General features: G+C 39.2%; 2 protein-coding genes across 2 annotated transcripts; one reads left to right on the top strand and one right to left on the bottom strand.

Moving 5' to 3' along the window:
* Positions 1-7,626: 7,626 nt before the first annotated feature.
* LOC307103473 (uncharacterized protein C1orf141 homolog) lies at positions 7,627-31,722 on the bottom strand (the record flags this gene model as incomplete). Its single annotated transcript, XM_079777827.1, has 8 exons — positions 7,627-8,211; positions 10,708-10,897; positions 12,063-12,132; positions 14,422-14,566; positions 18,305-18,372; positions 20,686-20,798; positions 28,433-28,590; positions 31,648-31,722. 8 exons carry the CDS (start codon positions 31,720-31,722, stop codon positions 7,627-7,629), a joined length of 1,404 nt encoding a protein of 467 aa, XP_079633953.1.
* A 28,628-nt stretch (positions 31,723-60,350) lies between these two features.
* On the top strand, positions 60,351-131,311 carry IL23R (interleukin 23 receptor; the record flags this gene model as incomplete). The annotated part of the gene is made up of 10 exons (XM_079776141.1): positions 60,351-60,420; positions 63,297-63,593; positions 70,429-70,552; positions 83,307-83,467; positions 91,066-91,211; positions 101,662-101,818; positions 119,853-119,942; positions 122,704-122,809; positions 126,383-126,473; positions 130,658-131,311. The coding sequence occupies 10 exons, from the start codon at positions 60,351-60,353 to the stop codon at positions 131,309-131,311; spliced, it is 1,896 nt and encodes a 631-aa protein (XP_079632267.1).
* Positions 131,312-142,767: the final 11,456 nt, after the last annotated feature.

The raw sequence follows: 142,767 nt of genomic DNA, 5'->3' as shown, positions 1-142,767 counted from the left end.
CAAATTGGTAGTTACAAAATAGTCACAGGGAAGTAAGTAAAGCATGGGAAATATAGTCAATAATATACCAGTAGTTATATCTGTGTGGTGCTAGTTGGGGTACTATGTAAAGTATATGATTACCTAACCACTAAGCTGTACACCTGAAACCAATACATGATAATAAAAAAATTATCTAATGGTAGAAAAAAGAAAGATAGCTACTGGATGTCCTTTCAGTGGAGTGCTGGGGATTGTTGAATGGGTCCTTGATGCCTTAATGATTGATTGACTTTCTATTTAGAATGGGTTAACTTGTAGAAAACCAATTGTAATGCAATGACCCTTGTTCATAGTGATGCAAATAAATTGATTTTTATTCTGGTAGAAAAGATACTCATAAAGTTTTAAATTTATTCTCTATAGGATATTAACCAGTTTTTGCATTTATTAGCATATTCACTTAACATTCTTTTGGCTGACTCGACTTACATAAATCTGTCTTCATTTCTTTTGAGCTAGTTTTAATATCTCACTCTACTCATTAATTAATTGGTTGAATAAAAACTTTGACATGTGTTCATTCTATATTTCTATGAGAGTCAAGCTTTTTAACTTTTTGAAAATTATACTTAGAAGAAATCTACCTTAGTCAAGTAATGCTCCTGGATCAAGTGTAATAGATCAAGTAGGTTCAGTGGAAGCCACGGATTTTTAAAATTACTATATGAACTTCCTAAGTGTGTGTGCTGATTATCTTCCAATTGATTCGCAAGTTTACTCACCAACACTGCTCTGTGCCCTGGGAAGTTCATCTCTATGAATTATATCAATGGTCTCTCTTAACTTAGGGTTGGGACTAGAATGAGGCCAGGGAGCCACCTAGGACGTGCCATTTAAGGCGGCACTCACTCTCACAGGGCTCACCCTGCATGGCAAGTCTCTGATAGTGTCTCCTTATATATTGTGCCCTGGGCACCTCTCTTGCCTCCCATCCCTGTCTTAACCTTGGACTTTCGGTTGATGTTAGCCAGTGGGAGGCACTATAGGCACAAGAGGGCAAAAGGAAAGTGAGGTTCTGGGGTATTTATCAATACCCCAGCCTCCTCTATGGGGTGTTACCATGGGCTGGCATGTTCCTCTCTCCATTACCATTCTTCTGGGGGGATCAGAATGAACTACCCCAGGATGTGCTTCTGTGGTATTCCGATCATTTTGAGCTAAAGGCAATTTTAGCTTCCGGCTCAAGAGAAACTTCTGCCCCTCCCTTGACTATCTGGAAGAACTTGAATCAGGGGCCTTGCCCATAATGAGATTATCACAGATAACTTCTGTTGACCTATCTATAGGGCAGAGCAAACTTCTCTTTACTAAATGTCTCTTCTGATCCTTCAACGACCCTTTGAAAAGCCCCAAGGGGTTTTCCTCATCCTCAGCTCAGCACGTCTAATATACCTTAATCCCCCTTTCTGTCTCTGAACCTCTCCTGCATGTGGGGTCTCTGACTCTCTCATATGTGTGGGGTTCCCATACACATGTATGTGTTAAATTTGGTTATTTTCTCTTGCTAATCTGTCTCATGTTTTTTGATTATTAGACCAGCCAAAGGAAACTTGAGGTAAAGTTTGTCCTTCCCCAATACCTCTATCTCCCCCCCCCCCCACCCGCCCCGCTTCCCTTTAGCCCTGTAGGCCTATAGTGGTTACTAGTTCGGGGGAGTTACATTATCCCTTGTAGCTGATACCTTGGTAGTCGCCTTTTATAATCTCCTCAGATTACTCACTTTCATTGTGAATAATTTTGACCATCTAATTGCTGTCAGATCCCTTGGCTGATAAACAATTAGCAAGACATGAAAATGGGATGGGCTGTTTTAAGAACAGTGGCTTCACTCCCTGCCAGATGGTCAGAGGACACCAAAGGGTTGAAGTCAGGCAGGATTGGAAGAAGCCAGGAGAATTCCTTGGCAAGTGGAATGGGGAAACCGAGACAGACAGCTGAACAAACTGGCTGAGCAATTTACAGCCAGACACAGAAGGTCACCAGGGTGGAAAGCCCCAGGTGTCTAGTAAGGGGCAAAACTGGTACTGGACCTCACCCCCAGGGTGGCCTTTCCTCCCCTGGCATATCCCTGGCCATGCAGGTTAGACCCCCTGACCTTTCCTCCTTAGAGATAACATCTAGGCCTGGGTTGCATTTCAGCTCCAGGCCCAGAAAAGCAGTGGGTGATGCTAGGACCAGCTGCAGTGACTAATGACTCCCTGCTCTGACGCTGACCAATCAGTAGAGACCACAACCCTGAAAGGGCACACCTGGAAAAGCTGGTGAACATTCTATTGAGACCCGCCCCGCCCCCCCCCCCCCCCCCCTCAAGACGTCCCCTAAACTCCAAGCCTTTAAAAACCTTCAGAACACAGGACCCAGCGTGTACTCCCCTTCCCGGGAGCATGCCCAGCTTTTCCCTTCCCCATCTTAGAAATATTACCAAGTGTTCTGAATGTTTGTCCTTATGAAATAAGGTCTCTAATCTCTACTTCTACCCCATTTTTCTTACTTTCTCTTTTGGCATATATCTCTTACTTCTGCATTCTTCTGCTTCTAAGGGATTATGCGATTGCATTGGGCACATCAAATATTCAGAATCATCCCCAAATTTAAGGTCAGATGATTAGTGACCCTAAGTCCATCTGCAAGGTCCTTTCCCAGCAGTGTCTAAATTAGTGTTTGAATAACAAGGGTTGGGAATCTTGGGGAGACATCTTTGGAATTCTGCCTACCATACTGGCTTCAATAATAAAGAAAAATTACTTGTGAACTCATCTAGACGTGGTCCATGTCACTGTCTTCCAGGAAACTGGTCTATTCAAAATATCCATGCCTAAGGGTAAATTTCAATCACTTTCTTTTTGATAGGAAATCATCGACTTTTTTCTAGATTTTCAAATTTGTTGGTATAAATTTGCATGTAATATGTCTTATGATTCTTTTCATCTTTTATATCATACTCTTATACAGTTTTTTTGCTCCTTTTCCTTAAATCATGCTTTAAAAAGGTTTATCCGTTTTAGTGTATTTCAAAAACAAACACACAAAACAACTTTTGCTTTTATTTGTCCTTTTATACTATAATTTAAAAAAATTTCTAGCCCAGCGGCATGGTTCAGTGGTTAAGCATCGACCTATGAACCAGAAGGTCAGGGTTCGATTCCAGCCTGGGCACTTACCAGGGTTGTGGAATCGATCCCTAGTAGGGACCATGCAGGAGACATCCGATCAATGATTCTCTCTCATCATTGATGTTCCTATCTCTCTCTCCCTCTCCCTTCCTCTCTGAAATTAATAAACATATATTAAAAATTAAAATTAAAAATAAAATAAAAATTGTCTAAATGTTTTTATTGATTTTAGGGAGAGGTAGGGACAGGGAGAGAGAGAAACATGGATCGGCTGCTTCCTGCACACCTTCTACTAGGGAAGGAACCCGAAGCCTGAGCATGTGCCCTGATGGGAATCGAACCAGGAACCTCTTGGTGCATGGAATAATGCTCAACCAACTGAGCCACACCAGCCAGGGCTGTCCTTTTATACTATACTAGGAGCCCAGTGCGCACAGCGCTGCTCACCCTCGAGTCGCTGGTCCTGCCCTGCCTCCCTCCCCAGGCCCCGCAGCAGCCACAGCAGCTGCTGGTCCAGCCCTGCCTCAATCTCCGGCCCTTGAAGCAGCCCCAGCTGCTGCTGATCAGGCCCTCCCTCAGCACAGGTGCGTGGAGGCCCCTGCCACCCCATCCCCGACGCTGCACACACAACCTCCTCCTGTCCGGTCGACCCATTACGGCGTCCCAGTTAATTAGCATATTTCTCTATTTTATATATATATATAGATTTTTATTTCTACAGAGCCCAACTGGACAGGTAGTCCCAGGATATAACACAACCCCCATCATTGCCTTGTGACTCTGAGACTGGTCTCCAAGGACCATACTCAGATTTCAGCATCAGAATGGAAACCATGTCTAACCTTGCACCCCAATGCTTGAAGATTCCAGCAGCTGTTTGGTTTAGGAGATGGCAGGTTTAAGTTGAGAGAAGAAAAGAAAGGTGCTGAGTTTAGGTCACTATCTTCCCAGAATCCACTGCTCCCATCTGTCCAGCTGTTTTAATGGAGAATCCTCAGCAAAATGGAATTTTTTTTTAAGTTGACTGAGTGCCTTCCTAAAGGGTAAAGCTCACAAACTCAAGCAGATACCTCCAAAAATAACTAATATAAAAATCCTCAACTTTCATTTGAATCTACTTTAGGCAGTAGTCTAAATACTGTAATTAGATTTTAGAAAAGATTGAATTAAGAGACTTGGAGGAACATCTTTTAAGATGTTGTACTTGCCCTAGCCGGTTTGGCTCAGTGGATGGAGCGTCGGCCTGCAGACTCAAGGGTCCCGGGTTCGATTCCGGTCAAGGGCATGTACCTTGATTGCGGGGACATACCCAGTAGGGAGTGTGCAGGAAGCAACTGATCGATGTTTCTCTCTCATCGATGTTTCTAACGCTCTATCCCTCTCCCTTCCTCTCTGTAAAAAATCAATAAAATATATTTCAAAAAAAATAAAATAAAATAAAAGATGTACTTACATGAAGAGCAGGGGAAAGGGAAGGAATAGTAAAGGAATCTTTAATGAATTTTACCATACTCAAGGTACTTCACATTATTTTTTAATCCTGAAAATAACACTGTAATAAGACATGGCTATCCCATCTTAAGGAGGGGATACAGTAAAGTGAGGCTCAGATAGTTTACTTTGTTTACCCAAGTTCATTCACATCTGCCCAAACCCAAGGTCCACAGTTGTTTATCTGATACTGAATATCAGAAAACAAACAAACAAACAAAACAATCATCATTACTGTGCTATTATTAGGTATATTTTCTATTTATTTTTATTGTTAGTGATTAAAAAGAGTTTGTGTTTTATCTTCTGAGCCAGCAGGGTAGTTAGTGAAACTGTTTTGCTTTGTAGTGAGCCTAGGAGGAGGGAAAAGAGGGGTGGGGTGGAGGTAAAAGAATAGACCATAGCAAGTAGAGAGAACAAGAGGGTCAATCCCTGCTTGTTGGACAAAGAGCATGATGACTTCATGACTTTGAACTACGGCTGCTGCTTTTCAACCTAGCCAGTAACTGGAAGAAAGGCAAACAGGCAGGAAAGCTTGTATGCTCCTCCCCTACCTCCCACATACCTGAGCCCACCACCCTATATTGAAGCCCCTTCCTTTTGCTCTTCCTTCATTTAGTCTCCAGTTATACCCCTCTCACCCCCTCTCCATTTCCTCTTCTTGTCATTTTGTTTGAGAGCCCTTGTGAAGAGACACTGAAGAGTAGCATTGATGACGCACGATAAAGACCACCTCCAGTCTGAAGTGGAAACAGGAGCCTGAATAACTTTATCTCCTCACCCTTGGAAGTTTTCAAAAGACCCCCGAAACCTTCCCCTTACTGAAATGCTTCTAATTAAACACACTTTTCCTCAAGTACTAACAGTTAAGATTTTTTTTTTTTAATCTTCCAAGAAATGCCTGTGCATGGCTGAGTGGTTTAGCATCAACCAATGAACCAGGAGGTCATGGTTTGATTCCCAGTCAAGGAACATGCCTCAGTTGCAGGTTCCATCCTCAGTGTGGGGCATACAGGAGGCAGCCGATCAATGATTCTCTCTCATCATTGATGTTTCTATCTCTCTCCCTTCCTCTCTGAATTAATAAAAAAAATTTTTTTAATCCTCTAACAAATGGATTTATAAGTGAATTTTTGAAATGCAACTTGTTTCTAAGTTGAGTTCTGCCTTTATCCTGTCCTGGTTAATGAGAAGTTAAATACTATACTTAAAATGTTCAATACTTTATAGGATTTGCTACCAATATTATTTAGCTTATGAAGGATTATTTTTAATGTTTCTTTTAGTTATTCTTTTTTTATTTATTTTTATTCTTTTAAATTGTTTAACGAGAAAAAAGTCAAAGTTAAGGCATTTTATAGTAATGAAGTTCTAATATTTACTAACAAAAAACTATTTGAAAATTTACAAAGCCTTTATAATTGCACAAATTGCTAATCCTATCTAATAAAGAGGGAATGTGCTAATTGACCCTCATGCTGTCGAAAAGATGGCGGTGCCCACAGCCAATAAGGAGGGAATATGCTAATTGACTGCCCCACCCTCAAAGATGGCAGCATCCACAGCCAATAAGAAAGGAATATGCTAATTGATTGCCCCACCCTCAAAGATGGTGGCACCCACAGCCACAAGATGGCAGCGCCCAGTCCCCTCAGCCCCACCAGGGCGGCAGGCATGCACCTGCCTCCAGAGTCCCCTAGTCCCCTCATCCCCCCAGCCTCCCAAGGCCAGCCCAAAGCACAGGCAAGCCTCAGATTTTGGCTGCCCAGCTGCCCAGGGCTGGCCCAAGGCACAGGCAAGCCTTGGGTCGAAGCTGCCCAGCTGCCTAGGGCTGCCCGAGGCTCAGGTAACCAGGACTGGCCGAGGCTTGCGCTGCTGGCAGTGGCAGCAGTAGAGGTGTGATGGGATGCCGGAAGCCAGTTCCAGCATGTCATAATTGCAAGAGTTTCATCAAAAGGTTGATGGAACTTGGGGACTCAACAAGGGCTGCGTCACATATGTTATCGCCTGTTGGAATGGCTAAAGGCATTTCCCAAACCTGAAAAAGATTTGAATAGATGATTGTTTCCTGCCAGACAGCTCAGGGCATCTTAATCTACATGTTATTGCCTCCTACTGGCCAAACACATGAACAGCCATAGGTTATTTCCCAATCTGACAATGCTTCTGTATGGAAACCCTGGCCTTTGAAGTGTACATCTCCACCTTGCCTTAGGACAAATTATGTTAATAAAAAGCAAGGGTCCTGGAGACAAAGAGAACTTAGCTCCTTTAACTAAAGCTCCTCTGACCCCCAATGCCTTTCAAAATTATCTTTCATTTCTGGACTCTTACTACAGTTACACGTGGCCTTTCTCCAGATTGCTGAACCCTTCTTAATTCTGGGACAACAACCCTGGCAATGGGGCATCACCTTCCCCTGATCGCTGGGTAGCCTCCTGCCCCTGAGGGCTCCCAGACTGTGAGAGGGGGCAGGCTGGTCTGAGGGATCCCACTCCAGTGTATGAATTTTCATGCACCGGGCCTATAGTGTAAAATATTTTTCAAGGATTATCCACAATGCGGATATGATTAATTCCAAATACATCAGATTAATGTTACATTTATTTTATTTTATTTTCAATTATAGAGCAAAGTTATCGATGTTATTTGGCTTCCAATAGTGAATTTCCAGAATCAGTCTGACATTCTTGGTTCAAATCAAACTTTACTGTAGGAATGCTGGTGATTAAGGACCAAATGGGGATAATAGAAATTCATGAACTAATTCTCTTGTTAATAATTATTTCCTAATTTTGTTCTTTTATCTTGTAAAAACATTGATTTTTCTTAAACAGAGTTCTATTGTTTTATAACTCCAATTTATATGCCATCCATTAGAACATTACTATTTAGACAAGAATTTCTTCTATGATCTTAAAACTTTGTACTTTGCTTCTTGTTACTCAAGTATTACCGCAAAAAATATTTTATGAGGCATTTAATTTTCACTTGAAAAGGTTAGCAAATTATCCAGTGGAGTTACAGTCTGTAATTTATGGACTTGGAGTTTGTTTTTTAAAGGCTTTGAACAACAATTGACAGGTAAAGCACTGAATTTGCTCGTTGGTTTTACTGTAGACAACATTCTTTCAAATTTGCCAATTTTAGCACTTGTTTCTTGAATGACAGCTTTACCAAGGAAACCTACAAATTTTTTTGTTAGGCTGGAAAAAGGCTCTGAGAAACTACAGGATTTCTCAGATATGTTTTTGGATGTTTGCGTAGTACTTTTCTTCTTTAGTTTATCTTCTATAACTCTGCGACCCACTGCAAAAGATATCACTTGCATATGCTTCCTCCATGCTGTAGGCATGGTTCTTTTAGGTTTGGAAGAAGTAATACATTGATTATTAATTAAAGGTTTGAGAATTTCACGATTTCTTTCTAAAATAAAATTTACTCTTTTCTGTGGTTCAATGTTTCTATTTTCCATAGATTGGAGCAGAAACCTATTTTTTGTCAAAAGAAACATTTGTACATATTTTGTCTCATGAAAAATTATGGGATTTGTATCATTTTGTTCCTGTGAATTAAAGAAAAGAGTGCTTAGTCGTCAGTCTATTGAGGCAAAAAGGCTATATATATTTTTAAACACAAAATATTCAAAAAAAGATACATAGAAGTTTTAAATATGAACAATAGTGATATTCAAATGCACACACAAAAACAAATACTTGTATGTGACATGCTTCCTTCTCTTCTTAATATTTTATCAGGATGTTAGGATTAAAAATCTGAACTTTGGGCCTTCTAAAACCCTTTTATAAATAAGGTGGGATATTGGTAGAACAAAACAACATTCTGACATTTCTTAGGTTTCCATGTCCAGAAATAAGAAGAATATAAAAACATGGATTGAGTCAAAGATCATAAGAGACATAAGTGATTACAAACCCAAACTACAAAACCTGGATATCCTAGTAAATAATTCAGAAAAATCTAAAATTATCTTTACAACAGTTATATTTGTTTTTGTGCCCCAACACTTAACACATAAAAAGTGCTCACTATATATATATGCAGAATAAAGTAGCTAAAGTAGTAGATTGACTTTAAAATAGACTATTTTTATCACAGTAGTAACAAAATGTGTATGTATGAGCTTCTCATGAAACTCTTCCCCATATTTCTATTCTAGGGCCAAAAAATTAACTCCAAGGAAACTGTTAAGTATAAATGTTATCAGTGTTTAGTTTACAATAACTGCTACTTTTTCTTTAGATATCCTATATAATAAAAGCCTAATATACTAAGTGTCTGACATTCACTCAATCGTTTGACCAGTCGCTATGATGCTCAATGACCACCAGGGAGCAGATGCTCCGACTGGTAGGTTAGCTTGTTGCTGAGGTCTGGCCAATTGGGACTGTGTGAGGCAGGCCAGACACACCCTGGAATGCTCCCATGGACCCTCTCCAACCCCAATCATGCACCGGTATGGTCCCCCTGCCTGGCCTGCACCCTCTCACAATCTGGGACCCCTTGCGGGATGTCAGAGAGCTGGTTTCGGCCCGATCCCTGGAGGCCCCACCGGTGCATGAATCTGTGCACCTGGCCTCTAGTATAATCTATAATAATAAAAGCGTAATATGCTAATTAGACTGGGCAGCCGAACTACCTTCTGGATGACCTTCCGGACGAAGCTGGGGCTGCGAGGGCTGAGGCAAGCTGCAACTGCTGCCAGGGCTGAGTCCCTTGCACAAATTTCGTGCATCGGGCCTCTAGTCCTATATAATAAAAGGCTACTATGCAAATTGACTGAATGGCAGAACGATCAGTTGTTGTGACGTACACTGACCACCAGGGGGCAGATACTCAATGCAGGAGCTGCCCCCTGGTGGTCAGTGCACTTCCATAGGGGAAGCGCTGCTCAGCCAGAAGCTGGGCTCATGGCTCGCAAGTGCAGGGGTGGTGGCCAGAGCCTCTCCTGCCTCCAAGTCAGCGCTAAGGATGTCTGACTGCTGGGAAGCGGGCCTAAGCCATCAGTAGGACATCCCCCAAGGGCTCCTGGACTGCTAGAGAGCTCAGGCTGGGTTTAGGGGACACCCTCCTCCCCCCAAGTGTACGAATCTCATGCTCTGGGCCTCTAGTTAATAAAATAAGAAACTAAGATCTATCTAATTATATACTAGTACACTTAGTTTAAAGACATGTTAATGCCTATGATTTCCCTCAAAACGACAGAATATCGAGTTTTGCAATCCATTGGTGATGCCAATGTTATCCACTTCACCACAGTAGTGGAGATGTGTCATATTTTTGTTCTGTCCAATATGTTAAAGGAATTTTTCACCTTTCAAATCTATGTGCCTTTAGGGAGAAGCAGTCACTGGCTGTATCAGCCTCTCTTGAGGGTAGGGCATAGGCATGTGACCTGGGCTCTACCAGTAAGATATATCAAAGACAAGTCTTTAATTCAGAAAAAGCAAGGACTGTGAAAAAATAGTTAAAACTATTTTAGTGAGGATGGTGGTGGATATATATAGCTTTGAAGGGCAGCAGAGGCAAGGGTCTTTGAAATAGTGTCCCCTGCCCAGAATCAGAGTTGTTAACTGTCATCTGTGACAATAGCATGGGCCCCAGTGGAGCAGTCTGAGGCTGTAACTTGGTGACTTCTGACTGCACAGCTTTCAAGCCACACTGTCTTTCCAGCCTACCTAGAGACTCGGTGAGCTGCCAAATAGCCTTTAATAAGTAGAGTTTCTGGTTGAAATAGCTGAAGTACATTGATAGGAAAGTGATGCATGATCCACTTTTTTAAAAATACCATTTTTATTTCATATTTCCTTACAATCAAGAAAATTTGATAAAGCCTTCTTCATTTAAAAACATGCGGAATGTTCAGCTGGTGCAGAGGAACCCCCAGGTTGGGGGTGACGATTTTAAAAAGAGCATTAGGACTTTAAAGTGTGTGAAACCAAAAGAAGGATTTACCAAAGATTCTGGTCACTAGAACATGATATTCCCACAAGTCGTGGAACACACACATTTACTGAACAGCAGTAGATTTTCTTATTACCTTGTGAGCAGTTACTGTCTTTGCCGGACTAATGTTGATTATCTTGGCGTTTGGTTTTTTCAATTCATCCTCAAAGCATAAGGGGAGTAAGCTTTTCTTTTCTACTGAATGATGCTCACTTAATGGATCAATTCTGACAGATTTATTTTCTTTTGTACAAAAATCATTCATCTGTAGAGGAGATTTTCTTCTGAAAATGAACACAAGTTCAGCATAAATATCTGTAGGGCTGATTTCAGCTTGCCAGTTTTTGTCTGCCTCAATTCCTCAAAGTCACTGCCAACATCTCCCCCAAACCCTTTGCTATAGATCAGACAAGACATGGCTTCCTGCCTGGTTTGGGGGAAGAGGAGAGGGGGAGGAGGGGACAGAAAAAGTGGTGGTGGAAGCAAGACAGGAATCTGTGTGCCTCTTTGGTTTTTCACTGGGGGAAGGAATAGTATGTAGGTTGAGAACACCAAAGATAGAGAGGTATTTCCACATCCTTTGTTGAGATTCTGGGAGAAAGTGCTTTGCAGGGCAGCTTCCTGCCAACATAAGGTGGCCCCAGCTTTGTTAACAGGAGGGAATAGTGTGGTTAGGCAGAGAGGATATAATTTTCATGCTAGATCTCCCTTGGTTCACATGTGACATGGACACTGAGTTTAGGCTTGCCAAGGAGCTTGCCATTGCAAGGATGAGGTAACCCATAGCTAGGGCTTGGCATATGTGATGGACAATCAAAGAGCAGATGAAGGAGATGGAAGAGACTCAGAAAGTCCTACCATACTGATGAGCAGTAAGAGTGGACCATATCAAAATTCAGAGAGAATAGACCATATGTACATGAACCAGAGATAGCAGCAGTCACAGAACATCTAGGAATGAGACCAGCAGTACAAGGATATTGACAAGGACCCTTGGTCAAGTACCTTTCCTCAGTCACAAAGTCCAGTGAGCCTCTCACTCATCTACTCAGATACAATCTTGGAAAGAAAGAGAAGGACAGAGGTAAACCTAAAGAGACTAAATATTATTGCTCCAAACAAATTTCAAAGCACACTGGATTAAGATGATTTTTTTTTCATTACACAGTGTTTGAGGAATCTCAACTATTGTAGTCTCTCCATTCACTCTACTATGTCTTTCTCTCCATTTGACTGTAAACTTGCAGCAGATAGAACATGTGTTCAAGGTTCGCATGTAATGCTGACTCGCTGAGCAGTCTAGGATCAGCCATTGGATTGTAGTATGAGTCTAAATAGTAATAAGCCAGAATAAATTCATTCTGCTCTACTAGAAAATAAAAGCAGGACTTTTCCTATTAGAAACATCTTTGAACAGAATGAAATATTTAAAAATTTAAAATAAATTACCTTTTATATGCATAATCTTTTAAGTAGACAACTGTATCAAATGATTCCTTATGTTTTTTTTCCGTTTGAGCTGAAATTATAAAAAATTGTCATAAAAGGCACATACATATTATGGCATTTAGAAAATACCTTATATAAAATATTTTACAATATAAAATAACATAGAAAAACACCAGGTATAGTGCCTTACCTGTAGTAGTTACTCAGTCAAAACTTCTTTTTTAAAAATTTATCTTTACTGTTGAAAGTATTACAGATGTCCCCTTTTATTTTTTTCATTTATGCCAGAAGCCAATTCCAGAATGTCATAATTGCAAGAGTTTAATCAAAAGGTTGATGGAACTTGGGGACTCAACAAGGGCTGAGTCACATATGTTATTGCCTGTTGGGAATGGCTAAAGGCATTTCCCCAAACCTGAAAAGGATGATTGTTTGTTGCCAGACAGCTCAGGGCATCTTAATCTACATGTCATTACCTCCTACTGGCCAAACACCTGAACTGCCATAGGCTATTCCCCAATCTGACAATGCTTCTGTACAAAATCCTACCCTTTGAAGTTTGTATCTCCACCTTGCCTTAGGACAATTTGGGTTAATAAAAAGCAAGGGGTCCTGAGACAAGGAGAACTTGGTTTCTTCAGCCAGGTTCCTCTGACCCCCAATGCCTTTCAAAATTATCTTTCGTCTATGGACTCTTACTTAAGTTACACACAGCCTTTCTCTAGATTGCTGAATCCTTCTTAATGCCAGAACAAGAACCCCGACACATTTATTTTTAAATATGTTTTTATTGCCCTGGCTGGTTTAGTTCAGAGGTTAGAGCATCTAACCTCACAGACTGAAGGGTCTTGGGTTCAATTCCCAGTCAAGGACATTTACCTTGGTTTTCAGGTTCCCCAGCCCCAGTAGGGGCATGCCAATCAATGTCTCTCTCATGTTGATGTTTCTCTCTCTTGAAATCAATGGAAAAAATATCCTTAGGTGAGGATTTAAAAAATAAAATTATATATCCTATCTAACAAAGAGGGAATATGCTAATTGACTGTCACGCCCTCACAAGATGGTGGTGCCCACAGCCACAAGATGGTGGCGCCCAGTCCCCTCAGCCCCGCCTCATCCAGCCTCAGTCCCCCAGTCTCCTCAGGCCTGCTTCATCCAGCCTTAGTCCCCCAGTCCCTTCAGGCCCGCCTCATCGAGCCAGAGTTCCCCAGTCACTTCAGGCCCACCTCATCGAGCCAGAGTCCCCCAGTCCCCTCAGCCCTGCCTCATCCAGCCTCAGTCCCCTCAGACCTGCCTCATCAAGCCGGAGTCCCCCAGTCCCCTCAGCCCTGCCTCATTTAGCCAGAGTCCCCCAGTCCTCTCAGCCCTGCCGGGGGGTGGGGGGTAGGGCGGCAGGTTCCGCATGCCTCATCCTACTGGAATCCCCTAGTCTCTTCAACCCTGCATCATCCAGCCTCAGTCCCCCAGTCTCCTCAGCCCCACCTCATTCAGCCAGAGTCCCCCAGTCCCCTCAGCCCTGCCTCATCCAGTCTCAGTCACCCAGTCCCCTCAGGCCCACCTCACCCAATTGGAGTCCCCCAATCCCCTCTGTCCCGCAAGGGAAGGCAGTTGGGGTGATCAGGCCAGCAGGGGAAGGCAGTTGGAGGCGATTGGGCTGGCAGGGGAGGGCATTTGGGGACAATAATGCAAGCAGGGGAGCAGTTAGGTGTCAATCAGGCCAGCAGGGGAGTGGTTAGGGGGCTATCAGGCTGACAGGCAGAGTGGTTAGGGGCAATCAGGCAGGCAGGCAGGCAAGTGGTTAGGAGCCAGCAGTCCCGGATTGTAAGAGGGATGTCCGACTGCTGGTTTAGGCCCGATTTTGAGGGGTCCCAGATTGGAGAGGGTGCAGGTTGGCTGAGGGACAGCCCCCCCACTGTACATGAATTTTGTGCACCAGGCCTCTAGTGTGTGTCTGTCTGTGTGTGTGTATATTTGATTTCTGAGAGAGGAAGGGAAAGGGAGAAAGGGATAGAAACATCAATGATGAGAGAGAATCATTGATTGGCTGCCTCCTGCATGCCCCCTACTAGGGATTGAGTTCACAACCCTGACCAGGAATCAACCATGACCTCCTGGTTCATAGGTCGATGCTCAACCACTGAGCCACATTGGTTGGGCAGATTTTCTTTCTTTTTTAAATTAAAAAAAAAAATCCTCACCCAAGGACACATTAATTGATTATTTTATAGAGAGGGGATGGGAGATAGTGAGACCAACCGAGTACCAACAAAGGTGGTTAAAGATTTCCTTAATGCTTATGCCTAAAAGTTAGGTGCAGTTAATTTTCAGTTATTTCAACATTAACACACAATGTGTATACCTGTAAATGAAGTAGCAACTTTTTCCTTCTTATAAGCATTAGATTGAATGCTGGGCATAGGAGAAGAGATTGTAGAACCCAATGTTCTTTTATATTCTTGTCTATGGTGTGGAAATAGATACCGTAAGGGCTTAGCATAGTCTACCTAAAATTCAGGGGAGGGGAAAAAAGGAAAACTTTTTTTAGAAATAGTTTTTTTCCATGTGTATATTGATCATTTATACTTGTTTATTCTCCTTTGGAATATCTAATTATGATAACTAATAGCTGTCTAGTTCTTTAAATACTTTAAAATATGTTTACTTAATTCTCAAAAAACGCCTATGAGATGGGTGTTATTACCATTTATAGGTAAGGAAACAAATGTACAGAAATTTAAAAATATGCCCATGCTCATACTTACTAATTTTTACTTTTTCTGTCTTTAAAACCTAGCCTTTTAATCCATATAAAACTTATTTATCCAAGTGTAGGGAAAGTCTAACGTTCAAATACTGAGAAACAAATAGCCTTCTCAATTTAAACAGAGGCTTTACTTTCTCATACATAGAGTCAATACAGCAAAATAGCCCTGAGTCAAGGAGAAGAAACTGGAACAAATTATCCAGATTTTCCTAAATTAGAGTCTCAGATTGGCTCCATATGTTTTTACTTAAATACACATATCTAGATATCCAAAACATACATATGCATATGTAAATATAAATTGTATAATTTATGAATCTTCATCAACAAACCAAATATGTATTTAGCACCCACAATTGTTTTTCACAATAGGCACAGAATATGTAGTTCTGGATAATATATGATAAAAATAAAGCATATGATAAAAATATAGGCCACAAAGAACTCATTCTTTTTTTATCTTATTTTAAATAGATTTTTATAGAGAGGGAGGGAAGAAGAGAGAGAGAAACATTGATCAGTTGCCTCCAGAATGCACCCCAACCAGGGATTGGACCCAAAACCTGGATATGTGTCCTGACAGGAATTGACCCTGCCACCTTTTCGTGTATGGGAAGATGTTCCGGCTGACTGAGCCACACTGGCCAGGGCGAACTCACATTCTTATTGGATAGATAGAATTAGCATACATGAAACATCTATACTAAGAATAGACTAGGGCTGTCACGACCAGACGGACGACCCGTCCAGGCGGGAGCTCTGTGCAAGTGCCCTGGGCCCACTGCCAGGTGCGGGGAAAGCGGAGTCTGGGTGGGAATAGCCCACGCGCGTGTGGCTGGGTGGCCGCGGGGGCCTGCAGATGGATGGACTGCGCCGGACGGACCCCGCTGGACGGCGCTGGCGGGCTGCGCGGAGGGCCGCAGAGGGACGGAGCTGTTAGGGCAGTGGCCTGCGGGGTCAGCGAGGCTGGGGTGCCAGGCAGGCCCCAGGTTCTTGGGCGCTGCCGGGGGAGCGTGGCTGTCCAGAGTGGGAGAAAAGCCCTTCTTTCTGGAAGAATGAGGATGGTTTAAACGTGCATAGAGAAACTGAGGTGGTACCGACATGGCTCTGTCAGTTCCCCGAGCCACCTGTCAGTGCCCGACCGCAGGCTTCACTGTGGGGCGTAGGCCTGGACGTGGGCCAGGACATGGCCTTGGCAGCCGGACTCAGTCCTGACATCGCCTCAGTGTCACGACTTCACGACTTCATGATGTCGCCCACAAGTGGCCATCGCTGCTGGTCTGTGGGCCCCAGTGAGCCGGCACCGTGCGTGCTCAGGGCAGCGCTCTCTGTGTTTCCGTGGAAAGGACACCGTATGTGATGGGTGCTGTGGATCCCTTAAGGTTGAAACGGGGCAGCCTGAACTTGCTTACGACGCGATCTTTTCTCCTATTTTACCGCACAGTCTTCTCGGGCTCAGGGAACCGGCAGCCACTGGAGCTTGGACATCCCACACAGCCAGACGCCACCAGGAAGCACAGAAATGCCAAAGCCCCAACAGAACCCGTTGTGAAACAGACCCCAGTTCACAGACTGGAGCAGAAACAAGAAAACAGTGGCCCCTGTTGGACCTCAGCTGGGACTGTGCCCGCAGGTCTGTCTGCAGGGTTCTTGCACCCTGGCCGTGGCCCAATGGCCGAGGAAGCTCTGCAAGCCTTGGTTCCGGAGTTATGGATCTTAGCAAGTAGGCAGGTGCACAGAGGTGGAGTCGAAAATAGCAAGGTTAGACTGTGTGTGAGTGTGTGCATTTATACACGTATATGCCCATTTCCCCAGTCTTCTTCTGAGCTGTTTGAGAGCATGCTCTACACATGCCAGGATGCCCAGATACTCCCCGCTGTATTTCCCAAAAGCAGACACTCCTACATAACAATTCTCCACCCGACCATGTGAGGAAATCTCCATTCAAATGGTATTAAGGTTCAATCCACAGACCCCATTTGAATTCTGACAACTGTGTCAACAATATTCCTCACTCCCCACCCCCAGGATCCCATCCACCTAGGATGGGTCCTCTGTCATTCCTGTCCCTGATAGTTTTTCAGTTTTAACTAAAAATCATATACTTTTTCCCTAAAAATAAATAAAGAAATAAAAATAAAGAAAGACCCGCTGGTGCTCCGAGTTAGGAGCTAGCTGTCCCGGATTGTGAGAGGGATGTCCAACTGCTGGTGGGATTGGGCCTAAACTGGCAGTCGGACATCCCCTGAGAGGTCCCAGATTGAAAAGGGTGCAGGCCGGGCTGAGGAACTCCCCCCAACACACACACACACACTGTGCACAAATTTCATGCACCGGGCCACTAGTTAGTAAATAATGTAGTAGAGTAATATCACTAAGAACCAAACTAATCAATAAATGAGGAGGAGTTTAGAAAAGAGGAATATCAGTGAGGACTAAAGTAGACAAAAAATATTTCATCAATGAGGAAGAACTTAATACTAGGATTTGAAGATGAGACTATTTCAGAAGAAGCCCAGAGTATTCATAAGAAGATCAAGAAAACAGTATGTTTAGAGCAGGAGGCATTTACTATTTATTGAGTATAAAAGACAAGTTTGAATAGTTAAGGAGAGTTGTTAGAGAAATAGACTACAGATATGAAAGTGAAAGAGAAACTTTAACATAAAAATTACAAAAATTGACTTGAGAAGAAAACCTGTTATGGTAGTTATTACTGTAACTAGAAGCCCGGTGCACGAATTCGTGCATGGGTGGGGTCCAGCCAGCCCCTCTGATGGGGGCTGATTGGGTCAGGCCAGCAGGGCAAGGGGATGTGGGACGTTGGCCAGCCTTGCCCCTCATGGGGGGCGGATCGAGGGAGGGGCCGGCCAGGGGGGCCACAGGATGTTGGCTGGCCGGCCCTGCCCCTGATCGGGGGTGGGGGGGAGCAATCAGGGGTGGGACCAGCTGGGGGGAGGGGCCACAGCTGATTGGGGCCCTGATCGGTACGGTTGGCTGCTGCGACCGGTTGTTCTGGTCGTTCTGGTCATTCTAGTCATTCTGGTCATTCCGTCGTTCCAGTCACTGGGCTTTTATATATAGATATTATATAATCTAAATAACCATTGCATGCTCAAAAATGGTCTTGGCTACACATCAAAAGATTAACAAATACATATATTTTTTCATATTTAAAATTAAGCATTTAAGTTATGCATGTATAGATTATCATGCCCTGTCTTAACCAACTTTATGGTAACTGCTAGTCCTTATCATATTTAATAAATAATTTCTATTGTACTGATTGTCCAACAAATAATATATTATTTTTTCTGTTATCTCCATATATAAAGTTTTCCATAATATCAGAGATAAAATTTTATGCTTTTGAATCCTAAAACCCATTTGAATTTTGGACTGGTAGAAATATATACAAAATTATTTGGGTTAATTTGAATTGCTATTAAGTAATTATAAGCATACAAATTAAACCTACCTCATCTGAATCCTTAAGATAAAGAAAAGATCTATCATATCTTGATTTTCGATTTTCTTCTACTGGTTCTAAAGAAACAAATACAAACATAAATGATATTTCTACACTATTAGACTACTTTTATTTTTTAAATTTCTTTATTGATTAAAGGTATCACATATTTGTCCTCATCTCCCCATTCCCATCCCAAACCCCTCACCTCGCATGCCCCCACCCCCCTGTTGTCCATGACCACTGGTTAGTCTTATATGCATGCATACAAGTCCTTTGCTTGATCTCTCCCCCTTACCCCCACCCTCCCCTACCTTCCCTCTGAGATTTGACAGTCTGATCGATGCTTCCCTGTCTCCGGGTCTAACTGTTGGTCCAGAAATAAACTCACTACAGACTGATTCATTTGCCTCTCAGCATAACCATTATTGCTTATCTCATTTTCGGTTCTTATAAGTGTATTTCTAGTATCACATGATCTCACTCATCTAGGGGAAATAATGAACAACATAAATTGATGAACAAAAACAGATCCGGAGACAGGGAAGCATTGATCAGACTGTCTACACTATTAGACTACTTTTAATTTATCTCAATAAACTATTTTCTTTACATATAGTAAAATTTTTAGAAATGTAGTTTGATAATCTTGTTTGCTTACATATAATTGCTTTCACATTTTTAGAGCTAAATATATTCTAGAATAATGTGCTTTGGAAGTGAATTTCTATTAACAGAATATAAGTTTTTAAAAAATATGTTTTTATTGATTTTGGAGAGGAAAGTAGAGGGAGAGAAAGATAGAAACATCAATGATGAGAGAGAATCATCAATTGTCTGCCTCCTGCATGCCCCTACTGGGGATCCAGCCTGCAACACAGGCATGTGACCTCCTGGTTCATAAGTTGACACTCAACCACTGAGCCACATCAGCTGGACAACAGAATATAACTTTTGATTACTTACTATGATATGATAACCCCATCTCTAATTATGAGTTTTATTAATCTGGATTATCATTTAATGGACTGTCTTGAAGTAGGCACAATGTAGGGTAAAACATACAGACTTTGCATTTAGATAGCCTGGGACCAAATACTTTCCTTATATGTGAGTTATGTAGCCTTAGGAAAGTTATTTAATCCCTCTGGGTCCTCACCTGTTAAGTGGAAATGATAGTCCTTATCTTAATAGGGATGCTGTGAGAATTAAATGAGATAAAAAAAATAGATGTAACAAACAAATACAGTGTGTGGTATTCATTTGATCAATGGTTATTTGTTGACCACCTACAATATGCCAGGCACTGGTACTAGACTCTAGAATGGTAACTCCTGCCCAATGATGCATACATTTTAGTGGGTAATGCAGAAAATAAACAAGAGACAAAGAAGTGAATAATTATAAATTGAGATATATGCTGTGACAGAAATAAACAGATGTTGGTAAGTGATAATAATACATGGGGGTATAATTTAGATAGGGTAGCTGCTTTGTACTGAATGTTTGTGTCCCACCCACAATTTATATGTTGAAGCTTTGATCCTCAATGTGATAATATTTGGAAGTGAGCCTATGGGAGGTAATTAGGTTTAGATGAGGTAATGAGGGTGGCGCCCCCATGATGGGATTAATGCTTTTTTAAGAAGAGCTAGGAGAGAGCCGACACAGAAAGAAAGGTGGCTGTCTGCAAACCAGGAAGAGGACCTTCCCCAGAACCTGACCACACTAGCACCCCAATCTCAGACTTCCAAACTCCAGAACTGGGAGAAATAAGTATTTGTTGTTTAAGCCACCCACGCTACAGCTGGTTGTTATAGCAGCCTGAACTAAGAGAGAAATTGGTACCAAGAAGTGGGGTGCTGCTGTAACAAATACCTAAAAATATGGAAGTGGCTTTGGGCGTGGGTAGAGGCTGAAAGAGTTTTGATGTGCATGCTAGAAAAAGTCAATATGTCCATAAAGGAATTTTAAAGGCAATTCTGGTGAGAACTAAGAAAGAGGAGAGGTATAGAGAAAGCTTCCATTTTCTTAGATAATACATAAATAATCATGTGCAGAAATGTTGGTAGAAATACGAATGGTAAAGGCCATTATGATGAACTGAAAAGAAATTCAGAATTTTTCTTTCTAGAATAATAAACATAAAAATATCTTTTTAATTATATAAATTACCCATTCTGATATTTAACATCTCTTTCTCTTAGGAAATTCTTCTTTATAGCTCACTAAAATCTTTCACACTGCAGTTATAACCCATAACTTTTGAGTAAATGCTTTCAACAGAGATCAAATTATCAAGAACCTTTAAGATAAAAATATTAAAATGTATAATAAAAACATGCATTTATATATCAAAGGAGAAATAAATACATTACACAAAGCATTACCTATTGACTTGTTTTCTTGATTTTTTATATTTGTTGGCGCAGCATGTAATCTTAAATTTAACTTCTCAAAATCACTCTTTCTGGGTTCAGGCTCATTTTTGAAGGAGACATAACTGGAAAATAAAATTAATGTAATTAAAATAATCAGAAAATATATAAAGCTAATCTAAAAAATAAATTTGGCCCTAACCGGTTTGGCTCAGTAGATAGAGCATTGGCCTGTGGACTGAAGGGTTCCAGGTTCGATTTCAGTCCAGGGCATGTACCTTGGTTGCGGGCACATCCCCAGTAGGGAGTGTGCAGGAGGCAGCTGATCAATGTTTCCCTCTCATCAATGTTTCTAACTCTCTGTCCCTCTCTTTTCCTCTCTGTAAGAAATCAATAAAATATATTTTTTAAAAATTTGGACAACTGTGGTGATGTCCCAGTTATATAGATTTGGATGTTTTTGTGTTAATATATTACAGTAGAAAGTGTAAAAGATTGGGACTGATAAGCAGAAGCTGAAAAAACTAGTGATATTCACTCAAAGTAAGAAGAGACAAGAAACTGCTGTTGTCATAAAATTGAGGGCAGTTCAGAAAGCTATTGTTCAGGAGCTTTTAGAAAAATATGCTGGAAAGTGTTAAATGAGATACTAGGGACATTGCCATATGAGTCAATGTGATGAAACATGGAGTTAAGGATCAGTTCAGATACCAGATCACTATATAATAAAAGGGTAATATGCAAATAGATCGAACAGCAGAATGACCGGAATGCCTGTGGCCACTTGCCCTGGCCAGCCCCGCCTCCCGGTGGGCCCCCCCACCCCGATCGGTGGCAGGGCCGGCTGGCAAACAGCCTATGGCCCCTCGCCCGGGCGACCCCGTCCTCCAACGGCTCCCCCACTCTGATCGGTATGTAAGAAAGTTAATGGTATATAATTCATGATATTTCTGACCTCTAAATGCTTGTAACACATGATTCAGTCCTCAGACCTCAGACACTCACCTGTAGTTGGTATTACCCAGTCCCACACCTTTAAATATTACCTATACACTAGGTCCTTGTGTTACGTTGGAGATCCATTCCTTCGTGACGTAACACGGTTTTCACCGTAAGTCAAAACCCACCTATATAAGCACCTATGGCACTCACATGGAGTACATACACAGCAGTAATGAAGTGAAACAATAAAAAAAATGTAAAAGATAACAATTCCTGACCTTTACTTGTGGTAAATAAGTAATAAAAAACATAAAGCACATATGTACATATGTCAAAATGACGGAACTTGTTTTTAATAAATACTGTAAATGGGAGATGTCGATGTAAGTTGAGTCCGATGTAACCCGAAGACTGCCTGTTATATTGATGTCCCCATGTACAGACTAGACCCCAAACTCTTGCTTGAACTCCAGATTTATATATGCAACTGCTACATGACTTCTGCATTTAGATGTATTATAGCCATCTCAAACTTAACATATTGTAAACGAAATTTTTGCTTACACCTTCTTCCCAATCTCTTCCTCATCCTGGCTTCCTCATCTCCATTCAATCAGAGGCTTAGGCCAAAAACTAGTCATCTTTGATTTCTTTCTCTCATTCCCCATTCCAAATCTGTCAGCAAATCTCACTAGAGATTTGTTAACTATAGTCACCATGCTGTATATTACATCTCTAGGACATTTACCTTATAACTGGAAATTTGTACCTTTTGATCACTTTCACTCATTTCACCAGCTATGTTCTTTATGAGTAGAGTTGGCCAGAAAATAACAATGAGAGAGAAGATGGTAACAGTGGCCAGATAAAAAATTTTGTTGTTTCCCTTTTCCTCCTCTCTTACTCCTATATAAGAGGGTGCTAGAAAATATTTAATAACTTTTTCTCTAATGTTAGTTGATATTTTCATTTACATTAAGGAATAATATGAAAGTGAACAATGAAAACATATGTTGGACCTTCACATATTCATCAATGACATACATTACTTCTTTGCTGAGACAGATAATAGTTTTTGAATACTAGAAGAATATTTCCACAATTTTCTTTTTTGCTATTTAAAGTATAATGGCTACAGGCAAGAGACATACTTTTAAGTTTAATGTTCATCATTAACATTTACTCCTTAACTTTCTTAAATCTAGACATACAATATATACAAATTTGATTTGTAATATTTGTCAATTTTTATGATGTAAATATTTCCAAGGTTGATTTCAAGCTACCAATGAGACATCACTGAATATGGATCTGGGGAAAAATGTGTAGTAGCATGATAATACATAATAGTTCTACCATATGGATACAATACATGTAAATAAATTCAAGACTATAGATAATAGTAAAATGTAATAAAATAATTAGGAAGTGATAAGTTTTGAGTAATGTCTTTGTTTTTAGTATATCTTTGAATTCTTAGTTTACATAATTTGATTTTTAATAATAACTGTTTAATAACCATCTAACAAAATTCCTGAAAATTCAACAGTCAGCTCTAAAAAATTAGTAGGAGCTAACTCTAGCACATCACTGTTCCTGTACCAGAGAAAAAAGAGATTAGAAGCTGGAAGAGGAGAATGTGTGCTAGAGGAAGATCACACCCACCTTTCACTCACAGGTGGGGGGACAGGAAGAAGAAAATTGCTGGCCATGGCCCATTTCCATTTCAGCTCTTCCAATGTCATTACTCTGGCTTGATGGGAGAAGGGAAAGCCTTGAGTAGTATATGTGACCAAAACACTAAACTGGATAGACTTTTAATAACCAAAAATGATCAATGAAATTGAAGAAATATAAAACTTTTATGTTATATGTTTTTGAGTTAAGAATAGGCAAATGAAACAGTTAAGCTAATATTTTATTACTAGAGGCCCAGTGCATGAAATTTGTGCATGGGGGTGGGGCGGTGTCCCTCAGCCCAGCCTGCACCTGCTCCAATCTGGGACCCTTGAGGGATGTCCAACTGCCCAGTGGGATCGGGCCTAAACGGGCAGTCAGACATCCCTCTCACAATCCAGGACTGCTGGCTCCCAACTGCTCACTTGCCTGCTTGCCTGATTGCCTCTAACCGCTTCTGACTGCCAGCCTGATCACCCCCTAACCACTCCCCTGCCAGCCAGATTGACACCTAACTGCTCCGCTGCCAGCCCGATTGCCCCTAACTGCCCTCCCCTGCAGGCCTGGTCACCCCTAACTGCCCTCCCCTACCAGACTGGTCACCCCTAACTGCCCTCCCCTACAGGCCTGGTCACCCCTAACTGCCCTTCCCTGCTGGCCTGGTAACCCCTAACTGCCCTCCCTTGCCAGCCTGGTTGCCCCTAACTGCCCTCCCCTGCAGGCCTTGTCCTCCCCAACTGCCCTCTCCTACAGGCCTGGCTACCCCTAACTGCCCTCCCCTGCAGGCCTGGTCCCTCCCAACTGCCCTCCTCTGCCGGCCCAGTCACCCCTAACTGCCTTCCCCTGCTAGCCTGATCACCTAAATGATAAATCCTGCTCCCTATAAGCAGATAGACTTATAAGATAGATAAAATGGGTATATGCAGTCCTTCTAAATGCATGGGGACCTGGATGAGGTGTTTTATTACTCATTGAGGAATGAGGCACAATAACTTTTACCACTCTGTTTACAAGGAGGGTCAAAGTTTCTATTATTCTATCCTCAAGTTTCTTCCTTAAATTAGGTGTGAAGGACTGTGAAAGGTCTACTTACAAACTAACAAGTTAGCCTGACAAAGTTTTATCTATGCTGGCAGAAGACATGAGACTCCTGGATCAGAGGCAGAGGACCATTTGTTATTCATAGCAATAGGGCAATAAGCAGAGTGCCAGATGACACCTGCACATACAATGGGTTATATCACAGGAATGGAACCCTAGCTTAGGGAACCCAAATTTTTATAATGGACAGTAACATGCCTGCTCTTGCTCAGAAGACAGTACTATCTCTGTCTTCCAAGGCTGTTTGCTACATAAACATCCTTGAAATGATTGTCAGAAACAAAGGCAGCCAGTGCCTCTGCTCATACAATATATAAAAATACAAGAAACCTATGAAGAATTTTCTCCCAACAGTAGGAAGAATGAATGAGAGGGCTAAGAGCCTAGAAATAAAAATTGTGTTTGTAGCACTGGGTTCTCATATAATATGAGGAATAAAATTTGGAATTATAAATTTTGTGGGTTAATTCACTAGCATAAAATTATAAATCTAATTTTTGTAAGTTGTATTGATGTTGGACTGCTTGTATGTTTTAAAATTCATTTCCCTTAAACACCCTGTCACCCCTTTTTTTATCTTACATTTAAAAAAATTCCCTGTGAGATTATATTCTATTATAGTTGAGTTAAAAGAAATATAGGTGAAGACCTTGATTTTGCATTGCATGTGCTGGAATTGAAGGGGTGCTGCTGCGCGTCCCTGGGGTAGAACATTGAAGTGGCACACGAAGGTAAGAAACCCAAGAGACGAGTGCAGCTCAGATGGAAGCATGGGGGCCGCTCTAAAAGCTGTCTCTTCCCAACTGGAAATCGCTTATGAACTCCTTCGCTGGTAATCCTTTGGAATGTTTTCTGTTTTCATAAGACAGCCATTGTGAGATGGAAGTCCAAGCGTTTGTTCTGGCACCATAAACAATTTCAAATGCATTTTTGTATAATAAAGTTTATATCTTTGTATTATTCATATTCGTATTTTATTTTATTTTGGATAAAATACTTCTTCAAGTAAGTTCCTCAAAAAGAATACATAGGCAGATGACATTCTAAAATCTTTCATTTTCAAAAATATTGTTCTCATATATAAATGATGATTTATCCAAATAGAGGATTCCAGGATTGCCATTCTGTTCAAAAGTTGAAAATGGTTTACTGTTTTCCAGCTTTAGAGATGCAGATGAGACATATGAAACTCATTTGATTTCCTTTTCTTTGTAATTAACCAATGTTTCTTCCTGACTTTGGTATTAATTTTTCCATAATTAGCACTTGGTAACCCTTTGATCTGAAAATTCATGTCTGCCTTCAAAAAAGGGCATATTTTTCTAATATTTTTTTATTTTTCTTACCATCTGTTTCTTGCTCTCCTGATTTATGTTATGTATTAGGTATATATTTAGATATTGACTATCCTGAAACTTTACTACGTATATTTTCAATATGATTCCCATTTCTTTTTTTAAAAATTTTTGTAAGATTGTGTCTCTCTTTGATCTTCTAGATTATCAATCCAATTTATAACTGTATTCTATTTTTTAATTTCCCTACTCAGTTTTTGATTCTGAAATGCTTTTTTAAAATCCCCTTCCTCACCCCCTCATTATTTGTCCTCAAGATACATATTTTCTAAAGTTCTCTTCTGCTTCCTCTTATAAATACTCCTTATTAGGGGTTATCTCTCTAGTTGTCCTCACCTCCCTCCTTCAGGTGAGTCCTCCTGAGATTTCTCCTTGACTATTCATTTCAGTGAGTTTTTATTCCTTCAGCACCTATAAAGGCCAAGTGATTCTTTCATTGATCTAAAAAAAATTCTTTTTTAAAAAAAATTTAAATTCTTTATTGTTTAAAGTATTATATGTCTCCTTTTTCCTCCATTGACCTCTCCCCATCCATTCCCACCTCACCCTAAAAAAATTCTTAATCTATCTACTTGCCCCTAACTTATTCTCTATTTTTCACTACTTTATACATGGTAAAATTGCCATTATCACACGATAATCCAGTACTGAATGCGTAAGTAATGAAAAAAGTCACTTCATCTCTCTTACTAAAATTCCTCATTACAGGTGGTTTTTTAAAGAGACTTTTGTTAAAAAGAGTATGGCTCTTTTGTAAAAGGTCCAATTATAAAAAAATTGCAGAGAAGAGCGTATTTGGTGTTTATTGAGAAATATTAAAGACTCTATCCAAATTAAATGCAAAGGACTGAGAGATATTTTTGAATGATTATAAAACTTTGCTTATCAGAAAAGTGGTCCTAGGAAGATATTTCCAGGTGATAAAGGCTATCAGTTCCCATTTATTCAAGAAAGATGCAGAAATCCCGAGCTAATAATAACAGAAAAATGTCTCTGGGAGTAACTGACAAAGAAGCCCTAAGAATTTAATGATTTTTCAATCTTAGCTTTATATAAGAATCATCTCTGGGAAATCTTAAAAATAGTAATGGCTGGGCCGCACTCCAAACCGATTAAAGTAGAACCCAATTATTTTAAATCTCCCCAGGTAATACTAATGTACATACTGGTATGTGTTGGAAATGACTACTCTGAAAGCAAAGCTCAGCTACAAATAAACCTGGGCACGTTTCATCAATTGGGTGATCACTGCCAGGTTGAGAGTTGCTACCATAGCCAGTAAGCCAAGGAAAAGAACGGAACAGATGTTGGTATTAGTCAGCACGATTAGAGTGGGACATAAACTAGAGCAGTGACTCAAAGGGTGGTACCCATAGCAGCAACGTCAGTGCCAGTATTACCGGGAAACTTACTAAACATGCAGATTATCAGGCCCCAGCCCCGACCTACTGAATCAAAAGCTCTGCAAGTGAGGCCCAGCAACCTGTGTTTTAGCGAGCCCTTCAGGTTTGAGAACCTCTGTGCTAAAGGAAGTGTTTCTCTGTTGTCAGTGTCCATAGGAATCACTTGTAGGATCTTGTGGACTGCAGCTTCTGTCTAGGAAGGGGTCAGAGATTCTGCCCTTCAAACAAGTTCCCAAGTGACACGGATGCTGCTTGATGGAAGGCCACACTTTGAATAACAAGAGGCTAGAGATAAAAAAAAAAAGAGCATGCCTGTTACCAGGCAGTCTCTGGTAGGAGGTGGCAGTCCTGGTGTCAAGTTGAGGCTAAGCTGAAAGCTGTGTGGATTAGATGCGACACCTTGGCTAGGTGTTGGAGTGGGGTTTGTGAGCATTGGTGGAGACTCCTAGCTTGGTTATAATTAGCATAGCTTTTCAGCCCAGGAGCTGCAGCTCAAGATTTGGAGGAACTGAATCTATACAATTTAACCGATGTAACCAGCATATCATTCTCGATATGAAGATGAAAACTTTCTGCCTTATGCTCTGCTATTTAAGCAATCATTTTGCTTTGTCTAGAAAAGGACTCATGGCAAGATGGCATGCCTCCCAGAAGAGGCAGTTTCTGGAGATAATAGGAATTTAGGAAAGGGTCGGGTTTTTTGAGGAGCCCTCATAATTTTTAATGACCTCTTTTGCTGTTTTTAATGATATTTCTAAGATCCAAATCTGGCTATGCATTGCCCTGTTTAAACCTTTTGGTCGCTCCTTACTGGTTTTGGCCAAAGCTGTTTTCTAGGCTCATAAGGCCTTTGGTGATCTGGCCTTTACTTCCTCTTTAGCTTCATTTCTTTAGCTTCCCCCACCCCCTCTCCATATTCCATTCAAGTCTAGCAACAGTGAATTTTTTTTGATTTTTCAAATTAAGTGAGCTTTCCTTTGCCTCTATTAGTCAAAGTTTAAAATAAATCCTGACGTTAATCTGTGGCCATATAGCATGGCTCAAGAAAGGCCTTTCTTTAAAAATTCAGAATTGTAATTACTATCTGCAATAGTGAAATAATATAATGAATATTTTATAAATATTTTTAATGCTTATCTAGTATGTTATAACTCATAACAATTATGAAATATACCTATGTTTGACAAAGCTTACATTAATATAGACTGCATAATCTAAGACAAATCTAAAGTAATACTTTAAAACTCCAAGTTGAAAGTTTGAAGTAGTTATGATGGTTACCTTTTAGTTTTTGTAATACCGTGTGGCTTGTCTTCTCTGCTCTGTGGTACTGTCATAGATGTGGATGTAGGAGTAATAGCCTCTTTGGATTCCAACTGAAAATCAAACGTGAGGGGTGTAGCAAAAGTCTTCTTTACGTAACTCTGAACACTGTTTTTCTGCAACAAAGACAAAGTTTTAACACTGTGAAAAAGAGTGCTTTTCATATAGGGAAAATCCTGTGTGGAAAGGACAAAATTCACCTCACTTTACATACACACACACACACACACACACACACAATTTATGTGTAGTCAATAATGGAAAAATAATACAGATTGAAAATTGGGGGCCTTGTACACCAATTTTTTATGCCATTGCTGTGTGACCTGAGCTGCTCTTTGCCTATATATGAAATGAGGGTGTTGGACTAGATAATGGTGAAGGCTCCCTCCTAATTCCCAAATTCAGAAATTAGGAACAACCTATATCTTTAGGAAAGACAATATTGATATGTAGAGTTATTGGAACCATAGCAGGCTGGTTTCTCCAACCTGTTCCTCTTCCTGTCACCACACATGTGTGAATCACATGATTTGCCTAATAGCATGAGCCAGTACTAGAGTTAGAAAGCAAAGGAGAGCTTTGTTTAAATATTTACATAGATGGACGGAAGGGGAATAAGGAGTGCTAAAGAGTGAGCTAAGGAGCCAAAAATCTTCTATAAAAAATTCTCTCAGAGAACAGCACAGAGGAACAAAGAGATAAAAAAAAATTAAAGCAAATCAAAGGATAGGAGAACTTTTGCTCCTTCCAATGAAGTTAGATTAAGCACGATGGGAATTGCCTTTCTGCTTCAAACTACTAGAAAACCAGACAAAATATAGGAAGACAACTGGAAGCAGGCATTAGAAAACAAGCAGAGCCGCAATCCCTGAGAAAAAGGGAAACAAATGAGGTAAACCCTGCTATAGCCCCGCTTACGTCTTGGAGGCAGTTTCCAGGCTGAGGCACAGGGAGGGGGAACTCAAACCAAACCTTGTGGCCTTGACCTTGTTGAGTTTAAGAGACAGATTTCACCAGCAATCACTCTTGGGCATTCACTCCAGAGAAATTTGTTTATTTAAAAACCTGTAACAAATATTCATAGCAGCTTTATTTTACCTTATTTTTTAGCAGCTTTATTTTTAAGAGCAAAATACCTGCAAACAATCCATATGTCCTTCAATGGGTGAGTAACTGAAACTCTGTATATTTATATAATGGAATACCACTCAGCAATAAAATTTATATATTATTTATAATAATAAAGCTATTGATTTGTATAAGATCTTAGATGAAACTCAAGGACATTATGCTTAATTAAAAAATCAATGTCAAAATTTTACATACTGCCTGGCCGGCATAGCTCAGTGATTGAGCATCGAACTATGAACCAGGAGGTCCCGGCTCAATTCTCAGTCAGGGCATGTGCCTGGGTTATGGGCCCCATCCCCAGTGTGGGCGTGTGCAGGAGGAAGCCAATCAATAATTCTCTCTCATCATTGATGTTTCTATATCTCTCTCCCTCTACCTTCCTCTCTGAAACCAATAAAAAAATATTTTTAAAAAGTTTACATGCTGAATGATTATATTTATATAACATTCTCAAAATCACATTACTATAGAGATAGAGAACAAATTAGCCCTTGTCTGGGACAGAGACAGGGAATGGGGTGAGGGCATGGATACAAAAACAAAGAAGTAACACGAAGGAGTTCTTTTGTGGTGATGTAAACATGCTGTATTTTGATAATATTGCATAAAGCTACACATACAAATGACCAAATGAATGCAGGTTAAAATGGGGAAAACTGAATAAAGTCTGTAGTCTGATTAACAGTAATATACCAGAGTTGTCAATATCAGTTGTGACTCATACTGGTTTTGACATTGTACAATTTTGTCCCATTATAGATGTGTGTAACCAGAACCACAGTCAAGATACAGCGCTGTGTAAGATGTCACTAACCGGGGCGACTGGGTGAAAGGTACCTGGGACTCTTTGTACTGTTTCTTCAACTTCCTGTGTGTCTATAATTATTTCAAAATAAAAAAGTTTTAAAAAATTAAAAAAGCAATTACCAAAGTGATTTACATGTTGTTATCTCATTCTTGGTCATTAATAAAGCAAAGAGAGGCAATCCACTTTCATAAAGATGTTTATTCACTTGAGTTCCTCTCTGTGTTGTCTTCCTTGATTTCTCCTGCATGCTCTTACCCATGCCTCACTTGTTCACATTGTTATATTACTTTGCAAGTTTTTGTGTAAACAAATTAAATTGTTCATATGTACTAAAAATATGTCTTGTGAGGACTTTATTCTTTATTGTTCTTTATCACCCTTCATTAATTGAATTTTATAGGAGTCTTGCCCTTTTACTTAAATTAATTTCTATGAATCTTAATTATTTTTAATTTGGTAACTATACCAATTAATAAACTGTTTAAAAACATATTTTTATTTACTTCAGAGAGGAAGGAAGAGGGAGAGAGAGACAGAAACATCAATGATGAGAGAGAATCATTAATCGGCTGCCTCCTCATGCCCCTTACTGGGGATCAAGCCCACAACCCGGGCATGTGCCCTGACTGGGAATTGAACTGTGACCTCCTGGTTCATAGCTGAGCCACATTGGCTGAGCACCAAGTAAATAATTTTTAACATGTTTAACATATTAGTAAGAATAACAGGTGTATCCCTAGCCAGTTTGGCTCAGGGGATAGAGCATCGGCCTGCGGACTGAAGGGTCCCAGGTTCAATTCTGGTCAGGGGCACATTCCCGGTTGTGGGCTCAATCCCCTGTAGGGGTGTGCAGGAGGCAGCCAATCAATGATTCTCTCTCATCATTGATGTTTCTATCTTTCTCTCCCTCTTCCTTCCTCTCTGAAATCAATAAAAATATATTTTTTTAAAAAAGAATAACAGGTGTAGTCACATTTACTATTTGACTGCCTAGTATCTTAAGCAGTTTAAATACATCATAACCTAATATGGCACCTATCTAGAAGTTACCTTATATCTAATTAACTCTTTATAGCATCCACTTGCACAGATGACTCAACTAACATACTCAATTGTTTTTTTACAAATTAATTTATGTCTTCATATTAACTAAAAAGTAAAAATAATCACTCACATTTGAAATGAAAACCTTTTAATTCTTAAATTAAATCTTAGCTTTTATTTTACAAACCTTTATTCTTCTGGCAAAGAGTATCTTTGCTTGATCATTTAGAATTTCTAACTTCTCTACAATTCTTTCTGCCATTGTCAATCAGTAAATTCCTATTTAAAAAGGAGAAAAATAAAACAATTTAAACATATCATTTACTAGGCATAACAAGAGACTCACCTTTATTTTACTGTTTTAGGTAAAAAATAAAAAAAACTATATAGATAGATCATGCAATAAATCATAGAATTGTAGAGGTCAAAGCTTATAGGTAGAAAGTCACATAATCAGAACTCTCAGATGTGTGTGGGCCCTAGGAATTTTTAAATGTATGATAAAGGTGAGTTGAAGAATATTCAAGATTACCATATGAGAAGCAGATGTGACTCATACTTTTTTTTCTTCTTTTTTATTCTTTTTGTGACTCATACTTGAATATGCAGCATGATTTATATCTATTTTCTTTTGTCATGATGTAATTTTAATAAAAGAGCTCACATTTATATAATCAGTTGCATTAAAATTTAATTGATCGGTGATCCAAGACTGTTAATATGGCACTTCTATTCCCCCTCTGTGTTTCTTAAAGGTAGAAACCATGCTTAATTCATCTTTGCATCCCTAATACCTAACAACCTGAATGAATGAATTAACCATCAGTAATAGAGGAAATGGACAACTGTAAATGCTATGACTGCTTTTAGCCTGCATTTACACTTATGAGAATACACAAATCTTTTACAGAGTTCTGTTGAGGTCTTTCTAGAGCAAGCCATAGTATTAAAAAAATCACTGCTTTCTCTCCCATCTTCAAACTTAGAAAGGCAGCATAGTGTCCTAGTTAGGAATATGAATGCTAAAGTTTGAATCCTTGGCTCAGCTACTTACCAGCTGTGTGACCATGGGCTAACTGCCTAACCTCTCTGTTTCCCCATCTGTAAAATGGGAATAATAAAAGTATATACTTCATGGGGTTGTTACGAGGTTTAATTGAGTGAATGTAAATAACATATTGTGGGGAAGCATGAGACTTGGTTGAAAAGTTTGTAAGGAGGACATTTGAGAAAAGAGAAGTGTGCGGAAGGCCGCCTGCCCTGTTTATGGGGATTCCGACTTAGGGGAGTGCTGAAGGCGGTGCCCCTAATTATTCCTTGACCTTTCCAAACAAGTCTGTGCACATGCAGACCCCTGGGTGTTTACTGGAATCCTTATGCTTAATCTTTGGGTGTCCTTACTTAAAGGACATTACAGACACATGTGTCCTCCCAATCTTACTTACCCTACTGATTGTATCTAAAAAATAAACTTTATCTCAAACTGCTGCTACAATAAAAGCTTAATGAGGCAGGTGATCAAGGTTGTCTGGTTCCTTTAGCCAGGCAGTCCCTTAGCCCTCTCTTTCACAGCAAACATGTCAGAGTAATCCATTCATCTGTTGCTCAGGATCTGCTGATCAGCCCCAGCAACATATGTTTGGCAAATAAAAGAAATAAATATAAGTAAGGATATACTTACAAGTTAGGAATGAGATATGTGATATTATCTATTAGTGCTGCAAAATGCATGTTCTCCATCTGTATGTCATTTTGTTTTTTTCGTCATACCTGCCACATGCAATCACCAATGATATCCATATATCTAATGGCCTACTTGTTTCCTTCACAGTATATTTCTTCAATTATTCTAAATCCTTGGAACTTAGGAAACAATAAGAATTTATTCAGCACATCAGTATCTTCTTTTTTGATATGGCAATTCAGTATCTTCTGTACCATGTCATTTGATTATCTTGCTTCCTTTTCTTCTCTAATTCTCTCAGTTTTACTTCTCAGTTTTCTATTAAATCCTTATTCTGAGCTCAGTGAACAGCAACTAAAATGCGCCGTCCTATAAAGCACAAGTGTAGGCTTCCTATTTAGGGAGACTACTATGATAAGCATTACTTTGTTTCCAAACTGGAAATTCACACACAAAAAATTAGTTTGTGCTCAAATACATAGATCTAATTATCTCCAATTCAACTGATATAATAACTGGGTGGGAGAGATGATCTCACTTCTTAAATATGTAGAGATATGTCTGAAGCATTCTTATATATACTTAGAGTTATGGGGAAATGCCCTCTTCTGGGAGTATAGGGTTCTTCTGTGGTCAGAGAAGACTAACTCATAGAATTTTGAGGTCAGAATGGGTCAAGAGTCTTTCACATAATTCCATGAACAATGAGGCAATGTTGACCCCAACTGGACAAGACCTTCCAAGTCCTTACTTTTATTTCCATTGCCATTGTCTTCCGTCAGACCTTCTGGTTTTCACTTTCCCTCCCCTAGATTATTGTACTGTACTGTCTCCTTATCCTTCCCCTCCTTATCTCTCAAATATTGATCCTTCAAAATGCCATCAGAACTGTGTTCCTTAAACAGGACACTGATCAAATCCAGCTCCAGCCCACAAACCTCGACTTGCTCCCCATCACCTGCAGAATAACTCATAAACTCTTCAAATGACATACAAGATGTTTCAAGAAAAGACCGTTGAGGATCTGGCTCAGTCTGTCTTTCTAGTTAGTCTCTTACCATATCCTGTCTCCTGCAATACTCTACTACTTCTATCCCCTGAATGCACTCTGCCGTTTCCTCAGGCATGTCTGTCTTTCACTATAGAACTTGGTGCATCGTGCTATGGAGATTCACTCTCTGACAGATCTCTTCCTCACTGCATTGAAAGCTCATTGAAAGCAACAATTGACTTACCCACCTCTGAATCTCAGCACCTAACCAGGATCTGAAAATGACAATATAATTTGGAGATGTTTCTGATTATAACATTTATGGGAAGTAATCCCAGCTTATCTGTAATAGATGATGTTAATCATGATGATTTACTGGGAGGATGAAATATGAAATTGAGTGAATTATTTTAAAATGTGGTTCTTGCCAAATCTAAATTCAGTAAAATGATTTTCAAAGGCAATTTGGGTTCATGTTCTTAATTACTCACTCAGTAATGACAGTTTTTTTGGAAAAGAACACAATGAAATAGAGAACTTGCCAACTAGGGCAGAATAAAATTCCCAGTGACTCTCAGCATAAATCATCCATAGGCCTCATTGCAAAGACTTGGCTATATCAATGAACAATTTCAAGGTTGCAGGGCCAACCCTATAAGCACATTAGAGTCTGAGTCCTTACTAAAAATAACAATATCAAATTAAAAAGTTACTTTTGAGAGCAGAACACTATTTTACAGTTAGAACCTTCTGGATTGTAAAAAATTCAAACAAACAAAACAAAAACCACTAAAGCTAGAGTTACTGCTAGACCTTTTCAGTTTACACGATGAAATAAACTCTTTTTGTGTATAGACTAGTTTGAATTTATTTTTCATTTTCTATAAAATGAAGTCTAAATACTGTGCTCAACAAATATTTGTCAAATGAAGGGAAACCATAAAATGGGTAGATTACTGATCTCATAGGGCTGTTCTGAGAATTAAATGATTTAGCAATCTGAAGCACCAAGCATAGTGTCTAGCAAAAAGCAGATACTAAAAACTTTCATTATGTTTTTGAGCCCTAACTTTCTCCCTACCTCCCTCCCCACAAAGTCCACACAACACAGTTCAAAATTGCTACCTAAACCTGATTTTACAGTACTAAGAAAATACATATTCTCAAATGTTTGAATTATTAAATACTAAACTTCTTTCCTCTAAATTCTTGCCTCCTAATAAAGACCACAACTTTAAGTATATTTCTTTGGATAGCATCTTAAAATGTTTTACTTACTATACACACAACCACAATATTTAAAGTAACAGATTGTTAGACTTGACTTCATAAATATTTTACATTTCTGCATGTTAAAAAAGCAACAAAATTTCCAAACATGCTAAACTTGGGAAACTGCTCAATATGTGTAAATAGAGCATTCTTAAAAATCTTATAAATTGTTAAGAAAAGGATAAACACAATGAAGAAAATGTGTGTTGAATATAAATAGTCCATTTGCAAAAGAATATAAATAACCATTAATTATATTTTTAATATCAACAAAATATCCAAAGTTATATGTATTAAAACAACAAAATATAACTTTTCCCTTATACAGTATTGGCAAGAAGGGGGAAGGAACAGAGATATATGAACACCTATGCTCTATTGGTAGAAGTGTAAATTGTTAGGATGTTTATTTACAACTAATATAAAACTTTCAAAAATATATATAACCTTTGACCCAGCAATTTTACTTCCAAGAATTTATATTTAGAAATTAATAATAGAAATTCACAAAGAATTAGGAATAAGGATGTTGATATAACATTCCTTACAATGGTGTGAAAAATTAAAAGTAGGATAATAGCAATGATCTATTATTTATTTGTTGAATTCCCAGCTATTAAATTTATTACGTGTCAAATACTCTACTGAATATCACATATATTGTCTCATTTACTCTTCATTTTATAGATTAAAAGTTGAACTCAGAGATGTTAAGCATGCTGATCAAGATCATAAAGCCATCCCTGCCTGTGGGACTCAGTGGTTAGAGCATCAGCAACCCCCACATCTCCACATCGAAGGCTCTTGAGTTTGATTCCCTGTCAAGGGCACATACCTGAGTTTCAGGTTGGCTCCCCACTCCCAATTGGGGCACCTGCGGGAGGCAACTGGTCTATGTGTCTCTCTTACATTGATGTTTCTCTCTCCTCTCTCCCTCCCTCCCTTCTACTCTCTGAAAAGCCATGGAAAAAATATCTGCAAGTGAGGATTAATAAACAAACAAACAAAATATTTCATTTAAAAAAAGATCATAAACTCTATGATCTTTACTACTGTTTTTAGATTTTCTTATCAAAATTTTTGTCTAGCCATAGGATGTCACAGGTGATGCAGCTTTTAAATGTGATTTAAAAGATATAGGAAAATATTTATGATATTGTGTGAATTGAAATAATCAGATAAGATTTTAACATATAGCCTTAGCTGGTTAAGCTCAGTGGATAGAGCGTCGGCCTGCGAACTGAAAGGTCCCAGGTTCGATTCTGGTCAAGGGCACATGCCTGGGTTGTGGGTTTGATCCCCAGTGGGGGACTTGCAGGAGGCAGCCAATCCATTATTCTCTCTCATCATGGATGTTTCTATCTCTCTCTCCCTCTTCCTTTGTCTCTGAAATCAATAAAAAATATATATATATTAAAAAAATATTTTAACATATAGAATGATTTCTTAAAAAATCAAGTATGGGTCTCTGTCCACAGAAAAGACCTGTACTAAAATACCCTTAAAATATGGATTTTTAGGGTGGTGAAATGATACCTTTGAAATTCTTTATTTACTTTGTACTCTTTTGTATTATTTATTTTTTTATATTCTTTTTAAAAAATATATTTCTTTATTGATTTCAGAGAGGAAGGGAGAAGGAGAGAGAGATAGAAACATCAATAATGACAGAGACTCATTGATGGGCTGCCTCCTGCACACCCTTACTGGGGATTGAGCCCACAACCCAGGCATGTGCCCTTGGCCAGAATCGAACCTGGGACCCTTCAGTCCGCAGGCTGACGCTCTATCCACTGAGCCAAGCCGGCTAGGGCTCTTTTGTAATTTTTTTAAATACACAAAGACTAATGCATCATAGAGACTATATATGAATATGTATTATTTTTGCAGCCAAGTTATTTAAATACTTCATATGGCTCAAAGCATTTTTTTGTTCTTGTGGGATTTGAAAAGTCAAAAACCTCTTTAAAAAATTTGAAATGTCTTTTCATTTGGCATTCAAAAAGTTTTTACAAAAGTACACAAAGTTGTCAATGTAAGAACATCCAAACCTAAAGAGAATTTTTATAAAACTTTATTTGAGCCAAACAGGATACGCCTGGAAGCAAAATCTCAATAGACTGAGAAAATGCTTCTTAAAATGGCAGTTTGCTGCTTCTTTTATGCATTTGGAATTTAGGAGGGACTGTAAGGAAGATTACACGAAGGTGGGAGAAAGCAAGGTGGGGATTGTTTGACAGGATAGTTAAGAAGATTATGTGCTCTCTTGAGGGTGGTTTCTCTTCTGAGGGGCCCAAAAGGAGGCATTTAGAAAGCTTGTTAACTTACATGCACAGAAACAGTGGATAGGGCTTAAGATAAAGATTAATCTTTTACTAAAGCAGTTATATTCGGGGGGAGGGGGGGAGAAGGGCATGACTGCCCATTAGGAACTATGAACAAGTCACTCTGTGAGGTTACTTTTTGTAGAACCTTTTTTTTCATCCACAAAGCTAAAGATTAAAAAATTAATTTAATGATTTCAATTATTAAATTAAAAACAGAAAAGCTGAGAATAGACAAAAGGAACATTGTTGATAATTTGATAGTAATCCCTTTTAAATGCTTCTATTCTCTAGTCCAGGTTGTGGCACTTTTACGTGAGGGAAGGACCAGGACACATTTTTGTTGACTACAAGCTTGAACCTCTCCAGTTCATCTGCTCTTGAAGATATTTTACAAAATCAATATAAGCAATCGGTTTTGATCCTAAGGCAGGAAAAATCTGAAATGAGCAAGACATATTAAATTTGACTTCAAGACTCCTAAATACAGATTATATCCTGGAGTAGAAGTAATATATCAGTTGCTCCTATGACTCATAAAATCAGATGTAAACATTTTTATTGCTCAAAACTAGTGAGGATACATCCAACTGAGTCAAAATAGAATCTCTAATGCTGAGCTGAACATAGAATTTCTGCTTAGATTAACTTAGAGTTGAAAATATTATTATAATTCCAAATTCATTTTGTCAACTTTTTAGGACCACTAAAGAAAACCAGTTTAAGATGATTTTAAAATATATATACTTTTATTCAAAACATTTTGCAAGGGATTCTGTTACTTTAAAGAAAAGGTCTAAGAAATCTGTCATATTAGTTTAAACTGGTAAAAAAAATACTCTTAAACAAAATTAGAAAAAAAATTATTATAGTCAGAGTACACTAGTGAAAAAAACAGGCAAATAGGCAGAGGAGTGTTTCTGTCACGGTAGGAGGAAGAGAGCAAGGAGAGAGAAAGAGACGGAGAAAGAGAGAGGGGGGGGGTAGGTTGGAGAGCATTAAAGAGCAAATAAGTAATTTATTTATAAATAAGAAAAAATGGTTTGAAGGGTTTTATGGTACAAACAAGAATATGTTCTCTTGTTATTTTCTTCTTTTTGGTCTTATTTAGAGAAAGAAGGTACAACTTAAAGAGAAAGAGGATAGGGAGAAAAGATCTAAGATACATGTGTTTTGCTAGATTTTTATCTGTTATTTCACTAAAGAATGAACCACTTATAACTGGGCGCTGTGTTCATGGCCTAACCTCATTTAATCTTCCCCATAGGCTTAAGAGGTAGGTATTATTATCCCCATATCATAGATGAGGAAACTGACACTCAGGAGATTTAGTACTTTAACAAAGGAACTTAGGTAGTGAGAGGTTAAGTTTTTTTTCCTCTCAAAGTCAGGATCTTTCTACCCACTTACAGCATAACAAAGTCAAAGGCTATACATGTGCTTCACAGGCAAAACCTTGGCAGGATGAAATCCTGTCTGCGACCAAGACAAATTTTGTGTTCTGCCTGGAGATAAATAATCTTTAGGTTGTTTGGAAATGAGTAGCATGACTTAGAATATAGTGCTGAGAAGAATTTTTGCTTTAAAAGTGAATTGAGAATGAAAACATAATGATCATTACAAAAGGTTCTACGGTCTATTTGCATTTTCCCAAACAAAAACAAGGAGTTTGGTACAAGGAGTTTATTTAGTAGGTGATCCCAGGAAGTGTGATAAATTGTAGCAAGGAAAACAGAAAGTCAGTGAATTAATGAATGGGTTACTGCTATAGACAACTGAAGCTCAATTCCCCTGGGTAGCTCCAGGAGTTGATGGAATAGAACTCACTACAGAATTATCCCTTCAATGGGAGAGGAAGCTAGGATATTTACCAGGGCTCTCATGCCTCATTGGTTTGGTTATTCTGGGCCATTATAACCCTGCCCCATAAACGAGCTGAGCACACTCTGAGACCAGAGAAAGTCTCCAGGCAGAGACTGGTGCTTGAGGTAAGATGCCCTTGGTACATAAAGGAATTCCATGGAGCTGCAAGTGACCACAAGAGTGGACTGAGGGAATATAAGCAGGACATCAACAGGGACCAATAAATAACCTAGTGTGTGTGTGTGTGTGTGTGTGTGTGATTTTAATAGAATAAAATGAAATTTCAGAAGAAAAGTTCAGTAGTTTCAGAAGAATAAAATGCAGAGAAAAAATATTATCTTACTTTTAAAAACTCCCACCTCTCGCCGAAACCGGTTTGACTCAGTGGATAGAGCGTCGGCCTGCGGACTCAAGGGTCCCAGGTTCGATTCCGGTCAAAGGCATGTACCTTGGTTGCGGGCACATCCCCAGTAGGGGGTGTGCAAGAGGCAGCTGATCGATGTTTCTCTCTCATCGATGTTTCTAGCTCTCTATCCCTCTCTCTTCCTCTCTGTAAAAAATCAATAAAATATATTTAAAAAAAATAAAAATAAACAAAAATAAAAACTCCCACCTCTCGGTGGCAGTATACCAAAGTTAAGGTGGTTGCAACAAAATAAATAATAATAATAATGATAATGATAATAATAATAATAATAACTTGAAAGAACAACAAATATTTCATGATAGTGGCTGAAAAGTGACTTCCTCAAAAATGTGCCCTCTTCTAGTTGGAGATTAAAGTACAGTTAGGTTTTCAGAAAGAGTCTTTCTCTAATGCTTTCCTTGTCCCACAACCCCTGCCCATCTTCCCATCTATTATAGATTCATGAAATTACTATGACGGTGCAGTAAAACCATTGAATACTTAAGCGACTTTCTTACCTTGTGTGTCTCTTTACTTTTTGTTGCCACTGAAGCCTGATTTGTTTTTTGACATTGGCATTCCCTATAGAAACAGGAAGTTCTTTCTCTATAGTAAGAGAGGAGCTGTTTTCCTAACCAAAATGCTGACAAAAAAGGTTATTATATGATGATAACTATAACCACTATTATGTATTCACTGCTTATAAACATGAATATCCATGTTTCCATACATTTCCTCTTAAGATACTTATAATGTTCTACTTAAAACCCTATTGATTACTTTTAAAATTTGTAACAAATATCATTATCTTTGAACTAAATATAAAAGTAAATATTGATAAATTATTATTAATTCTAAAAGGATTGACAATCTCTCAAACTCCCCTTTTACTTTTTGATTTTCTCCTACTGATATGATTGTTCTGATGTGGTCTCTTCTTTCTCCTCTTCTTAAATGTTGGTATTATCTAGGGTTTTGCCTTCAAACTTCCATTTTCCCTCAAGCTAGTCACTTCCTCTAACAGTCTCACCGATACCCAAAGTTTAAGTTATCTCCTACTTACTGATGCTTCCTAGGTTTATATCATCAGCCCCATTTCACTCCCAAACATTTTGTGATTGCCTACTAAACATCTCCACTGGAAATTCAACATGTCTACAAGTTCATTTATATCCCTTCCCAAACTTGCTTCATCCCACCCCCTTTATTTCTTTCACCTGGTCATTGGGGGGGAAAAAAAGGGAATCATTTTAATTTGAATATTATTATTAATTGAGTGCCTACTTTGTTCCAAGCACTTTTTAAAAATATATATATATTAAATTTTTATATATATACTAGTGGCCTGGTGCACGAAATTCATGCACGGGCGGGGGGGGGGGATGTCCCTCAGCCCGGCTTGCACCCTCTTCAATCTGGGGCCCCTTGGAGGATGTCTGACTGCCGGTTTAGGCCCGATCCCCTAAACCGGCACTTGGACATCCCTTTCACAATCCGGGACTGCTGGCTCCTAACCACTCACCTGCCTGCCTGCCTGATTGCCCCTAACCACTCTGCCTGCCGGCCAGCTCACCCCCAACTGCCCCCCCCCCCCACTGGCCTGATCACCCCCAAATGCCCTCCCCTCCTGGCCTGATCACCCCTAACTGCCTCTGCCTTGGTCCCACCACAATGGCTTTGTCTGGAAGAATGTCTGGAAGGTCTCCTGGTCTAATGAGCATATTACTCTTTTATTAGTATATATATATATATATATATATATATATATATATATATATATATGATTTTAGAGAGGAAGGGAGAGGGATAGAGAGATAGAAACATCAATGATAAAAGAGAATCATTGATCAGCTGCCTCCTACTCACCCTCTCTGAAGGTTGCAATCTTGGGCTCCAAGTGGAAAATACTTGGAGGAGATAATGAAGCCTAGAAGAATTAAGCAGATGAGAGATGAATGGTGCAAAAGAGAGTGAGTTTTGGTTGTGTCAAGTTTGAAGTTACTCTCCCTGAGATTCCTGAAGTCACCTGCTCTCCATGGAAATCTTTTTAACAGGCCCCATTTTTCTTCCATTAATCCCCATTTTTTACTTAGCTAGTTTGAGTTGGATTTCTGTCAATTATAACTGAAAATGCTGACTACTACAAACACAGCAAAATTATGAAAAATATACTTTATTGTTGTTAAGTTCCCTGCAAGTAATTTCTATGCATAATGGGAAAGTGACTTAAAGAGCTGAAGTTGCAGTATATTTACAGTTATCTGATAAGAAATCAACATTCTATATATAACTTGCAGTTACAATGATCTAATGAGGTTAAATTGTTCAAGAAAAGGAAATTTGATTTTCAGAGTTTTCTTTTTATAATGGAAAAAGTTTCTGAAATGTATGCTTTATTGGGGTAAACTGACAATTTTATTTATTTTATTATTTTTTTTCTATTTTTTTTATTAAGGTATTATATGTGTACATATCTTACCATTGCCCCCCCCCACTCCCATATATGCCCTCACCCCCCAGAGTTTTGTGTCCATTGGTTATGTTTATATGCATGCATACAAGTCCTTTGGTTGATCTCTTATCTTCCCTACCTCTCCCTAACCTTCCTGCTGTAATTTGACAGACTGTTTGATGCTTTACTGCCTCTGTATCTACCAGCTTTACTAAATTTCTCTTGCATCTACAATTTGAAATTTTGAATAAAAGAAATGAATATGTCTATAATTTGGCCATCCACAAAAGAAAAGATAATGACACAATATGAAGTAATAAAACTCTTGAAGAGTTGCTTACTATTGAATAATACTGTGCTCTGGCCTTAATCAAGTTTTCTATTGGTTTTTAGAGTGAACCATGAACAAAGGTTTAACTCTAACATTGACTCATTCTTTTATTTAAAAACTGATTAGTATTAACTTAAGAAGGAAATTTCAGCAAAATATAAAGGTTCTTATAAACAAGGCTATAGCAAGGACCACTTTTGAAAAGTATAAGGGCATCTAAACAAGACAAACTAATTAAATTCATCATCCAAGATTTATTCTGTCAAATGAGAAAGTAGAAATTTGACAACCTAATTTATACTATAAACTAGAGCCTGATACACGAATTTGTGCATGGGTGGGGTCCAGCTGGCCTGCCCCAATGGGGACCCATCTGGCCTGGCTGGTGGGGGGGGGGAGGGGCCACGGGTGGTTGGCCCTGCCCCTAGGGTGTTGGGGGCCAATCGGGGGCTGGGCCCATCAGTGGGGGTGGGGAGCCGATTGAGGCCCAGATGAGGCTGGTTGGCTGCCACAGTGCGCGTCATAGCCACTGGTCGTTCTGGTCATTCCGCTATTCCGGTTGCTGGGCTTTTATATACAGTATATAGATTGCCTTGTACAATGTGTTTACAAGTGCGAACACTGATTCCCCAACACTGAAGAAAAGGAAGCACAAAGAAGAAATATTGTGCTTGCAAATTATGAATGGTGAAAGGTGTCAGTTCCTCGGTGTTTGAGCCACTGTGCTGTACCAGAATTTAAAAATAAACTGCAGGAGCTCCACTACTGACTGAAACATGAAATGAAAACTCTCAGACTTAAGTTGCCAGAGGATTCTATTAAGAGAAATAGTTGACAAAACAACTGCTTCCCCCCCCCCCACCCCCATAGAACTTTGGTTTCACCTAGAGTGCTAATGACTTTAGCATTTTACTTTTTTTCCCTCTGTAAACCTGTGCTTCATTTCATTTGAGAATTTTCTCATTCTGTAATGGTATTAGATTTTTAGTGTGGAAAGGAGCAAAGCATTGAACACAATATAGGAGCTTTACTTGATTTCATTTGTTATTCCCATAAACAAAAAACTAACAGTTATTAATATATGTGCCAGGCACTGTGAGGTACATTTGATAAACATACTGTCATTTCATCCTCCCCTAAAACATATGCTTTCTATGAATTATCCACATTTTATAGAGAGGAAAACAGGTGACTTGTCTGAGGTAATTCAACTAGTAAATGGTCAAGCTAGAATTTAAGCTCGGGTCTCCTTGGATCCAGAATATTTCTCTTTCCCATTGCTCCTTGCAGATATAACAATTAGAAAGCTTAAGGCATGGCCTATTCTTCAAGAAGCAGCAATTGGAAAAAGAAATGTGAACTTGGAATCCTCAAAGATACTTTCCTTGAAACGTAGCTAAAAGAGTTTATGGGGAAAATTATATTATTTCAGGTTAATAATAGCTTGTTTGATTCTCCTTTGAAATGATATCTATTCAATTCCTAGTAGAGTGCTTGTTACATTGTAAGGGTTAACTAGTTCTCTTCCAATTGTCCTCTATTTTAACAATGAGGATTAATAAAATCTACTTCTTCATATTTTACTGTTTGTATTTAACTATTAATACTATAGTGGACACTTATTATCTTGTATGCCCAACATCCAGTCTTCCTCTGGGAACTGTTTCACACACCCACCCTCTTTTAAATTAAATGATTTATCCCCATCCTATCCCACCCCCTACATCCTGCTCTAACTAAAGCTTCACTATGAAGAGAGAGTATTTCTCTTCCCCTTGACTTAAGTGCTTAGCCATGTGACTTGCTTTGATCCATGGTGAAAAAGAATTTTTGGACTGAAACACACTGTATTCCCCTGGGCAGGCTGGTTCCTGGGCTCTTGTCTGGTGGAGTCGAAGAAGGAATCCACGACGGAAGGTGGTATAGAAAAGGTGGAAATTTGTTGAAGAACAAGTACAGACTCCCACGTGGGGAGAGGGAAAGAATTTCACAGCACAGACTCCCACGTGTGGAGGGGGAAGAGTCCCACTGAGCTCCTTTTCCCTACGGCTTATAAAGGCTGAAGATCTTGGTGCCTTGATATCCCCTCTGATTGGTCTCTATTCCCTTGGACTGGTTACTATAGTAACTTCTGAGCTCAAAGGTCGAACCTCACAGGGACTTGTGAGGTTTTCCTCCCCTCCTTCCTTATTGTTTTCCTAATCCCTTTGGGCTTTCTTCTTCTTTTGGAAGAGGGGCTTCCTTCCTTTTATTTTGTAAATTAGACCTGCTGTTCCCAGCTCCCTCATTCTATGGAAATGTATCTGTGGCAGCTTTTCAGCTTCCCTATTCTAAGAGAGATATACCTTCTGCTGCTCTGCAGCCCTGTGCTTCTTCCATAGTCCCCTTAATTTCTAAAATTTCCTAAAAACTGACTTTTTCACCCCTAAAAATTCCTGTTTCAATGATATGAGTTAGAATGGTTCTGAGCCTAAACTTCAGAGGTCTCCATGTGCCCTGGCCAGCTTACTGCTCCCAGAAGGAGGATGACCCATGTGTGGAATACAGCTACCCTCATCACCACAGTCTGAAGTAGAGCTGCCCCCAGACAACATGCAGATCCATGGAAATAAAGGACAGTTGTTTTAAACCACTAGTTTGGGGTACTTTGCTGTACAACATTAAAGTGATCATGGCTAACTGATATACCTTCCATCCCATTCCATTCCCAATCATATGGTCCCCATAGGACTTACCAGGTTCTTCTTATAAGACCTGACCCTTTATAAGATTTTTTTACAAGATCCTGTTATCAGTTTGTCCAGAAGCCAACTGGGCCACTTAGAGCTCTTCGCACTATTTTGAAGTTGGAGGAACATCAGGCACTTCTTCTGTGGCAGAAAGTCTAAGGTATAACACCTGGGAGTTAAACTCAGCTAAGTTGGCCAGTCTGAGAAAGCAGATTCACAGTGCGAAAGATGAGTCAGCAGGTGGAGGGCGACACCTAGGGGCTTTTTAGAATCCCTGTTGCAGTTATCTTAAAGGTCCGGCTGCATCTTACTGTTTCTTAGGTTCTCTGAACCAAAAAATTCTCTTCTGTTTGACTAAGCTAGTCTGGTTTAGTTTAGTCGCTACAATTAATTACTTTTTTTATTGTGGTAATAAAATAACATAAAATTTACTATCTTAACTGTTTTTAAATGTTCAATATAGTAGTTCAATATAAATGTTCAATATAGCAACAGATCTCTAGAAATTTTTCATCTTGCAGAACTGAAACACTACATCCATTGAATAACAACTCCTCTTTTTTTCCTCCTCCCTACTCCTTGCAATCACTATTTTACTTCCTATTTCTATGAGTTTGATTATTTTAGATATTTCATATAAGTGGGATCATGCAGTATTTGTCTTTTAAAAATATATTTTTATTGATTTCAGAGAGGAAGGAAGAGGGAGAGAGAGATAGAATTATCAATGATGAGAGAGAATCACCGATCAGCTGCCTTCCGCAAGCCCCCCATTGGGGATTGAGCCCACAACCCGGGCATGTGCCCTTGACCGGAATCGAACCTGGGACCCTTCAGTTCCCAGGCCGACGCTCTATCCACTGAGCCAAACCAGCCAGAGCAGTATTTGTCTTTTTGCGACCAGCTTATTTCACTTAGCATAACATCCTCAAGGCTTATCAATGTTATAATATGTGACTGGATTTTCTTCTTTTTAGGGGCTGCATTGCATGTATATACCACTTTTTTCTCCCATGGTAAATTTGTTATACCTAATGAACTAGTATTAACCTTATTGGTTTTTAAAATTTTTATTTTTAAAATTTATCTTTATTGTTGAAAGTATTACAGATGTCTCCTTTTTTTTTTTTTTTTTGTTTTGTTTTCTTTTCTCATTGACCCCCTCTTCCTTGCACTTGCCCCTCCCAAGCCTTCGCCACACTATTGTCTGTGTCCATGGGCTATGCATATATGCATGTAAATTCCTCAGTTATTCTCTCCTCCCCATCCTCCTACCTCCACTTTCCCTTTGAAATTTATACCACTTTTTTTTATGGGTTCATTCACTGATGGACATTTAGATTACTTCCACCTCTTGGTATTTGTGACCAATGCTGCAATGAACATGGACGTACAAATATATGCATCTTTTCTTTATGGATTCAAACTAATAATTGTTTATGCATTCTCTGCTTCCCTGTTTGGAAGAAAAGAATGAAAGAAGATAGTAGAGGACAATAACAATAGTTTTGGTAAATGAACACCCATGAGTGGAACATACTCCCACCCCAGGGCCTTTGCCCATATCATACCCTTTACCTGTCAAAATCCCATCCTACCCTTATTTTAGAGGCTATCTTCAATGCCATGTCCTCTATGGAGCCTTCTAAGATTTTCCCAATGGAGAATCACTTTCATTAGCTTGAATCTCCATGAAATAGCTCTTTGCCTCACTATGGCACTTATCACATTTTACTTATTCTCCTTTTCTGTTGCACTCTTTCTGAAGAAAAAGACTGTGTCTTATTCATAACTATTTCCCAAATTATCCTATCAAGTGTTTAACACATAATAGGCACTCAATAAATATTTCTGAATTGAGTGGTGCCCCACCCAACCCCTGATTTAAACTAGATCCCTCTTTTGTCTGAGCAACCCCATACTTACACTAATCCACCTACTTTAAACTGAAGATTCATGTTTCAATCATTGCCCATAATTTGAAATTAAAACCCTAATCTAAAATTGGATGAATGACTCAGTCAGCTAGTTTTTTAAATGTCAAGGTATTTGCTGCCAAAAGGCCAGCAGGCTGAATTTGATCATCCTTTAGGCTAAAGTCTATTTTAGCATCAAAGTTCTTTAGTTTTGTTATTTGTAGTTAGGTTTTTCCCCCTCAATAATGAATAAATACATTTCCTGGTAACTTTCTTAAGTTATTAGAAAATTTGCCTTGGTTTGTTTTTCCTGATTTTTACATAGGCATGTTCTGGGCTCCTTTTCTATTCCTGGTTTACATCTATTTTCTTGGTAATCTCATCCATTTTTATGACTTTAAATTTCATCAATGTGTAGATGAAACTCAAATTTTTATATCCTGCCTGTATCTCTTTTCTGAATAGGCTGATATGACCAACTGCCTATTCAACATCTCTATCTGGATGCATAGTAGTCATTCTAAACTTAACGTGTCTCAACACAAATTCCTAAATCCCTTTCCCATTCCTCAGCAAGTATTTTCCTCTTCAAATTTTATCAGACCTCAATTAATGGCCACTTTACCCAAGCTTTCTAGTTACTTAGATCAAAACCCTTGGAGTCAAATCATTATCATTTCTCCACTTAAAACTCTTCAATGGTTTAACTCAATTATCAGAAGAGCTGAAGGCCTTCTAGAGTCTTACACTAGCCCATCACCCCTGGCTACAGTTATTTCTCTGAACTCATTTTCTTCTGACTTAATTCCCATTGTTCTCCCCTTCCTTACTTTGCTCCTCCCACAGTGGCCTCCCTACAGGACCTCTAATGCACCCTAGAGCTTCTTTTTCAACCCTCTTCCTGTCCCTCAACTGTTCTGTCTGCCTGAAACTCAAATTAGAAATTGCTCATAGAGACTACGATGAACAATTATATGGCAACAAATTGAATAATCTAGATGAGATGTGTAAATTCTTAGAAGCATACAACCTACTGAATCTGATCATGAAGAAATAGAAAGTCTGAACAGACTGATTAATAGTATGGAGACTGAATCAGTAATCAAAAATCTCCCAACAAAGAAAAGTCCAGGACCAGATGGCCTCACTGGTGAATTCTACCAAACATTTAAATTGAATTGATACCAATCATTATTAAACTCTTCCAAAAATCAAAGAGGAAATAACACTTTCAAACTCATTTTACAAGGCAACATTACCCTAATATCAAAGCCAGACAAAGATAAACAAAACTGACAAATCTTTTTGGTGCCCTGATACCTACGCCAAACAAAGACATCTCAAAAACAGAAAATTACAGACCAATATCTTTGATGAACATTGATGCAAAAAATCCTCAACAGAATTAAACAACACATTAAAAAGGTTGGAAACTATGATCTACTGGGGTTTATTCTTGATATGCAAGGCTAGTTCAAATAGGCAAATCAATAAATGTGATAAAAAAAATAAATGTGATATACCACAGTAACAAAATAAAACAATGATCATTTCAATAGATGCAGAAAGAGCTTTTGACAAAATTCAACATCCTTTCATGATAAAAGCTCTCAACAAATTAGGTATAGAAGGAATAACCTCAATATCATAAAGACCATTTATGACAGGCCCACAGCTAACATCATACTCAACATTAAAAAGCTAAAAGCTTTTCCTGTATGATCAGAAACAAGACAAGGATGCCCATTCTCATCACTTCTATTAACATAGTATTGGAAGTCCAAATCAGAGTAATTAGGTAAAAAAAGAAAAGAAAAAAAAAAAAGAAAGGAAAGGAAAGAAAGAAAGAAAGAAAGAAAGAAAGAAAGAAAAGAAGTTCAAATTGAGAAAGAAGAAGTAAAACTCTCTTTTTGCAGATGACATGATCATATATATAGAAAACCCTAAAGACTCCACCAAAAAAACTATTAGAACTAATGAATTCACCAATGTTTCATGATAAAAAAATCAATATATGAAATATCAATGAACTATCTGAAAGAGAAATTAAGAAAACAGTCTCATTTACGATAGCATCAAGAACAATAAAATACTTAGGATTAATTTAACCAGGATTATGAAAGACCTGTACAGTAAAAACTGTAAGAAAGTGATGAAAGCAATTGAAGAGGACCCAAATAAATGGAGAGATATTCCATGTTCTTGGATTGGAAAAATATTGTTAAAATTTCCATACTAGCCAAAGCAATATACATATTAAATGCAATCCCTGCAAAATTCCAATAGAACTTTTCAGAGGAAACAAAAGATCTAAAATTTGTATGGAACCCCATACCTCCCTAAAACAAACAAACAAATAAAAGAATAGTCAAGACAATCTTGAGAACAAAGAACAAAGCTGGAGGCATTACATTTCCTGATTTCAAACTACATCACAAAGCTATAGTAAGTAAAATAGTATGGTATTGGCATAAAAATAGAGAATGGAACAGAATAGAGAGAGCAGATATAAACCCATGCATATATGGTCAACTAATCTTTGACAAAGGCACAAACAACACATATTGGGGAATGGATAGTCTCTTCAATAAATAGTGCTGGGAAAACTGGATATCCATATGCAAAAGAATGAAATTAAACCTCTTATACCACTCACAAAATTAACTCAAAGTGGAGTAAGGACTTAAATTGAGACCTGAAACTATAAATCTCCTGAGAAAAATAAAGAGAAAAAGCTCCTTGATATTGGCCTAGGCAATGATTTTTTGTATATAGCATCAAAAGCACAGGGAACAAAAGCAAAATTAAGGAAGTAGGACTACATCAAACTAAAAAGTTCCTGCACAGCAAAAGAAACAATAAAAAAAAAAGAAAAAGAAAAAGAAAAGGCAACCTACTACATGGGAGAACATTTTTGCAAATCATATATCTGATAAGGGGTTAATATCCAAAAAATATAAGGAATTCATACAACTTAACAACAACATAGCCAAATAATCTGATTTTAAAATGGGCAAAGAACCTGGATAGACATTTCCCCAAAAAAGTTATGTTGGTGAGGATGTGGAGAAAAAGAAACTCTTGTACACTGTTAGTGGGAATGTAAATTGGTACAAACACTATGAAAAATAGTATGGAGGTTTCTCAAAAAATTAAAAATAGAACTACCATCTGATCCAGCAATCCCACTTCTGGGAATATATTCAAAGGAAGCAAAAGCAGTATCTCCAAGATATACCTGCATGCCCATGTTCATTGCCACATTATTCTCAATAGCCAAGACATGGACACAATCTAAGTGTCTATTAACAGATGAATGGATAAAGAAAATAATATATATACACACACAACAGAATATTATTCAGCCACAAAGAGAAGGAAATTCTGCCATTTATAACAACACTAGGAGCCCAGCACACGATTCGAAATCATGCGGTGCCACCCACCCTCGAGTCTCTAGTCGGGCCCTGCCTCCCGCCCCAGGCCATGCAGCAGCTGCAGTCACTGCTGGTCCAGCCCTCCCCCAGTGCAGGCGCATGGAGGCCCCTGCTGCCCTGCCCTGATGCTGTGCACACAACCTCCTCCTGTCCTGTCGACTCGTTACGGCATCCCGGTTAATTAGCATATTTCTCTATTTTTTATATATATATGAATGAATGTTGATGGCATTATGCTAAGTCAGGCTGGGGGTGGGGGAAATGGGGAGATGTTGGTAAGAAGGTACAACTTTTAGTTATAAGATGAATAAATTCGGAGTATCTGATGTATAGCATGGTGACTATAGTTAATAATTATAGTTATAAGATGAATAAATTCGGAGTATCTGATGTATAGCATGGTGACTATAGTTAATAATACTGTATTGTATACTTGAAATTTGCTAAGAGAGTAGATGTGAAGTGTTCTTACCATAAAAAAATTAAAAGCTAACTATGTGAGATAATGGATGTGTTAATTATCTTAATGGTGGTAAACATTTCACATATGTATACATATACAAAATCATCATGTTATACACTTTAAATATATACAATATTGTCAATTATTCATCAATTTAAGAAATTATATTATTGCATGTCTGATATGGCCTTCTTCTTCTTCTTCTTTTTTTTTTTTTGAGTCACTAAAGGCTCAAGGTCTATTTTGAAGGGGATAATAGAAGAAGAGTTTAATGGAATAAAACCCTTCTCCTTCCCTCTACTTATAGTTAAATTGCATAAGTAAAATGTGTAAGCAATAGACATATCAGTAATTCCCTCCAGATGTCTCATATTTTAGAATTGACCAGGAATGAACTTCCTCTTTATATTCCTTCCTTTAAAGTTTTCCTCGTTACTTTATGTGTTTAGTATTTTTTAAATGTTTTAAAATGATCACATATATTCATCCTAAAAAGTAGGAAGTTAAAAAAAAAGCAAAAGGAAGAAAAAACAATCATAATTCTATAATCCAAAGAAACTACTATTGATATTTTGGTGTATTTTTTCCACATATGTCTTTTTGTTTGGCTTATATAGTTGAACTCTATCTAGTGAAATGGTCTAAATGTTTTCCTTACGTACCTTTAAAAAAGCTTTTAAAATTATGCACTCCCTTACATATTTTTTAATTTATATTTAAAATATGAAACATAAGTCAAATAAATTTACTTCCTTTTACATAGGAAATGGAAATTATTGAAATTTTGTAAGATGAAATAAGGGAGACTAGGCTGTAATAGGAACAAATATGCCTTTAACTATCTTATTACTACAGCAAATCTAGTAAAGAAATCAAGTACAATTTTTACATAAATTTTACCCAATGTGTCTAGAAAAATGTGATAGTCCATTAAAAATCTCATTTACATTTAGGAGGATAACCATAACCATATTGCTTCTGATCCCAGTTTCAGACTATTCCAAAGTGGTCCCAAATATCCCCAAATTGACTAAAATTCTGAGTATCTCAACATTAACTGAAACACAAGTATTTTAATAAGCTTCACTTTTCTAAAAAATATATATGTCAGATAAAGAATACAGCCTTATAAGTTTAAAGCTCTTGATTAATTATGCAAGGGCACCTTCCTAAATTCAATATTTCCATTTGTTTGGTACCCCGGAGCTACTTATATCCAGGGTAATGCACAATACTGAGGTTTGGGATGGAGGAATACTATTTTTTATGAAGTGAGAGAAAGATGACTGTGAACCCAGGCTCATTCTCAGAGAAAGCAAATTTGAGAAAGGGTACATGTCGAATTTGAAAACCTGGAAATTGATCTCCTTTGAAGTATGCATGCAATCTTTAAGAGCTAGATTTGTACATTGAAGTTTTTGAACTCGCCCACACTTCTTAGAGTTCTTAAGTTTCTAAAAAACTCATAGGAAATAAGAGTTTGCATATCTCACAGGAAATGATGATGATTCAGCCTGTAGCACCTGTTTCTCCAACAGAGCTGGAGGAGCCATAAGGTGTTTGATGCCAAGAGGCATCAAGCAGCTGCATGTAGGCACCATCCTTTGGATGAGTCAAAGGAGTTATGGTGTTTATTTCTCTTCATAGAATCTACATAACTCTTTATGAATAATGGGGTAATTAATTCAGGGGTTGAGATAATTAATAAAATAAAGTGACGCCTCCTTTATCTGGCTTATTTGAAGAATGCGTTCTTCCAAGTGAAATTATCCTCAAGACAATTAAAACTTACAACTTCAAGTTTAAGCCATGAAGTTAGAAAAACAAGTCCATCACTTTTGATAACACGTTTTCTTAAATGAATAATAAGAGTTGTGAGTGTGGCAAAGTAGGGCAGGGCCAGACAGTGAGCTGTCGGTGAAGTAAAGTGGATACGATGTGGCAGCACACACCCACTGGAGGATGACGGGGTAGCAGCAGAGGCAGTTGAAAGAGGGATGCTGGTATCATACAATCAAGTGCAGAGTCACACGTGTGAGATCAAACAGGAGGCAGCAGGCAAGAAACGGAGCCTGAGTCATTGACCCAGATCAGGTAAGCTTTGCTCTACAGGAGTTGGCCCACAGGGCTGAAGCTCGAAAGAGTGTGACCGGAGGCTGTTGTATATTCCTCTCTGTATGTACTAGTAACTGTTTTCGTATCTTTCCATTAGCCTTTTATTCTGTCCTATTGTACTTTTAAAATACCATCTTCTTTCCCAGTTCAGGATCCTGGGAAGCCATTAACATCCTCTTCTGTCGTCAGAGCCTCTGAGCCTCTGGCACAGTGACTGTTGACACAGAGGAGGCACTAAAGGAAGGTGCAGCCTGTATTAGGCCTGTAACAACAGAAAGGCAGGGTGGCACAGTCAGGCATCAAAATAACTCTTCACTTTCGTTGCACATACAGTCTACAGTACACTGGAGCATGCAAAAGAGTAGTTTCAGCTCTTATACTGTACGTAAGAGTCTTTTCAGCCTATTTAGTGCTACATTTTATGTTTTTTGATGGTGATTTCGCTGTTTAAAATGGCCCCCAAGTATAGTCCTAAAGTTCTAAGTACAAGGCTACAATGTATATTATAAAGAAAATATGCCCGAAACCGGTTTGGCTCAGTGGATAGAGCGTCAGCCTGCGGACTGAAAGGTCCCGGGTTCGATTCCGGTCAGGGGCATGTGCCTTGGTTGTGGGCACATCCCCGGAGGCGGGTGTGCAGGAGGCAGCTGATCAATGTTTCTCTCTCATCGATGTTTCTAACTCTCTGTCTCTTTCCCTTCCTCTCTGTAAAAAATCAATAAAATATATTAAAAAAAGAAAATATGTATGTTAGATAGGCTTCGTTCAGGCATGAATGACAGTGTTACTAGCCCAAAGTTTAATGTTAATTAATCAACAATATAGATTAAATAAGATGTCTTTAATCAGAAACACACATAAAACCAGATTATGTGTTGATCTATTGATGAAAATGTGAACAGAGGCTTGCAAGACAAAAAATAATATGAATCATTAAAATAGTAAATGAGTTGAACTTAAAATTAAAAACTTCTGCCCTGGCCAGTTTGGCTCAGTGGATAGAGCATCGGCCTGTGGACTGAAGGGTCCCAGGTTCGATTCTGGTCAAGGGCATGTACCTTGGTTGCAGGCTCCTCCCCGGCCTAGGCCCTGTTTGGGGCTTGTGCAGAAGGCAACCAATTGATGTGTTTTTCTCACATCGATGTTTCTCTCTGTCTTTCCCTCTCTCTTCCACTCTTCCTAAAAATCAATGGAAAAATGTCCTAGGGTGAGGATTAAAAAACAACAACAACAAAAACTTCTGCTCTCAAAGACATCATCCTATCTAATAAAAGAGTAATATGCAGATTGACCATCACTCCAATACACAAGATGGCTGCCCCCATATGGTCAAAGATCCTACCCCCATGTGGACACAAGATGGCCACCATAAGATGGCCAGCAGGGGAGGGCAGTTGGGAGGGACCAGGCCTGCAAGGGAGAGCAGTTGTGGGCAATCAGGCCAGCAGGGGAGGGCAGCTGGGAGGGACCAGGCATGCAAGGGAGGGCAGTTGGGGCGATCAAGCCTGCAAGGGAGGGCAGTTAGGGGTGATAAGGCCGGCAGAGGAGGGGAGTTGGGGGTGACCGGGCCTGCAGGGAAGGGCAGTTGGTGGGGACCCAGGCCTGCAGGGGAGGGCAGTTAGGGGTGACCAGGCCTGCAGGGGAAGGCAGTTAGGGGTGACCAGGCCTGCAGGGGAGGGCAGTTAAGGGCAAACAGGCTGGCAGGGGACCAGTTAAGCATCAATCAGGCTGGCAGGGGAGTGGTTAGGGGGTGACCAGGCTGGCAGGCAGAAGCGGTTAGGGGCAATCAGGAAGGCAAGCAGGTGAGCAGTTGGGACCCAGCAGTCCTGGATTGTGAGAGGGATGTCCGACTGCTCGAGGGGTCCCAGATTGGAGAGGGTGCAGGCTGGGCTAAGGGACATTGGGCCTCTAGTTAAAAAAATAAAAAGATTAGCCATAGACTATGAGAAAATAATTGCAGAACACATATTTGATAAAGAACTGGTTTTTCAAAACATGTAAATAACTTTCAAAATGCAATAATAAGAAAAACAACAAACCAATAAAAATGGGCTAAAGAAATATATACAGTACTAGAGGCCTGGTGCATGAAATTTGTGCACTTGGGGGTCCGGCCTGCACCCTCTCGTAGACCGGGAGCTCTGGGGGAGCAAGCCTAAGCTGGCAGTTGGACATCCTTAGCGCCACCGTGGGAGTGCACTGACCATCAGGGGGCAGCTCCTGCATTGAGCATCTACCCCCTGGTGGGCAGTGCGCATCATAGCGACCAGTTGCTCCGCTGCTCGGTCGATTTGCATATTAGCCTTTTATTATATAGGATGCCCTGCTGGTGTGCTCAGTGGTTGAGCATTGACCCATGAACCAAGAGGTCACTGGTTTGATTCCTGATCAGGGCACATGCCCAGGTTGTGGGCTCAATCCCCAGTAGGGGCATGCAGGAGGCAACCGCTGGATGATGTTTCTCTTTCATCATTGATGTTTCTATCTCTCTATCCCTCTCCCTTCCTCTCTCTATAAAAAATATCAATAAAAACATATTTTTAAAAAATAATAAAAATTTTTATTGAAAAGATGGTTAAGAACCACCACCAGCCCCCACACTACTATATTTCTTCTTTCTTTTTTGGGTCAACATTTTCTGGTTCTGAACACCACTCCTTCCCTTATTGCTCTAAGTATTCTCTTTGAATCCTCTTATTTTTATATATTGAAATGAAAAAAATTATTTATTGATGAGAAAGAGAAATGTCCATTTTTTGTTACAAGTGTTTATATTTATGCATTCAATGGTTGATTCTTTAAAAAAAAATATTTTTATTGATTTCAGAGAGGAAGGGAGAGGGAGAGAGAGATAGAAACATCAATGATGAGAGACTCATTGGTTGGCTGCCTCCTGCATGCCGCCTACTGGCGATTGAGCCCACAACCCAGGTATGTGCCCTGACAGGGAATTGAACCGTGACCTCCTGGTTCATAGGTCAATACTCAACTACTGAGCCATGCCAGGCTAATGGTTGATTCTTGTATGTGCCCTGAGGGGGGTCAAACCCACACCCTGGCATATCAGGACTACGCTCTAACCAAGTGAGCTACCTGGCCAGGGCTGAGTCTTCTTATTCTAATTTTAGTTTCAATACTCTTGATATGCTGAAATCATCCAAATTGAGATCTCCAACTCAAACTTTTCTCCCAAGTTTATCAATGTCTACAGCAGCCTATCAGATAGTTCTCTCCGAATATGTGCTAAACATCCCCAAATCAACATGCTCAGAACTAAATTCATAATTTCCCCACAATCTCTCCTCCTTTTGTGTGCTCAGTTAATGTCATTATCAACTGGGTCAGCAAAACTAGTCACCAGAGTCATTCTTCGTGACCTGAATCCTTAACTTCCTACACACATAGTTGACTGCACAATGCCAGAATCACCATTTCTTCATTGGTCACAACAGCCTGTCCAACCTGCCTCTACAGAGCTCTCAGTTCTATGTTCTCCTCCCAGTTCTTGCTGCTTTGCTTTGCTTTGGATCCTCATCAGCTTTTGATTTTCGTTAGCCTCCTAACTGGGCTCTTTTTAAAAATACGTATATAATTATTGATTTCAGAGAGGAAGGGAGAGGGAGAGAGAGATAGAAAAATCAATGATGAGAGAAAATAACTGATCAGCTGCCTTCTGCACACTCGCATACTAGGGATCAAGCCCGCAACTCGGGCATGTGCCGTAACCAGGAATCCAACCATGACTTCCTGATTCATAGGTTGATGTTCAGCCACCGAGCCACTCCAGCCGGGCTCTTAACTGGGCTCTTTATCTTCAGTTCATTCTCTCCACTATAATTAGAATTACCTTTCTAAAATCTAATCTAATTATGTTATTCATATTTAACAACCTTTGCTATCTCTTGACTGACATCAAGATAAAGGTTAAACTACTTCGCAGGAATACAAGGCCTATTACAATCCGCCATTGACGTAATTTTCCAGCTCAAATCTTATTCCTCTCAACCTGAAGAAATGCTTGCCAGTCCCATAACGTTCATATTACTTGCAAATTTTGTTCTTGTGAAATGTTTTTCTACACACTCTCCTTCACAGGTTGGAAAATTGTTACAAATCATTTAAACCCAGTTGATAGTCATTTCTTCTGTGTGGTCTTTAAAAATGGTAATCTTATTTGTTATATATTCCAGTGGTTCTCAACTCGTAACTGTTCATTCTATCACCTGGGAGAGGAGGGCTTTAAAAAATGTCAATGCCCAGCCTCTACCCACAGAAATTCAGACTGCATTATCTAGAATGAATCGAAGTATAGGAATCAGTTAAGTATTCCTCTAGAGCCGTGGTCGGCAAACTGCGGCTCGCGAGCCACATGCGGCTCTTTGGCCCCTTGAGTGTGGCTCTTCCACAAAATACCACGGCCTGGGCGAGTCTATTTTGAAGAAGTGGCATTAGAAGAAGTTTAAGTTTAAAAAATTTGGCTCTCAAAAGAAATTTCAACCATTGTACTGTTGATATTTGGCTCTGTTGACTAATGAGTTTGCTGACCACAGCTCTAGAGTATTCTAATGTGTGAGTTACTAAAGATATAAAAATTAAAAAGACAGTGTGGAGTTTCTGACTTCAAGAAGTTTGCAGTAGAGGAAACAAGTAAAATTAATCATTTACAAATAGAAAGAAGTGTATAAAGTGAAAAGGATGTGCATGTAGAACAAATAGAGGAAGCAGGAACAAAAGGCATGCCAGGAAAGGCCCCCAGTGATGCCTACTATAAGCCAACCAAATATTTGGTAAATTTATTATTAGCTTGTAGAATCCTGCTAAACTGTGAACCATAGTTTAAAACAACTGATCTGTAATGTAATCACTGTACACAATATAACAAAGGAGCTGTTTTATAATAAATAACCATTATACCTTTAGTGCCCAGAACAATACCTGGCACAAAATACTACTAAAAAATGCTTGTTAAATAAATTAAAGGTCTGAAATACTATGCTGCAGTGAAAAGGAGGGCTCTCTTACCCTTTGAAACAGCATGGAGGGACCTGGAGAGTATTATGCTAAGTGAAATAAGCCAGTCAGAGAAAGACAAGTAACACATGACCTCACTCATATGTGGAATCTAATGAACAAAATAAACTGATCAACAAAATAGATCCAGAGACATAGAACAGACTGAGAAATCTCAGAGGGAAGGCGGGGGAGGGAGGGTGGGTGGGTAGTGATCAACAAAAGAACTTGTATATAACCCATGGACACAGACAATAGGGTGATGAAGGCCTGAGGTGGGGTTGGGGGCAGGCTAGGAATCAATGGGGGAAAAGAATGTCATATATAATACTTTCAATAATAAATATTTAAAAAATAAATTAATGGTCAACAGTAGCATTTAAAATTTTTCTTAAGAAACAAATTTATAATTAATATCAATGTTGTTGCAAATTAAAACTAAGCATCATGTATTTGGTGTCAAAGATTTTGACAGAGCACGTATATGTGTTCTACTCTTTGGATGAGATAGGTAATTCTAAATTAAGCTGAGAAAACAAAAAGTACTGACAGAGCAGTTCACTTTCAATAATCTGGGTTTTCCCAAATAGTGACATGAGAGCCAGTCATTTTGAATTGGACAGTTTGAGTTCCTCTTCAAGAATCTGAAATGTAGGTCAGGGCTTTGCTGACATTTCCACTTGCTTCATAGCTGAGAATCTGAAGTGATCATTGACAGGCAGGCGGTGGGGAAAGAAGAAGTGATGCTGGCCTGGCTCTGAAGTGGAATTATGTGCTTCAAACAGACTGAAAGGTAAAGAGAAAACGAACATCCAAATACTTAAAAACAGCTGTATTCCCTGTTGGAAATACATGGGCAAAATTATTTTCTCTTATAAGTTCTTATGGTATTTTATACAGTGGTTACGGATGATAGTTGAATCTATAATATTGTCTGACATCAATCACCTTAGTATTTATTGTGTATAGTCTAGTAGGTGAGTAGTTAACTTCTGAAAATTTTAGGGCTTGTTTTCACTATTATTTATAAAGATGACACCTACTATTGTTAACAATAGTAGTTCCCTAGTTCATGAGTCATGAGAACCCCACTTTTTAAAAATGTTATTAGATATTTCATGCTATTTGATGAGTTATGCATTTTGTTTTGTTGTTGTATATTAAAGGCTCAGGGTTTAATTAAACAGATAAAATAACTGAATAATGTTGATTATTGAATAACTGAATTACTAATAATGTAAGAAACTGATTAATTGAGTAATGTAACTCCAGTGGTAAACTCATGGCAATTTCTATATTATGTTTCTTTTGAGCTCTCCAGAGATGAGTGAGCTTTCTGTAAATTTAACTGGTGACAACACATACGCATTTGTTTCACTTCATCCACTTCATCTTTCTTCATTTTAAATGCCTTTTCTCTGGAGATTATGAGATTTTTGGTTTTTCCTAAGTTTTACTCATCAAATACTGATATTCCTGGAGCTTGTTAGATGCATAACCTGGTCAGGAGGAAAGTTCATCATCAGGATTTAGAGCAGAAGGAGATTTATGATGAGATAGACTAGACAAGAGGAACTGTATTATATCCAGGATCAAAAGGTCCTACTGAGCTAATTCATAGTGATTTTTGAAGGGTGTTAAATGGCATTCTTTTGCTTTACTCCATATTATACCTCTTCACACACTAGTGACTTTTTAGCATTTGCCTCCTTTCTTTCTTCCATCCCTCCTTTCTTCCATCTCTCCTTTCTTCCTTATCAGAAGTTCTTATCAAAGATAATAATAACTGCTATGAAAAAATGTGATGCCTTTTATTATTTTATTAAAATACTAAAATTTAAACTTTTTTTGTATTTTTCTCCTAGAGAGGAACAAAGAGCTTTTCCCTGCTTTCAGCATGAATCAAGTCACATTTCAGTGGGATGTGGTAATAGCTCTTTACGCATTCTTCAACTGGTGTCACGGAGGTATAGTATTTTGAATACCTATTGTTACCTTTTATTCAAATAAAATATTGAATGTCTAATATTTCCAAGGTGTCATGTATGCTAGGATCTCTGAAGAATCAAGTTATTATGTTGAGAAAAATTATATGAGCATAAGAATTATGTGGAATGAAATAAAAAAGGCTCCCTCCTTCCTAAGGCAGGATTCCTTTCTCAAGTATGTATCCCTAACGGAATCACCCTTAACTCATATATAAACATTTCTGATAAGGAGCTTATTACTTCGAGTTGGCATGTTCTATCTCTGAACTATTATAACTGTTCCATGAAAATCCATCAAACATTTTGAATTGAATTCAATTCCACAGACCATTTGTTGAGGGTTATTCTGTGTCAAGCACACTGTGCTAAGCTTTTTACCCCTCACAACAACAACTCTGTGCAGCAGTAGTCAGTGCTGTTATTATTCCCTTCCTACAGTTTACACACACGTCTGGCACTAGGACAGACATAAGCAGTTTTGAGGAATCCAGGAAGGGGATCCTCAGAAGTTCAGACAGGACAGCCATTTGTGTTTAGGAGTTTCTATTGGAGGCAATGGTATCCTGGGGATGCATGGCAAGGACTCATTTACTGGGTGACAAGCAACACCAAAGCAGGGTTCTAGGCCTCGAAGAAAACTTTCCAGATGGTGCAAGTTACTCAGAGTAGTGGCAAGTGCAAAACTGTATTCTACAGGCTGGGACACAATTATATTAGAGATATAGAGGTAGCCTCCTCATCGGAACTAGAATCCCTCCAGCAGGATATTGGACACTTCCAGAGTCAGCCCAACACTATCCAAGAAGATTTGGGGGAAATAAGGCACCAGTTACTTTTTCTGGCTTCTGGAAAAATGCAAATGATAAGTAGGACTTCTGTTTATCATTCAAGTGATTAATACAGAGCATAGAGAAATAAGATGGGTCCCTGTGAAGTGGCATTAGAGACCTTTCAGCTGTCCATCAGATATTATTTTATATACTAGTGTCCCGGTGCACAGATTTGTGCACATTGAAAGGAAATTAATTAGAAGAAATATTTTAGTATTGCTATTCGCCCTTTCTCTATAATAGAAGCGTCAACCAAATTCACAATCGACAATGACAGATCAAAACACATGCATGTGATTGACGCTAGCAAGAGCTTTATATATATTGCGCATGTGCAAGTCAACTTAACCTTTTATATATATATAAACTTGCTTAATTAGACCTGCTTTCTGAACTAGCTGAACTTTTCCCAGCCCAGTGAAGAACCCTAACTTCTCTTTCAGGTAATTGTCAGCAACACAGCAGTAAATATCAACACGAAGCAGATTATTATTGTAGATCACACAGGTAGAACAAAGGGTAAAATATTTAAACTGCAGCAGTATTTGGCTATATTCTGCGCAGTGAGAAAACCTGAAGTCATTTTCAAGGTCCACCATTTCTTACTTCTTTTCAGTTGGGTCAGGTTTTTAAACTTTCTAAATCTCCATTTTCCAGCTAATGAAAAGAAAATAGGATTCTACCGAGTCTCCTATCTACCTACTTCAGGATTTCTGTGAGGATCAAATGAGATGAGGCACGTAAAAATGCTTCACAAACATTTGGTTAAATTGTAAAATGTTTGCACCTGGCTATAAAGCAAGTTGTATTCCTGAGCTGAAGAAACTCCAAGGAGGCTAATCGCTAGGGAGAGGAAGCCAGGTGTTGCTATGTGATGTCATTACCCGATGCCCACAGCGATTGTTTCCAGGCTGAGCTGAGCTGTGGGTTGCATTTTGCATTATGGGGTCTTGGCAGTGTTGGCTGCGAATTGATGGGGTGTCGCTCTGGGGTGGTGGTGGGGCCTGTGTCCCACTTGGTTGTGGTTAATTTGCATACTCTCTCTGATTGGTTGGTGGGCGTGGCTGATGGGCATGGCTTGTGGGTGTAGCAGAGTGATGGTTAATTTGCATATTACTCTTTTATTAGATAGGATAGATTATTTTTCAATCTGCTACGAAAATTTTTAATATAATCCAGACTACATTTTCCAAGTTTTCTACTAGAATTTTATGTTACCCTTTTTAAATAGCTTTGCTAAATTAAAAATAATATATATCCCATGTTTAACATTCCTCTGTCCAATCCAAGAACCCTATTAAAAAGAGAAGTTAATGTATTTTTTTTACCTATTCTTATGCAATCCATGTTGACTCCTATGTATTGAAAAATTATTGACTTAATAATTCATTGTTAATATCAGTGTATTTCTCTTTAATTAATCCATCTATTTCTTTCTAACATGAATGTATATTACAATTACATATGTTGTTTTGCAATGTTCTTTTTAACTTAAAAAAATTCTGAACATTTCCCATATTATTAAATTAAGAATGAATTTTAAGTGGTTACCAAGCAATAGATTTCTGCCATAAGTAACAGTATGGTTTTATTCATTAAACTCTGAATTTTCTGGTAAAAGTAGCCTTTATCTAAAAAATAATAAAGACTGATAGATTAGTTGGGATTTGGCTTCTGTAGTGCCAAGAGTTATATCTAATCTTACCTTTCAAAAAAGGTGTAGCCTCATAATGCCTTGATTCTCTGCTTTAAAATAAGAGAGCTAATTATAGTTGCTCTTTAGACAGAGAAGCTTAAAGGCTGATACTAGTCTTTTTTCATGCTCTTGAGTCTTAACAGAAGCATAGTAAAAAATACATGACAATAAGCTAATCAATTAAAAGATACATTTAGTGCCCCAACTTTTTCCCAATGGAATTCATTTAATTAATAGAAAAGAATACATTTTTAAAGTAATAGCCTATTTTTAATCTCCTGCTTTGATGTTTTATATGGAATTTATTATTTTAATCTACTTATTTCCAGGAATTACAAATATAAACTGCTCTGGTCACATCTGGGTAGAACCAGCCACAATTTTTAAGATGGGTATGAATATCTCCATATATTGCCAAGCAGCAATTAAGAACTGCCAACCAAGGAAATTTTATTTTTATAAAAATAACATCAAAGAAGGATTGAAAATCACAAGGATTAATAAAACGACAGCTAAGCTTCGATATGACAACTTTGTGGAACCACGTGCCTCCATGCATTGCACGGCTGAATGTCCTGGATATTCTCAAGAGACACTGATATGTGGAAAAGACATTTCTTCTGGATGTAAGTGTGTGGGGTGCATTCACAGTCCAAATAAAAGCTCGTCTAACAATTACTGGTAATCACCAACTTGTCTAAAAATAGAGGCAAGTTGATATCGTTCACTTCTTATATTAGTTTAATACAGGAATTGCAAACTTAAATGTCTCCAGGGGCCAGGTTGGTGAAAAATATGAGTTACAAAAGCTGGTGGGATCTGTGCAGAGAGGAGAGCAGAGATATGGTCTACTGGGGACAGCCACTGCCCAGCTCCAGCATTTGTGAGGGCTCAATATTCCCAGAGTTTTTGACTCTTTAGAAGAAGACTGAAATATGAATTTTTAATGTGAACTCTATAAATGTTACCATGTTACCAATGACTCCAAAAGAACCCCAACAATTTTCAATACAGCATACATGAGAGGCAACAAACTCAGGTGTTAAATGTTTTTTCATCTGTTTTTCTCTTATGTTTGTTTTTATTTTTCCAAATTAATATAATCAACTTTGAAGCAGATCCTACTGTAAAATTTTGAAGCTAAGATTTAGGGAGAAAAACAGTTGCAAAACTAGCTTTGTGTTCTTGCTATACTCCTTACCAGCTGTGTGACCTTGGGCAAGTTGCTTAATGAATCCAAGCCTCAATTCCATATCTGTGAAATGAGGCAAATTATACTGACTGTGGTAAGCCCTTAATTTTAATAATTTCTTTTAAAGCATTTTATACTTTAAAGTACAACCAATGTGCCTAAGCCCTTAAAAATACATCCTTTGGACAAAACATGGAAGATTCTGATACAATTCTCTGCTTCTAATCCCACTGCCCCAATTGTGAATCATTATGTTTATTACTTTAATTATTAAGAAAAAATATATCATTAATCTTTAACATATTTGCTAAATACAATTTGTGTGCAAGTATTCTGAAGATGTTTAAATTATTAGAGTAATATGGGCTGATTTGCATAATTATATACTTAATTCTTTGTTGTACTATTATGAAACATAGACCAATAAGTTCAGCACTGTTTTAACCCAGATATTTATTCCCTACTAGAGGCCTGGTGCATGAATTCATGCACGAGTGGGGTCCGGCCAGCCTACCCTGATCAGGGCCGATCAGGGCCGGCAGCGGGGAGGGGCTGTGGGAGTCATAGCGACTGGTCATTCCAGTCGTTCCAGTCACTTGGCTTTTATACATATAGATGACATCTAGGTCCATTTTCAGTGAAGGTACAGGGCTTTGGGTATGTGCTATGTTCTCTTCCTCTACACTTATGAGAATCAAATCTGAGTTCTTCCTTCTTCACCTCCAGACCTTACCTAGTAAGAGCCAGACCACCTGGACCCTAGAATGGATAACTGAAAAGCAGGGGATCTAAAATAAGGCCATTGTCCTATTTAACTCTGGTTGCCTGATCTTGCAAGAGTTTCAAAAAAAAAAAAAAAAAAAAAGAAGAAGAAGAAGAAGAAGAAGAAGAAGAAGAAGAAGAAGCCCTGGCTGGTGTGGCTCAGTTGGTTAGGCATCATCCCATGCACCAAAAGGTTGCTGGTTTGATTCCCGGTCAGGGACACATGCTCAGGTGGGTAGGCAGTAGATCGGTCCACTCTTACATTAATGTTTCTTTCTCTCTCCCCCTTCCTCCCTCTTTAAAAAAAAATCAATAAAAATATATTTTTTTAAGATAGAGAAGAAATATGGGAGGGGGTAGAAGTAAACTGAGGAAGAAAAGTAGTTGAAAAGAAAGTAGTATGTTTTGGAGTCAAAGAATAAGGTTGGCAACTGTATGCCTTAAACCAGGCATCCTCAAACTACGGCCCGCGGGGCACATGCGGGTGTTTTTGCCATTTTGTTTTTTTACTTCAAAATAAGATATGTGCAGTGTGCATAGGAATTTGTTCATAGTTTTTTTTTTAACTATAGTCTGGCCCTCCAACGGTCTGAGGGACAGTGAACTGGCCCCATTTAAAAAGTTTGAGGACCCCTGCTGATAACAACATGCTAAACTTGGCCTAAATTGTGGGAATTGAAACCACAGGCAGACATCTTATCTGATGTATGAGGACTCTTTACCTTGTCCACATCCTCAGGAAATATAAATAAGCCTTAATGTTTAACTACTTCACTATTTATCCTTTGGGGTGGGGGTGTTGAGATAATATATAATTTTTTCAGAGGGCAAATTAGCAACTTCCACAGTTATGAGGAAAGATTAGTTTTTGATTGAAGCCAGAGGAAGAAAGAGGCCAAAGAAGCATGGCCTTCTTCCCTGCGCTGCAGTTTGGGTGATAGGTCACTACCAGTAGCTCTCCCAGTGCTGGCTGAGGGCCTCTGAGCCCCCCGAAACCATTGCGTGATGCTTAAAGTCAGGGAATGGCCTTTGCTCCCCTTCTAGGACAATACAATGAAGCACGTATTCTCTGCAAATGGCTGCTTAGAAAGGACATCACTCTTTCCATTTATTTACTTTGTGAGTTGTAACTTCTCACATAGACCCCTGGTTATGAGTACGAAATGGTAACTGCCAGGTAAAAATTTACTCAAACCCCTGGATTGAAGAACCCCTGTGTTCTTGGGTTCTGCATTCTTAGCAAATAAAACTTCCTTTTTAAGTAGGTCAAAGAAAGGTTTTGGAGGGTTTTTGAGGTACTCTAGAAATCACATTGCTCTCACTGATCACTTTGATCACAGGATATTTGTCCTGTGAGCTTTACTATGTCAATTTATCGTTACTGCTTTAAACAGAATGATTATATGTATATTTTTAGACTGAAGACAAGTCATAAAAGAGAGAAGATAAATCAATCACTGCTTTCCCTGAAAAGTTATCTATCTCTCTATATTTAAAATGATCTGTACTTTAATGTGTAATTTGTGAAACACAAACTTATTATTACAATTTCATTTGTAGCCACAATTTTAAACATATCTTGGTTTCTTGTCTGTGATTGAATGCATGCTTATTATGGGAAGTTTCTTCTATCAGAATAACACCAACTCCTGGAATCAAACACTATGAGATGTCCTTATGCATTTAAAAATACCAAATTAAAATAAACATTGCATGGGACAGTCACATCACCACTTAATCATTTATTTAAAAGTTTAAATATCTTTGACTTAAATTTTAACCATCTTTGATCTCTACTTACCTTGATAAAAGCAGACTTGTTATCCAATAAACATCCTGAATATTCATCTTTAGCATTGCTCTTAAGTATTACTGGCACAATTAGGTTGGTTTGTGCTCTCCTTGGAGAAGGAATTAAAGAGTGATCTTTGTCAGAAGCACTGGGTTTCTTTTCATTTTAAGTCTGCTTATTATTATCATTTTATTAATCAATCCAATCAATTCATGAAATATACTTTATCGAGAGATTGCTATGCACTAAAAATGTGTTAAATGCTAGGAGAGGGATCACAGACTCTGCTTTCAAGGAGCTCTCAGTAGAAAATGATCTCTGTCTAGACTCTGAATTAATTAGAATCCTGGCCTGTGATTAATAAGTGCCCCAATAGGGGAGGGATGGCATTGGTAGGCGAGAGCAAAAACTTAAGCCTCATTCTTGTATATTTCAGGGTATATTTTAGTATCTAGTTGTAAAGTAGGTTTTTATTCTTGAACGTTGAATAACCTGGAAATGAGATCTAACAACAATTTGGTCTTACTCTTATAACCATACTCACATTCCCATCTTTACATAGCTTCACATTAATATTACAAACTAGAGGCCTGATGCACAGGGCTTGGCCCCTGCCTCAGCCCCCCTGCCCCCCTCCACCGCAGCTTCATCCAGAAGGACGTCTGGTTAGCATATTACGCTTTTATTATTATAGGTATTGTGTTTATTTGTGTGTGTGTATATAATCTACTTGTTTTTTTTTGCAAAGTTAATAAACTATCAGACATTTATAACCCTGAGCATTCACTTCAGATAGAATGCTGTGGAATAAATAGCATATCCCAAAATAGTGACAGTTGTCTTTCATGGTAACTAATTCAATGATACTCTTATCTGAAACCAGAAAACAAAAATAACTTCAGCACAAATCACTGTAATCATTGAGGGACCACAACTCAATCAATATTCAAACTGACTTAAATGTCTGTGTCCACAGCTACCTCCTTTAAGGTGCAAATAAAATGTAAAGCTTTCTTTACCCTACTTGGCATCCTGTTTCTCCCCATTGTAACTCAATGCTACAACTCACAAAAATGTTATAAAGTACTTTAGTCTATTCTTACTGTTTGAAAATCATTTTTTATTATAAAATCAAATTACAGTCAATGCATAAAGTTTTAAAATTTTTAGACCAGCAAAAAGAAATACTCATGATCTCTATATCCCACAATCTTACTAAAAGAATCCCTCTTTAATAATCCAGAGTATCTTTCAAGTTTCTCTCTCTATCTCTCTCTCTTTTTCTCCCTTAATCCCTCTCTCTCTGTCTCTCAAATGAGACCACTATACTATACTATTTCACAATTTGTTTTTTTCACTTTATCATATGACCATTATTTAATTACTTACTAAACTAATTAAACATACATAATTGTATTCTACATTGTTTTGGAATGTATTTTAGGAGTGTATTATAGTTTATTTAACCTTATTTTAGGTTATTACGTTTGTTTCTAAATTTTTATTACAATAAACAATACTTTAAGAGGAAATTTTTTTTTAGCTAAATAGTTTGTATATCCATGAATATTTCATTAAGAATGCAATTCTAGATGCAAAATTGCTGGGTTACAAGATATTACTCTAGCTTCTAAAGATTATAATATGTAAAGTGTTCTCCATAAAGGCTGCAGCAATTTGCACAAGTGTGTTAGAGGATTGTCCTTTGTCCATTCCAACACTGAGGATTGCCATTTTTCAAAATTCTTGCCATTTTTATAGGTCTAAATGGCATCTATTATCTTTTCAATTTGCAATGAGGATAACCTTTTTGCATATTTATTTCTGATTTTACAAGTAATATTCTTGGTATGTAATTTGCAGGTGAAGTGCAAGGAGTATATTTAGATTTAAGATAAATCTTTGGGTATAACTTCAGGTGCATAAATGTCTGTACATTTACTTTTTACGAGCCCCATTCTGCCATTTGTCTGGTCATTCTCTGAATAGTCTAGTTTCCCAGACAGGATTGCACATGTAGGCACAAGCTGAGAGAGCAGCACCTGAGAAAGTGAGTATATAATCAGCACTCAGTATTTCCATACTTCTTTCGTTATCTTTTTCATGGTAATTTATTACTGGATGGTGCAACTGAAAATTCCAGGTGCTGTTCCATACTTGTTGGGGTTTCATCAGCTCCAAGGGCTCAAACACTGTCATCAGAACTCTCTGATCTTTTCCCATCTCTTGGGTTTTGTCTTCCCCTGTGTTGACTTCATTCTTAAGTAGGCAGTTTCACTATGACAGGGAGATGGCCACCAGCAACTCACAGCTCCCTATTACTCAGAGACAGTAATTTCAGGGGGAAAGAGGGTGCCTCTTTTACAATGGCTCCTGAAAAAAGTCCCTGGGAGAATTCTGATTGGTTCATCTTGAGTCATGTGGTCACTCCCAAGAGAAATACTTGATTAATCAGCCTAGGTCAAGGGCATACTTCTCTGTGGAGCCTAGTGATTGACAGCGCTTGGGGTAGTGAGGGGATGAGGTTGGGAGTGAGGGAGATGTCAGTGCTGAAAAAGGAAAAATGCTAGCAGACAAAATCTAATAATGTTCTCTATAATACGGCCACTCGGAGAAAGCACAGAGGAGGGGTGGAGGAAGGGAGAAAGAACCTTGAAATAGAATTCTGTGGTTACCAACATTTTAAAAAACCTTGTTTTTTTACTGCGGTGAAATAGACACAACATAAAACATACCATTTTAACAATTCCTAAGTGTACAGTTCTGTGGCATTGAGTTCATTGTTGTGCAACCATCACCACCATTCATCTCTAGAACGCTTTTCATCTTGCAAAACTGAAACTCTGTATCCATTAACCATCAACTTCTCATTCCTCTCTACCCTCAACCACTGACAACCACCATGCTCCCATTCTACTTTCTATCTCTAAGACTTTGACTCTTCTAGATACCTCCTATAAGTAAAATCATACAATATTTCTCCTTTGTGTCTGACTTATTTTACTTAGTATAATGTCTCCAAGGTTCATCTGTGTTGTAGCATGTCAGAATTCCCTTTCCTTTTAAGGCTGAATAATACTTAATAGTAGGTATAAACACTAGACTTTTAAAGTGGAATAGATGCCAGAGGAGAAGTAGAAAAACCCTTTGGAGAATTCTTTCACAGGAGTCAAAAGACACAGAAGATTTCAAGAAGGGTGTGGCCCAAATACTAAATGCTGCAGAGGTCAAGGTCAATAATGACTGCAAAGAGATCATGGGATTTATTGATTAGGAAATCATTAAAAACCTTACTACCAGTGGTTCTGGTGGAACTGTGGGCTGAATCTTGGTTGTTGGGGTTTACAAGTAAATAGGAGATGAAGAAAAAGACCAGTACAGTGAATTCTTAAGAAAAAAAAATAGCTATTAAGAAAAGGAGAAAGATACAGTGGTAGCTAAGAGAAGAGAGTTTAGGAGGGTGAAATTTTTTTTTGATGGGAGGAACTTGATCACATTAGTATCCCCAAAGAAGTAGAGTATACAGAGAAATCTATAAAGGAGAGGAGCAGTGTTTGATGGCAGAGTGGGTCGCAAGGTGAGGTGGTAGGGAATGAATGAGAGAAGTGCTGAGGGGGATTGACCTGTTTTCCCAAATGAACTGGGAAAGAACTTTTCTCTTTATAAAGAACTCGATGTTTCTATGGTGGCTCCTAAGTGATACATTTTGTTGCAGATCCACCAGATGTCCCTGACGAGGTAACCTGCGTAATTTATGAATATTCAGGCAACATGACTTGTACCTGGAATACCGGGAAGCCCACCTACCTAGACACAAAGTATGTGGTGCACTTGAAAAGGTAGGTTCCTTCTTCAACACTTTAAATAAGCAATCCCACGGCAGTTCAGCCAGTCCTTCACCTCCCGCAGGGCCCCAAGAAATGGGTCCCAAGCTCAAACAGACACCCTGATTACCCCCAGCTCCCTAACCATGATAAGTGAAGCTACCACAACACTTACACGCCGTTAATACTTTCACTCTGGGGGGCAAGGTTTTCTATAACCTTTCTAACCTTTTAATTCATTGATAGGGACCTGGGGGCAGGAGCCCAATGGTTATACAGCAGGACAGTTTTAGAAGGACCTTCGCTTAAAAATCCCAGAGCTATCCTCCTTCTAAGGTTTAGGCAATTTACCCAATTTCTCCAAATTTGACTTCTCCTCATCTTTGAAACGGGCCTAAAATAAAACCGATTGCACAGGTTTGTTCTAATTATTTAAATGAAATTTGGCTTTTAAAGTGTGTGTCACAGTGCCAGGGCCATAGTTAGCAATGAATTAAATTTGGTGTCAAGTAGGCTGAGCAACTTTCCTGGTTTTCCTGAGTCTAAGGAGTTTCCTGGGACACAGGACTTTTGGGTTTAAAACTGAAAGTAATAATCGAATGAAAGGAATCGTTTTCTACTTGGAGTTGAGGAGGGCTTTGTAGAAATGCTCTTTTGATATGTTCTAACAATACCAGACTACAGGAGCCAAGACCACCAGGCAGCCAAACTCTCTTCAAGTTTTATGCTTAAAGACAAATGATTGATCATAAAAGTTATATTACTACATACTAAGTTAAATTAGGGTGGGGGACGCATGTTTAGTTTCTACTATTCAGAGACTGTAACACAGGAAAAGGTTGATCTGAGAAAAATCCCTTTCCATTCTTCCATGTAGATAGTTCAAATATTTCTATGTTACATTTCAACCATACTCATGTACATCAGTCTGTGTTGGACTCCTCTGTTACTGTTAAAGATGGAAATAAAACCATTAACTTGAAAAATTGGCAAATTGGGATAAGTTGGTCACCTTTGTCTATTTTTAAAAAAATCTTTTTAAAAAAAGAATGCCTTCAGTCCTAGCCAGGTGGCTTAGTTGGTTGGAGTGTCATCCTGTGCACCAAAGGATTTCAAGTTCGATCCCTAGTCAGCACATACAGGAGGCAGCCAATCGATGTTTTTCTTTCACGTTGATGTCTCTCTCTCTCTCTCTCTCTCTCTCTCTCTCTCTGAAATCAGTAATAATAATAATAATAATAATAATAATAATAATAATAAACATATCGTCAGGTGAGGATTAAAAAAAAAGAAAGCCTTCAGTAATGTATTTGAAGCACACTATTTTTCTCTTAAAAATTTCACAAACTACTTATTGAGCCTTACTGTTTGGGAAGCACTGAGCTAAAAGCTTTATATGTGCTACCTCATTTAATTCCCTATACAACCCTGTGATGTACGTAAGGACCCCCCCCCCCCCCCCCCAATTTTCATAAGCAAGGCTACTGAGGCTTAGCAGGGTTAGGCAATGTGCCCAGGGCCACACAGCTACAGAGAGGGAGAGGCGGGTTCTGAATCTGGGTTGGCCTGACTGCCTTACCTCTAATTTCCTTACTTTTCTGCTGAAATCATGTAGAGAACCAGGTAGCAGGGCATACTTAATAGATGCTGTCCAGATCTCATCAATATGGAAGAGAATAACCTTCCAAACTTGCTCTTCTTGTCCACCTGTTAGGTACTCAGAATAATAGTGATGAAATAAATCATAGAAAGTAACACCTTTTCATTCAAGGAATTCTGGGTAAAAACTAGACATCTTTCTGAGTACATGGCAAAGCCCGGAGTTACTAGCCGTGTACACGGCCTTCTAGCCAAGGGCAAGGAGCTCACACCTTTCATTCTGAGCAGGGGTTAAACAGAGGCGTGGTCGGGTGTTAAAGGGATGACGCAAGAGATCAGAAATGGGTTGCACTGGTGAACAGTACACAATGTGTTAAGCAATGTGCTTCGTGTGTACTTCATGTGCTTATGGCTTCAATGCTCAACTCAGCCTTGTGAGGTAACTATTATTATTCCCGTTTTCCGAGGGCTTGGAGAGCTCCTCTTGTCTCTCCAAAGTCACTTGGCTAAGACGCAGGGAACCAGGATTTTAACAAGGGTCTGAGCATTCATTAACCTCACCCCTGGCCTTGGGGGTAAGATAGTCTCCAGGAGATGGAGAAAAAAAAAAAGGCCAAGAGGACAAGAAAACTAGAGTCTCATTGCTAAGTCCACTTCAGAATTGTGAAAATGAGGGCACTATGGGAGTAAACCCCACAGTCCAAGCTCACAGAAAAACTAGCAGTGCCAGACTGACAGGGAGCCTAGAGCCTTCAGGATTTTTGCTATTTCCTGGACCCTTTTACTTATCTCCTGATCATGGTTGGTTGGTTAATTTTTAAAAAAATGTAACAGCTTTGTGATTCAATATCTGATACAATTCACCTCATATAAAGTGTACCATTCACAGAGTTCTAGTATAGTCACAGAGTTGTGCAACTATTACCACAATCAATTTTAGAACATTTTCCTCATGCCACAAAGAAACCCTGTATCTATTAGTAGTCACTCACTGTTTCTCTTCAACTTCTCCAGCATTCTCTAGGGATGCCTATTCTAGCTGAATAATGTTCCATTGTATGGATGTATCCCACTCATTAGTTGGTGGAATTTGGGTTGTTTTCACTTTTTGGCTATTATGCTTCTATTAACATTTGTGTACAATATGTTTTCATTTCTCTTGGGCAGATACTTAGAAATAGAACTCCAAATAGAACTGCTGTGTCATATGGTAACTCTGCCTAACCTTTAGAGGAACTGCCACAGTGTTTTCTAAAGCAGCTGTAACATTTCACATTCCCAGCAGGAGTGTATGAGGGTTCCAATTTCTCCACATCCTTGCCAACACTTGTTAGTATCTTGGTGGTTAATGCCATCTTAGTGGGTGTAGGTTAATCCTTTTAGGTCCTACTAACCTGCCTTCTCAGATTCTTGACAGTAAAATTGCATTGTAAATTTGGAACACACATAGCACAATTTGAAAAAATACATCTGTTAGCAAAAACTTGCCAACCACCATTTAATTTCCTATTTAATGTCATAAAAATATTCTCCAAATAGTTCATAAGATCATTTGTTATAGATTTCTTTAAAAATTAATCAATGCATTCTAAGTTGAATATGTTTAAATTATTTGCATGTGGCTTATGAGGGACACATTCTCTTTATAAAGTGAAGAATACCTGTAGTGAGTTATGAGTACTGAGATTGTTCCATCGGAAAGAACAAGGGCTTCAGAGTTTTACATTTGATTTCCAGTTCTCAGACTTATCAGTCAAATGTCTTCTCTGATGCAAATATCAAAAAAAACCCCAACCACTGTGACTTGAACAGGTGGGGCTTTACTTATATCAGGTTGTAGTTGTAGTTAGCACAGAGCTGGCTTGATAATTCAATGACACCCCAAGGATCTAGGCTCTTTCTGCCTTTCTCCTCTGTAATCTCCTCTCTGTTGGTCTTAATCATCAGATGCTGTACCTCCAGGCTTCTCATCCAAGTGCCCTGTATATGGAGCTTAGTACTGTCATCAACATTATCCGCCATAGTTGTTAGCTGTGCTATCTTGGAAAAGTTACTTAGTTTTGCTGAACCTTGGCCTCTTGTGAAATGAGGATAAGCAATACCATACTGGGTTATAAGAAAGCAAATTATAAAACTTATAAGAAAGCAAATTAGGAAATGCTCAAGACATTAACAACAAAAAGGCAATGTTAGAGTATTATGGTGACACTCAAGGTTGACTCCCTAGGCTTATTTAATTTATTTTTACATCAAAACCTGACTGATTTGGGAGAAAATTTTAATATAAAGCCATTAAAAAATGATCATTTACAGGATATTATAAATAATTATTTTATTTACATTATTTTCAAGTAATAGCAATCTTGGACAGATTACTAGAAAGAGATGTTAAATATGCTGAGACTCATTTTCTAGCTGTTGTACATATGTTAAGAGTAAATTTACTCATTCATTCAAACCAGAATGTTCAATCTGGGCAATAATTTTTGTTTGTTTTGTTCACTGCTGTATTACTTGAGCCTAGAATGCCGGACACATAGTAAGTGCATTTTTCCCTTGACAGTCTAGTTAAAGAATAATAATAAAAAGTCATCCTATATAATAAAGGTAATATGCAAATTGACCATCACACCCTCACAAGATGGCTGCCTACAACCAGGTTGGCAGGGGGGTTAGTGAGAAACGACCAAACGATTGAACAAGCATGTCTTGTTCAATGTCCCAATACTGAGTAGGGCAACCAGGCCGGCAGGGGGGTTAGTGAGGGATGACCAAACGACTGAACAGCAGGCTACATTGGGCGACCAGGCTGGCGGAGGGGCTGTGAGGGGTGACCAGGCCAGCAGGGGAGCAATTGGGGATGACCAGACTGGCAGGGGGGCAGTTGGGGGTGACCTGGCCAGCAGCAGGGGGCAATTAGGGGCAACTAGGATGACAGGGGGGGCAGTTAGGGGCCACCAGGCAGGCAGGCAGGTGAGCGATTAGGAGCCAGTGGTCCAGGATTGTGAGAGGGATGTCCGAGGGGTCCCAGATTGGAGAGGGTGCAGGCTGGACTGAAGGGACCCCCTCCCCCATGCACAAATTTCATGCACCGGGCCTCTAGTATATTATAAATTACAGCCAAAATCAGATAAACCTAACAAAAATTCTGAATTAATGGAGTCCAGATTAATGGAATTTGATCATATTTTAAAGAGGACATAAAAGATTAGCATAACCATGAATGTTCTCCTCTAGCAAATTCAAAGATGAGCTTCTGTAAGCACATATAAATATCTGTTCATCTTGTAATTAGAAACACACCCCTGAGATGAAAAAAAAAATAGAAAAGAGAAAATCAATTTTTCTAACTAGCAAAAACATCTTACCTCCCGGGAAAAAGCTGACTTAGAATGAATTTTGTGGTTGAAGTGGTAAGTATCTGATTTAAAAAGGCTCTTCTTGATCCAGGGTTGTGTATTTTCCAGTTTGGCAGATAGGTAGAAATCAGCATTTGTAAGGTTTCACTTCCAACACATGTGGTTCTAATTTCCAGTAAAATCACAGATATTGACAGGCATTTTTACCTCCACCCACCCACTTATTTTACCAGTGACAGGAAGGTGGCATTTCCTCCATGGAACATCAGGGCTTCCCTCTGTGTTGGGTTGAAGTTCTAAAGTACAGGAATTGTGTCTGTATTACTTCAAGAACTTTGTTCAGTGCCTTTGTAGTGACCCCATCAGCAGTTAGGCATGGCCATTCACATACCCTCCTGTACACTTCTATATTTTGCTATGTATCAATGGGTAGTGATTAAAAAAAAACACCTCTGCTAATAAGTGTCTATCTACTGATGTCCCAATACTGTCAACAGGTTCATATAAATATGTTCTTTATCTTGGAAACTTTTATAATATCTGGCGCATTGCCTTCTACTCAATAAAGACTTGTTGAATGAAAATTAATGAATGATGGTGGCCCTTCATTCCATTCCATTCAAAATAACAGTAAATATTTATTTAGCATTTGTGTCTTCTTGGCATCATGTTACATTCTAGAGATTAAAAAGTATAGACACTGTCTCTGTGCATGAAAAATTCATACATTTTTTTTTAGAACAATGCCGATGGTGGAATTTTCAGGTGCCATGTAAGACCAATAGGGCAATTATTTTTAGATGATATATAATTTCAGGCCCCCTAAAATCAATTGTTTATTCTACCGATTCATAAGATCTGCTTGTTTTTTGCCACACCTTTCTCATATTCATAACAACCAGAAAGAGTTCTTAGATATGATTCTAAATATTTTCATGGCTCTGATGTTATGTTTCAGTAATTCCTTTAGGACTTGATGAGCATCTCACATTTTAAAATCCCTTTCCTCACCAATTCTGTACCTGTACTCAGAAAACTAACTGTGATTGGGGACAAACACAAACTTACTGATACTACTTTCTATTCATGACCACTAATCTCAACTGGGCCCAGAGAGCCGCCCGGTAGTCCCACTACATTTCAATGGCCAAGTCACTTCTCCACATAATAATTATTCTTATGTTTTCTTTCATCTCTGGTCTCCAACATTCTTCATTCTCTACTGATGACCTGCTTCCTATTTCTTTAAGAAAATAGGAGCAATGAGAAATACCACAACCTCCCTCATCTACTGATGCATTGACATCTGTACGCACAAACTTGATCTTCTCTTCCACTACTGTGGATGACTTATCTTTACCCGGAGGCCAAGTCTCCACTTGTGTACCAGATCTTACCCCTCCTGCCTACGGGAGGTCACTGCTCCAACAATGTTCCTCTTTTTCTTCTGCATTATCACCTCTTCTATCTTTACTAGATGATTCCCTTCAGATTTAAAACATGCTATAGCATCTGCCCTCTTGAAAAATACAGCCCTCTCTTAGTCCCTCTCTTCTACTACCCTATTTCTCTGCTCCTCTATATGACAAAACTCCTCAAACAAGTTGTCCGTATTTTGTCTTTGCTTCCTCTCTTCTCATCCTCTTTTTTATTTAATATATAATTTATTGATTTCAGAGAGGAAGGGAGAGGGAGAGAGAGCTAGAAACATCAATCATGAGAGAGAATCATTGATTGGCTGCCTGTGCACACCCATACTGGGGATCCAGCCTGCAACCCAGGCATGTGCCTTGACCGGGAATAGAACCATGACCTCCTGGATCATAGGTCGACACTCAACCACTGAGCCACCCCGGCCAGGGTCTAGTCTTTTTTTAAATCAAGTTTAGTCAAGTTTTTGTCCTCCACTGAAGCAGTGCCACTAATGACTTCCCTAATGCCAAATCCAATGGTTTATTCTCAGTTCTTATTTTCCTTATCAAAATCACTTACTAGCAGGAGCACTTAATTTAGCTTTACACTTCCTTCTTCCGGCTGCCAGGATGGACACCACCCTCTTTTGGTTATCCTACTTCCTGGATGGTTTTTCTCAGTCTCTTTGGTTGATTCCTTTGCATTTCCAGTAAAGGAATAGGCCCTCGCAGCAGTATCCTAGGATCTCTTATTATCTCTATCTAAAACTCCTTACCTAAAAGACCTCATCCAAATATATGGTATAAAACTCTTTATTTATCTCCAATCCAGACTTCTCTTCTGAACTGCAGCTAACATATATCTAACATCTTCTCAACATTTCCTCTTAGAAATCCAAAAGGTAACTGAAAGCTAACATTTTCAAAATCAAACACCCAGTTTCCTCCCCCCAGACTTCCATTCTCCTTTTCAGTAAATGGCAACTCCGTCCTTCACATTACTCAGGTAAAAAACCATTGATCTCTTCCTGGATTCTTCTGTACCAATAATCAGCAAAATGTATTGGCCCTATCTTTAAAAGTTAACCTCTTTTCACTATGTACATAGCAATCCTGATCTAAGCCACATCATCTCTCATCTGAATTAGTACAAGAACTTCCTAAGTGATGACCTAGCCCAGTGGTCGGCAAACTCATTAGTCAACAGAGTCAAATATCAACAGTACAACGATTGAAATTTCTTTTGAGAGCCAAAATTTTTAAACTTAAACTTCTTCTAACACCACTTCTTCAAAATAGACTAGCCCAGGCCGTGGTATTTTGTGGAAGGGCCACACTCAAGGGGCCAAATAGCCTCATGTGGCTCGCGAGCCGCAGTTTGCCAACCACGGCCCTAGCCTCAACCTTTGCCCTCCTACAGTTCATTAGTTATTCACAAGTAGCCACCATCATCCTTTTCACATGCACATTAGATCATGCCACTCTTCTGCTCAATATCTCTCATTTCACTCATATCTAAACCAGGGTCCTTGGACGACCTATGTGACCTTACAATGCCTTCTAAATCTCCCTCCTCCTAGCTCTCCAATTGCTTCTCTAGCCCCTTCCCATCTCCCTCACTCTACCAAGCCTCCCTGACTTCCTTACTGTTTACTGTTCTTTGGACGGGATAAGCAAGGTCCTGACTCAGGGCCTTTGCAGGTTGCCTAGATGTTCTTCCTCCAGAGACCCACAAGACTTGATTGTTTACTGCTCTAATGTTACCTTCTCAGATTCACCTTCCTCATCTCCCTGAAACAAAATAATTCCCCCACCCTTACTGCTAGCACTTCCTAACCCCTTTTATGCCTCATTTTTCTTCTAAACATTAAAGGACATACTATACATTTATTTGTTTCTACCAAGATGTATGTTCCACAAAGTTTGGGTCTTTATCAGTTTTGTTCATTGTTGTTTATTTATGTAGTATTTTTATGTATAAATGTATTTATTATTTGGTAACATAAGGCTGGTTCCTCTTTACTTCCTTGGAGTTTTGTCTAAAGTAGTGCTTGGAACATAGTGGGTATTAAATACATATTGTTTATGAGTGATTAAATAAACGAAAGATACTGTCACCATTATCACCATAAATTGACAGTGTTTATTGAAAATCTGTTAACTACAACTAGAGCTAGATGCACAGAACACTTCTGTAAATATAAATCGTGCTGACCCACTTTAACAAATAATCTGTCATGTATTAATTAGTACCTGAAATAAAGAAATAGAAATAAGAAATTAAAAAAAACTTTGTAATATACGGTATTATATAAAAGTAGTCCCAAAGTATAGTCAGTCATTATTATTGAAATCTTCATCTAAAATAGCGCTCGGTGGTCTAGATGCCAATATGAGAGGAGGTTTTAAGAGCAGAATTAAATTATCCAGTATATGGTTAATGTTGGTTTGAGAATACATTTTCATTTTGACTTGTGGTCTTAATATGTGCGGTAAAAGAATTAGCCACAAACCAATTAAGAATATGCATGTGGTTTTCTCTAGCTGGAAAATATTCACAGATGCCCTACTTAGTACTTACACATAGTTGCCATTTTCTGATTTTCACATTTTAATTTTCTTCTAGCATGAGGTTAGTGTGCCTTATAAGAAATTATCCTCTAATTTATTTATGTGCCACCTTACTTCAAAAAGAATATAAGTCAACTATGTAAACACTTCGATTTAATGGCATGATTTGACCTCAGATACAAACAATATAAAATTTCACTTGTTGACATAAAGCAATTTTAAAACTTTCATTTTTATTCTTTTAAATGCATGAAAGTCACAAGTCATAATAATAACTGGGGTTTTTTTGTTGTTGTTGTTGTTTGTTTTTTGTTAATCCTCACCCTAGGATATTTTTCCATTGATTTTTAGGAAGAGTAGAAGAGAGAGGGATATATAGAGAGAAACATCAATGTGAGAGAAACAATTGGTCTCATCAATTGGTTGCCTCCTGCACGAGCGCTGAACAGGGACCAGGCCAGGGAGGAGCCTGCAACTGAGGTACATGCCCTTGACCAGAATCAAACCTGGGACCCTTTGGTCCATAGGCCGATGCTCTATCCACTGAACCACATCGGCTAGGGCAATAACTGTTTTCTAATATGTGAAGCCATGCTCAATGCTTTCTTATTTAATTTACTCATTTACTCATGATACCAGGATGTTATTATTTCTGCTTTACAGATGAGTAAACTGAAGTACATAGAGATTAAGTAAGGGGCTTCAACTCTCACAGTTTATCGAGGGGCAGAGCTGAAATTTGAACCTAAGTCTGCCTCCAAAACCCAAGCCCTGTGCTTTTCATCACCATGATATGTTCTTCTTGTCCTCTCATGGTGCTCATAGTGATCTCCCTGCTGGTGAGAGGAAAGAGGCCGCACTGGAAAATACATATATACTGAGAGTTAGTAATCTGAGCTGAACAAGATAGAGTAGCTGCTGCCACCTGCATGCTATGGACACCCCTCCGCCCACCCTCTGTCAGCCTTAGAGAGATATTTTGATTGCCTTCTGAGGTTATCCTGCTCTGATAGTGGCAATAAGTTTAAAAAATAGAAATATAATTTATGTAGTATTTTGATTTATAAATGCATTTATTTCATGGTGGTATAAGGCTGATTCCTCTTTTTCTCCATGAAGTTTTGTGTCTTAGCCAGCACGTTACTCTGGATTCCAACAAACCTAAGTGGCTGGTAAGTTATAATCCTGGCTGGGGTCCTGTGGGGCTGGAGAAATTGGGGAGTTTCTGTATAGACACATAATAGGAACAGGGCCTGAAGTGGAGCCCCAGGGAGGAAATGCCAGTGATTTTTAAACTGTTTCTTCCCCACAAAGCCTATCAAGTCAGTCCCTCAGGGACAGAGAGCAGTTAATGGTATTAGATAAAGAATCAGGCGGGTGCTTGCCTCTGCAGCACCAATACGATGACTGGAACAGCGCAGAAGATGGAGAAGACCCTGAATGAAAATGACATACAAATTTGTGAAGCGTTCTATTCGTTAAATATAAGAATGTAAGGTACTTGTCTTTTCACCGTTGTTCAAATTCCAAGGTTATTTCCCTTCTAAATTAGATTTCTATATCAAGTTAGGTTTCACAATGTAGTACAATTAACTTAGGAATCTACAAGTAATACACCATAGGCAATTAATACAGAGATAGAACCTAGACCATGGTCACAGCTCCCAAAACAGGGAGAATATAAGAAAATAATCTTTTAAAAAAATGCTTCACTTCTTTGGTTGTCTCTTAAATGTGATGGAGAGAAAACTATTAAAAATGGAAAACTGAGAGCTCTGGCTGGGAAGCTCAATTGGTTAGAGAATCGTCTAGATACGTCGAGGTTGCAGGTTCAATCTCTGGTCAGGGCACAAATGAGAAACAACCAATTAATACATAAATAAGTAGAACAATAGATCAATGTCTCTTTCTGTCTCTCTCTCCCTCTTTCCTTCCTTACCTCTCTCTCTCTCTGTGTCTGTCTCAAATCAATGAATTTTTTTTAAATGGCACACAAACAAAGGCAAACTGAGGATATGAGAAAGGCAGCATGCTATTGACAATAATGGAGTAACTGACAAGAAATGCTGATTTTGCCTGGCTGGTGTGGCTCAGTGGTTGAGCATTGACCCATGAACCAGGAGGTCATGGTTCGATGCCTGGGTTGCGGGCTTGATCCCCAGTGTGGGTTATGCAGGAGGCAGCTGATCAATGATTCTCTCTCATCATTGATGTTTCTATCTCTCTTTCCCTTTTGCATCTCTCTGAAATCAATAAAGATATATTTTTAAAAAAATCTAACAGTGTATTGGAGGAGCAGCCTAGAAAAGGACCTCTCCCTGGTCTTCTGACTCCTGAGGGAAAAGGAAAGAGGAAGGGACTGAGGCCCAGGCCCAGTTATTCTTGAGTAGAATCACCCCCATTTTCAAGAGGGAAGAGAGAGCGAGGGGCAGGACAAGAGGAGGGGACGTTTAAAGACAATTTCTCCTTACAGAACCAGAAAATGAGGGAAGAGACATTCCTCGGTACTCTCCTCTCCACTACTCCCAATCTCCCACCCCCTTAAAATACTAGAGTAAATTTTTTCAAAGACTTAAAAGAGAGGCTCAAACTTTTTGTTCAAAGGTAATGTCAGTTAACAAAATGTTAAGTGTTAGCCTTAACAAATAACTGGAAATTTTAATTGGTGGGTTAGACATCCTCAATATTCAATTATAAAAACTTAGATAAATATAATTGGAAGTGATAATTTAATAGCTCTCTATCTCTCTCATTCCAGAGTGGGTCTCTCTCCTCTATCTTGTCCATCCCCTCATCCAATCAACCACCAGAGCCAGTCATTTCTAACCTCAAAATACGTAGAAGGTCTTTTTGATCTGGTCTGCTCTACTTCAAGTTATTCCTTATACTTTTATGCCCCAGAGTATTGAAGTTGTTGAACTTTCTCAAAACTGGCATGTCATTTCATGTATTTGTTTCAGAACATGCTGGGGTTTTTTTCTATCTGGAAGGTTAGTGTTCCCCCCATCCAAATCTCCCGCCCCCCCCCGCCCATCACCCCTCATCTCATTCTTATGGTTATCCTACCTCTGAGCCCTTGCACCGAGCCCCTGTGCAATGCCCTTTCCCAGAGCGTGCTCATGTATTTCAAGCTATGTCCAGAGCTGACTTACTCAATAGGCACAGTAGGAGTAGTGCCTATTTCAGGAGCCCATGGAAATGATTAATTTCATTTGAAATCAAAAGGAAAAAATTATTGTTAAGTCAGATAAAATGTTTTAATATGTGATATTAATATATTTGCTTTTATAGCAACAGTTGTAAAATATTATAAAAACACAGGTATGTACATGTATATATAAACATAAACACACCTACACACATACATACTTTTTTTTTTCTTAATAGAAGGAGTCCATGAAGGCAAAATTGTTTAGGGCCCATGAAAGTCACATTGTAGTCATAGATAGTTTTCAATTTCTTTTTTTAAAAATATATTCTATTGATTTTTTACAGAGAGGAAGGGAGAGGGATAGAGAGTCAGAAACATCGATCAGCTGCCTCCTGCACACCTCCTACTGGGGATGTGCCTGCAACCAAGGTACATGCCCTTGACCAGAATCGAACCTGGGACCTTTCAGTCCGCAGGCTTACGCTTTATCCACTGAGCCAAACCAGTTAGGGCTCAATTTTTTTTTTTAATTCTCAAGATAAAATCAAGTTTGATCTATTTTTTTTTCTCTCAGTAAATGTTGATTTCTGAAAGCCGGCTAAAAAGGTAGCATCAAAAAATTCAGGAATAATTAATTCAAGCCAAACATAACTGGTAATTATGATCTTTTTTTAAAGTTTAGAGACAGAAGAAGAACAACAATATCTCGCCTCAAATTATATTAACATCTCCACTGATTCATTACAAGGAGGCAAGAAGTATTTGGTTTGGGTCCAAGCTGCAAATGTACTAGGTACGGAGAAGTCAAAACAACTGCAAGTTCACCTGGATGATATAGGTAAAGAATAAGAAATTATATACTGTATTTACAAATAAACAACTAATTTGTGCTGACCTAGTTAAGTGAAGTCTAGATCTAAAAGGAGTTCCGCAAAAGTTCTTGTAGATCATGATAAAGAAAACAAGAATTACCCATAATTTCTACATGGGTGTATCTGTTTTTTTAAATACTGATAACTTTTTATGTTCAAGGATTGTTCTAAGGGCTACGGGGAATAAAATAGACAAGGTACCTGCTACCCTAAATATCTTAAAGTCTACCAGGGAAGATGGAAGGAAATAAGAATTAGAATAAAGTATTATGAGTCTTATGTTCTGAGAAGTGCAGCATAATAAAGAATTTCTTCTGAATGCACTATTGTGGAAGTTATGTTTTTGTTTTTATTTTGAAAAGTTTTACAAAATACATAGAAAATTGTGGAGATTTTGTAGAGATCTTTATCAGCCAAATTTAACAAATGTTAATATTTTTTGTTTCAGATATTTTTAGAAATTGCCTTTTTTGACTTACAATATAGAATAAATATTTCTATTAGTTTAATCTACAATACTATTTTAACAAATGTCATTAACTAGTTACTATTGTTGAAGATTTAGACTGTTTTCAAATTTTCACCATTATAAATTACTAGAGGCCTGGTGCACGAAATGCATGCACTGGTGGGGGGGGGGCGGCCCTCAGCCCAGCCTGCACCCTCTCCAATCCGGGACCCCTCAGGGGATGTCCGACTGCTGGTCTAGACCAGCAGTCAGACATCCCTCTCACAATCCTGTACTGCTGGCTCCTAATCGCTCACCTGCCAGCCTGTCTGATCGCCCCTAATTGCCCCCCCTTGCTGGCCTGGTCGCCCCTAACTGCCCCCATCTGCTGGCCAGGTCGCCCCCAACTGCCCCCCCCCACTGGCCTAGTCACCCCTCACTGCCCCCTGCCAGCCTAATTGCCCCCAACTGCCCCCCTGCCAGCCTAGTTGTCCCCAACTGCCCCTCCCTGCCAGCCTGGTTGCCCCCAACAGCCCCCCCCCCTGCTAACCTGGTCGCCCCCCAACAGCCCCACCTGCTGGCCTGGTCACCCCCAACTGCCCCCCCCCCCCCCGCTGGCCTAGTCACCCCTCACTGCCCCCTGCCAGCCTAATCGCCCCCAACTGCCCCCCTGCCAGCCTAGTTGTCCCCAACTGCCCCTCCCTGCCAGCCTGGTTGCCCCCAACAGCCCCCCCCCCCCCCCGCTAACCTGGTCGCCCCCCAACAGCCCCACCTGCTGGCCTGGTCACCCCCAACTGCCCCCCCGCCAGCCTAGTTGTCCCTCATGGCTCCCCCACTGGCCTGGTCACCCCACGCAGCCTGCTGTTCAGTTGTTTGGTTGTCCCTCACTAACCCCCCCTGCCGGCCTGGTCGCCCCACGCAGCCTGCTTGTTCAGTCGTTTGGTCATCCCTCGGGCTGACCCTGGGCAGCTGGGCAGCCACCATCTGAGGCTTGCCTGTGCCTCAGGCCGGCTCTGGGCAGCTGGGGGGCTGAGGAGACTGGGGGACTCCGGAGGCAGGCACGCGGAGCAGCCGGGCCCGCCTTGGGGCAGGCCTGGCCACTCTGTGCGCCTGCTGCCCTGGCGGGGCTGAGGGGACTGGGCGCCACCATCTTGTGGCTGTGGGCATCGCCATCTTTGAGGTCATGGCAGTCAATTAACATATTCCCTCCTTATTGGCTGTGGGCGCTGCCATCTTTGTGAGGGTGTGATGGTCAATTAGCATATTCCCTCTTTGTTAGATAGGATTGCCATGAAAAACCTTTTGGCTAAAGTTTTGCTTGTAGTTGGTTTTCTCCTGAAGATAAATTCCAAAAAGTAATTTGTCCTTTTACAACTTGAGCATTTTACAACTACATCCCAGCCCTAAAGCCAGAGTTCAGCCAATGAACACCAAATGTGAATCACCCTCTTTGGAGATCTTTGTCCCAGTTATTCCTGTTTTTATCATAGTAGCCAACCCTTATTTGTGGATTTGCTTTATGTGATTTGAGTTATGTGTGGTCAACCATGGCCCAAAAATATTAAATGAAAAATTCCAGAAATAAACAATTCACAAGTTTTAAATAGTTTATCATTTTGAGTAGGGTGATTAAGTCTCGAACCATCCTGATAAATTCTGCCCAGGTTGTGAATCATCCTTTTACCCAGTATATCCACCTGTTATACTAGTATATATGCTTCCTATTTAGCAGTCACTTAGTAGCTCTCTTGGTTATCAGATTTACTGTCACATTGTTTGTGTTCAAGTAACCCTTATTTTACTTAATAATGCCACAAAATGCAAGGGTAGTGATGCTGACAATTCAGATATCCCAGAGAGAAGTGTAAAGTGCCTCCTTTAAGTGAAAAGGTAAGAATAGTACAAATTATATTATGAAAGAGTGCACATTCACATAACTTTTATTACAGTACTAGAGGCCCCGTGCATGGGATGGGTGCACTGGTGGGGGGCGTGGCCTGTGGGAATCGCCATTGTGGGAGCGCTGCTCATCCCAGTCAGCCAAGTGGCACTCCCACTGTGGGAGCGCACTGACCACCAGGGGGCAGCTCCTGCATTGAGCATCTGCCCCCTGCTGGTGAGTGCACATCATAATGACTGGTCGACTGGTCGACTGGTCGTTCTGGTCATTCCGCCATTTGGTCACTGGGCTTTTATTATATAGGATACTATTGTAATTGTTCTATTCTATTTCTAGTTATTGTTGTTAATCTCTTACTGTGCCTAATTATAAGTTAAACTTTATCATAGGTATATATGTGCAGGAGAAAACATAGTATTCCTAGGGTTTGGTACTATCTGTGGTTTTAGGCATCTACTGGGAGTCTTGGACCTGTCAGCCACGGATAAGGAAGATTACTATATGAAGGATGATTTCAGCAGGCTAACAATTATGCAGCACTTTCTTCAGGCTAACTGCTATTACATACATCATCTTATTTAACCCTCACAACAGCTCTATTTTGCAGAAGGTATTGTAATGTATACATGAGAAAACTGAGGCTAAGTTGCATTAAGAAATTTGAGATTGCAGAGCTAGGGAGCTTCTAATTCTAACATCCTCAACTACTATCCTCAGTTTTTATTTAAACACACAGTACAATGTGTCTGACAATTTTCCTGTTGACTAATAACTTAGGACAGTGGTCGGCAAACCGCGGCTCGCGAGCCACATGTGGCTCTTTGGACCCTTGAGTGTTCCAAAGCCACTTCTTCAAAATAGACTCGCCCAGACCGAAAACCAACTTCTGCACATGGACCACGAAGTTTCAATTGCAGTGTACGTACATGCCCGCACGTGGTATTTTGTGGAAGAGCCACACTCAAGGGGCCAAAGAGCCTCATGTGGCTCGCAAGCGGCGGTTTGTGACCCCTGACTTAGGAGATGTCATGCCTTCTTATGGGGTACAACATGAATATCTTTGGGGGATCACAAAGATTTTCTATTGGAACTAATATCTTAATTTCTCAACTTCCGTCTGGACTTATGTCAACCATCTCAACTAACAGTATTAGTCTAAAAATCTGTCATTATGCTCTGAATTTTGGATTTGAAATAAACACTGCTGATGATGGTGATGAAAAATAATTCCATTGTATTGTATATTCTTGGAGTTACAGTTCTCTTGACCATGACCTATACATTTTTGTAAATTTACATTTTGAGGTAGGATGGGGTAACATGCTCTTTTCTTACAACAGATTTACCTGGACAGATTAATGATAATTAAAGGCTGTCATATCCACTATCATTTGGGCAATATGGTTTTTAGTATATAAATTAGTAGTAGCAGTATTACTGTTATTATCATTGTGACCTTATTATGATCATAATATTATTGAATTGTGTTCTAGACAACAAGCATATCACATTAAGTTCTGAAAACAATCACACATGGTACTGTGCCCATTTTACAGATGAAGAAAGAGATAAAATAATTTGCTCAAGGTTGCATAGCTAGTAGGACAGCTAGATTTCATCCCAAACTTGTTAACTTGTCATAGTTAATTATCACCCCACCTCCCATAAAGCAAAAATCTTATCTGGTTGCCACCACCAGCAAATCTGAATTCTCACACCATGAATAAGGAAGCTTCTTGTTTGGAGTTGTTTCTCCTCCTCCTCCTTCTCCTCCTCCTCCTCCTCATCATCATCCAGATAATATAACAGATAGAGGACTTCACACAACAAAGCCACCAGAATATTAACAGATGAGCTATTTTCACTTGTGACACTTTAAGAATGAGATATTGCAAGTTAGATAAATGAACTGTTCTATGAAACTGAGGAAAGTGGACTCTCCTGGGAGCAATTTCCACATAATAGCTATGGGATTGGGCTTTAATTAAGTTAGGCTGTGCTGAAAGGCAGGGCTGAGTTAATAGTGCAGTAACACTGTGCCAAAATGACATGTGAGAGGAATGCTTAATTTCTCTTGTAAAGAAATAAATTAGAATACAGAAAGTGCAGTGCTTACTGGCTGCCATTTTGAACATTAATGTTCCCCAATGAATAATTATGGGTAAAAACATGCTATTTATTTCAATACTAGAGGCCCGGTGCGTGAAATTTGTGCATGGGGGGTTGTCCCTCAGCCCAGCCTGCATCCTCTCCAATCTGGGACCCCTCGAGGGATCGGGCCTAAACGGGCAGTTGGACATCCCTCTCACAATCCAGGACTGCTGGCTCCCAACTGCTCGCCTGCCTGCCTGCCTGATTGCCCCTAACCACTCCCCTGCCAGCCTGATCGATGCCTAACTGCTCCCCTGCTGTCCGTTTGCCCCTAACTGCCCTCCTCTGCTGGCCTGGTCACTCCTAACTGCCCTCCCTTGCCAATCTGGTTGCCCCTAACTGCCCTCCCCTGCAGGCCTGGTCACCCCCAACTGCCCTCCTCTGCTGGCCTGGTCACCCCTAACTGCCCTCCCCTGCAGGCCTGGTCACCCCCAACTGCTCTCCCCTGCCGGCCATGTTGTGGTGGCCATCTTGTGTGTTGGAGTGACAGTCAATTTGCATATTACTCTTTTATTAGATAGGACAAGTGGAATCTTCAAAAAAAGTATCTATGATGACATGACAGTTTTGGGGGGATTTTTGGATTTTTTTTTCAATGTATAAATATTTCATGGCAGGCAAAACTGAATAATACATTGTGTATAGAGAAATACATGTGAGGTAGGAAAAAAGCAATGGAATTATTACCAATAAATTAAGAATCGAAGCTACCTCTTTTATAAGGGAAAAGAGGTTTGGGAATGGTTGTTTGGCCACCAATCAATATCTTCCATAGAATCTAATTTGGGTTGTTTTCCAAATGGATGATCAGTTATTACATAATATTTGTCATTTACTTCTTATTATAGATATTTTCTTTTATAGTTTTATCATATATTTTATCATATCCTAAGTTCTCTTTTACAGTTGGGTCTAGATTTGACAGTTCTTTAATAAATGTAAAATAGAGAAAAACAAAACCAAAATAAAAATCTAAAATCTTATGGGAAGGTTTGAACCTAAACAATGACAGCAAAAATTTAACATTTGAATCTTGTGTAACAAACAATATGTTCAAGTACATGTTATATAACATATTTATTTTTTAAAATATATAAGCTCATTCAGATCTAAAGGCTTAGATCTCTACTGTGCCGAGACTCTATCTTAAACCTGACTTATTGTGATCTGCATTTCTCATAGGACTAAACAGATTTTGGTTCCTCCCAGAAATTTCTTCCTGCAAATGAATGCTTGTGCTGCTCTAGCAGTGGCAGGCCAAACTCAGAAGTGGGAGACAGGAGCGGGTAAATAACACAGCACTAAGGGTGCTTATGTGGTCTCCAGTGGCCTCAGAAGGTCCACTTCCCTGCATAATGTTAGCTTGCTCAGAGCCCCCAATGGGGTCTACTTCCCTGACTCCAGAGATCTCTGAATACTGATTCTTCTTGTAAGAAGTGTATACTAGCTATAGGAAATCAACTATGGGATTCAGCTGATAAAAGTTTGGTCCAGTAAGGTCTTTAATTAGACTAATTCTACTACTACTACTTCTGTCCTGCTCTAGGTTTAGCCCAAGGATTTTATTCTACGACTGTGCTACTAGAGAGCAAATCTTTAATTTTTATATTTCTCTATAAATCATATACCTGTGCACATAATTTTAGATAATAGTTATTAATAATTAAAAAATAATTTCACCAAAGAATACTTCCTACATTTAGAATAAGTGAAAAGAAGATGAATTCATAGAGGATATTAAACTTTAACAATGGTCCCTAAAAACACACATACAGTCTTGAGCTTTTTATTAAATAATACAAGTAGAGGTCCCCGCCAGGTGGCTCAGTTGGTTGGAGCATCATCCTGTGGGTTTGATTCCCAGTCAGGTAACATACCTACGTTGTAGATTCATTCCCGGTTGGAATGCAAATGGGAGACAAACAACCTCTCTCTCTAAAAAATCAATAAACATATCCTTAAGAAAGGATTTTTTTAAAAAGAATGTAATAATATCAATAATAATACATCTAGAAAAGTCATAGGTTTTTTGTTTGTTTGTTTGTTTTTGTTCTAAGCATGCATTTAGGAGAAATGGAAAGTACCAATGATTCCATTCTGTTTGGACAGAACAAACTTTTAAGTATTTATATACTTTAGAAATATAGAGATTTCATTTACACCCTTACTCATAGTACAACGAAAAAACTAGTGAGAGAACCGATCAGAATTTCAATTCCCTTTTGAAAGTTATTTTCATAGAACATAGTGATAATTGGTAAAATCTTAGAGTCTTTTGAGACTTGCTTTGTTCAAATCATACTTTCAAATACAGATTTGTTTTAATGGAGAATAAAACAAGTTAGCAGTAAATATAAATATTCACACAAATTTCCATCTAACACCAGAGAATAAAAATAATATTACTGTGAAAGGTTTAAATTCAACAACTTATTAAATGAAATTATTTGAAGTAAATTTAGGATGCAAAACATCTCTCCTAAACAGATGCAGGGAAAAAGAGCTATCTCCTTTATTTCTTTTTTTTACATTATTATGTTAATAAGGCCAGGCTCTGGAATTTCATTAGTTAGAATTATAAGGGTGTGGGAGGGGAGGAAAGGCAAGACTATTAGAGTTCCTTTTAAAAGAACTGAAGAATGGGCTGAATAGAATTTTACTTAGCAACAATTGTTTCCTATACAACAGAATAGAAAACAAGGGAAAAAATCATTCATTGTTAATTAGATCATGGAATTATTTTTAGTACTTAAGAGTTTTTTATAATTTTTAGGATTTATTTATTGATCTGAGAGAGAGAGAGAGAGAGAGAGAGAGAGAGAGAGAGAGAGAGAATATTGATTTGTTGTTCCACTTATATATGCATTCATTGGTTGATTCTAGTATGTGTCACTGACCGGGGATCAAACCGAAAACCTTGGCATATTGGGACGATGCTCTCACCAAGTGAACTATGTGGCTAGGGCAGTAATGAGTTGTAACATGTCCATAGATTGATGAAAAGATACACATTTTTCTCTAGGCAAGTTTTAAATTGCTGGGTTTTTGTTTTTGTTTTTTCCTAGTGATACCTTCAGAAGCCATCATTTCCAGGGTTGAGGATATAAATACTACAGTCCCCAAGACCATAATTCATTGGAATAGTCAAACAACAATTGAAAAGGTTTCCTGTGAAATGAGACACAAGGCTACAACAAACCGAACTTGGAATGTAAGCTAACTTTCACTATTCTTTAGTATGTAAGTGAATGAAAAAAAGCACCAACCAACAGTCAGTGACCACAGGGACTTACAGTGATCTATTTGACATGTTTTTATCTGATTCTTTGTGTGATATTCATACCACTCTGGTTTTAATAATGATTAAACTATGTTTCCACACAGGGAGATGTTTTCTGATATTTCACAGACCTGCCTTTTGTAAAGTGCTAAATAGTTGAATGTTCAGCTGAGATATGTCCATCTACTTAGTTCTTAGTCCTCAGTCTTAGATGAGTATAAGGTTACAAAGTGAATGTCTACTGGTAGACAAACTAATCATCCTCAAATACCAATGACAAGTTACCAAGTATCTTGGGAGAGGCATAGGTACAAGGTTCATTAATAAAATCACATCACATGACAGCACCTGTGAACATTAATAAAAACTCACTAATTTGAACTATAGGATAATACTAGTCTGAGAAAAAAGTTCCAATTTGAAAAGAGATGCAACTTTATTTGTGATTACAATAAACTGCCCTTTAGTAAAAATAATTAATAAATGGAGTTGCCTGGTTTTGCTTGAGAGTTATTTATCATATATGATGGATACATGAATAAAGAAGATGTGAGATATATCTAGTATACACACACACATAATGGAATATTACTCAGCAATTAAAAAATAATGAGATCTTGCCATTTGTGACTACATGGGTGGACCTAGAAGGCATTATGCTAAGTGAAATAAGACAGACAGAGAAAAACAAATATCATATGATTTCACTTATATGTGGAATCTAAAAAACAACAACAAAATAAATAACAAAAATAGACCCATTGTTAAAGAGAACAAGCTAATGTTTGCCAAAGGGGAGGAAGGGGAGGGGAATGATGAAAGAAAAGAAAAGGAAAGGAAAGGAAAGGAAAGGAAAGGAAAGGAAAGGAAAGGAAAGGAAAGGAAAGGAAAGGAAAGGAAAGGAAAGGAGAGAAAGGGAGGGAGGGAGGGAGGGGGAGGGTGGGGGAGGAAAGGAAAGAAAGAAAGAAAGAAAGAAAGAAAGAAAGAAAGAAAGAAGAAAGAAAAAAAGAAAGAAAGAAAGAAAGAAAGAAAGAAAGAAAGAAAGAAAGAAAGAAAGAAAGAAAGAAAGAAAGAAAGAAAGAAAGAAAGAAAGAAAGAAAGAAAGAAAGAAAGAAAGAAAGAAAGAAAGAGGGATGAAGGGAGGGAGGGAGGGAGGAAGGAAGGAAGGAAGGAAGGAAGGAAGGAAGGAAGGAAGGAAGGAAGAAAAGTAAGTTCTGGGTGAACATGATGAATTGAACATACTCATCCAAATAAAATAAAATAACAACCCTCTCTTTCAAAAAACAATTGTGAGTTATGTATCATGTATAAATTTACTAGTTTTCATGGAGTTAAATGAAACAGTGTATATTTAACAGTAATCTTTGGTGATCCGTGTGACTCCAAAGCCTTCGTCTGCTTCAGCCTCATCATTCTGAGCATGAGTTTTGCTGTGGACCAATGTGCTAACGAGTGTGAAGATGAGGGTAAAACTATATTGACTTCATGACATCGTCTAAAGATGGCTCTTTCCAACAAATCCCTGTTGTCAGTAGTTTATTTACCTTGTTCATTTAAATCAGAAATGTGAACTTCACAGTTGTTCAGATTACACTGATATGCGAGTCCATGTGCTGCATCATTTGGGCAGGAACCAAGTGGCTGTGCTGCTGGACTCCATGCCTGAATAATTATGCATCTGTGTGCACAGCAGCCCCACGCTTAATGCCTGGGACAGATGAGATAAACACTAAACAAAAATCCACAGCCACTCTTTTGCCGAGGCTGAACTTAGGTAAATTTGAGAACAACCTAAATGAAATTCTTGAGTCTTAGATTTTGAGTTCATAGGGTTTTGCTCAAATAGGACACCTGGGCCCTGTGTAGTGTGACAGTCATAGGATGATACTGAGAATAGGAAACTCCTTTATTTGGCAGAAGTAGGAGAAATTAATAGGCTGCAAGAATGTTTAGAAAATACAAAGGAATTATGTTATCTGAATCTCTGAATAGGTTTTCAGAAACCAGCTGTTTTCTGATTGAAATTCTTGTTCTCTGCTCCCCCTGGTGGAGCTATATATGCCATTGTGAGACTTGGTAACCGGTAAATTTGAGCTAACTTTTCAAAACCTTCTCTTTCAATGAAAACACAATACAAAATCTATGGGACACAGTGAAAGCAGTCCTGAGAGGGAATTTTATAGCTCTACAAGCCTACCTTAAAAAAAAACAAGAAAAAATGGTAATAAATCATCTAACTCTACAACTTAAAGAATTAGAAAGAGAGCAATAAGAAAAGCCCAGAGTGAGCAGAAGGAAGGAGATAATAAAGATCAGAGCAGAAATAAATGACATAGAGACAAAAAAAAAAAAAAAAAAAAAAAAAACAACACCAAAAAAACTAAAGATCAATGAAGCCAAGAGCTGGTTCTTTGAAAGGATAAATAAGATTGATGAACCTCTAGCCAGGCTCACCAAGAAGCAAAGAGAGAGGACCCAAATAAACAAAATCAGAAATGAAAGAGGAGAAATAACAACAAACCCCACAGAAATGCAAAGGATTGTTAACAAATACTATGAACAACTCTATTCCAACAAATTGGACAACCTGGAGGAAATGGACATATTCCTAGAAAAATACAACCTGCCAAAACTCAATCAGGAAGAATCTAAACATCTCAATAGTCCAATAACTATGGAAGAAATTGAAGCAGTCATCAAAAGGCTTCCAGCAAACAAAAGCCCAGGGCCAGATGGCTTCACAGGGGAGTTTTACCAAACATTCAAAGAACTAAAACCTATCCTCCTCAGATTATTCCAAAAAATTTAAGAGGAAGGAACACTTCCAAGCTCATTCTATGAAGCCAACATTACCCCAATACCAATACCAGATAAAGACAACACAAAGAAAGAGAATTACAGGCCAACATCCCTCATGAACATAGATGCCAAAATCCTCAACAAAATTCTAGCAAATCGGATCCAGCAGTACATCAGAAAGATCATACACAATGACCAAGTAGGATTTATCCCAGGGATGCAAGGATGGTACAATATGTACAAATCAATAAACATGATACATCACATAAACAAATTGAGAGATAAGAATCACAAAGTCATATCAATTGATGCAGAAAAAGCATTTGACAAAATCCAACACCTTTTCTTGATAAAAACCCTCAGCAAAGTGGGAATAGAGGGATCATACCTCAACATAATAAAAGCCTTATACGACAAACCTACAGTCAACATCATACTCAATGGGCAAAAACTAAAACCATTTCCCCTAAGAACAGGAACAAGACAGGGATGCCCACTTTCACCACTCCTGTTCAACATAGTACTGGAAGTGCTAGCCATAGCAACTAGACAAGAAGAAGAAATAAAAGGTATCCAAATTGGAAAAGAAGACGTAAAACTGTCATTATTTGCAGATGACATGATACTGTACATAGAAAACCCTAAAGACTCCATCAAAAAATTATTAGACTTAATAAATGAGTTCGGCAATGTAGCAGGATACAAAATTCATGCCAAGAAATCGATGGCATTTTTATACATCAATAATGAACTTACAGAGAGATTTAAAAAAACAATCTAATTTACCAATGCACCAAAAAAAATTAAGATACCTAGGAATAAACTTAACTAAGGAGGTAAAAGACCTATACTCAGAAAACTATAGGACACTGAAAAAAGAGATAGAGGAAGACATAAACAGATGGAAGAACATACCGTGTTCATGGATTGGTAGAATCAACATCATTAAAATGTCCATACTACCCAAAGCAATCTACAGATTCAATGCACTCCCCATTAAAATACCAATGGCATATTTCACAGACCTAGAAAGAACTCTCCAAAAATTCATCTGGAATAAAAAAAGACCCCGAATAGCAATCCTGAAAAAGAAGAATAAAATAGGAGGGATCTCAATACCAGATATCAAGCTGTATTACAAAGCCACTGTTCTCAAACCTGCCTGCTACTGGCACAAGAACAGACATATAGACCAATGGAATAGAATAGAGAACCCAGAAATCAACCCAAACCACTATGCTCAATTAATATTTGACAAAGGAGGCAAGAGCATACAATGGAGTCAAGACAGTCTCTTCAATAAATGGTGTTGGGAAAATTGGACAGATACATGCAAAAAAGTGAAACTAGACCACCAACTTACGCCATACACAAAAATAAACTCAAAATGGATAAAGGACTTAAACGTAAGACAGGAAACCATAAAAATACTAGAAGAATCCACAGGCAGCAAAATCTCAGACATATGCTGAAGCAATTTCTTCACCGATACAGCTCATGTGGCAATGGAAACTAAAGAGAAAATAAACAAACGGGACTACATCAAAATAAAAAGCTTCTGCACAGCAAAAGAAACCATCAATAAAACAACAAGAAAGCCCACTGCATGGGAGAGCATACTTGCCAAAGTTATCTCTGATAAGGGTTTAATCTCCAACATTTACAGGGAACTCATACAACTTAACAAAAGGAAGATAAACAACCCAATCTAAAAATGGGCAACTGACCTAAATAAGATACTTTTTGAAAGAGGACATAAGGAAGGCCAAGAGACATATGAAAACCTGCTCAAAGTCACTAATCATCCGAGAGATGCAAATCAAAACGACAATGAGGTACCATCTCACACCTGTCAGAATAGCTATCATCAACAAATCAACAAATGACAAGTGCTGGCGAAGAGGCGGAGAAAAAGGAACTCTCGTGCACTGCTGGTGGGAATGCAGACTGGTGCAGCCACTGTGGAGAACAGTATGGAGTTTCCTTAAAAAACTAAAAATGGAACTCCCATTTGACACAGTGATCCCATTTCCAGGAATATATCCCAAGAAACTAGAAACACCAATCAGAAAGGATATATGCACCCCTATTTCCATAGCAGCACAATTTACTATAGCTAAGATTTGGAAACAGCCTAAGTGCCCATCAGCAGATGAGTGGATTAAGAAACTGTGGTACATATACACAATGGAATACTACCCTGTTATAAAAAGGAAGGAACTCTTACCATTTGCAACAGCATGGATGGTCCTGGAGAGCATTATGCTAAGTGAAATAAGTCAGTCAGAGAAAGATAAATATCACATGATCTAACTCATTTGTGGAATATAATGAACAACATAAACTGATGAACAAAAATAGATCCAGAGACAGAGAAGCATCGATCAGATGCTCAAACCGCAGAGGGAAGGTAGGGGAGGGGGAGGGTAAGAGGGAGAGATCAAACAAAGGACTTGTATGCATGCATATAAGCATAACTAATGGACACAGACACCAGGGGGGTGAGGGCATGACAGGGGTGGGGGGAGGGGTGCAATGGGGGATTAAGAACACATATGTAATACCTTAATCAATAAAGAAAGAAAAAAACTCTTTAATAGGATCAGACAAATGAAGGAACTGGAAGAATATTTGTTATCCCATTTACCAGTAATAGTCATAACAACCTTTTGTGATAGGTAGTATCAGCTTCATTACAGACTGGACTTAAAAGAGCTTAAGACAGGTTCCCCAAACTTTACACAGTTAGTAACTAAATGCCTCTCACAGATCTTACTAGTACATCCCTTTGGGCATCCCCCAAACTATTTGGAAAATGAAAAAACAGGTTTCAATCAAAAACCTGTACTCTATCCCTTCTGCTATGATTCTTCCAAATGTAACCACTTACACAGAAAAAGGTGAATTACTATTTCTATCCAGATGACCCAAATCCAGTCAGTAATAGCCAGAGTGAAGCTTTATGATTTACATTTGCTACCCTATCAATTTTGTCTGGGGCAGGCCTAAGATGCTATCTTTGCCTCCATGTAGGAAGCCAGAGTCAAGAAGAGTGGGCGGACACAAAGGACTGCAGATTTACTTTCCCACCTTGGCTCTGCCTCCATCAGACATTGCTGGAGGGAGGTACTTCCAGGCACCAGGCAGCTACCAGGAAAGCCTTGTGACTAAGCACACCGGCTCTCAAGTTCAAAGCCTGGCTCTGCCTCTCTAGTAGTACAACCTTGGGCAAGTTCCTTATCTTCTCTGTGCCTCATTATTCCCATAGCTAAAACAGGAATGCGATAAGCACTTACCTCACAGGGTTGTGGGATGATCAAATGCTGTAAGAAGCTAGCCCAGAGCCTAGAATGGAGTTAATGTCCAGTAAATGCTGGCTGTTATCATTATTCTTCATCTTAACCTCCAGGGGAGCTATGCAGCAGGCTTGATAGAGCAAAGGAAGCCCACCTGAAAAGCAAAATCAGTGCATTGAGAATGCTTTTCAGCCCCCTTTAGTTAAGCTGCATATAGACTGTGAGGTGTCGCCAGCCCTCCTGGCAATCCTCCAGGCTGACACCATAGGGAGAATGTTTACTTTCTTGGTTATCGTGGACTGTCTTCTTGGCATCTCAAACTGTGTCAAAATTTGAGCTCAGTCCTCAGCAACAATCCTTGCACACTGCTGTGTACTCTTTGCCATGTTGAATACACCTAACTGTTTACAAGTATATTTCCCCATCCTGTAATTGTGAGCTTCTGGAAGACAGGGCTGTTCTATAATTTTGTATCTACATTGATTCTTATAATGTCTAGTTCACACAGATAATACTATGAAACATTAACTATTATTATTTGCCTTTAATAGTGCCTATCAGCAATAATAGTAATTTAAGGAAATCTTCCCAATAAGTTGGAGTAAATGGGTTAATGGTGATGCACTTCTCTAATTACACAAGACCAAGGTATTGACGAACTTTTTATTCAAGGTCCAAACAGTAAACAATTTAGGCTTTGCAGGCCATAAGGTCTCTGTCCCAACTACTGAACTTTGCATGGGCAGCATCAAAACAGATACTAAGTGAGTGGACATTGTTCCATTCCAGTAAAATTTTATTTTTGGACACTGAAATTTGAATTTCATATAATTTTCATGTATCACGAAATAGTCTTCCATTGATTTTTCTTCCACACTTAAAAAATGTAAAATCCATTCTTAGCTCATGGGCCGCAGAAAACCAAGCATTCATTTTCTCCCTGGGATGACTAATAGAACAATACACAGATAGCAGAGGGCCAAATCCTTGGCCTTTGCATTTCAAAGGTATAAATGCTGAAGACTTGGAAGAGATTAGTCATGACTAAGTTTCCCAATAATCATGTCCCTTCCCTCCTCCACCAAACAGTAGATAAAGACTACCTGAGCAGCAAGAGCTAAAACTGGCCAGGGCCAGGGGTAAGAGGGAAGAATCAAAAGAGTTAAGACACTGGTGATCCACTGAGAAGGGCCCTCTGCCCCTGGGCCATGTCCCAAGTTGGGATTTGAAGGAAGTCAGGATTATAGAACTCTCTGAATAGGTTTGAGATTCTCCTTCCCTCCACAAAAGGATACTCCCAGAAACTTAGATGAAACCATAAGAAAAGAGGTACCTCAAACTGATGGAGATTGAGTCTCTATGCCCTCACCTAACTAAATTAACTGCTATAAAAAATAAAGTCCTATTTCTTGCACTTGAGATCATCCCCTTGCCATAGGTGCTCAATTAGGTCTAGCCCTCAATGTTCATTTCAGCCTCTGAAAATATCATCTTGAAGTGTCATCTTGTGGTTGCAAGGCCCTAAGCAGTCACCTGGCTTGACTCACGATAGAACTGCTAACAGTTCTGTAAAATTTTTCTCTCTAGTTTAGAATTCTGGCTATACTTTAGGGTACTTCTTCAAGAGGACTTATCTATAAATGTAATGGCAAGAGACATATTAGAGAATAACAACTCCCTTCTAAGAGAAGCTAATGTTAATGTAAAAAAACATTGAAACCTGTAAAGAATTTTTGTGAGTTTATTTGAGCCAAACTGTCAACATATGCCAGGAAGCAGAACCTCAACGAATTGAGATAATGCTCCGGAGAATGGCGGGTTACATCTGTATTTTATACAATCAAAGGAAAGGGATTTGGGTGGGTTACATGAAATCCAGTGGTGATAGACTAGAGAGGCGGGAGAAAGCAAAGCAGGGAAACCCCTGGGATTGGATAAAAAGTAAAATGATAGACACATACTTATGTGGGTGCAGGAACAATTAACATAACAATGAAGGAATTTGTGGTATCTGTCCTGGAGCCCAAGCACATTAGGTTGTGCCCCAAGGGGTCCAGAAAAGGGAAGTTACAAGTTACCCAGACATTTCAAGGGTATGCTATTATAGGCTAGAGGCCCGGTGCACAAAATTCATGCACTGGAGGGAGTGTCCCTCAGCCCAGCCTGTAACCTCTCAATCTGTGATGCCTCAGGGGATGTCTGACTGCCAGTTTAGGCCCGATCTCTGCCTAACTTGGCAGTGGAACATCCATCTCACAATCTGAGACTGCTGGCTCCTACCCACTCTGCCTACCTGATAGCCCCCTAACCGCTCCCCTGCCAGCCTGATTGACACCTAACTGCTCCCCTGCCAGCCCGATTGCCCCTCACTGCCCTTCCCTGCAGACCTGGTTCCCCCCAACTGCCCTCCACTGCCGGCCATCTTGTGACAATGTGGGGGCGGCCATCTTGTGATGGCCATCTTGTGACGACGTGGGGCGGCCATATTTTTTTAATTAATTAATATTTTTATTGTCTAAAGTTTTACATATAACTCCTTTTCCCCCAATTGACCCCCTCCCCCATCCCTTCCTGCCCAGGCATCTTGTGACAACGTGGGGGTGGCCATATTGTGACCCGAGGGCATGAGGGTCTATTTGCATATTACCTCTTTATTATATAGGATGCAAAAAGACAGGCTCAGTTAAGGTAAAGGTTGACCTTGTCAGTGAAGATACCGGCCTAGGATGTAACTGCCCACCATAACTGCTTTTAGTTAAAGTTCCATTTCAGACCATGTGGTTACTTTAGGTCTCTGAGTTTGCAAGACCACCATGAAGGCCTTTACTGAGCTTGTCAGGTGAGCATGTGGCCCCTTTCATCCACACTAATATGAAGAAGAATGCATTTGAAAGTCAAACTTTTGGCACAAATAAAATGTCTCCTGGAACACAGTAGACCTTAGGGGTCACCAGCCATGTTTACATAGCAGAAAATTCCAAGAGCCATGGGTAGAGACATGACTTATGGAAACTCTGAATGATATCTCAAGGACCATGACATCCCCAATACAGATATTTTTCATGAATTTTATATTTTCAATGCATTGCAAATTTTAAAGATTTATGTTAAGATTTTTTTTTTTTAATATTGGGCTTTAACAGGAGAATCCCTAAATGAGGTTGCTATCTTGCTCTTCAAAAAAAAAACAAAAAAAAAAAACTACATCTTGATAGTTTCAACTTTCTCTTTCATGAGTGTTTAGTAACTGTTTTCTCCCAGCTGCTGCATAAATGCATTTTTAGACATACTTTATGTCTACCTTTTAATCATGCTTCACTTTTTCAGTAAATCCCTTATTACAACATACAACGGTGCTGTATAAATGATTTCTCTCTCCTGTCTGAAGCAGCTTGTTTGGGGGTTGTTTTTCATTACGTTTTGTAGCAGGTTGCAGTGCCCCAGAAAATTATTTTTAAGTTTATACCTCAGCTATTTTCTTGCTTATCTTCCATTGGATTTTTACAGTTCAACTTTCTTAAATGTTTCATTTTATTTTCTCACTCATACATATACATAACAGGTCTTACAGAATCTGCATAAATTTGCAATAAGGACCAATTTAACAGTTTAGCTTATGAGTAATTTTTTCTAAAAGTCATCATTAGCAAGTGAAATTATTTAACCATTCATGAATAATTATTGATCTAAATATCCAACTGCAGAGAGAGAGAGAACTGAAATCAAACAATTGCTATTAGGTCCCCCATTTTTTCTACCCCATTATAATCAGCTATTTCAAAATGAAGAATATATTACATTTGGACTTTCTTGAAATTTAAAATCTGAGACAGTTATCAAATACAATGTGTACTTCATTTTAAAACGAAAACTATTTTTATTGATTTCAGAGAGAGAAAGGGAGAGGGAGAGACAGAGATAGAAACACCAATAATGGGAGCGAATCATTGACTGGCTGCCTCCTGCACACCCCACACTGGAGAATGAGCCGGCAACCTATAACCTGGCATGTGCCATGACTGGGAATCAAACTGTGACCTCCTGATTCACAGGTAGACACTCAATAACTGAGTCACACCGGCTGGGCTGTACTTCATTTTTAATGTTAAATAGCATGTATTTAATTATTTATGGCCATGTTTTACCTAAACTACCCTATTCCTCTTGTTTTCCCAGGCTCTAGAAGAGTGACTGAAACAATAGGTACTCCATGCATTTCTGCTAAATTGAATAATAGTTTTAAAAGCACATTCTATCATTTCATTATTGTTATTCATCCATTTTAGGTTAAGGAATTTTATAGCAATTTTACATATGTGCAACAGTCAACATTTTATTTGGAGCCAAATACCAAATATGTATTTCAAGTGAGATGTCGAGAAACAGGTAAAAGCTACTGGCAGTCCTGGAGTTCACCCTTTTTTCATAAAACACCTGAAACAGGTGAGTGTATCTATATATTTAATCTCTTAGGCTTTCTTTTGACCTCTATCTCTCTTCTAATTATATACATTTTTTTCTTCTTGATGTCTATCAAAATTGACAAAAGGATTCTAGGGCAGGTGGTAATACTTTCATTGTCATTTTGCTTTGATTTTTGTGAAGGCTGACTACAATTTATGTAATGGTTCTCGAACATTCCTGGGCCTAAAAACCAATGCAAACCACCTGGTGTGCATGTTCACCGTCCCTCCTTCACAGGTCTCAGGTAGCAGGAGTGTGGGGGATGCTCAAGCATCAGCATTTCTCACAAACACCCTGGGTGATTGTGAGGCAGATAATAACCTAAGACCTTGTTTTGAAAAAAGACATTAGTCAGAGTTACATTCAATTCTGTCAGTCTGATAAAATATATTCTTCAAAAACTGACACAAATCAAATCATATTGATTACCTACTATATGCAAAACAATCTGAAAGAGTTAAAGCACTTAAATATAAAATTATTTAATTCTCTTCTCAATAAAATTTAGCTAAGCTGTTGTTTATATTTAGATATTTCTCTGCTCTTACTATTATTAGTTTAATATTCTAGATGTTTACATATCATTTAATAAAATCTTAGCCAAATAAACTTCATTTGTAAGCACACAATAAAATGAACCTATTGTAATTATCATAATACTTCATAATTGCCCCATTATCCTGAAGATGTCTCTCTAGTATAGGTAGCTTATACAATAGATTTAATTTTTTCTTTTCAGAACAGAAAAACTTAATTATAATCTCACTATTGTTAATATCATCTTTATTATAAGATAGCATCTTGTAATTGTGTTTTATGTTTTCAAAGCAGTTTAACATTCATTATAAATATTGGTGGCCAACCAACCAGCATGTAGAGGAAGCCAAGACCCAAAGACTGGGTTAAAAGTTCTTTTGGAGTCCCCTAAAGCCCAAATTTCAGAAACACATTTTTAAAAATCATATAAAAATTTTTAAATTACAGTTGACATACATTATTATATTAGTTTCAGGTGTACACTTCAGTGATTAGACATTATATAACTTACTAAGTGATCATCTGATAAATCTCACACCCATCTGACACCATACATAGTTACTAGAATTTTATTGACTATATTCCCTATGCTGTACTTTATATCCCCATGATTATTCTGTAACAACCAATTTGTACTTTTTAATCCCTTTACCTTTTTTCCCATCCCCCCAACTCTCCCTCCCATCTGGCAACTGTCAAAATGTTCTCTGTATCTATGAGTCTGTTTCTGTTCTGCTTGTTCATTTATTTTGTTTTTTTAGATTCAATTGCTGGTAGATATGTATTTACTGCAATTTTATTGCTCATAATTTTGATCTTTTTTTTTTCCTTCTTCTTAAAGAAGACCCTTTAAACATTTTATATAACAACTGGTTTAGTGGGGACGAGTACCTTTAACTTTTTCTTATCTGGGAAGCTCTTTATCTGCCCCTCATTCTAAATGATAGCTTTACTGAGTAGAGTAATCTGTGTTGTAAGGTCCTTGTTCTTCATCACTTTGAATATTTCTTGCCACTCTCTTTTGGCCTGCAAAGTTTTTTGAGAAATCAGCTGGCAGTCTTTATGGGAGCTCCTTTGTAGGTAACTAACTGCTTTTCTCCTGCTGCTTTTAAGATTCTCTCTTTGTCTTTAATCTTTTGCATTTTAACTATGATGTGCTTTGGTGTGGGCCTTTTTGGGGTCATCTTATTTGGGACTCTTTGCACTTGTTGGACTTGTATTTCCTTCACCAAGTTAGGAAGTTTTCTGTTATCATTTTTTTCAAATAGGTTTTCAATTTCTTGCTCTCTCTGTTTTCCTTCTAGTACCCCATGATGTGAATGTTGGTATGCTTGAAGTTGTCCCAGAAACTCTTGACACTATCTTCAGTTTTTTGGATTCTTTTTTCTTTTTGCTGTTCTAATTGGGTGTTTTTTTGCTTCCTTATATTACAAGTCACTGATTTGATTCTCAGCTTCCTTTACTCTACCATTCTCTATAAATAATTCTTCATTTCAGTTAATGTATCCTTTATTTATGAAGTTCTCACTAAATTCATTGAGCATCCTTATAACCAGTGTTTTGAATTCTGCGTCTAGTATATGGCTTGTCTCCATTTGGTTTAGTTCTTTTTCTGGAGGTTTGTTGGAACATGTTTCTTTGTCTCCTCATTTTGGCTGCTTCCCTGTGTTTGTTTCTATGTATTAGGTAGAACTGCTACCCCTCCCTGTCTTGGAAGAGTGGCCTAATGTAATCAATGTTCTGTAGGGTCCAGTGGCACAGCCTCCCCTATCACCCCAGCTGGGCACTTGAGATACGCCCTACTCCCTGTGTGAGCTGTGTATACCCTCCTATTGTAGTTGAGCTTTGATTGCTGTTGGCATGTCAATGGGAGGGATTTGCCCCCAGGCCAATCAGCTGCAAGGACTGGGTTTAACCACTGATTCCTGTGGAGGATCAGCTGTGCAGGAACCACCCCACTGAGCAGACTTTATTTCAGTGGGGGTCTGGTGCCCCTTGCATGTGTCATTTGTAGAGGTGGTTGGGGGTGTTTCATGTGGTCTCAAGCTATTGGGTGTGGTGACTCTGGGGACTCCCAGGAGGTGCAGGCCAAGGTCAGCCACCACCTGAGTTCTGTCCAGGGCACTGGCATGAGCTACAAAGTGATCTGCAGATGGCTACTACTTGTGCTGGGTTTGGAGGTTCCAAGGCCAGGCCAGGCTGTGAAGCAAGGACAGCTGCTACTAGTGCTGCATCTGGAGCCACTTAGGGAGAATACAGGGCATGCCAAGGCCAGATGCTGCTTGTTTGAGAGATTTTGGAAAAACCTCAAGCATAAGCCAAGCAAGACAGGGAATTCATATGGAAAAAGTGGAAACAGTGTGGGTTGACCTGCAAGTTGGGTGGGGTGGGGTGTCAGGGAATCACCAGGGCAGGGCAAACAGTGGGAACCAGGTTGATGGAGTCTCAGATATGAAGCCCACCTGCTGGTTCAGTTGGGGAGAGGCTCATCAAAGGAACAATGGCCTCTGCCAACTCTCTGGGAGAAAGCTCCCCCAGTACCCCTAGCTCCCACCATGATGTCAGGCAATTCAGTTCCTCCCCATATGTCTTTGGTGCCTTTGAAGCTGCTGCCCTGGTGTTGGAACTCAGAGGGAGTGAGTCTGAGGAAGTCCATGTGTAAACCCTTTAAGAGGAACTGCCTAGGACTCCAGGACCTTCCATCTCCCTCAGCCTCAATTCCCACTAGTTTTTACAGCCAGAAGTTGTGGGGACTTCTCTTCCTGGCATTGGAACCCTGGACTGGAGGGTCTGGTGTGGGGCTGGGACCCCTTGCTCCTCAGGGGATATCTCTGCAGCTGAGATATCCCTTCCAATTTTTATCCCATACATGTGGGTGTGGGACCAGCCCATTCTGCATGTCCACCCCTCCTACCAGTCTTGATGTAGCTTCTTCTTTAATTCCCTAGTTGTAGGACTTCCATTAAGCCAGATTTCAGACAGTTCTGAATGATGGTTGTTCTGTAGTTTAGTTGTAATTTTGATGTAGAAACACTTTATTAAGGGAATCATTTGCAATACCAAGTCTCTTTTTTTAAAAGTTAGTTTTTAATTGAAAATATTCTGTCTTAAGTTGATATTGTTAAAAATTCTTAGGACTTTAGATGACATTTATAATAGTCATAATTTAATTGGTAACCAAATTATTTTTAAATGAAATGTCGAATTGTCTAACAAGATTATTCAAATTGATAGTTAACATATACTTACCACTTACAAAGTACTACTATGCATAATCTTGTTTGATTTTTACATCAGCCATATTTGGCAATGTAATTGGCACCATTTTACAAATGAAAAAAAGTGAGGTATGATTTTCTAAATCACATATTGCTAGTGAGTAATAGCACCTAAACTAGAGCACACATTTTCTTAACAATAGCCCTCATCAATCTCATCAATTTCTTTAACCAATTACATCAAAGTGGAGGAGCAGTTTACTAAAATATTCTACAAGTTAAATACAGGACCACAAATTTTCTTCTTTAAAAGTAAAGGTTTTAAACCTTACATTGAAAGAATAGAAACATCACAGCTACCTTGCAACAAGCCTATATTTAAAGTATAGTATTGGTTTCTCATTGGTGGGGGTGGGGGAGAATCACTTGAGGCAAAAATACTTTAAAATTAAATATCCCTGAAAACTTGCATCTATAAAAGTTTTACATGTTAGTTAAGAGGAAACATAAACTTCTTTTGGTACAAATTCCTGTCTAAAACACATTAAATGAGAAACAGTGAAAGTGTGTTAGGGAAAGTGATAATATTAAATCTTTTTGAAAATGTATCTCTTTTTTTCTATTTGTAAAAGCAAAGCAAGTCTAAAAATGACTGTTGTTTACATTTTAATGGATTTAACATTAATTTTTTTGCACATATTTTTAAATGGTAAGAACTATAGTGTGTATACTGTTCAAATACAGTTCTTATTTTTAAAAACTACTTAATGGCTGCACAGCACTCCAATTTATAGTTGTATAATAATATATTTAATAATTTCCCTATTTTAACAATATGTAGGTGATTGTATTTTTTCCCATTATCAATAAATTTATTTGACTAGGCTTTGTATATAAATTCTCCTTTGGCCATTAGGTCTTTTTTTAAAAAATTTCTTTATTGATTAAGGTATCACATATTTGTCCTCATTCCCCCATTCCCATCCCACCCCCTCCCCACACATGCCCCCACCCCCCCTGTTGTCCTTAACCACTGGTTAGGCTCATATGCATGCACACAAGTCCTTTGGTTGATCTCTCACCTATATCCCCACCCTTCCCTACCCTCCCTCTGAGGCCCAACAGTCTGATCCATGCCTCCTTGTTTGTGGGTCTGTTCTTGTTCATCAGTCTATATTGTTCATCATTTCCCCTAGATGAGTGAGATCATGTGCTACTAGAAATACACTTATAAGAACCAAAAATGAGACAAGCAATAATGGTTATGCTGAAAGGCAAATGAATCAGTCTGTAGTGAGTTTCTTTCTGGGCCAACAGTTCTCTTGAGACCCAATTTCAATGTCAAACAGTTTCTTATGTGCACATGTCAGCAATGATCTTTCAGTTCTGGATGGTGGACAAATGATGGCAATGCAGGTCTGACCCTTTCTGGTTTGGTCCTGGGCAACATGCAGTGACACACAGCTGCTGACTGCTAGTATGGCAAGGCGACGTCAGCGTCTTCCATCTCTGGACTGCTTCTCTTCTGTCTTCATGGCTGGAGTAGTCCTGTCGATTCCTCTCTGTTGCTGGAATCCACATGGTCTCAGAGTTGCTTTCTGAAAATATATAAACATATTCTCGACCAAAAGTTAATAAAGGAATATTTTCTATAAATTTCACTTGGGATCCTTTTTCATTTTTTGCCCAAATGATTTTCCTCTGGCTTGTTTTGACACCATGTGTGTTTTTCATGGGTGTCTTGCTTTTAGCATTACAATTAATTTTCTAAAGTACAAATTTTCTAGATGTAATTTACTTACAGGATATTTTTCCTTACATGATATTCTTCTACTATCGCCCCTTTTTTTGAATTAAATATTAGGAGGCTTTTCAAAGTTTTATAATGTAGTCTTGATAGCTTTTAAATTTTAATTTTTTGCACTATAATATGACTGCTTTAGGTTCATTACATGTTATGCAATTTTATCATGAGATGAACTACCAATAAAAATTTTAGTTAACACTTTAGGAACTGCTTTTTGTCCAGTATAATTAATTTTTCTAGAATATTTGCTTGTTTCAATTAGCCAATTTAAATTAGCCTGAAAACTTGACTACTATTTTACTGTCAAATTTATTGCTCTAACAACAATCTTATATTACCCTGTAAGTATTAGTGGAAAGGATTATTTGCCTTCTTGAGTAGGCCCTGAGCATTCCTGGTGGTAGGCTGGATTTAGATATCAAAAACCCACTTCCCCCCACCATGGTTTCAAGACAACTCAAACAATTCTTGTTGCAGTTAGAGGGCAGCTGCTGTTGGCCAAGACTCTGTTACCCGGGTCCCGATTTGAGCTTGGCATGAGAAGTAAAGCAGCCATGGGGGCAGGAGACTTCCTTCAGAAGGGGTGAGGGTTCAGGCCCCTGCAAAGTTAGGGGGGTGAGGGTCTGTGCCCCACCTCTGTTGACCCCCAAGTTCTCTCCTGATGGCCCCTCTGCGACTGTGCCTGTCTTAGGTTGTTTTTTCCCTGAGGAATCTTACACTTCTCTGGCTAACCAGCCATCCTCTGGGGCCAAGCAGGGTGATGTGAGGTTCAGTTCTGTCTCCTTGGTACCCTATGCCCCCGTTGGCCATTAGGTCTTATTGGCTCAAGAGTTAAGCACATTTTAAGATGCTTGTTGCAAATTGTCAAATTACTCATTAGTAAATCTTTATTATCAGTTGTTTTTTAAAAGATATTCATGAAAAGATACTCATTTAGTCACTCATGTTCATTTGGACTCTACCAGGCACCAGGCACTTGCTAGATACTTGCAGAACCTCAGTGAGCAGAGACAAAGATCCCTTAATTCTAGAGAAGACAGTCAATAAAAAAGCATAACAAAACAGTAAATTACATAGCACTATGAATAAAGATATAAATAAAAGAAGTAAGAATGAAACCTCATAACTGAAGTTACAATTATTTCACAATTGAAAAAAATAATTCCTATTACTTTAGTTAACCAACTTGTTTGATAATAGGGCTTTTTGAGCAGCCAAACTTTCCCAGTAATTAAAAGTTTATTTACATATGAAGAAACACAGGCCAGGCAGTAATGCTCCCTCTATGCAGGAATTTCCTATTTATTTTGCTAAAATTATGTGTGGGTAACTGAATTGATTAATCTCAAAACAATGTGTTTTCCCCAGGCCTATAACTTTGTAAGTGAAAGGTTTTAAGCCAGCCCTGCTCATTGTTCTTGTGCACACCTTTGAAATACTAGAAGTAATACCCCTTGAAGGTGGCATGAGAGCACATAATCTTGTTAATTAACCTGTAATCTAATTCCCGCCCTGCTTTCTCCTACCTCCAAGTACATTTCTTTATTCATTTTAAAAAGCTGCAAAACTGTTATTCTCAGGAGCATTTGAGATCTTGCTCCCTGGCATATGTTTAACTCAAATAAACTCTTATGAAAATTCTAAAACAACAACAACAACACACAAGAAAACACACACACACACACACACACACACACACACACACACACACACGTGTGTTTTCAAAATTCTGCCCAGATGGCACTGCAGGGCAAACCATGAAGTAGGTATGGCCTCTAACATTCTTCTCTATCACTTTCCCTCTGGATACTGCCTTTCCTTAACCTTTGAAAACCTGGTCTCCAAAAGAAACCAAACAAACTCATTTATTGCAAGGGTTAAATGATTTATTATTCTCTTTTCCTTCCTCAGAGTATTTAGACTTTACTAGAAAACAAAGCCTTACAATAAAAAAGAAAAACCAAGAAATCAATCTCAGAATATAATATCAGGCTTTAGCAAACACACAGGAGAAGTTTCTCTGGGTTAGAAACTCATGTTTTTCTATGCTAGTATAATAGCAAAAGCTTAATTAACTGACTGAATGCAGGGTGACTTCAGGACAATCTATATATATAAAAGCCTAAGTGATCGAATGACCAAACGACTGAACAACTGGTTAACCAGTCGCTATGATGTGCACTGACCAGCAGGGGGCAGCTGCTCAACACAGGAGCTGCCCCCCTGGTGATCAGTGCTCCCACAGCAGGAGTGCTGCTCAGCTGACAGACCCATCCCGGCAGCCCACCAGCCCGGCGGCAGCCACTTACTCCCTCAGTGGTCCTGCAGGTACAATCTCTGGAGAACGGTCCAGGCACCGATGGTCTGGCACCGCTAGCACAATCCTGACAGTGCCACTGGCCTCCTGGAAGTTGGCCTCAAGCACCACGGCTGCTTCCTCTCCCTAGACACTTCACAAGGAAGAAACGATATAATAGTGGCCACCAGGTGGCTCCCAACAACCAGCACGAACATCAGTGGGATGGATCTGGATCCCAGGCCTCCAAGGGCTTCCCATCGCCTACCTGGAGGGCCGGTCACATCCCGCGCCCCCTTCACCCCCGTCCCCTCGGGATGGGCGCCAGACACAGGGCTCACAGTTGGCGAGCGCGTGAGCCTCTCCAGATCAGGACTGACTGGGTTCGAGCGGGGCCTGGATGAGTGGGAGTGGCAGGCAGGAGCGGCAGGCGGCATTGGACTGCCAGTTTTGGCTCAATCTCTGCAGGCCATGCCAAGGGACCCCACCCGTGCATGAATTCATGCACTGGGCCTCTATAATAATAAAAGAGGAATATGCTAATGAGACCAGACAGCTGAATGACCTTCCAGCCATTAAGAGAATCTCAGGCCATTATCTCTTGTACTATCTGGTCACCTCTCTGCTTCCAGATGACCTTCCGGACGAAGCCGGGGCTGCGAGGGCTGAGCCACTTGCACGAATTTCATGCATCGGGCCTCTAGTAAATAATAATAGCTAACATTTATTGGATGCTTTCTATGTGTTGGGCACTATGATAAGCATTTTACATATGAATTGCCCTTTACTCATCACTACAGGAGTGTAATTATTATTCCAATTGTGCAGATGAAAAAGATAAAGAGACACAGGGAGATTGCAAGGTTTTGTCAGCTGTTACAAAGCTGGTAAATGGTAGAGCCAGGGCCTAACACAGGCTGTGGGGTTCTAGCACCTGCATGACAGCTCTGCTGTCTCCTTCCCAGGGGATCTAGGAGGGCCCCGTGTCAGCACCCCCTCAGCCACCGAACCAAATCCTCCTCCACACATCAGCTAATAATAAAACTACGCCAACAGCACTTCATTTTAAGTGCCATGTTTGTTATGAAAATGCAAACACATGAGAAAAGAGTGAACCATAATTTGACATCAATTATTTCTACCTTGCCATGAATACAAGGTGTGGAAGCAGTCTTGGGTTAAGGTGATGAGAATGAAACTGCAGGACTCCAGGAACCTTGGGATAGGGCAGTCTGAGATGAGGAAAAGTTGGCTTTGGCCAAGACAGGACCACCACAGGGCAATTCGTGTTGTTCTAGCTGGTCCTGATTCAGTGAAGGGTCTAGAACACAGTGCTTCCCGGAGTGGGGTCTGTGGACCATCTGTGTGAGAAATGCTTGGGAAATTAGTTCACAATCAGATTCCTCAGCCTCTAGCCAAGTGATACTTCTGCAGTTAAGTGTAAGAACCACTGCACCTCGAGGTTAGACACACCCCCCCCTAAAGAGGGACAAGTGTCTCGGACAACAATGTTGGGTGTGGGCAGGATATACAGACAGAACTGAGCAGAGTTAAACAGTGCACTAAAAAGACCATACACCACTATCAAGTGGGGTTTATCCCTGGGATGCAAAAATGGTTCAACATGCCCAGCCAGCGTGGCTCAGTGGTTGAGTGTCGACCTATGAACCAGGAGGTCATGGTTCGATTCCCGGTTGCGGCCTTGATCCCCAGTGTGGTGCGTGCAGGAGGCAGCCGAACAATGGTTCTCTCTCAACATTGATGTTTCTCTCTCTCTCTCCCTTCCTCTCTGAAATCAATAAAAATAAAAAATAAACAAAAAAGAATGGTTCATCATATGCAAATCAATAAATGTGATACACCACATTAACAAAATGAATAAAATTATATGATTGTGTTAATAGATGCAGAAAAAGCTTTTGACAAAATTCAACATCCTTTCATGGTAAAAGCTCTCAACAAATTATGTATAGAAGGAATGTAGTTCAATATAATACAGGTCATTTATGACAAACCCACAGCTAACATCATACTCAGTAATAAAACGCTAAAAGCTTTTCCTCTACGATCAGGAACAAGACAAGGATGCCCATCCTCACCACTTCTATTAACACAGTATTAGAAGTCCAAACCAGGGCAATTAGGCAAGAAAAAGAAAAATTTAAAAATATGCAAATTGGGAAAAAAGTTAAACTGTCTCTTTTTTGCTGATGATATGATCTTATATACAGAAAACCCTAAAGTCTCCACCAAACATTATTAGAATAAGCAAATTCAGTAGTTTCAAGATAAAAAATCAATATACAAAGAAAAAAATCAGTTGCACTTCTATATATTAACAAGGAACTATCAAAAAGAGAAATTAAGAAAAAAATCTCATTTATAATAGCACCAAAAACAATAATATACTTAAGATTAATTTAACCAAGAAGATGAAAGACATATCCATGGAAAGCTACGAGACATTGATGAAATAAATTGAAAAAGACACAAATCAACATGCTAGTCCATGTTCTTGGACTGGAAGACGCTACATTAGCAGTGGTTTTGGAGCGGGTCAGAGAAGGGTTGGCTCTGAGAACCTCAGGCCATTATCTCTTGTACTATCTGGTCACCCCTCTGCTTCCTCTTCCTCCTGCCCACTGTTTCCTGAGTCACTGACCACCTCAGCCCACTTCAGGAGCCCGGAATCCCCAGAAGCAGGGATGGGAGACCATTGCTCCAGTGAACCACCGTGTCCCACATTATCCCTCTGCCTAGACCCTGCCCTGCCTCTGGATGTGAGGTTTCAGCTGAGGCTCTGAGAGCCACTGAGGGCTGCTGAAGTTGGAGCTTCTAGACCACCAACCTGGGAGCTGTAAAAATTCCTGCTGTCCCTACGCAGAACAGAAAGAGCCCCAGAGGGGAAAAGATGATTTGTCAGCATAGAAAACCAACACTGAAAATGTGAAAGTCAATTCCTTAAATTCACTACCACTGATGTAAAAAAGGTGAAAAGAGGACTTCCAGGCAGGAGTGTTTTCAATGCTGTACTGTGATACAGAAGCCTTTGTAAAGAAGAAAAGGCGCAGGCTCTGTAATCTCTTTAAGGACAAGTCACAGGCCCAAGGGAAGGGCAGTCACATTTCGTAATGACTAATTAACTTGCTTTGAATCGCTATTTGCAGTAGAAAAGTTTCCCAGAGAAATCATAATATTCCTTTTAATTTTTTGACAATTCTCCAAAGGAAGGCAAGTATGAGCAAGATATTAAATCACATTGTATTTTGTTCCCACAAAACACTATTGGTTGTTGCATTACTGATGACTCCATAGAGATTCTCATGAAAATTTCAGGACTTTTAGGGACTGAAAGAAAGAAAAAAATGTTATATCCGTGCAACTAAATATAGGTGATATTAAATATAATGAAATTAGGGGGTGGCTAATATTCTCTTAGCACATAGAATGTAGTTTTCTTATATTTTTGTTGATTTCAGAGAGGAAGGTAGAGGGAGAGAGAAATAGAAACATCATTGATCAGCTGTTTCCTGCACACCCCCTACTGGGGAATGAGCCAGCTACCTGGGCAGGTGCCCTAACTGGGAATTGAACCGTGACCTCCTGGTTCATAGGAAAACCACTGAGCCATACTGGCTGGGTAGAATGTACTTTTCAAAAACTCTGCAGTTTGTAATTAGAGATTTCTGATTCATTCATATTGAGATGGATTATAAATTTGTAGATCCATATTTACTAACCCTTTGCACTCGCTTGCTTTTTTCTCGATTCCTTTATTCTACTCGGGATTTAATTTTTTAAATACCCCAGATTTTACAAAGCGTGGCAGTAGAATAAAAAACTGGAGTTTCTTTTTATACAAACTTATTTATTTGGATTTTTTTATATTTCAAATTATTGATATATTCAATAACCGTCACACTCGACATCCGAGTGCAAAAGGCTAAACTGGGTTAAACAGATACACAATGTTCCTTAACATACTAATCATTTTAGACTCTTCATCTACATTTATTTCTTCTTCTAATAAACCACCAGAGTTCTGTAAAATTATAAAAATAAATTTTAAAAAACCCTAAAAAATGCTTCACAATCTGAGGTTTGCAACCAACCGATGGAGGTTAAAAATTATGCTTTTCCACGAGGAAGTAATAATCTCTTGTATTAGTTTCCTGTTGCTGGTGTAACAAGTTATCACAAATGTAGTAGCTTAGAACAATTCAAATTTATTATTTTATAGTTCGGGAGGTGAGAAATCCAAAATCAGTATCATCGGGCTAAAAACAAAGTATCAGCAGGGCTGTGTTACTTCTGGAGGCTTTAAGAGAGATCAGTTTCATTGCCTTTTCCAGATTTTAGAGGATGCTTGCATTTCTTGGCTTGTGGCCCCATCTTAAAGCCAGAAGCATAGCATCTCCCAACCTCTTTCTCTGACTCTCCTGCCTTCTTTCTATAAAGACCTTGTGATTTCGCTGGACCCACCCCTATAATCTAAGATAATTTCCTCGTCTCAAGTTCCTTTTGCAATAAAAGGTAACCTACTCAAAGGTTCTGGGGGTTAGGACATGGACATCTTTGGGGGATCATTATTTGTCCAGCTACGTCTTCTCACCTATCCACCCACCACCTACTATTGCAATTTCTACTCTTCATTGTGGAAGTGCAAGCAAAAGAAATCAAATCTGGTTCTCTTAAGTAGAAAGAGAATTATTAGGAAGATAGAAATTAGGAGAAAGGCTGGCAAAATGGTCACAAGCGAGATCCAAGGGTCATTAGAGCCAGAACCACAGCCAAAATTTTGGCCTCAGAAGAACTGCCAGCCCTGTGCCCTGGAGACCCCTCTGGTGCTGCTGTCACCAGACCTTGGATATAGCTGGTGCACCCATATTGGATTCCTAGTGATTTCCTGGAGCTGTGTGTCCTGTGCAAGTTGGGGGCGGAGGGCATCTGATGAGCTAGGCTTAGGTCATCTGCTCGAAGCTACTTAATGCTCCACTGAGGCTTCCACAGTGGCAAGCCCTACCTGCCTCTTACTTATTTTAGGATGCCCACAAAGAAGTATGTCCCGGTGCTGGGCAACTACAAAAATGGCAAATGTTCACTAGACTCTTCAGACTCAAGAAGTAGGTACATGCTGTGCTTGAGAGCAAGGCTGCACTTTTAAAGAACCTTAAATCACTGAGTAAAACTTGGAAGTTGCTCATTTCTACGTTATGCTACACTTTGACATCAGACCTTCACCTCTATGTGGTCTTCACTTAAGAAAATTTCCTGGGTGGCTGTTGCTTTTAACCTTTCCCTCTCCTTACTCTTTCTCTTTAACAATATGAGTGCCATACATATATTCATTGCCTTCTTCTCCCTCTATGTACGAAGTACTTACAGGCTAGGAATATAGGCATGAAGATAATCTCTGGAATATGTCTAGGCACACCCTTCTATCCTTAATATACAAGGATGACCCATAAAATGATTCATTGTTTGACTTGTTTTTCAAGGTGTGGTAATGAATTTGTTCTGACATATCCTTTTCTCTGCCTTGGGCGTCTGGTGCCTGTTTGATATGTCTGGCCATTGCCTTTTTCTTTGCCAATGACATAAACTAGAGTCAAATCTCTACCCATGGCCCAATAATGTTGAATTCCAACTGTGGAGCTAACATTGGCCTGGGGAGATAACACTTAAATACTGTGAAGCAGCTGAGCTTATTAGGAGGAGATTAGAAAGAAACCAAAAAGGGATGTTTATGTTTTAAGAAAAGAAGGGTTGAAAAAAATTCCAATAATTTGAAAAACACACCCTTTGTCTATTTTTATATGACTCCTTTTTTCTTGAATATCTAGAACCTTCTGAGAGAACGGTCTAGAAAGGTCCTTGTATCAGCTCTGGTCAGAGCCTTTTTGATGCAGACCTTGGTTAGCATTGACAGCAAAATTGGCAAGGGAAAAATTAAATAAAGGAACCTTATAAATGTCCATAACCTTTGGTCCAGTAATTCCACTTATAGAAATCTAGTCTCAGGAAATAAACAGAGATATGGAAAGACGATTTGCGTACAATGCTATTTATCCAAAAGCTAATTATAATAGTAAGGATTTGGAATGCAACCTAAAAGTTCAATAATAGCAGTAGCAAACACTTACTAAACTTTTAATTTGTGTAAGGCATGGTACTAAGTGAATTATATGAACTATCTCATCAAATCTCACAAGTGAAGTACTATTATTATCCAATTTTATAAATGAAGAAACTGAGTCACAGAGAGGTTAAGCAACTTGCCCAGAGCCATGCAACTCCAAGTAGTGGATCCAGACTTGAAGTGAGTTTTGTCTGAATTTAGAGCTGGTGTCTGATACCATCACCGTTCCTCAATAGGGGAATGACTAAACAAATGCAGTAGCAACATGATGAAATATTACATTGTCATTACTAGGATGGTTTTGAACAATTTTTAATAAAATGAAGACATGTTCATGATATAATATTTAATGAAAAAGAAAAACAGTAAAGAGCATGATCTCTACTAGGGTACAGATATACACAAAAGATTGTTACCAAATATAAAAATAATTGTTTCCTGTTTGGGAACAAATATAAAACAGTATTTTCTTTTCCATTCTCATACTTTTCAAGCAGCCTACAAGTAGTATGCATTGTTTGTATAATAAAGGAAGATAGCTGGTTTTCAGAAAAAAATAATTCTTGGCTGTAATATTCTATGAATCAGTGCTAAATGGGTTAGCTCAGTGGTTGGCAAACTCATTAGTCAACAGAGCCAAATATCAACAGTACAACGATCGAAATTTCTTTTGAGAGCCAAGTTTTTTAAACTTAAACGTCTTCTAACGCCACTTCTTCAAAATAGACTCGCCCAGGCTGTGGTATTTTGTGGAAGAGCCACACTCAAGGGGCCAAAGAGCTGCATGTGGCTCGCGAGCCGCGGTTTGCCGACCACTGGGTTAGCCCAACCATAACCCATTGTGGTGGGGTTCAGAGCCCTAACGGCCAGGCAGCTCTACCACGCCGAGGCCAGCGCCCGGAGGAGCAATGGCTAAGTCTCAGCATGGAGAGGCTGCTTTCAGGGCTGGCTGAGCCTCCCCATGCCGAGCCATCCTGCAGCAGAAGTGAGGTGATGAACAAATGGGGCCCGGGACCAGCAACACTGTCAGAACTGGATGAAGATTTTCATTCTGCAACTTCTACCTATGTGACTTTGGGCAAGTCATTTATCCTTTTTTACACTTTTGTTTCCTGTGGTTAGGACAATAGCACTATGCACCTGATTAAGTTGTTGTAGAGGGTGAAATGAGAGGAGGTAGGTAAAGTGTAGTACGTCACCTGGAACATAACTACTACTCAATAAATGGTCACTTAAAAGGGATAACAAAGCACCCTTTGCCCCTTGGTGGACGGGGTAGGAAGAAGGGCTGAGGAGATTGATTTGACATCATCCATGAGAAACAGATGGAATACATTATTGCTAAAACCAAATCCTTTTCAGCAGATTTGATTACATTATGCTGGTATTTGGTGAGCCAAAAAAAAAAAAATGTAGTTATGTTATGTTTCTAGTTTTGGCCAAGTATAATAAACTACATTTTTTTGTTTGAAACCACTGTACCTTTCCTATGAACACACTGTCTTCTATAAGATTAACTCTAGTATCCAATGTCAGTGCACACAAGTTATATAAAAATGTTTTTATCAAAGTAGAGATAATTTGGGTTTTCTGAGTATACTCAAGTATGTACAGTGAGAGTAATAGGCATAATTTAATATTCCATTGCAGGGACAGAATTATCTCATTATGGATATGACACGGCAGACATTAAATAAATAATAAAAATACCTCGAGGCTTTTCTGGCACATTAGGCAATACACTGATGATTACAGCTGATATAAATAGTTTTTCAGTCATAAAAGCTTTGTGTGTAGATCATTCTGTTTTTGTATGTTAAAATACTTGAAAATACTATAAATTACTAATAGCAAGTAGGTTATGGGGATGGGATTAGAGATGGTTCTTTTTCTCTCCTTTTTATTTTCCCTGTTAAAATTATTTTCTCTTATTATAGTTACTGCTTTTATAATGAAAAATGATTAAGTATTATTTAAGAAATGACCTAACCACTTGGTGGCGGTATGCCATGAAGAATATAGTCTACATGGCTTCCTTGCAGTCCTACACTTAAAAATTTTACTATTGGCTTGATTTCTTCCACAACATTCTTGTTTATAACTTGTTTTGCTTCAGCTATCTAATTCTTTGTGAAATTGCTCTCTGATAATTAAGCCTCTTTTAAAAATGACTTTAATTAATCTAATTTAAATGAACGAACCTGGTAGATTTGAAACTATGATAACGAAGGACCCAAGAGGAAGACTGTGTTTATTCTCTATTAGGGCTAATAAAGACCTAGTCAGATATGAAAATTATTGTTATATGATGCAAATCATAGGCTTGGAACCATTTTCAGGATTGTCTTCTGTCAGATGGGTGAATAGTGTCCTTGAAGTCACCTCTGACAGCTTTTAATGATCAGTTTCATTGTCAAATAACCACCTGTACTTATACAAAAGAATTACATTAACCTGTGTTAAAATCCAACAGCAATATATATTCTTAAATATCAATGCTAATTTTAAAGTAATGAAAAAAAAATCCAGCAACATATGCTATAAACCCATGGTTTTGCTATATTGAAAATTGTATCACATTTTAATGTTATATTTCTGTTTAAAATTTCAAATTAATGTAGATGCAGACTCCTGCATGGGCTTCCTGAGAATGAACAGAAGCTTATAAAATACTAACTTAGACGAATAAATCTGGCTGTTGGGCATGGGGCATAACCTTGCTCCCTCACAGTTTGATGGAACCACATACTTGGAAACAAAAGACTTAATGAAGCATTGAGAAGCCGAAGGGAATTTCTGATTTGTCACAATTTACAGTGAAACATTCCCCACTTGCTGTGGAGAAGCCAGAATAAAAAACAGGAAAGATCTTTTGGCTTTTCTAATGTTTTCATCTTCTAAAGTGCCCTACCCACTGTTCTTAGAAAACTGCTCTTCAATGGAGCTTGTGCTGGCGCCCAGATCAGCCCTTTTCGAACATTTCCAAAGACCCATAGGAACCTTTGTATTGGAACGCTATGATACTTTTTCTCAAAGAGAGTTGTCTGGGCCATGTAGCTTGTTTTATTCAAATGTGTGATGTCTCTATGGCAGCTAAGGACACCTCAAGTTGTGATTCCCCCTGGCTCCAAAGTACTTTTTAAAAGAAGAATTTGAACTCTGAAATCAGAATGAATAATGGGGCTTGAGGCACGCCTGGGGGATCCAGGGCTTAGAATCATTTTCACGATTCTCTTCTGTCAGCTGGGAGAATCATGTCCTTAAAGTCACCTCTGGCAGCTTTTTAATTATCAGGAGGGAAGGGATGGGTAAGGAAGCTCCAGGACTCTTGAGATCAGACTTGAAAGCGAGTTCGAAGCCAAGGTGGCTCACCCCACCCTGGTCCAAAGCTTTCATTAGTCGTGTCCTGACAACCTTTATGACTAGCTGGGGCTGGCCAAGATCCTTGCCAGTGGAAAGGAGCAGGGGGAGGTCATTAATGGCATTCCTCCCCTGTGTTACAACCTCAGAGTGTCTGCTAATCAAAACTGGGCTTCTTCTATGGTGGCTAGAGGCTGTTCGCTAACAGCATCTCACAGATTGTGCAAAGGCAAAAGTGACACATGTTGGAGGCTCGTAAGGAAGCCTGAATTTTATTGCATCGTCTATTGGAAGGAATAAAGTAGAGACCAGTTATTGTACTTTTTTTTTTCTGGCTCAGTGAAAGAAATAAAGCTCCTTGGTATTTGTTGCCTAGAAGCCTCATCAAATTAGCAGACACACCTTGAAGTGTTACAAACTCTAAGTAGTTTCTATCGTTGTTGTTGTTTTTCTTTTCCTCCTTTGGGATTTACCCAGTTAAATAAAAAGAAGAAGAAAAGACACAGTTGAAGGCCTTTGCCTTTATTCCATCGTTTAAGCCTATTAAAGTTACTGATTTACTTGAATCATCTTCAAACAAGTAAAGAAACTCTTAGGAAATTGGGTAACCCCAGTGTAAGATATAAGAAGCTGATGCTATTTTCTTTGTCTTTAAGTTCTCCCGGTCACACTGAAATCATTCCAACACGACACGCGGAATTCTGGGCTTCTAGTTGCTTCCATCTTTAAAGGACACCTTACTTCTGGTAAGAAAATGCAATTTGGGTTTTTATAGTGGTTTTTAACTAATCATTTATTTGAATTCTCCATACTGAAAAAATTGTGTCAGGCATACATTTCTTGATAAGAAGATTGCCCATATGCTTTCTATAGGAAAAGAATCAACAAAGATCTCCTTAAAATTGAATTTAAGGAGTGGTGGATGTAGGTGGATTTTACTAGATTTTGCTCTGTGTTGAATATGTTTTCATTTTAATTGGTGCTAGGGCCCAAGACCCCAAAATGTTTTTCTAAAACATTTCCATTATTTCAGTGTCTACCATTGTATTAGGAGTTTTATATACATCATCTTTTTTAATCTTCAAAATAACCTGAGACAAGTGTTACATATATATTTTATGGTTGGGAACATTAAAGTTCAGGGAGGTTGAGAAACTTGTGCAACTTCACATTAAGTGACAGACTAAAATTCAAATCCTGTTTTTCAAATTCAGAAGTCTTTCTCTCACACACTCAAGGCCTTATTTTATTTGTTAGTATGACTCAAGGTTTTTCATTGATGAGCATAGCTAGGTATTTTAGGCATAAAAAGATATTAGATCAAGTTGTAGGTTGTGCAATGGGCAAATACAACTCTAAATAGAAATTTCAAATTGAAAAGCTTTAGGCATAACTATTTCACTACTGACCATGGATAGACCATTTATCTCCTTGCATAGAAACCTAACAGGAATAGCATAAGAATTTTTGCAGATTATATTAACATTTTTTGGACTTTCATTTACTTATTTAACAAATACTTATTAAGCAACTGCTATGTGCCAGGCACTGTTCTGGGTGCTGGGGAGTTAGCAGTGAAAAAAGTGAACAAAGCTCCTGTCTTTTGTTGTTGTTGATCCTCACCCGAGGCTTTTTTTCCATTGATTTTCAGAGAAGGTGGAAACTTGGGGGGGGGGGGGGCGAAGGGGGGGGCGGCGGGGGCAGTGGGAGGGGGGCGGGGAGAGTGAGAAAGAGAGAGAGAGGAGAGAGGTCACAGTGACAGAGATATATCGACTAGTTGCCTCCCTCAGGCACCCAACCAGGCCGGGGATTGAACCTGCAACCCTGCCTTTGGCTGGGAATTGAACCTGTGACCCTTGGGTCCACAGGCCGACACTCTAACAACTGAGCAACACTGGCCAGGCTGAAAGCCCCCTGTCTTCATGGAGTTTCTATTCTAGATAGATTCGGGGCAGGGGAGGGGGGAGGGTGACGAGGAAAACAAACAAAACAAGAAGAATCAAGTCAGGTGGCAGTACATGGTATAAAGAAACATGAAGCAAGGTACGAGCACTCTGAATTTGTACATGTGAATCAATTCCAAGGCAAGTGCTTAGGCTCAGTATAGATCCCTAATTACAGATGCCTACACAGACCTGCACCTTGATATCTCTGTGGGAATTGTGGAGGCTAGGAACTCATGGCAGCTCTATTAGACAGGTATTATTACCTCTACGTTATGGAAGAGGATACCTGAGCTTCAGCAAGTTTATAATTATGCCCTGAGGTTAGAGAGCTGATAAGTGGCAGAGTCCATTTCAAACCCAGGCATCTCAGGCCACTCTGCTTTATCCTTGGTCCCCCTGGCCCATCTGATGTTAATGTGGGGATTATCTACCTCCTCCAGGCACGAATGCCCAAGGGTATGTGGCAGTCAGTATCTTCCATTAGTTGCAGGAAATCTTCAGCAATTGTGTTTTAGGAAAACACTAATTTCATATTCCACTGGAACTTCCATTAGTTGCATGAAATCTTCAGCAATTGTGTTCTAGGAAAACACTAATTTCATATTCCACTGGAACTTTGGAGTAATCTAAGCCCCTGACATCCAACTGGCTTTAGGAGAGGAGCTGCAAGTGTATGGTAGGTGCAGCTGGGAAATAACTAGAGAAGGGTCAATACAGTGTCTGCCACGTGGTAAGTATCTGATATACATTTACCAAAGGGAGAGAGGAAGAGGGATGGAATGGAGGTTAATAAACTCCAGTGTGATAAGTCATTTCTCAATTACAGTCTATATTTAAAAATAGAAAATAGGGAGAAAGTGTGATGATCTTGGTAGGTAACACATGTTGGATATAGTATACTAATTATTTAAAGATTTCAGGGGATTAATTCAACTTCAAAATGTGAGAAAAGCTAGCATTGTTTTAAAAATAAAATGTGAGTGCAAGATGTATAACAATTTAAACTTTTTTCTTATTACATATATTGTTCTAAGTAGAGTGAATGCTCTTTCTCAGCAGGAAAAAAAAATTCATGAACAATCAATTTTGAAAAATGGTGACAAGTTGTATATAACTTCTGTCTCACACAAAAGGTTAAAAAACGCACACAACAAAACCTCAGTTGTAATTATGGCCAGCTTTAGACTCTGTTACAAGCAATTGAGAATTCTCACTTGTGTCAGAAAAGCCAAATGGGATTCATCACTAAACCTTTGAATATAAAATATGCACGCACAAGCTCAGAAGAATGTCTAATGCTGACTACATTTGCTGGAGTTGCACTTCTAGAAACTTGCTGACATCAGACATATGCCACCCAGTGTTCTCAAACAAAAAGTATCATCATGCAGTTTGCCAGGCAGTCACCTTGGAGTGAGAGGTAAAGATTAATTTTGTTTCCCCCTTTCCCTTTTCCTTTGAGATCAATGACCTTCGCTTTGAGGAGAGTAGAGAGAACAATGATTCTGATATCGCATGAACACTGATGCTTAGCTAATACTTTCTTTTTCTTTCCTCTCAGACAACAGGCAACAAGACATTGGACTTTTATCAGGAATGGTCTCCTTTGCCGTTGTGTTGTCAATTCTTTCTTTGATTGGGATATTTAACAAATCATTCCGAACTGGGTAGGTTTTCATAGAATTTCTATTTTCTATATTTGTACCACCAAAATGTGGTTTATTCAGTTATTTACAAGAAAAATCCATCAGCAATTTTATTCAGAGAAAAGAAAAACAAAAGGAACAGTTATGCCAAACTCTTTACAAATGTCACTCATTTAATCCTCACAGTGACCCTGCCAGAAGAGCTCTATGGTCTAATTTACGGATGGCTTACACAAGGTTTACAGAGATTAAGTGGTCAGCCCCAGGTCACTAAGCACTAGCCAGGAGTCCAGACCTGGCTGATCTCAAAGCCCATGTACTCTCTTTCACTACACAGCCCTTAAGTTTATCAACAGTGCCTGGATTCTTTTCTTTTTTAAAAAAAATATATTTTTTTATTGGTTTCAGAGAGGAAGGGAGAGGGAGAGAGAGAGAAATATCAATGATGAGAGAAAACCATTAATCGGCTGCCTCCTGCACACTCCTTACGGGGGATCAAGCCCACAACTGGGGCATGTGCCCTGACCAGGAATCGACCCGTAACCTTCGGGTTCATAGGTTGATGCTCAACCACTGAGCCACAACAGCCAGGCAACACCTGGATTCTTTAGTGTGGTTAAGTCATATCATAACCTGCCTTGAATTCTACCCAGACATGCTCCCTGAATCAGTGTGAAGAGAAGTGTGGCACCACCTGAATTCATCACTGGATACCAATTGTGTTAGTGTTTTAGCATGTGGGTCCAATGCCCATTCTTCTTGGCCTTCTTCAGTCATTTCCCCCCAATATGGTATTAGTAAAGATCTACACTTCGTTATTTAAACGTGAGACTTTGAGGAAAGCAAGGCCTTAAATTTTATAAATTTTACTAGATGCACTGAATACATATTTCTAATATGTTGTTTCATGTGGCAGTCTCCCAGTACATCAATGACACACAAATTTTAACACATATGACTGTGCTAATTGACATTGATTCTCTCTTTTTTGCCATCGCTTGTTTCATGAGATAAACTTACTTTTTTAAAACTTATAATCAAAACACAGTAGAAAGATTTAGAATGAGCTATTCTACATAAAGTATACTAGTGATTTTTAAAATGTATGTAGCCTTTTTCCTCAGAAATTAAGTATTTAAATTACACATTAATAAACATACCCCTTGTACCTTGGGCAAATGATTATGGAACTTGATTTTCAGTTGTTTTAAAATATACTCAATTACAAAGCCCTTTGAAATATTTTAATATTCAAATTTATACCACATACAAATATTAATATTTGTGTTATCCAAGAAGTCTGTTAGTGTGAAATTTTAAATATCAGTAAATTTGTTACTAAGAATAAACTAAGAATTAGCTTCCTGTTGATAATGACAAATAAGAAAATAGGACAATTTTTTGCTAATTTAATTATTTAAATATGTATTATTTTTAAAAAGATAAAATAACAAGAGATAATTCCAATATAACTATTGTACATATTAGCAGATACTGTTATCTATAATAATAAAAGGGTAATATGAGAATTAGACCGGACAGCCGAATGACCTTCTGGACGACCTTTCAGATGAAGCTGGGGCTGCGAGGGCTGAGCCCCTTGCACAAATTTCGTGCATTGACCTTCTAGTTTACTATAATGATATGTTATTTATATAAGCCTTATTTCAGAAATAGAACTGGAAAACAGAGAGTAATACATTTTAAATAACGAAAATAAGGGTGGAGATATATATATATATATATATATATATATATATATATATATATATATATATACTAGAGGCCCAGTGCATGATTGAATCATGCACGTGTAGGGTCCCCTACACGCTTTTGCTTTTGATTGCGGGGAGCTGGGTGCCTGTCCGCTGGTGCCTGAGCGGAAAGGCATCCAGCTGCCACGCTTTCGCTTTCAATGGCTGGTGCACCAGGCCTTTCAGAAGCCTCTGGCGTGGTGGAGGCTTCTGAAAGGCCTGGTGCCGGAGCAGACAGGCACCCAGCTCCCCAACTTTTGATGGTCCGCGGCCACTGAGGGGGGCTACCCTGCTGTTGAGAGGTGCAGGGGGCGGGACTCCCGCCCCCTGGGCCTCTCAACGACCGCTGAGGGGGGCTGCCGCGGACACCTGGCTACCCTGCCATTGAGAGGCGCAGCTGGGTGTCCGCGGCAGGCCCCCTTAGCGGCCGCGGATCTGGCCGTTGAGAGGTGCAGGGGGCGGGAGTCCTGCCCCCTGCGCCTTTCAACAGCAGGGTAGCCCCCCTCAGTGGCAGCGGATCCGTGTCTCTCAATGGCCGGATAGGCCACCCCGAGTCCCGCCCCTCAGCCTCCTGCCGCCCAATCGTGGGCGTAGCGGAGTGATGGTAATTTACATGTTACTCTATTATTAGATAGGCTATATATATATATATATATATATATATATATATATATATATATATTCTTGCTATATCAGCAACTGTATAAAAACTTTTCTACAATAGCATGAACTTACTAATTTGGTCTAATTTTAGGTATAGAAAGAGAGTGTAAATTAGTAAAGAAGCTGAATCATGAAACACTGCATAAATGTGTAAGGAAATTATTTTTACCCTACAGTTCAAGATAAAATTGGGCTAGCGAAGTACTTTCAGACATTTTGGTTGTTACTTCTCTGTTTTATAATTAAAACCATAAAGTCCTACATACAGGATCTTTGTTTTTTTAGCATTAAAAGAAGAATGTTAATAAAAGTCCGTAGAGAAGCTGCTTAAACAGATTAACAAATCTGACCTGTTGTTAATGGATGCACTGTTAACATGGGAAAATGTACCATAGATCAGTTTAGTCTCTTCTAAGTTCCTGGTACAATCTTTTTCTCAAATCAATTTTTACTATAAATGCAGAAAATGCTTCCAACACAGTGGCAGTGCCAAGGGATAGCTTTGGAGAAGAAGTGGATTGTACACAGCTTCTCCCTCTTCTTTCCATCACCCCACCCCAGTGATCATTAATAAGTACACAGGCTAAATAAAAAATGGCATTCTCACTGTGCCACAGTACTGTAAGACAGTTTCCCAGTCTCCCTATTCCATCCACATAAAGAAAGTTTGAACCACCACTATCATCTCAACCCTATCTGGAATCATTACAAATTCAGAATTAGAGAAGCTTGAATTAAATGGTTTTATTATATAATACTTTCTTCTTTAATATTTTTCTGTGTTTATGGTCACCTTGGAAAGTTCTACAAAATATCCCTTAAGTTTTCCAAACGTTTCCACACTGAGATGTCCTGCTAATCATGCTTTGCCATATCTAACATATGTACAGTTTTCACTTCCACGGTGGTTCTCCCACTTATTTTGAATCTAGTGTGAGTATTTTGAAATGTTCCGGCTCATTAGAGAGAAGCACAGTAATAGAGAGAAGAGGAAAATCCCTACAGACATTGAATCAACTTCCCACTTAACTATTTAAAGAGATTGAAATCTTAGCTCCTGCTTCAGAAAGTTTGATTTTATTATGCATTCTACTGTAGTTGATTTCCTAATCTCCCATAGGATTGCCTACACCAATCCTATAGTAAAATGCTTCTAATGTGCTTTTTTGTTTTTTAGCATTAAAAGAAGAATGTTATTGCTAATACCAAAATGGCTTCATGAAGACATTCCTAGTATGAAGAACAGTAATGCTGTGAAAATGCTACAGGTAACTAAGCACCATCAAATAAAAACTAAATGGCAGCTGTGTCCATGAGTGCAGTTCAATAGAGTAGAATTTCCATTTCAATAAATAAATGTGTGTACATATAAGCATAACTGTATAAACATATGTAGAAACAAACTAATACATATTTCAAATCATACTTAAGAGATGAGAGAATGGAATTAGGAAAAGAAAAGAGAGATAGAACAACAAAAACACAATGCTATTCAACGTGATGAAAGAAGGAGAAGAGAATAGCCAAAGAACATATATGCATGGACACAGACAACAATGTGCTTAGGGCCAGAGGAAGGAGAGGGTGGGTGTGGGTGGAGGTGGGGGGGAGTGAGGACATCTGTAATAATGTCAACAATATAAAGAAAGAAGAAAGATAAAAGGAAGAGAGAGAGAGAGAGAGAGAGAGAGAGAGAGAGAGAGAGAGAGAGAGAGAGAAAGAAAAGTGAAGTGAAAGATTGTGAACTAGGTGTCAGAGTCACTTGGTGCAATTGGTAGGTGTATTCAGGGACCAAAGGAAGAGGGCAGAAAGGTTCAATTGTATGAGCCTCACAGACCCAAAGGAGTTTTCATTTACAGAAGCAGGTGGAGCCCAAGGAGGACACCACTTCACTCCTGAGACCCAGTGGAATTTGAGAAAATAAATGTGTGAGGACTATGGGAGAAGGTGTCACTAGGGGTGGGGCCAGGTTTCCACTTCAGCAAAGAAGAGAAGGGTGAGCCAGAAGACCTTGAGGACATAAGGGCCTTTGCTGGTTATGGAGGAACTGCTGATGATTATGAGCGAAGGGAAGGAATCTGCTGTGTGTGCTCCTACTTTCCAGCACTCTGGCCTGGCCATCAAGAGGCTCAAAGCCTAGTCAATGGGACAGACACATCATCCAAGCATTGCAATGCAGTGACGTAAGTGCAGTGACAAAAATAAGATGACACATGACAGGAGTATATTGAAAGATGAATAGGAGTTGCTCAGACGATAGAGAGAACATTCAAAATAGAGAGGACAACATGAGCAAAAGCACAGAAGGGAGAGGAGCGTGCTGGGTATTGCTTTATCAAAAGGATTTACATGAGGAGCAGCTGGAAAAATACTGGAATGGTGAGTGAGAGGAGATCACAAAAGGTCTTACAGCTATGGAACTTCATTCTGTTGACCAATAGTTTTCAAACTTTAATAAAATCTATACGTTGAGCTTCGGAACCCTGTGTTCAAATGATGTGAGGAAGATGAGTATTTGTAAAACAAATAAAATGGCTCTATTTGGAGCTTCGCCAAGCAAGCCCATTAATCACCTCCTTCCCCAACTCTCTAAGGCAACAGTTTTCAGCCTTGGTTGCTTATTAGAATCCTGGCCCATTCCAGGATCTCTGAGGGGAGAATGGGTCTGGGGAGACCCAGGCAACAGTATTTTCCAAAGTTTCCCAAATGATTTCACTTCATGGCCAATGTTGAGAACACTATTGAGGGGTTGAAAACTACTGCTAAAGACAATGAGGAGCCAGTGGGAGTTTTCAATTGAAATAGACATGGTGCTAGAAAAGAGGCAGATTTAGGGGGGTCAGAGAAATGAGCATAGTGAGGTGTGGACAAAATGTCAATAAGCAAGAATCCATAGTGCTGACTCATTTGTAGAGGGTCTATAACATAAGGAATAAAATGAGTCCCTGGAGTGACAAGGAGCAGGTCATTGGTGATCCTCGTCCGGAGGTTCAGTTGAGAAGTGGATGGAGAAGGAGGAAGTGGGGAGTAAGAGTGGAAACGTTTCGATGAGTGTTGTCTAGAAGGGAACGGAAGAAAGGGGCTATGCGGACATGTGGTCAGCTTTCAAATACTTGTGGAATGAATGAATAACAGTAACTCCAGAGGGGTGTGGAGTCAGAAGCATGTTTGTACTAAATTGGACAGGCCTGAGAAGGATTATTACAGAGAGAGAGGAACATGATTGAACAAGACTGTGAGGAAGAAGAAGGAAGGGGATGGTCTAAAGGAAAGAGGTGGAAAGTCCACCCTGAGCAGGAGGAGGGATCTTTGTCTCTGGATACAGGAAGGAGAGAAAGGGCTTGGATGGCTGACAGTGGAGGAGTGATCTAAACAACTGAACCCACATATATAATGAGGTACAAGGTCAACTGACTGAAGGACAAATAATACATTCACCAAATTACAGATAACAAATACTTTAGTCTTGATATTCATTCCACTTAGTAGTGCTATTTTGCTCCCCTATTAATTGTACTAGGGAATTGGGGACTTTTTATGGCTCAAAGAAAGGTCTCTGTTCTCTCGTGATCAGATCCTCTTCTTCCTTTATGGCCCTCACTCTGGAATAGTTCCCGTTGGTCTCTTGTGTCCTTCGTTGTGGTTTGACTCCCACCCACTTCCTCACTCAATTGCCAGCCTAAAGTGGGGAAACACCTCCCTCCCCAGAACACAGCCACCTTGCATTCTTAGTTTCCTGTAGTGTCTAGTTCCTTTGACTTCATCTATCCTTTAACTATAGTGGTTCCCCCTTATCTGTGGTTTTGCTTTTCCCACTGTCAGTTATCTACAGTCCAAACATATGAAATGGAAAATTCCAGAAATAAGCAATTCATAAGTTTTAAATTGTGCCAATTCTGAGCATTTGTCCAGTGTATCCAAACTATTATACACTGCCTGCCCATTAGTCACATGGTAGCCATCTCAGTTGTCAGATTGACTGAAGTGGTATTCCAGTGTTTGTGTTCAAGTAACCCTTATTTTATTTAATAACTAGAGGCCTGGTGCATGAAATTCATGCACGGATAGGGTCCCTAGGCCTGGTCAGTGATCAGGCCAATCTGTGGGGTAACTGGTGGGGCAATCAGGGGCCCCCTGCTGGCACCCACCTTGGCCAGCCTGGTGCCACCCATTCACTGACCCCACCCCCCGCCGCCGCTGCCGTCAGTTGCCTTCCTCTGTGGGGTGATCAGCGGGGTGATCAGGGGTCCCCCTGGCACCTGCCTTGGCTGGCCTGGGGCCTGTGGGCTGGGGGCAGCTCCTGTGTTAAGCATCTGCTCCCTGGTGGTCAGTGCACATCATAGCAGCCAGTCGTTCCACCAGTAGTTCTGCCGTTTGGTCAATTTGCATATTAGGCTTTTATTATATAGGATGGCCCCAAGCACAAGAGTACTGAAGCTGGAAAATTAGATATCCAAAGAGAAGTCATAAAGTGTATGTACGTATAGGAAAAAAACGTAGTATATACAGTCATCTTCTGCTTAATGATGGAATATGTTCTGAGAAATGTGTTGTTAGACAATTTTGTCCCAGTGCAAACATCATAGAGTACACTTCCATAGTGGTACAGCCTACTACACACATAGGCTATATGGTACAGACTATTGGTCCCAGGCTATAAGCATGTACAGCACGTTACTGCACAAAACAACACAAGATTAAATCAAGCATGCGAAAAATTATTCAATCAAGAGAACTCTATCGGATCAGGGATTAGGGCATCGATGCATGCATTTTGGAGGGACACAGATATTTAGTTCATAGCAGAAGCTATAATTTTACAATTGTGTTGGGTGAAAGCTATTTGCCCTGGGAAGCCAGCCATGAGCTGGAAAACCTTGAGACCTTTTCTTACCCAGAAGAATGATCAGGCTTTTATACAAATAAAAATCTTCATCTGCCCTCCTGCTTACCACAGATGGGTCTGAATTGCGAGCAGCTGCACACCTTTAGAAACTCAACTCAAAACACTTCTTACAACCTTAGTCTCAAATGAAAGCAAAATAGGTTTCTCCCCTACCCCAGTTTTTCATTTAGGCAGCCAAGTATTTTCTTGTAGTAAGGCTCCATAATATTAAAAGATATTCCAACATATTTCAAAATCCAAATTTTAAAAGGCCCTGAAACAATATGCAGAATGCTTTCTCTTTAAAAATTTTAAACCAAGACAGGTCCTTAAGACATGGATTATTTTTATTTTTCCTTTCCTTTAGTCTCCTCACGGGAGAATTTAATAAAGGCTTGGATTCAAGCAGGGTAACAAAGGAGAAAATCCTATGGGAAGACAAACAATATGAGAAACAGGAGAGGGAAAGGAAAGTTGAGGGAAATTAGAATTCCAGTCCTTATCCAGTTATCCAGCTGGCCCTTTTAAATGTCCTTTGTAAATTGAAACAATGCTTTTTCTTCCCAGGAAAAGAGTGAATTTATGAATAATAATTCCAGCGAACAGGTCCTATATGTTGATCCAGTGATTACAGAGATAGAAATCTTTCTCCAAGAGGAACACAAGCCCATGGACTGCAAGAAAGGAAGGAATACAGGAACCCTGGAGACAACAGCGTGCCTGCAAAAGTCACTGCTCACCAGTACTACAGTTGTGTATATTCCTGATGTCAACACAGGGTATAAACCCCAGGTTTCAAATTTTCTCACTGAGGAAGACCATTTCAGCAATGATGATGAAACCGATTCCTCAGCTCTCAAACCAACAGTTGATTCCTTAGACCTGGAAAAAAATGCCCTTTTTAAAAAATACCCTGATGTTGCTCTTTCTGTCTCAAGTATGCATTCACTAAACAATACACTATTTCTTGAAGAATTAAGCCTCATTTTAAATCAAGGAGAATGCAATCCTTCTGACATGCAAAACTCGACAGAGGATGAAACCACCATGCTTTTGGAAAATGCTTCCCCCAGTGAAACTCTTCCAGAACAGACGCTGCTGCCCGATGAATTTGTCTCCTGTTTGGGGATCATGAATGAGGAATTGTCATCTAGTAATTCTTATTTCCCACAAAATATTTTGGAAAACCACTTTAATAGGATGTCACTCTTGGAAAAGTAGAGCTGTGTAGTCAAAATTAATGTGAGAAAGCTGCCTTGCAATCTGAAGTTGAATTTCCCCTTCAACATAAATTTAATTCTGCCCTATTTTTTTAAAATTAGAGAATTAAGATCCAAAGATGGAACATACTTTATGGTCACAAAAAAGTAGTGATATTAGGGACACCTCCTGTATTTTTCAAAAAGAATCATGATATCCTTTTCATGTTCCCTCCTTGCCAGGCACAGAACAGCTCTCTCTGTTGTAGGAAGGATAAATAATACAAAATATATGGTAGTGAAGTAAAGGCTGAAAATAGTTATTTAAAACCAAGACATTAATATTAGCTTGCAAGGGGAGAAGCAAGTTTAATTTTCACTTTGTTGCTTAAAATTATCTTGAGTAGATAAAAACCTAGCCCACAACAACAAAATAAGCAAAGGACAGAAACAGAGGAGCAATTAATTAGCATGTTTGCTGCACTATTTTTTCTACTATTTTCTATTCAGGTGTTAGATATTTGATCTTTCCTTATTTTGATTATGGACTAAGGAAGTTATAAAACAATGATGTGTGGAAATCATGAGATTGCTATCTTCATTCAAGTCAAGAGTGATAGCATTCTTCCCCTGTGGCATAGTCAGTGTATTAATTACACAATAGTAGAATTAATGAGGTAGCAGATGCAGGATCATCAAGGTGTAATTTTTTTCGGATTCAATTATGTTTTAGATATATGTCAGAAAATTACTGTTAATACAGATATATGTCTAAATACTTGCCACCCCTTCCATTGCTTCCTATGCTATGTCTCCTGCAGACATCACTAATAGATCACTACATGCCTTTTGCTGAGCCGTAAGGTGGTCTTAGAGTCAATCATCTTGACACAGTGCTTGTGATGGCCACAATCAATAATGGCTGAGACGAGATGACCTGCCAACCAGGTCAATATTGAAAGATAGGTGATCTTCGAAATATGAAATGCACATTTTAGGCTGAGAATAGGTACCCAGGAGACTTCTCTATTGTGATGCATTTTTATGGTCAAGGGGAACACTTTTTTAATGATCAGAACAATTTGAAAACAGGGTAGCTTATCCCCTGAATTTCTCTTTCTCTTCTACAGTTTTTAACATTAACTTATATTCAGATTAAATAATTTAATTTAATTAGAACAAGTCAAGCAGTTAATTTTAAAAAAGGACCAGTTGCCTACCATGTGTTTAGCACATGAGCAAGCTATTTTGTTTTGGGCTTTTTTTTAAAAAATAAAAAAGGAGTCATTTAATTTTTTAAAAAGCTAAAAGTAGTTTTGTCGTCATTAAGTGTCCCCATAAGGAGGATGACCATACATACATCCTGCTTTTCCTGGTTTTTGGTCCCAGAGTTAAATAAGATCAGCACAACCTTTCACTCTCGGAAGCATCCCATTTGGATGATAAATCATATGGTCACCCTATCTGTGAAAACTGCTTAACGTCCAGCATGTAAGTAATTTATCACATCATCTCTTTTTTTGTATTGGCATTCCTCTTTATTTTACTTTATATTATTTACCAAAGCCTTTTTGTTCCAAAAATGGAATGTGACTACTCACAGTTTAAAAAGCATACCCTCTGCTGTGAAATTCTATTTTCCTAAAATATGTATATAATAGTTGTACTTTGCATATCCTGAAAGTATATTTGAAATCACGAATGAAATGCCAATATGAAATACCGTGATTTGTAAATGATCATTTGTCTTTGCTTTATTCTTCTCCAGAGGGAGACTATAGTGAAGTAAAGAGGCAGGTAGCATTCGAGATAGAAATAACAAAAGACTGAGATACATCTTTCTTGTTTACCAACATGATGATGACATCTGTTAGCATGTGAAGAATATTTTCTTAGTGTATTTCAGTATAATTGTAGTCTGCCGCACATCAAGAAAGCTGCTGTCGAGCTTAAAGAACTGCGGCATTATTTGATCTGCGTATGCTTCTGTTACAGTGAACGTCTCCTTTAGAACTTCTTGTTCTCTGGGCTGCTTTCATTTTCTAAGGTGTCTTCCCCACACCCACATCACTCTTTAGCACCAAGGAGACACTTGTAGGTCTATCTTTGCCATTAGGCCTCATGGTCCCGATGGACTAAAAATTGAAGCAATACCTGCAACAGAGGCAATGTGCCTGCCTTTGCCCTAACTCCAGGAAAATTTCAACTGCTTCATCACAATGCAACCTTGGTAAATAGGCAAGGGTTTTCTTCCTACGATTCACTTATTCAAATACTAGAGGCCCGATGCATGAAATTCATGCAAGAGTAGGCCTCCCTTCCCCCTCCCAACCCCCCCACCCCCACCTCCCCACCCCCATCCCCCACCCCCACTGCCGGAACCAGCTTCCCTCCAGCACCCAGGACCTGGGCTTCCCTCGCAGAGGGAGGCCCGCCCACCTGCCGCAGCCTGCTGGCCGGTGGCCTAGACCTCCCTCTGCGGGAGGATCATGAGGTGATGGCTGGGCCCCCAACCAATCGCATCGCACCTGCCTTGGCTGGCCTGGCACCAGTGGGTCTCGTGGTGTGGTCTCAGATGGTCGTCCAAATGGTCGTTCCGCTGTTTGGCCGTTCAGTTGATTTGCATATTACGTTTTTATTATATAGGATTATTCTCTGTAGTATTGAATGTCCCTACTCTGTGCTAGGCACTCTGAGTGATATAGATGTGAACAAAACCAGCCAAGTCCATGCAGCATTGGGACTTACATTCTATGGGCAAGGAACACACAGTCCATGGGGCTGTCATTTTAGTGGGGAAGGGGGAGAAGACAGGGGATGAAGAGAAGCAGAAAAAAAGTAAAGAAGGAAAAGGTCAGATAGTAAGTGTGTGTAGAGAGGTAAAATGGGATAGTGTGTGAAGAGCCACTTGGTGGTCACTTTACACTGAGCAGTCAGGGAAAGTCCCTCCCAAAGGGACACTGACGTTGCCATTTGAATCACAGGGAGGAGCCAGCATGGGAGAATCAGCTTGCCACCGATAAGTTCCTTCTCTGGAAAAATACTCCAAGGCTAATATCTCTACTTCTTTCCCTCCTGTTCATGTGGCCCCTAACACTCCCCCTGCCCCCCCGCCACCTCTCCCTTCCTCAGCCAGAATTTTCTGTAGATTTGGGGGACAAGTATGTATCTTTTCATCTTTCCATATAGCCCTTGGGCTTTTACTAACTTTCTAAGTCACACAATCTTTGTAAGTTGCTGCTTCCTAATGGATGTGTCATGCTTCTTGGTGTGGGTGAAAGAGAAGGAGGAAGAGAGAAAGAGGGAGGAAAAAGCCCCTAATGATACCATTGAGAGGGAAGAGGAAAAGATAAATACAAAGAAAGGCAGGTTAATTCTCTGTAATGCCGAAGCAAAATAGAACGTCATAATTCTGGACAATCCTAAAACTAAGGGACATGCAATTTCCTCCTGGTCTAGTATCTTCCCTGCTCCTTGCCTGCTTCTTTCCTTCCTTCCTTCCTTCCTTCCTTCCTTCCTTCCTTCCTTCCTTCCTTCCTTCCTTCCTTCCTTCCTTTCTTCCTTCCTTTCCTTTCCTTTTTTTAAAATTTTTATTTTATTACTAGCGTTCCTGTTGCAGGAAGATTCCTGCAATAGGGCTTCCTGCTGCACTCTATCCCGCCTCGCCTGCTTTCCTCCTTTCTCCGCCAGCCCGCCTGCTCTCCTTCCTTCTCCCCCGGCCCTGCCTGCTCTCCTCCCTTCTCCCCTGCCCCGCCTTCTCCACCAGCCTGCCTGCTCTCCTTCCTTCTCCCCCGGCCCCGCCTATGCTCCTCCCTTCTCCTCCGTCCCACTTGCTTGCTTCTCCAAAGCTTTGCTCCCTTCTGCAGCTCTTGGCTTCTTTCTACGCTGTCTTGATATGCAAATTAACCGCCATCTTGGTTGGGGTAATTTGCATACTCGCCCTGATTGGCCGGTGGGCGTGGCTTGGCCAGTGGGCATGGCTTGGGCATAGCAAAGGTGTGGTCAATTTGCATATTTGTCTATTATTAGGTAGGATTTTTTTTACATAGAAGTAATGGAAGAGGCACAGTTGACGTACAGTTCTGAGGTGTTTTCTTGAGTGTGTGTGTGTGTGTTCTATCCTTTTTTAAATTAGGAATTTGTTTTTACAAATTAGAAGTACTATTTGATGATATAAGAAGGCTTATGAGTTTTAGCATGTGGTTCTCAGGCAACATGGGTTGCTCTCCGGCCCTGCTGGCTCAATCAGAGGGTGTTCTCAACTTCTTTTCTTATATTTTCAGTCTTTGACAAAAAGGAAACACATGACTATGGCACAGGGCAGAGTTTTCATAAATAAATTTTAGCAACTGAAATTAAATCTGTTGCAGAAGTCCAAAATGTAAAGCAGGTGAAAGCAAATCTCCCATTGAAACAGAGATTGAAGGTCATGTCTGAAGCAGCCTACACATACATGTGAAAACCCACAGATTTCTCTCTTCAACACCAGAGTGATCAGGACTCCAGCCCAGCCTTGAGAAGCCCCTACCTCAGGATTGTACCATCCTTTTCCATCTCAGCCATAGGCTGCCAACCCCGGCTAATGGGACCACAACTCCCCCAAACCTCCCTCCACCCTGAACGGCTTTGTAAAAAGGAGCTTTCTTTTAGAGCTTGCTAATAGAAGCAGTACCACCTGCAATAATTAACTTGTTTCTTTCCAGTTACTTTATCATAAATGTCTGGGTTTTGTTCAAGTTTATGTTCTCTTTTTGATCATTAAGAATAAAATATTGTGTTGTGAACATAATTAGATTATAACCCCAAAGACTGTTGAATTGTGCTGTGGTTTATCTCTTTATGAAGTAATTATACCAATTATAGGAGGTGATGTTTTAATGGGCAGTGTTATCCACTTGGCAGACACTATTGATTTAAAATAAAAGAAAGTGATTAAAAACAATTTATGGGGCTCTCTTGGGTAAAAGCATGAAACCAATATAAAATAATTGCATTCTGATTCATGGAGTGGATCATGTACTACTTTCTTGGATGCCACAGTTAAGGCAATTTTATAAGGAACTCTAACAAAGGTTTGATAGAATATTCTTATGTCTCTTTCCCGCTGCTAAGATTACACCAGTAAATCCCAATTAATGTTTCATGTTAAGGACTCTCTTAGCCCTTTTGCTAATTTCACTTTTCAACCTACTCTGCATCTTTTTATCCAGAATTTCCATTAACTTTCTGAAGATGCATTTCCTTTATGCTTATGTTCAGGAAAACAACTTATTATTTAATTTTAATAATTAGCATTTATCAATAAATTAAGAATTTATTCTTACATGGTTCATTTTTGCTTGGGATAGCAAATAATTCTGGCCTAGCTTTATGAGAAGAAATAAAATTGAAAAAACTAAATCAAGCAAGTGTTGGAGAAACATAGTTCTTTCCTGAGATCCTTGTTTCGAAAATTCAAGCAAACCAGAATGCTGTTTCTAGCTATGAAGGCACACCTAACAGCCGCAACTCTGTCAGGGCACAGGAAGGAAATCATAAATAGCAAACACTGGAACCCGTGGGAAACACGGAAGTCAATAAACCAACTGTTTTCTTTCTGTTCACATCCTGCCTGAGAATTTTATTAGAAGTGAGTGAGAGGGAAAGAATATAATAGTAAAATTTTTAAAAAGCAATTTTTATTTTCAAGCTACACAGTAATTTATTTTTAAAAAATCAATATCAATGGAGTGAAAAGTGACAGTCCGCCTGTATGCCCCTGCTTCCTTACCCCATCCCCATCATAATAATATGATGAAGGGGCCTAATATATAGCAACGGAAGATGATTTGACTTTGGGTTGTGGGCACACGGTGCAATATACAGATCATGTATCATAGAAATGTACACTTGAAACCTATATGACCCTATTAACCACTGTCACCCCAATACATTTAATAAAATAGTAATTCTCAATAAATTAGTGTTTTTCTTTCCAGTTTTTTTAATGGTTAAAAATGCTGTATTGATGTGTGACTTGTTATTTTCACCTAACAGTACATCTTGGATATCTTCACATGTTGTTATATATAACTTTATCTTATTCTTTAAACAGTTGCACAGTATCTCATAGAGTAAATGTATTATAATGTATTTACCTATTCTGGATATTTTATATGTTTCCCGTTTTTCATTATTATACCCGCTCTTGTAATAATTCATCTTATATACATCTTCACACAAGTATGTGAATTGGGGGGTGGGAGGGATAAATGCCTAAATGGATATAGAAAGAAGGGGAATATGAGGCACCTGAGTGGAGAGGCAGGAAATGTCAGGAGACTTGTGGAGCAAACAGGAGTAAAGAAATAGGGTTAGAAAACCCAAAAAGCATGCACTTTAAGCAGCACAGGACTGCTCTTGTTCACCCAGTAAATAGCACCAACCCTAAATTCTGCTGTTCTGTTTTAGTGTTCAGAATGTCATAGTAAACATGAAAAATGTAATATATTCATTGGATGCTGACTGATGTGATACTTATTCCAAACCTCTTCTTATCTGAATTTAAACAAAGTTCAGCTCTCATTTTACTATGGGATTCAATGTAGGAGATTTATTTCATCTTAGTTGTTGAAATTGAAAATCACTTATGTTTTCTTAAATGATGAGATTAGGATTTTAAGAAGCTGCCAGCTGCCAAATATTTGCAAGTTTGTTTTTCTTTTTTTAGTATTCATTGTACATTCTGTGCTACTTTGGAGATTCCATTTGATAGAATAGAGGCAGCATATTCAGAACCTCATGAGAGCTGGGCAGCAGCTTGCTAAAGCCCAGAGTAATGCAGAAAAGCAATTGCAATAATAATTAAAAAACAAACAAACACAGAAATGCTTAGGAAATACAACAGATGATAGATTCAACCTATCCTCATAACTTCAATGAAATAATGATTTTTTAAAAGCACTCTTTAAAATTCTTATTTTTCCATTTTGTTTTACTAAGCAATGAAAATCCTCATTTAGCAAAATAAAAAATTGCAGAAAAGCATGTAGAACTACAAATATAACTAATGTTGCAATAGGTAGACTAAACTTCCTTTTTTATTTTCTATTGAAGAGCTTGAAATAAGGTCAAACAGTCAGGGTTTTTGAATTCTGAATCTACTGAATGCCAAGTGTGTGACCTTGGACAATCCTCAGAGTTTGATATTCTCTCTGTTTGTCCTATTTTATGGGACAGGGTGTACCTTGCTAAAGATTTGACTGAGACCAGCAAGCATGGCTCAGTGGTTGAGCGCTGACCTATGAACCAGGATGTCACAGCACCTGGCTGGGTTGCGGGCTCAGTCTCCAGTGGGGGCCATGCAGGAGGTAGCCAATCGATAATTCTCTCTCGGCATTAATGTTTCTATCTCTCTCTCCACTTCTTCCTTCTCTGAAATCAATTTTAAAAAAGTTTTTTTTTAAAGAAGATTTGCCCTAGCTGGTTTGGCTCAGTGGATAGAGTGTCAGCCTGGGGACTGAAGGGCCCCAGGTTCGATTCCAGTCAAGGGCACATACCAGGTTTGCGGGCTTGATTCCCAGTAGGGGACGTGCAGGAGGCAGCCGATCAATTATTCTCTCTCATCATTGATGTTTCTATCTCTCTCTCCCTTTCCCTTCCCTCTGAAATCAATAAAAATATATATTTTTTAAAAAAGAAGTAGATTTAACTGAGTTGAATACTCTCTCCTCCCTAAAATACTTTTTTCCCCACTTTACTCCAAGGACACCACAAGTCCATGACTTATTTCTCTGACCACTCATTCTCAGCCTCCTTTTCTCATTTCTCCTAGCCTCTCTGTCACATAGACATTGGAGGCCCTTGGCCCAGGCCTTAGTTTCTCTTTTGGTGATCTTGTCCATTCTTGTGGATTTAAGCCTTATCTACATGCCATAAAAACAGATTATCTTGACCTCTACTGTGAACTCCAGACTCATACATTCAGCTGTCTTTCTGACATATCCATTTGCACATCCTCATGACCTGGAGTATTCAATATGAGATAATCTCCCAAGCCTTCTCTTCTCATAGATATTCCCATCTCAATAAACAGTATTGCCATTTTTCCCAATTACTCACAAATCTAGGAGTCATCCTTGACCTTTATGCTCTTACTCCTCAGGTCTACACTATTAGCAAATCCAGTCTACCCTACCTTCAAAATACATCCTAAAATTAAATCACTTCATACCACCTCAACTTGATCGCCCTAGTTCAAACCACCATCATCTCTTGCCTAGATTATTGCAAAAGTCTCTTAAAGTCCATCTTCAGTAGAGAACTAAATGTAACTAGTGATCCTGCTGAAATAACACTTGTTCAAAACCTGCCAATGGCTTCCCATACCTCGAAATAATAGTAGTCCAAGTCACTGCAGTGACCTATGAAGCTCTACCTGGTTTATCTCTTTCTATCCCACTGGCCACCTAGTAAGCACCTCAAGGATTTTTCTTGCTCTTCCTTCTTCCTGGAATACTCTTCCCCGAGACTGGTGGATTGCTCAGTAGCACACTGACTTTAGGCCTTCCCTGGTCACTCCATCAAAAATTGCAAATCTGACCCCCATACTTCCTACTCTCCTCCTCTGCTTTTCCTTTCTTCATAGCACTCACCACCACGTAAAATCAAGCATAGATTTTAAAAATATGCTTTTATTGATTTTATAGAGAGAGGAAGGGAGAGGGAGAGAGACATCGATGAGAGAGAAATATCAATAACAATCAACTGCCTCCTGCACACCCCATGCTGGGGATCGAGCCCAAATCTCATGTATGTGCCCTGACTAGGAATCGAACCGGTGACCTATTGATGCATGGGTCGATGCTCACTGAAAGGGGCAGACAAATTGTGTGGGGTGCTAAAGAAAATGACCAAACAAAGTGTTCTCACCTTATAGAACATTAGATAAATAGCTCGCTAATAAAAAACAACAGCTAAATTCTAAAAGACCAGGCATCTCGTAGTTTATAGGGACTTTGGTGTAAAGTTGCTAAAAATAGTCAAGTAGAGATAATCCACAGAATGTATGTATTCGTGTATTGTTGTTTTAAATGCCATCTGCTTTAGTTTCCAACTAGCCTGTAAATTTTGTAAATGAAGCTGGGGTTGGCTTGGTGATTTGTACAGAGGTGGCAGAGCTAGGGCAGATCTCACTTTCCTGACTCCCAGTCCAGGGCTCTTTCACAACCTACACCAAATTAGCTGCTTAGAAATGGACCAGTGGTTCTCACCTGCCTGAACATTAGCATCACCTTGAGAATGTAAACAAAATAAAAGTAAAAACCACCGAAGCCTGATCACCACCAGTTTCACTGATACTTTTCGGGGGTTATTTTATGCACTGCCAGGGTTGAAACCATTAACTTAATTGCTCCTCCTTGTGAAAAGAAACTTCCTGCCTTTATGCATTATTATTTACATCCCCAATCCTTCCATCACCTGGTTTTCTCAGGGACAATAGATGCCAATCCATGGGAGCCCCTTCATCTCACCACCCCATCTATAAACTTGCTTTTACCCATTCTCTCTCCTTGCTTTCATAAAATAAAAGAACTATACCTTTCCCCTTCCAGGCTAATCTTCCCACCTGGCACTGGACTCTCCCCCTCATCTTGTGCCCCCTTAGGGACTGGCTTAGTTATATGTTTACACATCACACCCATTTTGTTCTCATCCACCAGTGTCTGGCTCATAGTAAATGTGGTAAAGACTTCTAAGTGTCTATTCAACATCCATTCTCATGTTCTTTTTTTAAAAAAATATATATTTTATTATTTTATTGATTTTTACAGAGAGGAAGGGAGAGGGATAGAGTGTTAGAAACATCGATGAGAGAGAAACATTGATCAGCTGCCTCCTGCACATGCCCTACTGGGGATGTGCCCACAACCAAGGTACATGCCCTTGACCGGAATCGAATCTGGGACCCTTGAGTCTGCAAGCCGATGCTCTATCCACTGAGCCAAACCCGTTAGGGCCATTCTCATGTTCTTACTTACTAACAGAGCCTCTATATTATTGAAGCATCAATAGATCCCACTGAAAGACACATTCTCCAGCTTCTCTTGCCTCTAGGTGTGGCCAAGGGATGAGTTCTGTCCAATGAGATATATGCAGAAGATGTTAGAGGGATTTCCAGGAAGTCTTTTTAAAAGGGGAGACAGACAAATGGAGAAAAATATTCCCCTCTCCCTCCCCCTTGCTCCTTCCTGACGACTGGAAAGTGGACGTGATAGCTAGAGCTCCAGCTGCCACCTGGGACCACAGGTGACCTGGAGGACAAACGCCACTCACTGGGCATAGCAGAGCAGAAAGATGGAAGAAGCCCTCATCCCTGTTGTTTGTTTGTTTTTTAAATATATTTTTATTGATTTCAGAGAGTAAGGGAGAGGGAGAGATAATCATTGATCAGCTGCCTCCTGCACCCTCCACACTGAGGATTGAGTCTGCAACCCGGGCATGTGCCCTGACTGGGAATGAACCATGACCTCCTGGATCATAGGTTGATTGTCAACCACTGAGCCTTGCCAGCCGGGCTCCCTGTTGATTTTGAGGAGCTGCCCTGGAGCACTTAGCTCTACTTTTAGATGAGATTACTAGTAATGTTTTTAAATCACTGTTATTGGTCATCCTGTTTTTGTATCTGAATTAAAAATAAAGGATGCAACAGGTAATCAGAAATTATTTCTTTTTTCAAAGACTGGATGGCGTACATCCTTATGGTGGTCATCTGTTTTCTCCTCAGTTCCCCTTTCTGAGGATCTACTCTTTTCCTCCAACCCATGTACCTTCAGCGTCACCCTGGTCAGCTGGCTGCAGGGGATTGGTATGAGGTATTCTAAAACAAGCTAGGCCTGTCAAAGGCCTTCCCCAACACCCGCCTCTGGGTATAACAGTTGGGATAGAGGTGGACACCTGACCTAAGCTGGACCAATCAAAGGTTTCTCCCAGGCACTTTGGAGAAACAGAGACTCTCTCCAATGATAGAATTTTTGATGCAAAGTTCAGAAGCTTTTGTCAGTCATGTTTCTCTCCATGTGACCAGAATAAAAGGATGGTCTATATACAGAGAACAAGAAGAATAAACAAATAAACAGAAAAAGGCAAAGAGAAGAGGTGAAGTGAGAAGCCTAAATGCATCTAAGGACATGGTTTTAATTGTTAATACAGTTCAATCACATTCCTGACTTACAGTTAAAGAGAAGCCTTTATAATAGTCTTTGTTTTTGCTTAAGCTACTTAGAGTTGTATTTCTATTATTTATAATTGAGAGTCCTAATTAATACAACCCCCTAGACATAAAAAGAAAAAGAAAAAAAGCTTCTAATTTTGCTCCCAGAATCTACATGATTTTCTTCTAGTGATGATTAGCAATGATGCTGTTTATCTTGTACATTAGTTTACCTGAAATTGAGAGGTACTACTGCACAAAGATATATTTGATGTTGTTTTCAGTAA

The sequence above is a fragment of the Cnephaeus nilssonii genome (genome assembly GCF_951640355.1).
Source record: "Cnephaeus nilssonii genome assembly, chromosome: 7".
In the NCBI taxonomy this organism is placed as follows: Eukaryota; Metazoa; Chordata; class Mammalia; order Chiroptera; family Vespertilionidae; genus Cnephaeus; species Cnephaeus nilssonii.
This window is presented reverse-complemented; position numbering and strand designations above follow the sequence as displayed.